The sequence below is a fragment of the Symsagittifera roscoffensis genome, chromosome 3 (assembly GCF_963678635.1).
Source record: "Symsagittifera roscoffensis chromosome 3, txSymRosc1.1, whole genome shotgun sequence".
Lineage (NCBI taxonomy): Eukaryota > Metazoa > Xenacoelomorpha > Acoela > Convolutidae > Symsagittifera > Symsagittifera roscoffensis.
Window position 1 is genome coordinate 72,212,582 of NC_087064.1, and position 144,179 is coordinate 72,356,760.

The following is a 144,179-nucleotide window of genomic DNA, read 5'->3' on the forward strand; positions in this document are numbered from 1 at the left end:
AATATTCCAGCCTGCATGATTGTTTTTAATCACTTAGGAAGATTGATCACCTTGTGGTGACGTGGAAGGCTTGAGTAATCTCCTGAAGAGGGAGGTTGTTGCATTGTTCTTTCTAACCACAAAGTTTCTTAGTTTTAATATTCAGGACAATAAACAAGCAAGATTTCCGAAGGGAAGGAGCGTAGTAGGATAATTTTAGCTTGTTGGTTGGCAGGACTGTCCTGCAAGCCAACACCTTTTAAATATAAGAGAAGAAGTTTTAATCGGGACATTGACACTGGAAGTCAGAAAAAATGTTTTATCTTAAGTCATATCCTCAGAGTGCAGGTTAATGAGAGAATTTGAAGGCTATAGTGATGTAGTATGATGCCATTTATATTCTGCAGTGAGTCGATGTGACGTGGATAAAAGTAATTTCGTGCATTTTGTAAATTCTGTTCGATGACACTGTAACCATTTTACGAGTATTGCGCGATTCAATGAGGACATTGACCGGACTGTCCGGGGAGTATGTGACATTCGACCAGAATGGCCAAAATGCAATTTGTGCAGACTTCGAATTTTTAGCAGCAAGCCTTCCGAGTTAGTGATTTTGAAGGATTAACGACGTTAATCGGATGATTAGTAGAACGGTGAAGGTCAAGATATTCTGCTATTTTGAAATTTTAAATTTTCGAAGTGATGACGTAACATTTCTGAGAAATGCTGAAACGGCCATTTTTTAACAAAAAACGAGTGAAAAAAGACAACAACGTTAGTTACGCTGACGAGAACAACGAGAATCGTGATTGAAAAACAGCAGCAGATTGCAGAGATCGTTCCGAGTTGCAACTATTGTGCTGCTACAATAGTTGCAAGGCCGTTGCAAACAACGGTGAAGGGTAAGAAACCAGCCTTCCGGATTAGGAAGAAATCAAGATCAACGGGCTTGATTCAGCGGATTCAAGAATCCGGAAGGGTCTCGTGACGGAAAACTTTTATTGACTCATATGAACTTTTAGCATCCTGTCATGTCCTGACTTGAATTTAATTGATATTTGGATTAGTTTTGACAAGGATGAGGTGCTAAGAGTTGGGGGGAAAGGGTTGATCCATCTTCGATGGAGATGATGATTTTTATCTATTGAACAAAAACAATAGTAATATAATAAATAGTAGCCCTGTTTTTAGGAGTGACCTCGTGGTCTGGGGATACTGAGACCTAGCCATGAGCTCACTATTTTTGCATGTAATTCAGTTAATTTGAGCGTTCTGGTCGAAGCCGGAGAACAGTAACGTTTTTGTCGACCCGATGTAAGAAAGACCACCGAAAAGTACTGGCTTGGTAGAGACGGTGAAAAACATGCAAAGCTCTGTTTAGACGCTAGCCAGTCGTCCTAAGACTTAGTTTTGTTATCCGTCGATATGTATCTTCCGGGCGAATGTTACATGGAACAATCTGCCACAGGAAACAGTGCAAAGCAAGACCATCGACGAATTCAAGTGGAAACTGGACAAACATTGGAAAGCGATTGGAATTGACATGTACGAATTCGAACGGAGATAGGAAAAAAAAACATTCGTAATGACCACAAGAGGCACTGCCTAATGGTCATAAAAACTTGACTTGACTTGAACATGGGGGCGTTCTTATTTCTAGAGTGGGGGAGGGGGGTGGTTTTTTGGTAGTAGCTTTCAAGCTGTAACACGGTTTGTAGTCTCATGTCGCAAGTGAACCGAATTGGATCCGACCGCTTGAGGTAGAAAAACACAAGAGATAGTGTCCCTGACTCTTGAGCCAATGGTTATAAGCCTATTTTTCTTAACCTGATATGTGACTTAAGTAGGCGACTGTTACCGATGTACAGTATATCATAGTCCTTAGTGGGTTTTGCATTCACATCAACTGGGACCATGTACCTTTCAGCTAGCTGTAAATCCTCAACAACAACAACAAAAAATTCACAAATGTCTTTCGCCGATTTAGTTGAGGATGTTATCGTATGTAGTCAATTGTTATTCGCCTCAGTCGCTGTCTCGACTGACTTCCAATCACGGTCAACTTTTCTCTGAAGTTTTAGATTACGTATTCGAAGGTCCTCCGAGCTGAAACTGTCGTTCTAGATGAGATGGCGTCTCGATTTGAGATGGCGTCTCAATTTATCTGGAACGCAAGTGGTGCATAATTCTGCTTCACCTGTCTATCAAACATTGTTTTTTTTTCGACAAAGTGGCGACGCCTCATTCTCTTTTCGCTAGTTAACAGCTCTAATAGTCATTTTTGACTAGCTATGCTTGCTATTGGTGCGAAGCATTTTTTCACTTATATGTAAAGTAAGCTTTTCGTATTCTAGAAAAATGTGGAACTCAAACCAGTATTCAAATTATGGGGGCTCAGGTGGATATCATCAAACTTCGAATTACGGAAACGTTAGTGTAATTATATGATTACTCAACTATGAACTTGCTGATTATCTTGAAAAAATTTATTGGATTTATAGAGCTATGGTGGAGGGCGCTCAACTCAGAATTATAATCGATCATCACAATCACAAGGCGGAAGTAGTGGAGCCTACAACACAAGTACAGCTCCGCGTGTTTTTACAGGCCACGTAACGAAGCTGCAAGATTCTTTTGGCATCATCGATAAAGATGTCTTTTTTCAATTCACGTAATTATGCATTCAGTTGCTCAGCTGTTTAAGTAATATTGATAACAGAAGTTTTTTTAAAAAATTTCTAAATTGTATGGATTTTACGTGCGAAAATTGTTCTCGGATGTATAGACAGTTTTTTTCTATTAATTGCTACACTGATTTGATGAGTAAGCTCCAAAAACTTCATTTTATTATGAATATGCTGAATTTCCTACTTGAGATAACATGGTGTGTTGTTTAGTGTTGTGAAAGGGAAAGTTCCCCAGCTGAATGATAAGGTACTGGTGGAAGCAGTGTTCAACGACGTCTTGCCTTTCAAGTGGCATGCCACTAGTGTGCAAGGACTGGGACCAGGTAACTTCGTTATTTTTCCGAACCAACATCAATGAGTGGAAAGGTCAATTAAATCATTAACTGAAAAGGAATTGAGTTAAGTTGATATTTAAGTGTGTAGGAACGGAATGAATTTCCACTAATTTAGGCCGTTTTTTTCTAACAAAAAATTGCAAAATAGTTTTTTATATATATAAAAGATCCCGGAAAATCAGTAAGCTTTAATGTGAAATATTTTTTGCGTGTCTTTGCCATTCAAGACGCTACCAGCCCTGCTACAAAAACTATAGTCCCTTACACAGTGATTATACTACTGTAGAGAAGGGGGCTATAATGGGAAAGACTAAGTTTGCACCATTTATTTTGAATAATTTTACACTGGCTGCTGTTCAAATTGCATTGGTTTGCCTTGAACTAATAGTTACCCTTGCGATAATGCTTATTAAGGCTGTTCACGGACATCGTACAAGACAAAGGTAGTAAGTTTTTGTAGATGGAGCTTTTTGGACTTTTTTTCATATAATTTTCAGCTTAAGTTTTTGAAACAAAAAGCTTTCTTTTTGTTCCATTCATTATCTTTTAATGAAGTTTTAATTGTATCGCTGTTCAACTTATAGTGCGTAATTTTAATTGCAAATTCTTAATTATTTTGCCTGTTTCAGGAGAGATGGGTCGTAAAAATAAAGCTTAAAAGATTCATAGATTGATTTTTGATGTCTACTGTTTCGTTTTCAGCTTGACGAGGGTCGACTTTATTTTTTTTGCCTCAGTTTTCATCCTATACGGACATCTTTCGTGACATCTCAAGAACAGCCCTCAAAAATCTAAGATACTGGTTTCAATCGAAAGGACAGTTTGAGAGCATTAAGGTTTCATCTAAATCTTTTGAGGACTAAACTTTTTTGTAGTCGAAAAATACGGTTAAATTTTTTTGTTCGGCAACGAGTGTCCGCTCAAGAATTGGCGGCTTTGTTGCAGCCTTTCTACGGTTTAATTTATATTTTGTTCGGTTAGTTTGTAATGTTGTCTATGTATTTGTTGTATCGCAAGTAATGCTTTGTGGTGTCGAAAAAAATGCTTTGCTTCGCCTGTTTGTATTTTTTCTAATGATGCAGGTAATTCAGTTGCTAGAGTTTTAATCGTTATTTTTGCTTTTCTATGTTTCGGTTCTCCTGAAAGTAGTGGTCTTCATTCATTTTTTTTAATCTTAAGTAGTGTGAAGCTCTGCTTCGCCTGTTTGAACTGCTCTAACCAATTTAATTTATCCAGGTAGTGGCGGTGGTAGCAGTGGGTATGCTGGAAGTAGAGGGGCTTCCTCAAATGTGCAGAGATCCAGCAATGGAAGTGGATACCACCAGCAACCAACTGAGCATCTTGGCAGAAGCTCAGGCTCTGTTGCCTCGAACTATAGATCCTCACAGCCCGGTAATTATTCTTCCAAGATTATATTTCTTTGATTTTATCCAGCATGGTTTCCTTTTCGAAAGTACAAGATATACGACCTGCGATGTTTTTCTCACTTAATCTTGACGCAGAATTCGAAATGGCTTTCAATATGAAAATATCGTGATGCCCATTTTCATCAGATATTAAATCTAAAAGTCCTTTACAAAACCAATTTTTTTCTAGATAATCACTGTTGCAAAAGGGGAATTGAATTTTCAAGATGTAAATTGAAATTCCATCTGTGCGATATTTCTTTGCCTAGTATAACTTTTTAAATAAATTGAAATCTAAATGAAAATTGTGTATTCAAATGGACATCGTTAAAGTGCTCTTTTAGTTTTTGATAAAATTGAGTTGACTTGAGCAAACTGTGCCAAACTGGTTGTTGTACGTAAAGATAGTAATTATTTGAAAAAAAAAGTATTTTGAGTTTTAGTAAAATAGGGAAACGAAAGCCAGGATTTTTCAAAAGGCGCCAGTTTTATTCAAATTTCGTAGTAATTTTAGTGAGAGTTAATGTTTGCAGTGATTTTATGGTTCTTATGGTTTTTCCTATCAAGTCTTATGGTTTTTCCTATCAAGTCGGTATTTTATGTGTTTTGTGAGCTAGATTTAACTTGTAGGCTAAATCAATTTATGAAGTGTCAACGAAGAAAGAGTTTTTAGGAAAAAGTCTTTATAATTTGAAAAATTTGATTTTTTTTGGCGGTTTGAATTTGATTTCTTTCAAGATTCAATACATCTGCTAAGGGGAAAGCAATATACGCTCTGATTAACAGAAATTGAATTGTGCGAAAATACGCGAATGAGTTAGCTTCACTTATGGTATAGAATTTTCAGAATTTTAAGCGTAAAATAAAATTTACCCACTGACTCAGTTTTCTCTAGTTTCGCAAGTTTATGAAGAACATTTCCATCAGAAAAAAGCTTTAAGGTAATTAATGTATTTTTTTTCAAAATTCGACAAGTGAAAAGTATCATTTTTTCGTTTTCCTTGCTCATTGATACTTTTCCAACTGTCGGTTGTTTTTTTTTGTAACATTTTGCTCAGATAACTTTGATTAATTAATTTTTAATTGGGAAAGTGTGATTTAGAAGAAAAATCGATGTCCAGAAACTCGGAGTGCTGAAATTTTTTTCGAAATCGGGAAGTTTTTGATAAGTTTTCAGTCAGAGGTTTCACAACTATTTTGTTTGAAGTGTGTCTGAAGTTTATTTGAAGTAAGTTGCGCCAGTTATTTGAAATAAGTTGCCCATCTGCGCACAACAAACCAAGCAAAAACTGAAAAAACTCTTTAAAAAGTTTTTGGTTTAGCAAGCAACTGTTTGAACTGTGCCAATGATTTGCACTCATATTTAGCACTGCGATAAGCAAGGGTGTTGAAACCAGGTGCTATACTTAGCAATTTTTGTTCACAAAATTTTGCACGTGAAAATTACACGTGCTTCAACTTGCTTCATAGTATATACAAAATCAATAAGCTATCCAGCTTATTTGGTGTAGAGAAAACGTTCCTGCTTGAAACGAAAAAGGCTTTGAGAGGAAAAAAATCGAAATTGTTTTTTTTTTGGTTTAATGTTTGTCCGTCTATTGTTTTGAACGTAGTTAATCAAGTCTTGCTGATTGTTTTTTGGGAAGTCTTAAATTTGTTCACGCTTAATTTTGATTTTTGTGGTTTGACTTTTAGTTTGCTTTAAAGTTCACTTCATATTTTCATCACAACAATATGTTTTTGTGTCTGGTTTATGGCACAGCAGAATTCTCATTAGATTTATTTTTTGTTTTTTTCATTGTTTGATCCTCTTAGAGCTAATTTTTGCCGTTTTCTTGCTTTTTTGCGAAGTTCAACTTCACCTTTGTGTAAATGTTAGTTTCAGGGTTTGTATCATTTTTGCGATAGTGTGATTTGTTTTTTTTGTTTCTCTTTGCAAAGATATGAAAGTTTCGGTAAATCTAGCTTTTGTGGACATTTCCAATTTTTAAATCGGATTTTTCTGCTATTTTATCATGCTATGTGTTGTGCTGCTATGCTATTTCTTGAGCTTTTTTGATTGAGTTTTTTTTCCATTATTTCACTTATCTTACATTTTACTTTCATTTACATGAAATATTCTAGCAAGTGCTGAGGGAGTAGAAATGAATGGCGTATGCTTGGTCTTAGTTTCTAGCTTGTTAGCGTTTTAGTTTTCATTTGATTCGAGCAATTTTTTGTATATCGATTCAAGGTAATGCTGCATAAAATTCCGAAAGTTTCGGGAAAATAATTGTGATTCAATTTTGAGTTGCTAGTTGTTTGTCTACCAAAGCATTTGACGAATACCGCTTGAGATTCAAGTATGTGGTCGTTTCTGGCTTATATTCTTGACAATCTATATGCTTGCGACTAGGAGGCGTTATCAAAACATAACATAGTTTGTTATTTTCAACTTTCTTAACAAAGTTAAGTAAATCAGTCGACACCCTGCCTTAAATTCAATTCCAATGACTCTTCCGGCTCATTTAGCCCAAACGTAATGCTCAAGCTTGGCTACTAAAACAAAGCCCGTGTATTCGACTCTGGGCGTAATCTAATTTTTCTTTGCGCACTGAAAGTTTTCTGCTTTTGAAAATCAACGCACCTATCTGCTGTGCAAACGTCTTCTCCATCAAAATGTTTCTTTTTTTCCACAACTAAGTCTGGTATGTTTCCGCACCACGCACATACAGCTCTTGAAGGCTCTGCTATCTTGACCATTTTAGAACACCATATCTAAAATGTCTTCTTTTACAGCTTCTAGGATCTTGTATGACTTTTTGCGTTAAAAGATTTTTTCGGCTAAATTGGTTTCGGCTTAAGTTATGTTGGTTTATTGGAAGAGCGTAAATAGTGGGGGTTAGGAAATTAGACGATAAGCAAATAAGACGTGACCAACAAAAACGAATTTATACGTTAAATTGTTTTTGCAAAACTAGCATTTTAGACGGAAAGCAAAGGGCTAACAAATTTTATTGCTTAAAACAAATTTCATAATTACAAAAATAATATATGATCCCATTACATATCAAAATATTTATCTCAATTGATTTATAAAATCTTAATTTCAAGATTATAAAACATTTTTGAATTGCATAAATTATACAGTTGCGGCATGTGAAAAATGCGGAATGTGAAAATTGCGGCATGTGAGAAGTCGATGTGCATTTAAGAAAGCTGAACAAAAGTTAATTGTAGTCGGTAAACAAACTTCAGACACGAACAATACAGTTACGTCTAATTTCCCATATTTGTAATTTTGCATCGACGTCTAAATTCGTTTTTGTTGGTCACGTCTAATTTATTGGTGGCGTCCCTCATGCTTGAAGGACTGAATGCTTGAAATTTATTTAAGCTTACTTTCAGCCAATCAGAATTGAGTATTCAAAATCTCAAAGAAAATCGTGAAAATCTCAAAGTAAGAAAATAGATCCAGGCGATTAGTGTTAATACTGACCGATTACATAATAAGCAGATGACTTTTCAAGACTGAAAAATTCTTATGAACTTGAACTAATAAATCTTGATGTTTATCGGAATAGTATTGCGGTTGTAGCCCGCAATTTGTAATATTTTTGATTATTTTCCACTGATTTAAAACATTTTCTGTTAATATTGACTTCGATTTTGTGAGAAAGGCATTTAGCCTATAGGAACGCTTAGCGATTTTGATTGGTTGAAACTTTTCAAGCATTCGGTCCTTCAAGCATGAGAACCATCCCCTAATTTGCTTTTCGTCTAATTTCCTAGGCCCCCTATTTTGTTCGCTCTTATGTAGGTCGCGATTATTTTTTGTTGTTTTTTTACGGAAAAGTCTTGAAATTTGTTCAGGCTCAAATAGCAGAAGGTTTAATTATTTACAGATTACTCGAAGAGTTCGCGGTATGGAGGGTCTTCTCGGTATGACGTATCCCCCGAAAAATGTGAGTAATTGCATAATAGGATCTAATTCTTAAAGATGCAAATAATTAAATCAATTTATTTTATCATTTACGCATCAGCCTACTCGGGCAGTTCTTACCGAAATGTGAGCAGTAGTGGTTACGACAGCCGAAGTTCTGGAGGTGGTAGACGAGATGCCACTTACGATTTCAGCAGTGGGCGCCAGGACGCCAGAAGCAATATTCGAGGTGGCGCAGCAGCTGATTCGAGAAGCTATCGATACGATCGTGAGGATAAACGTAGCAAGGATTATTCCACGGAAAAGGTATCAACTCGAGACGATTATGATAAGTCTATAAGACAGGCGAGACCTGCAGCAAGATCTCGATCTCCTCAGCGAGAGCCTTCAGTTGAGTATGTCCGCAGTAGTGGATACCAGTCACGAAAACGCAGTCGGAGTAGGTCGGATGCGAAGTCGACTAGTCGATATCATTCAGTCAAGTCCAGGGACGGTAGCGTTTCATCAAGTCATCGAGATCGAAGCTCGCGAGAAAGAACTACGGGCGACAGTTTCAAACGTGTCAGTTTGAGATACAGTGTGAAGCCTCCTCGGTTTGCTCTGAACGTGTAAGTAACGTTTGTTACTAATCGACTGCCTACTTAAATGATAATTGCTAGAGGCCTTTTCAAGAATCAATAAATAAGGTGAAGACACTGATTTAGGTCGCGTCCGCATAGTTGTTCATGCTCAAATTTGGTTCGTCAGTTACGCTCATTACGCTCCCCAATTACAGAAGTGGAAACGGCGCGAAGAAACGCGAATGACCTTTAGTTTTTAGAGTGGATTTTAAATTTAAGGTTTTCCAGTGGTATAATGAAGTTGCTTGTATTGGTCAAGTTTTCTCAAATTGAGTCAAGTTTTGAATAGTATCAATCACAAAGATTCTGAAATTGAGAAATGTTCGAAAATGACTCAAAAATGATGTTTTTTTTTGGTTTCTCTGAATTCATTGACGCACTTTTCCAATTTTTGGTTTTTTGGATATGCGTCTCATGTAAACGACACTTCGACCTAGATGAATTGATATCATTGGGATTTCGATTTACATTTAATTTTCAGCGATGGTGTTGACTTCACTGAAATGCGACGAAGATTCGAAGGAATTTCAGTCCCCTCTAATTTTGCGCATCTTAAGTTCTCATACCAGCAAACATTCCCGATGGGTAAAAAGAGTATGGGACTCGGACATTTAGTTCGATATCACATTATGGATCCATCGGCGGAAAATCCTAGTGGAATGAACGAGGTTGCAAAGATTCCCGAAGACTGCAATTCAGAGGTGTTCGTGTCCGTCATGTTGATGGGATCCCAGTCTTTGGATGATCTGTACGCTAACTGCTGCAGGATGTCGGGAAATTCCTCAGACAACATGCAACACATGACTAAAGTGGTGTCATTCTTAATGGGACAGAAATGTGAGTTTGAAAGCTAAACAAATTGACTTTTTCTTGGCAAGGCATGAAACTTCATAAATCTCTGAATATTCTAAATAAATTAGCCTATCAGCGCATCACCTTTAAGTTTGTTGATTATGAGCTGACGAGCGAGGAAATTTTTGACTTTTTGTCAAAGTGTTGCATCTGTAAATTGTTCAATAGTGTATGATTGCGGTTGAGTTGTTTGCGTGTCTTCAGCCAACAAAGACTTGGAACTCGTGGGAGGAGAGTGGTCCCCCTCTGTGGACGGAGAAGATCCCAAGGGCAATCCGGCAGTGCTGATCAACACGGCTATCAGAGTGGCGAAGACTAAGGCAGGCATCGACTTGTCGAGATGCGCGAATTGGTGAGTCCCTCATTAACAAATAGCGTCAAACTGAAAACTAGTTAGACCTCAAGAATATTTTCCGGTGATTGTCAGTTCTAATCACTTTTCAGTGAAATTGAACCACTTGCCTGTCACATAACTCAGGCAGCTTCGAAATTTTCACTGGCAACTAATGACGTTGTTGATAGGAGGACAAGGCTTTGATTTGGTTTTTAAGTCCGATTCTCAATAGTTACTCTCAAAATTACGCATTAAGAGGTCCAGGCCACAAGATGTCAATCGTGATTCCATACCACATTTACTACCATAGGAAAGTATTTATTTTGCTCGGCGGATCCCGAATATTTTTTGTTACTGATGTTATTATTGTTACTTGTGTTGCTAAATGTACGATTGATATAATGACACGCCCTATTGCTACAGGTATACAATTGCGGAACTATTCTTTGTCAAGCCTGGCGATAAGTTAAAAGATGAACCTGACACGCTACAGCGCCGAGTTATCTTCGTGCCAGATATCTGGAACCTAATGCCAAGCGAGAGCGAATGGGAAGAAATAAAGGAAACGTACAAGCAGTTCGGAGAAAGCAAAGCACTTGAGTTAGAACCACCGCCGCCGCCAGCGACAGTTCAGCCTACCGAAGCAGACTCGGCCGCAGAAAAGATTTTCGATAAAGTTATGGAATCTTCCGCTGAAGATTCGGAAGTTGTCGATGATGTAACAGCATCCCAAGTGGAACATTCCACTCCTCAAAATGAAACATCTCCGCAAAAGGCATCTAAACATTATTCTTGATGATTACTTGACCGAACAAAACAGTTTTAGGTTTAGGTGACATGCAATAGCGTCCGAAGTGTTTGAGGACATTTGACGCTATATAGGTTTAGGTTCAACTGAGGTGCAATGTTGAGCTTTGTGAAAATTATTTTGATTTCGGTTAGCTGTACTAATCCTTAATGCGGTTATTTGTTCATGTCGCGCTGAGTATGAAACTTGTTTCTAGGGAAAAGATGGCGATGTCGGAACAAAGACTCCCCTGACTCCCACAAGCATGAAAGTAAGTGACGAGCAGAAATTCAACCTTCACATTAAATCAGAAGTTTTTGTTCACTCAACTGTGATTACACAACCAATGCTTGTGTTATAGTATGAACTATCTTTTTTTTCCAACCTAAGTCGCAAATATTGTTGCGATAAAATGTGTTCATTTTGATCAATAACCAGCTACTAAGTACTGCCAATGCTAATGATTTTAACACAGACTATTATTGTTCCGACTTTCGTAACGAAAGTAACGGAATATTTCTGCTCCGTATTTCTTAAGAGTATTGTTGTCCTGAGCTTAAATTTGGAAAGATATGGGGGTTTAAAAATTGCCAATCTGGGACAATAAACGCGCTATATATTTCGCGCTATTAACGCGTAAGCGGAGATTTAATCCGTCATAGAAATCGTTTCAAATTGCTTGAAGGAAGCTTATTTGCCATAATTTATTTGTTACTAGAAGCGAAATTTATCACTTTGTACTTGGCGTGTGGGGGGATGATTTTCACAAAAAAATCTCAAATTTTTTAAACAAAATTTTTTGCATTTTATTTTCTTTTTTTTTACATTTAATTTTTTCATGTCATTACTGCTTCATATGCCTTAAAAGGCAGTCGCAACATTCAGGCCTTCGCCCTGATACGAGCAGTCTTGTTTATTCTATATATTTTATAGACTGAATATATAGGTAATTTTATAGGTTGAATTACCTTCTGCGCTTGCTCAAGTTGGTGCTCATTCAATGATAAATTATCTATTTTGCTGGATTTTTGCACAACTGGAAACAAATTTATTATAGTCCACCAACTTAACTCGCATATAAATTGAGTCATGTTAATTGGTAAGTTTTTTTTGTTTTCAAATTGACTTGTACTGCTAATGCGTCATACTTGGCGTGCGTCACTTAAGAAATTTTGTAGACTCAAAGTTTTACTCATTCAGTTTTTCCCGGTAGTGTTATCGGTCATATTTTTGCTTGTGTATGCGAAGTGCAACTTCGTCTCTGTGTATAACAGATATTGATGTGTTGATTGTAAAATAGTTAAAGTTTGAGTAGTACTGTTGGTTAAGGTTGCCGAGTTGAAATCAGAGTTGGCATCTCGAGGTCTGGACACAAAAGGACTAAAGAATGCTCTGGTGCAGCGTCTAGAAGAAGCAATTGCGGGCGAGGATGAGTCCAAACCAAAAGCGACATCCAACAATACCACAGTGACCCCAGCAGAAGCGGAAAAAGAGAATGGAGAGGAGAATATGGATCAGGAAGTGCAATCAGAAGAAGCGTCAATTGAGCCGAAAGCTTCGGATGAGGTCATCAAAGCGGGAGGAGCTGAGAGTGAGGAAGCAGTTCCTATTCAGGATGTGTCCGACCAAAACATGGAAGATGCGACTGCGTATGAAGAAGTGACATTGCAACGTAAGTTAGGCGTTAAATCAGGGGCGGCTAAAGGATTTTCTTGAAAATATTGCATTATATTTATCGAAAGTTTTGTTGATCATTTTTAAGGTCGACGAAAATGATTTTCCGAGTTCTATCAAAACTTTATAAAGAGTATTGTGCCTTAAAAGTTGCAACGTAGGCTTTTCTTAAAAACAAATTTGCGTGAAAAATTTGGTTCCGTTTTTCGGCGCGGACTCTTAGCTTATCTAAAACTCTTCGCTTATTTATCTTCGCTTAAGTAATATACGTTTAAAGACTATTGAATTCGATTTGTTTTTAGCAGACGAGACAGAAATGTTGGATGTGAGTGAAAAGGGAGAAGACGCCGACTTGGAGAAGAAGAGGGGCAGTAAAGAAGACGCAGAAAAGGATAGTGATAAGAGTGGTGGGAAGGAGAAGGGAGTGTCTGAGTTCCTGAAGGAAGAGGAGGATAGACAGAAGGAGGAGGCTGAGAGACTGGCCAATGAGATCAGAGAGGAGAAGGAGAGGAAGGAAAGAGAGGAGGCGGAGAGAGCGAGGGCCAAGAAGGAAGCGGACCGACTGGAAAAGGTAAGATAAAGTGCACGGTTTGCTATGGGCGATGTATTACGGTAATAGGCCCTTTTTCGAAAGCTCTTTCACCGGAATCACTGGTCTGCTACCAACGTGTCATGATGTTGTGATCGCATGGCATGTAGTTGTTAATCAAGATAATTTTAAAGCTTCTGTAGTGCCTAGTTACCCTTGCGATAAGCAAGGGTTTTGCAATCGGGTACTAGACTTTTTTCCCGTAAATAAATTTGTTCACAGGACTCATCTGGACTCGTGGAACCTTGCTTCATGATGAATTCAAATTTCTAAGTGTCTCATTCACGGCAAAGGTATTGAGACGGCAAATTTTTTGGGTTCGAATCTGACTAGGACCTGTTTTTTTTTCAAATGGTAAATATTCTGGTTCAAAAAAAAATTTCGGCCCATTATATGTTACCACATTAGTTACCACATCTAAGAATCTTTTTTTTTGCTATAATCAATTTTCTTTGTAGTCGCTTTGTTTTAGCATTTAACAATCTGGCCGAATGGTAATTTGTTTTTTACAATGATTGTAACTTTCCCAACTCAATTTGTCAAATTTTTAAATTTTTTTATCGGCTTTAAAAGTTTCGACTTAAGTATATCAGCCTAGTGGTAATTATCAATTCAAATACAATTAGCCATCCGGAGTATCTGGCGTAAAGGTGAGACAACTGCTTGAGACGCTAAGACCTGTTTTTTTGTCGCATACTAGAGTTTTTGGGCTGTTTTCCGTCTGTTTATTTTTGTCGGCTTACTTCCCGTAGCCTGACTTTTTGAAGATTCAGCTTTCTTCCGAATTTCTGTAACCCCCTATGGTTGAGACGACAAAGCCCGCGAGTTCGATTCCACTCGAGACCTGTTTTTTTTGCAAATAGAAAATTTTCGGCTAATTTAGATTCTTGTCGGTCTGCTTATTTTTATCGACTTAGTTCCGCAGAAATGATTTGTTTTTGAAAATTTGTTTTCTTTCTATCATTCCGAAAGCTGTGCAATTTGTCCAATATTTTGGGCTTTGTTGCATTTTTTTATTGACATAAACGTTTTTTTCTTGATTTTTTTTTCAGTTTTTTCCGTTTGATTTTAATCGTAACCATCACACTAGCGAGCTTGCGAGCCTTAGGTAGTGTGTTTGTACGAACCTTCTTTTTTTAAACCTAACTCGCAAATAAAAGTGTTCATTGAAAGTGTTCACTTGTATAGAAGTTTCACTTCAGCATTGGAAATTGCATATCATCTGTTCTCGGCTTAGTTTGTGGCTAGTGTTGGTCATTGATTAAGCGGCCGTGGCTGAATGGTTAGTTCGTGAAAATCATAATCTCTAGGTCGTTGATTCGAATCAGACGTATTCGAATTTTTACTGATTCGAGGCTTATTTGTACTTTTTTCTTTTGCACTTTATAGAGTTGCTTTTTGTCGTGTTCTCTCTAGTGTTTGCGGAGCGCAGGGTTCTTTTCCAGTTTCCCACTCCCTCGTAAAATTACAAAATGAAGCTGTTTAAAATTTGTTCACTCGGCATTTTGCATTTAAGAAATGTTTTAAAAGTTTTTCACCTGTTCACGCTGACACGTTTTGATGCAGTTTATAACAAGAAAAGTAATTTTTTATAAAGACTCATATTTTGAATTTCAGAAAAAATCAAAGGGAACACTGGAAAAGAGCCTAGCGCAGCTTCTCTTCTGTATTCATATTTGTATCGCAAGTGGTGCGAAGCTCAGCTTCGCCTCTGTGTATTAAGTGTAAAATAACGAAGTGATATAGCTTGATTTTTTTTCAGTTAAAAATTTGTTCACGTTCTAATTTGATTTATCATGGTTTGAATTCTGATCTTTGTTAAAAGAACGACAAACTCCACTATCGATCAGAAAAAGTGAAACAGTCTCGGAAAATGTGAATGCCTTCTTATTTCAAAAATGATTTTTTTGAATTTCCTTATTGTCCACAGTTTGAGCACTCTGCTTCACTTTGCTTTTAGGGACATAATATTTTTCCTGTAAAATGAATTCCTGGTACAGAAACTTATTACACGCCAAAAATTGTTTGAACAGAGTCTCATTCTGGTCGAATCGTTTGCTTGAAAGTTTTCTATGCACTTAATTTAAGTATGGCTAAAGAGTGTGAAATTTCGGCGCTGTTTGCAGGAAAGAAAAGAAAAGGAGGAAGAGGAGCGAAAAGAGCGAGAGAGGAAACACAAACAGGAGCAGATCAGGAAGATGTACCAGCTGCCGGAGAAGCCCCATCTGATAGTGCATCCCCCAAAGACGACAGGTGTCGAAGGAGAGAGCGACAAGGAGTCGGGAGGCGCCAAATTGAAGAGTGTATCATACAGCTCCCTACTGGACAAGGTCTACGCAGAGTCTAAGGAGGACGCCTTCACGGTTAGCATTGTGAAAAAACAGTGTAAAATTTGCTAGTAGATAAGATTGTTGGAAATTGGGAGAATCACAAAATGATAGACTTATTTGAGGTCAACAAATAAGGGTAAATTTTTATGGTTTCAAGTGTGAATGAACGCAATCATAACACTAATATGTGTTGATTTTTTGTGCGTAATTTCCGTAAGCAGTTAGTTGTTGCAGTTAAAATACAAATTTTTGGAGTTTGACTTGATTTATTCAAAGTTCCATTTGAAAGTAAGGCAAAATCAATTCGAAAGGAAGGCAAATAAAAAATTTAGCTATTGATCCAATTATTAAGTTCAATGCGGAGGGCAAGACAAATCAATTCGCGAGGAGGGAAAATTTGGCTTTTGATTTATTAAGTTAATTTCGAAAAGAAAATTTTACTATTGAATGGCTCTTACGTTAAAACGGCTCTAGCACTTGAAGTTAAAAGGCAAGTAGAACGCTCTAACGTGATTTATTTTTCTCTGAAATTTAAATGTTGAATATTGATTAAATTTCAATTAAAGATTGTATGAAACGCAACGAAAATTGTTGTATGATCACTCAAGCAAGCTTGCGAGTGCCTTTTCATAAAAGTTTTGAAGACATTGACGCTCTCAGCTCAAATGGAATTTTTTTAAAAATCTTCAAGTTTTTGTTAACTAAATGCCGAGTTCTGGATTTACCCATAATGCTCAACGCGTAAGCGCTACTTCTGCAATCAATTATATTGTTCCGTGCCTATTACTTTTTCAAGTTGAACTTCTTTAAAGGCATACTTCTGTCTTTTCTTTCATTTTTTGCCATTGCTCAATTATTTTTTCTCATGTTTTAAGTGGATGTTTTTGTCCATATTAATATATTCAAGTTGAGGTATATGTTCTGATCGCTGTGAGAAGCAAGACTAAAAGTTTGCAAAACTTGATTACATCGGAATAAGAAGTTTTCATCTATTCAGAGACTCGATTCCGGTGCATAGCAAAAGTTTAATTTTCACAGCTTATGTTTTTGCACTTTTTTTGCCTTTTTTGTTCTTCCCTGTTTGCGAATTGCAGCAACGCCTCTCTGTAGATATATGAAATATGTTGTTTCCGTTTAAGTTGGATTTTGAGATTTTATATTCGCCATTTTGCTGATTATGAATCCCATTTTTCCCACCGATTTTGGCTAGATAATTAGTTGAAGGGTTATAAAATAACTTGGTTTTGGGTATTTACAAGTTGGTCTTGTTTGGTTTTAGCTGGAGGTGTTCGCGGAGTGTCTGTATGAGATGTTGCAGCGTGACTTTTGTTACGAAATCTACAGGGCTCTGGAACATGCACCCGATCCAGAAGTGATCAAGAAGAAGGCGGAGATCGCCAGGAAGGAGCAGGAGGTCAAAGAGGCTGCTGAAAGGGCACGCAAGCAGGAGGTGGTTGCCTTTTTTTTTCTTAAAAAGGATTCATGAACGGATTAAAAATTACTTTATTAGGTCGATTTCTTTTTTTTTCTGCAAAAAGTCTAAATTTTGTTTCCACTTTGATTTTGAGTAATTAACGTAGTGGGTACTCTTATATAGGTATTGGTGATTTGTTTGTTGTTTTTTCAGGAAAAACTCTTAAAATTTGTTCCTTCAATCTAAAAATCACGGTGTGGAAAGCAGAGGCTATTCCAATGCTTTAGTAGAGAAAAGTTTATGAATTTAGTAAACGTCAAATTTTTGATCAATTTTTGGAATCTTTTGTCACTTTTTTTCGAAAGCTACCCAGCAAAATCTGAGATGAAGACATCAATTAAAAGAGCGAGTAGTAGTTTCTCCTGTAAAGTCCATTGTTTTAAAATTTTGAAAATGATGCATTTCCGTATCAGTACAATATATGAATAAAGGTATTAGAACAGGTGGATCCAGCATTAGCTGGGCCACTAGTTTACTTCCAAGCGACCGTTTCAATTCTTTTTTAGTCGAATTTGTGCTGCATAACATTGGCAATTTGATAGAAACTGTAGCTGCTTTAGTGGTGGCTAGTATTAGTAAAAGTACAAGAGTTGGGGAGCAGTTGTGAGAACGTAATCTCCTAATCTCAACTAACTTTTTTCAAGGTGTTTTTTAATCTTCTCCTTATTTAGTTTGTTTTGCCTGTTTTGAGCTCTTTTGCATTTTCCTCGCTTGTGTTTGCGAAGCACAGCTTCGCCTCTGTTTTTATTATTTAAATTGTATGTTTATTATCGTTTGCCGACGAGAATAAAAAATACACTCCCCAAAAAAATGTGTGAATTATTTCCTGTTTCAACAATCGATTAAGTTTTAATGTTTTACCGACTGGAAAAGTTGCATGTTGATCCAATTTATCAAATTGGGTTAGTTTTTTATCAGAATGTGTCAAACACAAAAATGAAATAGCTGTAAGATTTTTCTGTGAGTGTTCAGAAATTTTACTTTGAAAGTTGAAAACCTTCAGAAAATTTTTTTTTTCGTTTTCCTTGTATCCATCCATTCTCTTTTTAAGAGTCCATCAGAGTCAATTCAGGAAAATTTTTTAGAAGAACTACTACAGAAGTGAATTCATACATAAATTTTAATGCATTTATGAATGCACTTAGGTATATGTGCGTTTCTTGAATTCAATTCAAATTCATCAGGTGGATTTTGCTCTTCAATTACGAAAATGGAAATGGCGGAAAAAATGTGAACGATATGATTTGAAATCAAAGAGTTGCTCATTGATCCAGTTTTCTTAAATTAGGTTATTTCTATCAATCATAATTGTCAGTCATAAAATGTTCTTGAAGTTCAAGTAGCTTTGCGGCCATATGTTTTTTACTTTGAAATAGTTCTAAGGGATATATGTTTTTTTGTTTCCTTGCGTTCATTGACTCTTTTCTAACTGTCTGTTGGTTATGTTTTCAAAATGTCTGTTTGTTATGTTTTCTACCAATCTCAAAAACTTATGAAAATTTTGTGATGTCAAAAGCGAGTCTAGAATCGGAAAAGCGCCCAAAGTAGTGAAAATTGAAGTCAAATTTTTTTTATACATGCTATTCGACTTAAATAAAGAAATGAAACTGTATGAAGCTAATTAATTAGTCAAATCTAGATTCGGTCGAATAGTCATGCCTCAATTAACCATCCTGTTACTTTAGAGCCGTTGAACGTAGTTCAGATTTTTATACAAGTCGTGATTTTTTTCAGGAAAAGTCTTAAAATTTGTACAGGCTCAAGTTCACTTTTTAGCGGTTTGACTTTTGAATTCATTTAAACTCAGTTCATTTCATTTGTAAAAAAAAAAGGAAGGCAAATTCACTATCGAGCAGCAAAAGTGTACAGGTCGCGAAAAACGTGATTGATGTCTATTTACGAAAGTGGAATTTAATCTTCAGATTTCCCTGCGAAATAGCAATTTTACTTATGGAACAGTTTTCTCAAATTTGATTTGTTTCGTCAAAAAAAGCCTAATTACACGAGCGTAGCATAGTGTGATAGTACGATGCAACTTTTTAACCAACTTAAGTCGCAAATAAAAGTGCTTACTTTTGGTGGCACTTTTGAGTTTGTATGCTGCCTTACCAGTACATTAACATGCGCTTTGACATCTGATTAGTACTAACTTAACACAATTAATGCTTTTTGAATTACTCAATTGAACCGGAAAAGCTATTTGTTTCATACAATAGTATAATAATAAAAACCCTATTTCGGAAATTTTCCAACTCGATATACTTTGCGAGCTATTCGAAATGCATAATTTATACTCAATTTAGTTTAATACATTTTAATTTGTGACATGCAAAGTTAGTGTCCTTGCCTTTATTTTATTACATTCCAAATTGTCATATACAAAATTGAGTTTTTGTGCATTTTAAAGTTCCGGTATCTTTGCAGCTTTCTCGCTTGTGTTCGCGAAGCGCAGTTTGCCTCTGTGTAAATCATAAATTGATCTGGAAATTCAAAGAGCTGTAAGGCCATCTCTTTTTTTGCTTCGAAATTTGACAGTTGAAGTTTTCTCAACCCACAAGTCAGTTTTTCTTTTCTGTTTCATTGTGTTCATTGAAACTCTTCGTTATCTTTTCAAAACAGTTTTTGTCTAAGTTTTGAACAGCCATTTGAACTTTATAATAAGTGCTTCATTTTGGCTTCCTTGAGTTTGTTAACCTTGTCTGCTGAATATACCTGATGTTTCAGAGAATTAAGTGGGAACACGTGTCTAAGTTCATTAACCTTTAGCTAGCCTGGTTAAGTGTCAGCTAACAAAGTGAAGTCGCTTTTTTAGGTCGTGTGCTTTTTTTGGTTTCAGGAAAAACTTATTAAACTTGTTCACGCTTCAATTTGATTTTTTTTTGAAGTTTGACTTTTTTCAATTCAAATATTGAACGCTCAACTTCATTGACTTAAGTTTTGAAAGTGGAGCTTAATTGAATAAGAAAATATCGTTTGACCCAGTGTTTTCTAATTGTATTAGTTTTCAGTCATGAATGACTCTTAAAATTGCAAGAGCTTAAACGTAATGTATTTTTTCTTCAACTCTAAATGTCAATTTTTACTACTGCCATTGCTGACATACGGTTGGTTATGTTGCTATTTTTTGCTATCCTGTTTATGCAGAAAGTTAGAGCTTGAAGATATCGAAACTTTAAAGAGAAATATTGCGCTCGTTAACATAAATCGTTATTTTTGATGACCTGAGCAAATATTTGGTTATGTTTCAGGAAGCTAGACTGAAGAAAGAGGAAGAGGAAAGAATCGAGGCGGAGAGGAAGGCTAAAGAAGAAGGCGAAAAAGCAGAAAAGGAAGAGAAAGAAAAAGAGGAAGCGGACGGCGACATTGAAGAGTCTATGGTTAGTGGACACTGAAAAGATTCATTCAAATTAGCTAGCAGTTGTAGAAACCAAATTAACTGAGAATAGACAGACAATCTTAAAAAACGGACAAACACTATGATATTCGAGTTATGAATAAATACTTTAGTGGCCTGAATTTATACACTGCTCAATAGTCTATTCTCCACAATGTGTTAATTTGTAGGATTCAATTAATTCTATTCGAAGCAAATATGAATTGTGTATTAATACTAAAGAGGACAAACAGTTAATCGAGAATTTCATTCTCAGGACACTGCCGCGGAAGTGAAAGCAGAAAATGGCGAAGAGAAAAATGAGGACACAGTGGCGAAATCAGAAGAGGACAAAGAAAAAGACGACGAAATTGACAATACTGGGCCTCCAAGCAACAAGCGACTGAAGAGTGATGCGGAAGCCACTGCAGTTGACGATGGCGACAAAGTCGAGAACAAGAAGATTTCGGGATCCAAAAAGGAGAAGGAGGAGTCTGTGAAAAAGGAGAGTGATGATAAAGTAAAGGAAGAGGACATAAGTGTAGTTGTTAAAAAGAAAATGGTGTCCAAAACTGTCTACCCACAGTTACTTCTGGCTTTCTCATTCTTCGATCGATCCTTCTCTGGATATATTAAACAGAGAGATCTGGAAGAGTGTCTGGATGCTCTGGGATTGGGTCTGAGCAAGGCCCAGCTGAAGTACTTGGTTGGTAAGGTGGCTAAATTGGACATGGTCAACTACCAGGACTTGACTGACGAGAAAGTGGAAGAAGGAGCGAGCTACGCGTTCAAGTATTACACCGACAATCCACTTGGTAAGAAATAACAAAAACTGATTAAGAGTAGTGAACGTAGTGACGACTCTAATATAGGTCTTGCTGATTTTTTTTTTTTTTTTCAGGAAAAGTCTTAAAAGTCTCTAATAATTACAGATGTGCATTCATACATTTGGGTATATACGCACTTTTTGAGTTCAAATGAAATTGATCTGCTGAAAATTACGTAAATAGCACTGACCAAATACGAACGTGGAAATGGCGCGAAAGTGGAATTTAATTTTTAGACTTCCAGCGGAATAAAAACTCCTTTTTTTTCAAGTTGGGTTCATGTTATCAAAAAAGCTCCAGTCATAATTTGTTCTAGAATTTCTTAGAGTTCAAAGGGCATCTATCAGTTTTGCTGTTCGATTTCTAATTTCTAGAAGAAGACGATTTCTAATTTCGAAAGTGGAGTTTAATTTTCCGATTTCCCAGCGGAACTCAATTTTGTATATAACAATTTGGAATGTAATAAAATAAAGGCAAGGACACTAACTTAGCATGTCACAAATTAAAAAGTATTAAATATTTTTTCAACAAAGTCAGTGTTTTTTTTATGTTTACTTGCGTTCATTACTCTTTTCCAATCTTCGATTGTCTTTGTTTTTTATGTTTACTTGCGTTGGTTATTCTTTTCCAGTTATCGATTGGCTATGTTTTTATAATTTCCAGTGAACGAAGTGAACGCACTCATTTAGGCCGTGTGATTTTTTTCAGGGTATTGTACCAAGTTGTTCGCGATTGGATTACTTTTTCAGTTCAGTTCATTTTCTTTTGTTCAAAGGCAAACTCCGCCATCGAACAGCAAAACTGTAAATTTTTTTATCTATTGATTCAGTTTTCTCAAATTGAACTAATTTTTATCAAAAAATTGTCAAGCATTCAAGACTTTCTTTGTAGTCATATGGTTGGGTTTGAAGTTGCTATTGCGCTACAATTTGAAATGTCAGGTGTTGTAAGTAACCCATAGCTTAGTTAAGTTAAGCTCAAATAATTAGCCCACTGGTTAGGCCGGGTTGTTGTTTAACTGAAGAAAGTGGTTTAGCGAATTGTTTCTTCAGGTAACACCTCAGAGTACAAAAGTGACCATGCCTCCCCATCCGCTGGCTCCTCGGCGTCTGTGAGTGGAGACTTTGTGCAGTTCCAGGGCACCACGGTGAACTTGAGGAATGTGATGGGCCAGGCGGATGTGTTGCAGAGTGAGAATGATGTGCTCAATTCCAGAGTGCTGGACTTGGAGAAAGACAACAGTGAGTAATATAACACAGAACAATGTTATTTGTTTTCAAGCAGTGACATCACAATAACCTATTTCATCTGGAGTTGTCTGAATGAACAATCATTGAGCGCACAGATCCGTCTCGCTTTTCAAATATTTCATTTGATTTTGGCAACACATTTAAAAGACCAGTGGTAAAAAGCTCCCAGATAATTGTCCAGTTTTTCCTAAGCAGTTGTTAGTAAAAGTACAACTTTTTTCAGCACTGCTTCGTGATAGGATAATATAGTTTATGATTACGCTAAATCCATTGGGCAAATCAGACCAATGAATAAAGAATCTAAGTGGGCAAAAATAGGGAGTATGAGCCGCACAAAGTGCATGTTTTGATGGCTCAGGGCGTTAATTTTTTTTTTTGAAAGTGAGGTATCCTTGTTTGTTTGCAGCTGCCCTGAAGAACAAGTTTGACATTGAGGCGATGGAGTGTGAGAATCTGAGGAAGAAGTTAGGGGAGACGAAGACCACCCTCTCCCAAACAGCCAATTCGAACGCCCACCTATCCAGGACACAAGGTACACATATTCACAATTAAGTTTCACTAGCACAATTATATCATAACTTTCCGATATTTGCCAAGAAAATTCTTAATGCACGGGTATTTATGGTAAGTATTTCACTGTTATTTAGCACGTTCAGGCCAAAAAACGTATGGGTGATGTATAACCGCATATTTTTATGTACTAAAGATTTGTACTGATTTTTCAATGAAGAACGCTGGTCAGTTTCTTCGCGGGTTTCTAAATTTTATTCAGTACTTAATTGTAGAAGTTTCATTTTTCTCATTTTAGAATCCCTCAAACGACTGATGAAGGACAACGCATTCACCCTGGAGAGTACCGCGAAGCTAATCAACAAAAAATTGGAGGACCTAGAGCCCAAAGAAGAACAGACAGAGAGTGCAGTCACTTCAGCAGAAGAAATTAAGAAGTAAACTCAATTTATGTTCAGTTAATTTAAACAACAAATTCAAAAAAAAAACTCCGTCTCGATTCGCAAGTAGTGACTGATATGTTATATCACTTCTGTTTAATTGATGATCTGTATGTTTGATTTGATGTACTACTACTGTAAATCTCCACGTGTTGCATATAATCCATCTTTTCATGCGTTTTCAAAATTTGACTTGAATTGTTCCAGCAAGTCCAAATTCGCGATGATGTTTTCCTTGGTTGTGACAATGTGGCATTCCGAACACTTTTGAAAAGTTTCTTAGCACCAAGTTTTATTCAGTCAAGTATGAATTTATTGAAGGTAATGGTTTAAGATCAGATGAAAAGGAAAATAAGAAATAGGCAGTCGATGAATCAAAGTTTTTTTTAGCAGTTTACAAGAATTTTTTTTTCATTACAAGTGTGGAGCGGAGAAGTGTATAATGGTTTTGCTGCGTGAAAATTTTGCTAGTTTATTCCTGCTGAACCATGAAATTGCAGTTCTAGGTGGGCAAGTGTCTTGTAATCGGAAACAAGAGTTTTTTTCCCGTTAACAACTTCTCTTACAAGAAATTAACTAGCTTTTCCATTGAACCGTAACAACTTCTATGTTCGTTGCCACTTGGCCTGGGGGCAACGCGGAAGCTTTGAGATTTTTTTTCTGTATGCATGAAATTGAAATATTTTCCGGTAAAATGGAATTGTCGGACTTTGGTTGGTCTGCTCAAGTTTTGGTGGCATAAGTGACTTATCACGGTTTTTTCTTGTGCTGTAAGTAAGCATCATGAAAGTTGCAAGTGTTGATCAGTAGTTTCAGGGCGAATTAAAATTATAGATCAGGTTTTTTGGCTCAACTAATGTCTCCTCGAAGATTGTCGGCTTTGTTTCCGCTTCGTAAGTTTTGTTTCGTTCCTAATTTTAAATTCATTTCTTTGCTTGTCCTTTTTGACTAGAATTCTTAATATATAAAAACAGGTATCATGAAAATTTTTGGAATTGGGTTTTTTATCGTATTTTTTGAGACTGTCTACAGCCTTCGATAAAATGTGAATATCTGACACATTTTTTTCGTTTAATCAGAAATTACCTTCCGAAATCTGAGGTTCTTAGCTCAATGGATGGAAGGGTTGTGGGAACCTACGCAAAAAGTTAAGGCCCTCGGTAGAGTTAAATATTTGATTTTTTGACCGATTTTTAAATTTTTGATTTACCTCGAAAATCTCCCTCTGAAATCTATGATGTTACGTTCAATCCAGAAAAGGGTTGCGAGGTGCTCCCCTGCCTATGCGGCTTCGGCCAATTTTTTTATACTAACAAATATGGCCCTCGGAAAATTCAAAGTTTTTGATTTTTTACCGTTTTCAAATCTTTGTTTCTTATCCAAAACTACCCTCCCAAATCTGAGATTTTGGGTTTAGTCGAGTTGTATGAAATTTTTCTGCATAACCGACGACGCTCATTTTTTTACATAAAATTATGGCCCTCGGAAAAGTCAATTTTTGGTTTTTTACTGTTTTTTGAAATTAATTTTCTCAAAAACAAACCTCGCAAATCTGAGTTTTCGCGTTCAATCTAAATAACAGAATATGTAAATCTCCTTCTTGAGCGGCCACGCCTAAATTTTTAGTACAAAAAACTATGGTTCTCTAAACCACATTTTCTGCATTACACAAAAGTTTTTTGGAAATTTGACTTTTTGCGAAAATTGCTCTTCTAATTCTCAGTTTACGTGTTCAATTGAGAAGCCCGGTCATGAGAATTTTCTGTTTAAACGGCCGTTGCTTTAATGCAGAAAAAAAGTTGAGGATTTTGTAAAGTCTAGTTTTTGAAATTATGACCTCAAAACTTTGCTTTAAAAATTATCTTATCAAATCAGATCTGGTGAGAATTTGCTGGAATTGGTTAATATTTAGGGACTATGTAACTATAGTTAATTTAGGTAGGAACATCCAGTTAATATTTGAAGGAACGCTTTGGCATAAACATTTCATCTACAGATTTCCATGGGCATCCAAAAAGGTAGTCTCGTGAAACCCAGGTTCTGAAGCAGAAACTTAAGATAAATTATTGAAATACGCCCGAAGATAAAAATTGGTGTCTTAAAAAATTGAATGTTCAATTCGAAAAAAGCAATAGTGATGAACATAAAAAATTCTGCCCCTTCAAAAAAAGAAGTCCTGGAATGGCTCAAACCAAAACCAAAATCTCTCGGCCGAAGCAGATCTGCAGCAAATGTTACAGAAATTGTTATACAAAACGAGTATCCGGTCGCAACAAACAGCGAGAATCATCCAACGAACTTAACACTGAGCTCCGTTTCCAGCGCGGTTAAAACATACCTGGAGACAGTCGTACAAACTTAAACTTGATCAATCACGTTCAAAATGTTTATCGACAACAATCGACGTATCTGACCTGGTTCGAAAACAACCCACTTTTTTGATCGAGAAAATTGAAACGTACCCAATTTTGATTGAAACTTAAATCAGAAAAAACTGTACAAATTGTTTGTCGAGAACGCCATAAAATATTAGAATTCGGACGGTAATTTAGATCCTTAAATTTTCTGCTTATAAACGCAAATAATTGCGTATTTGAAATTTTTTTTTAGCAAACGTATTTAACAGAATGCCCAAACAGCATTTTGGCTGTTTTTTTTTTAAATTATCTGCGCAAAAACTCCCGGCCAAATTTAAATTTTTCTTCCAGAAGCTTGGAAAACAATGAGATGAATCAATGGTTCCTGTTATCCTTGCGATACGCAAGTGTATTGCAATCGGGCACGAGACTTTTTACCGTACTTAACTTTGTTCACAGGACTCATCTGGCCTCTTTTTGTTTTATTATGTATTCAATTTCTTAGTGTCTCCTGTACACTTAGCCTGGGGGTAACGGAAACACCTGACACGGCAAAGTTCCTGGGTTGGAATCTGACCAGGGCCTGTTTTTTTTTCAAACGGGAAATATTATGTTTCAAGTAAAAGTGTAGGCCTAATAATTGTCTGCTTAGGGTCTGTCAGCTTAATTGCCATCTAAAAATCGTTTTTATTTGCTGTAGACGACTTTCATTTTAGTTATTTTTAGTTTTACCTCATTTTTTAACAGAAACGTCTGCCTGCGTAAACATCAAACAAATAAAGTCATTTTCTTCTATCCCAAATTGTTGAACTTTTTTTTGTTAGAATTCCAATCTTTATTGGGCTTGATTACACAAGCAGAGCTTGTGTTGTAGTATGAACTCTTTCTTTTCCAAACTAAGTCGTAAGTATTGTTGCGACGCAATATTGTTGCGACAAAATGTGTTCATTTTGAAGCTCGTCTGTGTTAACGCCCATGTTCAATTTTTCAAACACAAAAAAAAATATGGCCTTCAGAAAAGTCAATATTTTGATTTCTTGTGATATCAGATTGAGTTTTTTCGAGAAGTCAAAAATTTAAAACGCACAAGAAATCAAAACATTGACTTTTCTGAGTTTAATTGCTCCGTCCATAAACTGCTACGCCTTCAATTTTGAGAAAGAAACATGTTTCTCAGAATTCCGAAGTTACAAAATTTTCCACTCATTTTTTAATAGAGCAACAATCAAAGTTTTGGGTGAAGCTCAATGCTTAAATTTTTTAACTTACTTTATCCCGCATCAGTACAAAAAATTCATAAAATATCAAACAGGTACCTCCAGCTTTAGCTTGGCCTCTAGTAGCACTTTAGTTTCAAGCTATCATCGATCTGTTGTGTAGAGATAGGGAAGGAGACCCGCAACAAAGTAAGAGGGGAGAACCTGGGCAGGTTGAACTTTTTCGTATGCTAGTTAACGTGCGTACACTCTATAAATTGAGGCATTTTCCTTGGTAAATTTCTTTTCTTTTTCAAATTGACTGGTACTGCTAATGCGTCATAATTGGCCTGCGAAGTTTTACTCATTCGGTTTTTCAGGTTTTCCCAGTTGCGTTACCGGGCATATTTTTGCTTGGGTATGCGAAGTGAAAATTCGCTTCTGTTATAATGTTGGCTTATTTTATATTGATTTAGTGGCCTCTTACTGCGTCGTGTGATTCCAGATATTTTTTTGGATTTTTCTTGAAAATTTTCGCTTGTGGGGAAGGGGGTCTCAAAAATTTTTTATTTGCCTAGAATTTTTGTTGCGCCATGAAGGATCTTGAGGTAAGTTTTTGTTCCCATGCTAATGTTGCATTCTATTGTCTGGGCATGTTTTTTTATTCAAAACTATCTTCGTTCATTTTTATAGTTCTAGTTGTGAGATAAATTATCGGTAATTTTTAGCTGGTCGTTTTTCGTCTGTAGGTTGTCGATTAAGCTTGGTTTCCATTCCGAATTGTATATACCATCTTACACTCAGTAGATATATAGGTTTTCTTGGAGACTAGTTGGGCAGTAAATGTATCTATAAACTTGAATGATTTTCAGATGATTAGCTGTCCGCTTTAATTCTGTTGGCTTAGTTACCTAATATTTTATTTCTTCTAAGTTTCCGATATTAGTGATGAAACCGATAAGACTTTGGCCTCAAATTTAAATTTTTGAATACTCATTTTTATTGCGCTTTAGAACTCACTTTTGAAACTAATTTTTTGGCTTGTAACTTTTTGTTTTGCTAGTTTTTTCTTCAACGGTGATATTATTCGAACTCTCTTTGATAGTTTTTGGGTCTCTTGCGGTTTTAATCCTATATTTTTTGTATCACAAGTGATGCAAAGCTTAGTTTAGCGTGTGGAATGGTTGCTTAGCGGAAATCAAAATAATTGATCAGAAGCAAAGCCAAACTCTGCATGACCTGTGAAAGAAAAGTTATGGAAACAAAAACAATAATTATAAAACAGCTGGAAACAAATTTTCCAATGTCAAAATTAATGAAACAGATTTCTGATGAAAAAATCCAAAATTTAGTTATATGGATATCAAGTTGTTTTGTAATCTAAATTACTGTCCTTCAATAAAAAAAATAGCAGAAAAAGAATCAATCGATTATTACACCCCGAAAAAAAAAGACTAAGGACTGTGTATTTAGTGACATCAATTTCTCACTTCTAAAAGTATCAAATTTGTTTTTTGCACGCCTCGTAATGTGTAAAGTAAATAAAGTGAAAATTTGATGGACCTTTCATTATTGTACTGAAAGAGGTACCAAGTTCAGCTTCACTTCTGTCTTTTAATATACTTTTTACAGCCAAAAAAGTAACGCCAGCAATTAACATTCTGGTTTTCTTCAAACCGCTGATTGAAACTCGATAAACAAGTTCAGAAATGAAAAAATAAAATTATTGGAACTTAACTGATCCCTCTGTAAGAAACTACACAAACGTACACAACTTACAGTCTCAGTGGCAACCTTTTCAATCTATTTAAAATCAATCTATTGCAAAGCTGTGTTGATATCTTGAAAACTCACTACTTCTGCTGTTGCGAACTTTTTCAATTCACTTTTAACAGCGATAGAGATAAAACTCACAATTCACATTTCTGCTGTCGACAGCAGGATTATTGAAAATTTCATTCTCTAGATATAATTCAATAAAGTAAATAGAGCAGAACTCTTGAACATTTTTTAAGCAGTTTAGACAAGTAAAAGCTTCATTTATGGCTGTTCACAAGCAATTAGCGTTTTCCTTTTTTTAAATAAAAAAGTGTGTTTCTAAGACAACTTTGCCGAGTAAAAACGTTTTTTCTACTTGAAAGAAAATCGAGAAAAAATTCAAAACCGAATTATACTTTATCTTGCCCATTTTTTATAACAGAAAACTGCTAAACTACCAAAAAAAATTATGTCATTTGAGTTTTTTTGAATTTGCGTTTTACTTACTGATTGCTAATAAAAATCCTTTACTTTTTTACAAATCCTGGTTTAATTTTGTCACATAAGCGTCGTCACTTAAATAAGCTTGTGGAGCTTGCAAGGTATTGTTTTAAGATTGGATTCCGTAACAACGGCATATAGATAAATTGACGAGATACGATATTTTATGAATGAACTAATGAGATCAACTGAGTATGACAAAAAAATTCAAAAAGGACGGAAAATCTGAAAAAAAAAGTAACAATAAAGTTAATATGAGACAAAATCATTCCACCAAGTAATTTTTTTTCTATTTAATTTTGATCATAATACTCAATTTTTATTTCAGTTTTAACAGCTACGTAAAAGCTGAGCGAAAAAAAAATGTGAAAGAGCCGGTTAAGCAGATAAAGCTACACCCAGAGATATTTGTAGGGCAAGATAGCTTTTCTCTAATGTTTTCACAGTAATCACAAATAATTTTTGAATAAAAAAGAACGTCCAAAAAGAAAAATGAACAAAAATTATGGAGGTTATTTGCTGGAAAACCTGAAAAACCACGCTAAGTAAATAAGTTGAGTGTCACTTTTCTTACCACTACTTTAATTCATCAGACTGATAGTTGGAAACACGGGCGGACGCCCTTATTTTGGGAGAATTGACTACTTTAGCACTATTTTATGACAGTCATATTTGTTCAAAGTATCCTAATTTATTTCAGGCGCCATTGTGCAAAAGTTTGGGGAGATCCACGCCGAAAAACGTGATTTTGGTTGAAACTTTCTAAAATACTTCAGAAAAATTTTTGTTGCCCGTTTTTTCCCTCAAGCAAAGCAATCTTTTTTTTGGTGAAAATGAGGTTCCAGAGTGTTTTATGAGAGCTAACAAAATCAATTCGATCTAACAGAAAAAATTTTTTTAAACAAATGCCCAGTCGAGAATTTCTTGAATCTAACCGTTTGAATTGATACTTAGTTAAGGTTTTGGAGCAAAAGATACTTGATTATGATACTTTATTATGAAAAAGAAAGAAAAATTTTGTAACTGAACTGATTGCAATCATAAGAGTAAATTATGTTTTATGCAGTTTTTGTAGATCAAATTCTCTCCTCAAATCACTGCCTCCTCAGGCAAATTTCGAAGTAATGACAAGAAACGACTTCGACAAATCTCGTCCGTAACCGGGTCTACTGTAACAGCAGCTGTCGTCTACTATCTGAATTTCGTTTGGTTTTCCAGCCTTGATATTAGGCTGCTATAACCATGAATGACTTCATCAGTGCGTGATGGTTTGCCAACGCGCACGCCAGAGAGACTTCTACTTCTGGAAGATATGGGTGACGTTAGGAGCTCCCTTCGTGTGCTGGTATCCCTGTACCATAACCGATTGTTTCTTATCATATTTGGCCCCTCCTCCCTCCACTAGAGATTTCTGGATACTGCTTATCATTTCTAAAAAAAACTTTTTGAAATGTAAAAATTGAAAACTTAGTCAACAGACAGTTGGAAAAAGAGTCAATGGAAGCAAAGAAACGGATCTATTTAACAATCCCCCTATAGTAGCAACTAAAGAATCGCCACCCCTATAAATATAAGCAGTTAATTAGCACAAGAGCGTTGTATTTATAATTCGAATTTTGCTGCATTCTAATAGGTCGAAAATTAGACTAACTTAATTTACTTAACAATTGAAGGGGCTATTAGGTGTTATGCAGATCCAAAGAAACAAAAAATATGACTTATTTTTGAAAAAACCTTACATTTCATAATAATAATAACAATAAATTGCTTCCAGCCTTAATGTTACCATTATAATCACAGGGTTCATTATTTACTCGTTTACAAAAACATAGAGAAAGATTGAGACCCAGAAATCGAACCATAGCCAACAGACAGTTGGAAAAGAGCAAGGAATGCAAGTAAACATAAAAAACACTGATTTTCTTGCAAAAATTTCAACTTTCGAATTTCAAAGAGAAAAATAGATGCCCTTTAATGGATAGGCGCTTTTTTGATGACATTGACCCAACTTAAGAAAACTGGATCAATAGGTAAAGTTTTTATTCCGCTGGAAATCTAAAAAAAATAAATTTCACTTTCGAAAATAGAACTCGTTCACGTTTCTTTGCGTCATTTCCACATTCGTATTTGGTCAGTGCTACTTACATAATTTTCAGCAGATCAATTTCATTTGAACTCAAAAAAGCATATATACCTAAGTGCATTTACAAATGCATTAATATGTATGAATGCACATCTGTACTTATTAGAGGATTTTGAGACTTTTTTCTCGAAACAAAAAACGAAAACAAAATCACCAAGACCTAAATAAGAGTCTTCACGACATGCATTAATCTTAAAAAACCAAAACTTTTATTTTCATTTTAAAGTTAATGAGCCCCCCGTTTTCAAACAAAAAAGATAGCCAACTGACAGTTGGAAAAGAGTCAATAAACGCAAGTAAACAGAAAAACCAAAAAACTCACTTGTTTGTCTTGAAAAAATCTCAATTTTCGAATTCGAAGAAGAAAAGATGCCCTTAAAGCTCTCTGGATTCTAGAACAATTTATGACTAGCACTTTTGAGAGAAAACTGGATCAATAAAGTAAAATTTTGATTTCGCAGGGATACTTTAAACTTTTGCTGTTCAATAGTGGAGTTTGCCTTCCTTTTAAAAAAGTAAATGAACTGAAGTTAAAAAGAAAAGAACAGTCAAATCGCGAAAAAGTAATTTTGAGCCTGAACAATTTTTCCTGAAAAAAAACCATCGCGACATATATAATAGTCTGAACTTCGTTCATCGACTCTTAAAAACTTATACCACGGGATGCAAAAGAATTATTGCTGGAGTCATAGATTGCAATATCCAAATACTGTTTCTACTAAGTCTTTCAATGTTCCAATACATCCAAAAAAAAACTCCAAGTCCATTAAATTAACAAGCACCTTGTGTTGAAATGAGCAATCAGAGAAGAACTCTTGTGCTACAACCTATCCACCAAATATAGCTGTAGCTCATCCATGAAAAACAATTAAATTGATCAAATTAGCATTTTTGACCCCTTAAATAGAAATCTCAAAATCAGACGGCTTTTGCCAAGAAAAATAACTGATTTTTAAAAACAGCGACGCATTTAAAAAAATCTAGCTATAAGTTTCAAAGTCACTGAGCAGCTTACCTAGCTGTTCCTCCTCCTGCTGGCGTTTGTTGATGTTCAGCGTCATCTCTATCAACTTCTTGCGCTCATTGTCTTCTGTCTGAAACATCAAATTACATAGTTTCGATCAGAAAATTTTTTAATACTAATTATGAGAGCCCCTGAAATTGTACACGTCATTAGTTTACGTCATTTTGTATGACCTTGAGTTACGTTGAATGCTTATGACCGAAAATAGAGAACGTCCACTAAAGAGAGAAACACAGTTAGAATCAGTTCACATCTTTTTAACAGAGTTTCAGCCTAGAGTTAAATAACTGTTACAATAAGAAAAGCCGGAAACTATAGTCTGTATGTCAGCAAAGCTCCCCATTTATATGTATGCTGTAATTCTGACGCGAAAGCAAGCCATTATTTTAAAGTATAACGTACAATTTTCTGTTGTCTGATGTTTTCTGCCATTTCATCTGTGATCGGCACATTCAGATCTTTCACTTGAACCTTGTTGCCCTTCTTAAGCATGATCGAAATACTGCCTCCGCCGCCACTGCTAGCCGAAGCATCTTCGGTCGAAATATCCGAAGTACCTTGAGAATGAATTGCAGAATTGCCACTACTGGCATCCCCGGTTGATGTTGGGAATAATGCGTCGGAACTGCTGTTGAGAATACTTTGACTCGGCTCTGCTGGGTTGTACAGCTGCTTTCTGGCAGCGAGAGGCAAAGCAATATCTGTTGGGGTCACGTTGCGAACAGACTCGGCTGTTCTTTGCTGAAACAAGCATACAAAATTGTTAGAATTGGCATTGAAACTTTAGTTAAGTTAACCAAACCAATGCAAGCCGAATTACCTAAAACCGTGATTCGAACTGGATGAAACATTAAAAAAAATTCTAGAGTAAAGAAAAGCTAATACGAAATAATCTTTCCGTGTTTTTATTTGGCGATTGACTCAGTTGAAGCGATCTTTAGAGCTTTTGAGGGACTGAAGATTTTCAAAAAAAAAAGAAAACGACGTCTTACAGAAGGTTTTGAAGTCTTGGCCAAAAATCGCGTTTATTTGACGCTCGGAACTCGTACCCCAAGACCTATCGTCAGTAAAAAAAAATGTTTTCGGGAAAAAGTCTAGTTCCCGCTTAAAAGCAACTTGCTCTCGCAAGTGAAATAATTGTTCATTGAAACTTGAGTGCATTTTTGTCTGAGGATTTGTAACCTTTGAGCCTAACCTGTATGTTCTCCGTGAGGAACTTCTCGAACTCATCTGCAAAATCATCCGGCTCCTCCTCCATCTGGGACACCTGCTGTTGTGTGTTGGATTCCAGTGTTTTGTGTGGCATTAGTGGACTGGCTTCCGCACTGTTCGGACTGTAGCCCTCGTCCACTGTTCTGGCCTGAAATAAAAACACAAAGCCGGTTTCAGAGTGATAGACCTTCCACAGAGGAAGCACAATAGTATTTTCTGTCACATTTTTTTGTTTTCAAGGAGCCTTAAATGTGTCTTTCCCCGAACCTGAGGAGCTAGCTCTTGCTCGTTGTCTAGCTCGAAACTGTTCTCGTCCTGTTCATTGATGGCGTACAAGTCGTGAGAGGCCTCAGTTTGTGTTGGCAATTGGGTGGAGTTGGCATATGTCATCTGATGCTGCTGTTGCAAGTTGTTTGCATCGAATGACTCGCGTACATCTTCAGGTAATTGTGATACTGCAAAAACAAACAAAGTCGCCCACATCCCAATATTCGCATATATTTTACTTGGGACAAAAATTCAATTGTGCTATTCTATTTTCGTGCATGATCAAAGTGCATAATTTCATTTTCGGAATGAGAGAAAATTAACCAAAAAAGAGTTTGTGTATCAAGTGTCTATTTTCTACCAAAAGACTCTTGTCTCCGCCACCCCCTGCCACAATAAAAAACATAGCCAACAAAGTTGGAAAATAGTCAAGGAATGTAAGTAAACAGCAAAAAGAACTGACTTGTTTTATGAAAAATAACTTCAATGTTCGAAAACATATGGCCTTAAAACTCTTTGAATTGCAAGAACAATTTATGATTGACACTGTTTTCATAGAATTAACATAATTTAAAAAACCTGGATCAACACTTGTTCATTTATTTCGCTAACAATCAGTAAATCCCCCCTCCCTTGAAAAAAAATATCCCACAACATAAAACTCTAGGGACATTTTTTAAACTGGGCTAGACGCGTTTCATGCCAAATACAATACATTTCCTCTGCTACTAACAGTAACTGTCTCTGAGTTCCTTTTCTAATTTTTCCACTGATTCTTGAGCTTCCTTCAGATTATAAACCAACTTCAACTCGGGCCTCAGCTGTTCCATCGTGTCCGACACCATGTATTCAACGTCAGTCGGCAGCCCCCCGCCCTCCTTGGCCGAATTCCTCATTGCGTCTACCAGAGTGGCCATCTGTTTTTCACGTTTAGTGTCGCCCGATTTCTCTTCGGAAGTGGGGCTTTCCGGTACCTGAGATTCTAGTTTCTGGGCATCTGGAGATTGCTCTTTGAACCACTCACGCTTGACGCAAAGATAACGCTAAACAGAAGACAGAAGATTAAAAAAGCAGTTAACGTCCCAAAAACCACGAAATCAAAAAATTCAACTTGCGTCATTTGCTTCCAAAATTAAGTCGATTGATTAAAAGCGATATCAAAAAATAACCAATAAGGTTTTCTTATTGTCAACTTTCATTGACTCTCATGCTGTTCAGTGGTCCCGAGGCTGGCGAAAAGCCCTGATCAATGAAACTTATATCCAATCTACTATCAGCTCTTTCGAGTAGTTCTACCACTCAGGAAAAAGGCAAATTTTCATAAAGTGTCATAGTTGCATGCATACCTGGAAGTATACAAGGAAACAATCCAGTTTCTTCTTTGCACTTCCTCCGTTGAAAAACTGACCACATGTATCCAACAGAGTACACACCAATCTCACTCGAAACAAGTGGTGACCTGGATCCAGGGGCGAATAGGCGCCTCCCCCTCCTCCCCCACCAAATGTGATGAGGGAAAAGAGGACGTTGAAAATGACGGATGAGTCCAATAGTTTGTAGTTATACAGTTCCCCCAGATACTTGATTACACTCACTCTACGCTGGTTGAATTTGGACAGTTGCACCTGGACCAAGGGAGATCTTTAGCAATGATAGTGACGTGAATAAACCAGCATATGTCGAGATAATGAAAATCTACTAAGTTATTTTTCAAGTAAGTTCCTTCAACATTGCCGCAAACTGATTTGGCTCGGTAGCAAACATTCATCAATTAAATAGCAAATTAAATCTTTTTGCTGTCCCTCGCCATTGAATTCTATTGTACGATCATGTCGTCCAAGTGTTTTGAAGTTTTACACAGACTAATTAAAATATCAACCAATTAACTACTTAAAACCATCTTATTTGTACCGAACCTTTAATGGCTGGACTACAAATGTGGAAAACAATTCCTGATGCCAGTGGAGTTAGCACTGGATTCTTACCTCCATTCCGACACGTATGTCTTCCAGGACATTGTCGATGACATGGACGACGATGTCGTCATGGTACTTGAGGAGTCCTGCGAGGACACTGGCCACGTACTGTATGTTGGAGAACTTCACCCTCCACACAGCTGTGAACGTGTCCCTGATGAAGTCCACGGTAGCACTGTCTTCCCAGTGCAGTTTGCGTACCTGGTGCAACACCTGAGAAGACAAGACATCTCATGTCACCATTTCCATCCTAATGACCTCTTGTTTCACCCTCCTAATGTCCTTCTAATGTCATTGTTTCAATCGCTTCAAACAAAGTCAATGCACATCATGCAAGTTCAATTTTAGTTAAATGCCAATTTGTAGCAATAATCCTTTTCGGTCAACGAATCTTAACGAAGTTAATGAACCTAAAACTACTCATTTTGACGTCGGATTTCAGTTTCTCACAAATTTTCACAGATTAAAAGTGTGTTCCAAAAAGTAAAATTTATTTAACCATAAATGCCATACACTGCTAGTCTAAATTATCCGGACAAAACTACTAATACTAAAAATTGAAATGTCAAACGCACTTTTCTCTAACTGGGTTAAGATAGGACAAAAAAAAAGAAAACAAAAACTGCCTAGAATTCCACCAGAATTAATATTGTGCAATGTTTTCGTGCAAATTCTCAGCCAAAATTTTATACCCAAATTGGGTCACTTTGGCGTTTATTTTAGTTAACCAAGAAACAGGTGCGTTTTTTCAATATTTACACTGAAACTACCATGCTAATTGATGAGAAATTTATATCAAAAGAAATCTCTTACACAGCCCAACAAAAATCTAGCAAAATAAAGTTTCCAAAAATTTGTAGAAAAGAATATATTTTTGGGTTGATAGCCAAAAAAGCCTCTTACAAAACTTCCAAAAAATTTGCCTTAAATTTGTTTCTAAGAAAAGATTTTGATTTTTATTCTAAAAAATTACTGTTTTTGGCTATCAACCCAAAAATATATTCTTTTCGACAAATTTTTGGAAACTTTATTTTTCTAGATTTTTGTTGGGCTGTGTAAGAGCTTTTTTTAATATAAATTTCTCATCAATCAACATGGTAGTTTCAGCGTAAATACTGAAAAAAAATGCACCATTTTAATTCTGCTGAAATTCTAAGCAGCTTTTGTTCACTTAATTTTTTGTTTAATCTTAACCCAATTCAACAAAAATGCGTTTGAATATTCAAATATTGTTCGTTGTGTCCGGTTAATTTAAAACGGTTGAATTTTCGCCTTTCCGTCTTCTCAAGTTTTCTCAGTGATTGCTACCAAAACTATTGATTAATCAAGCTTCTCTTCAAGACTTCAAGTCAACACTTGCCTTGTCGACTGTGTTTTTGTTGAGCTCTTTAGTGATCAGGTGGTCAATGTAAGCTAGCATGACAGGGAGTCGTTCCCTCTGCACATTGACGAGTGAGGACAGAGGGGGTGGGTTGCTGCAGTAGTACGCATTCTCTACCATCGCACTCTGTCTGGGGTCCAGGTTGGCCAGCGACCGCTTCCGCATCATCTCGTCCTAAACGCCACAAACTACTGCGTTTTACTGGGTTCCGACAAACTAAATATAGCCAACAGACAGTTGGAAAAGAGTCAATGAACGTAAGTAGAAAAAAAATTGACTTGTTTTGTTTTTTTGAATAAATATCAATTTCCGCATTTCAAAAAATATATGGCCTTACAACTCTGTGAGTTTCTAGAACAATTTGTGATTGCCACTTTTTTAACCCAAAATTAACTCAATTTGAGAAAACTAGATGAACAGGTAAATTTTTATTTCACTGGTCGCTGGAAAATCTGCAAATTAAATTCCACTTTCGAAAATAGAAGTCGATCACGTTTTTCGTGACCTTTATACACTTGTGTTGTTCGATAGTGGAGTTTGCCTTCCTTTTAACAGAAATGAAGTGAACTTAAAAAGAAATCAAAAGTCAAACTGCTAAAAAAGTAAATTTGAGCGCGAACAAATTTTAAGACTTTTCCTGAAAAAAATCATCATGAAGTTCATAGACTCTTAAAAACACGGAAGATCACAACACAGCGTCTGAACAAAGTTTTTATGCAACAAATTCTAAGAACCTGATTTGAAGAATATCAAAACATCCTGATGACACTGATAATATTTGAGGTCTTACTGCCTAAGTTCTGCACTCAATGTATACGTAAAACAGTTTTTCACTAACAAAAGGTCATTTTCAACCAGAAAACATGGCCAATCGAAGATTGGAAACGAGTAATGAACGCAAGTAAACATAAAAAACACTGACTTTCTTGAAAAAATCGCAACTTTCGAATTTCAAAGAAAAAAATAGATGCACTAGATTTCTTTGAATTTCTAGAACAATTTATGACTGGCGCTTTTTTTTTATAACCTTAACCCAACTTGAGAAAACTGGACCAAAAGGTAAAGTTTTTATTCCACTGGAAATCTAAAAAAAATTCCACATTCGAAACTAGAAATCTCTCACGTTTTTTGGCGCCATTTCCACGTCCGTATTTGGAGAGTGCAATTTACGTCACTTTCAGCAGATTAATTACAATTTAACTCAAAATCTGAATGCACTCTAGTTATTAGAGACTTTTAAGACTTTACCCGAAAAAAAAAAATCAGCAAGACCTATATTAGAGCCTTCACTACGTTCATTACTCTTAAACAATGAAAAAATCTAATGAGGTCATTTTCAACTAAGCGAATTTCGCTCACTACAACCAGTTAAGACTAACCAGTAGTATCTTAGTGAGTCGGTGCGAGGCTGGAGTTCTGTAGAGGAATCTCCCTGCAGACTCAAGTAGTGCACATGTCATATCTATTTGGTGGTGTACAAATGTCTTCAGCAACTGCTTCAACACTCTCAGAGTCATTTCTGCCTTGTACACTCCGAACTTGGTCAGCTCCCCCATGAAGCTCACTGTTTTTATTTTAGACTCCAGCTTGATCTGATCTTTCTTCAGAATCTACAAACAACACTCTGGTCGGTATACACATAGTCAGAGGCCCATTTAATAAGATGTCAATAAAACAATGTGCCCGTGACTTCTCCTGAGTTCAAGCGTTAATCATTTCAATTTCAGCATTTGAACGGTTTGGACAACGCATAATGTAAATTTCGTGTCACAATTTTCTTTTCTCCATAAATATTATGCTTTTCATGAAATAAATTTAGAAGACCAAAAAAGAGCCAAGAGTCTCAAGGAGAACGAACAAAATGTCACACTTTTTTGAAAACTTCCGTATGTTCTGAACAATATATCACTTTAAATTTCACGAATCTTTTATGATGAACACTGTTAACACAGAGTCGAAGCAGTACTTCGCAAACACAAGCAAACAAAAAACAAAAAAGTAGCTCTAAAAGACAAAAAAGTGGAAAGGAAAGAACATAGCCAACAAACAGTTGGAAAAGAATCAATGAACGAAATTAAACCGAAAAAAATACCGACTTTCGAATTTCAAAGAAAAAAATAGTTGCCCTTTCAGCTCTTTGAATTTCTAGAACAATTTATGATTGGCGCTTTATAGATGACATTAACCCAACTTGAGAAAACTGGATCAACAAGTAAAGTTTTTATTCCGCTTCGAAATCTAAAAATTAAATTCCACTTTCCAAACTAAAAATTATTCACGTTTCTTTGCGCCATTTCCACGTTCCTATTTGGAGAGTGCTATTTATGTAACTTTCAGCAGATCAATTTCATTTGAATTCAAAAAAGCATATATACCTAAGTGCATTTACAAAGGCATCAATATGTATGAATGCACACCTGTAGTTATTAGAGACTTTTGTGCACATTTTAAGACTTTTTCATTGAAAAAAAATCTGCAAGACTTATATAGGAGTCTTCACTATTTTCATTACTTTACACAATTGATGCCCTTAAATTGTTTAGAATTCCTAGAATAATTTATGATTGAAACTTTTTCGATAAAATTAACCCAATTTGAGAAATGAGATCAATGAGTAAAATATCTATTTCGATGGGAAATCTAAAAATTAAACTCCACTTCCAAAACTACAAGTCGATCACGTTTTTCGTGACCTTTAAAAATCTGTTCTGCTATCTGATAGTGGAGTTTGTCTTCCTGTTAAGAAAAGAACTAGGAAAATGAAAAAAATCAAAAATGAAACCGCGAAAAATGAAGTTGAGCCTTAACAAATTTTAATACTTTTCCCGAAAAAATTATCGCTACGTAAATCTTTGCAACGAATCGGATTGTAACCTTGAGATTTGGAACATCACACCCTGCCCTTTCGGTCCCGAACGCTTATCAATCGGTAAACTAGTCAGAAATAAAGCAGCTACATATGCTGCTTTCCAATGCGATGCAGCAAAAATGGCAGCAAAAACGCATAGACACAACTTTGCTTGTAATAATTTGGAACATAACAAACTGAAGGCATCCTTTGCATTCAAAAAATTGGAAAGTATCAAGCCACATTATGTATAAAATATGCATTTCAAAAAAACTGCGAGATATAATAAGTTTAAAAAATTTTGCTCGTTTGACAATACCGAAAAACTAGCCACAAATAAAGCAGAGAAAACAGATGGAATTAGACTGGCAATGCAAAGCAGCATCAATGTGCGTTGGGTAAGAACAAAGGTGGCATCGCAATATAACACCAAGCTCTCTAGCTTAGTACAAAAAACCTACATCATAGGTCTTTGTTCCCATTATGTGTAAAAATAAGAACAGAGGCAAAGGGGAGCTAAACATCACTAGCGATACAATTCAAGCGCAGAATTGCAAGCTAGCGAAAAAAAATTGAGACCCAAAGGTTGAGGCAATCTCTGGGCCAAGTGGGAACGATCCTCGAAGTTGTTAAGGTTCAATAATAAAGCAAGTAAGAAAAAAAAGTTTACGGGAAAAAAAGAAAAAAAGCTCCCGATCAAAGATACTTGCACTCGCACATGTAAGTAAACATGCTCTTCTTATGTTCGCTGATTACTGCTATTCTGCTATTTATGTGTGCATGTGCGTGCCAGCCGCATGTATGTATGTAACTCACCCACAATCTGAACTCGCGGTAGAGGTCGTTGCACAGCTGGTTGGCCACTTCGGGTGCACAGGGGTAGATAGTGGCCACCATTCTACTGTAGAACGGAAGCAGATCCAGTCTAGAATACAATAACAACATTGTCATCAGTTATCACGTCACTAATAGCTTTTATCTCGTAAGAATCAACAAATCGAGTGGATAAAAACTGGATCAAAAGGTAAAACTTTCATTTCGCTGGGAAATCTGATTAATTTCCATTTTCGAAATTAGAAGTCGATCACGTTTTTCGTGACCTTTACACTTTTGCTGTTCGATAGTGGAGTTTGCCTTTCTTTTCGCAATAGAAACGCACTGAACTTCAAAAAATCAGTGCGTTTCAAAAAACAATCAAAATTGAGCGTGAAAAAAAGCAAAACAATAGTCAGCAATACCTATATAATACCTGCTCAATACGTTCATTACTCTTAAAAGGGAACTCGTAATATAACACAAGCGCTTAGTTGCGTAAAAACCCGATACAGAAAGCAAGTCGTATTTAGGTCGTGTTTTTGAATAAATATGTATTTAAAAAAAACAAGTTGACAGTGTTTGTTCCTTTTTTGCATGTTACGTAATTTGTTTTATCTTCTATAATCAGCAGATTTTTTTTATTAACCACAAATAATTTGTTGTATTTGATACATTCAGTAAATTTTATATCAAACACATGTGATTACACGTTGGTAGGCTAGCCGAAAATAGGATGACCATATCAACATGCCGAAAAGTAAAATTGTGGTGCAATACAACAGATGACGGCTTCCTGGACATCCGCCGATTACACATTCCATTAATAGACAGAGGCGAAGCTTCGCTTCGCAAACCCTAACGAAAACACGGCAAAAAGCAGTAAGAAAAAGTAGAAGTAAGCCTCGAATTAGTAAAAATTTTACTACATTTCGGATTTAAACCTACTACCTACTGCGACCAGGGGCGGATCTAGGATTTTCTCGAAGGGGGGGGGGATTTTCAAAAAATTTTCGAAAATTTTAGGTCGATCAGATTGATTTTCCAAGCTCTCCCAAAGCAGTAAAAAGACCCTGTTTTGGCCAAATTTTCTGCGCCGCAGGCAAAATTTTTTGAAAAACAGGTCAAAAAAGCCGTTTTTGGGCACTTTTTGGAAAGTTTTGACAAAAAAAAACGCGTTTTTTTTGGCACGCGCTCCCCCTCAAAATTAGTATGTATTGGCGCCAAAGGCGCCTTTAGAAAATTTTTAGGGTCGGTCGGCCAAAAATGGATTTCTTAAAAAGTACCAAAGGGGGGACCCTTTGGGTTGGCAGGGGTTCGAATCCCTGAGGGGGGGCGTCCGCCCCCCCGCCCCCCTCCTAAATAAGCCCCTGACTGCGACCTAGAAATTATGAGTCTCACGCACTAACCACTCAGCCATGGACGCTTAATTAATATCAAACACAAGCCACAAATAAAGCAGAGAACATATGGATGCTATGCAATTTCCAATGATACAGTGAAATTTCCATATAATTGAACACTTTCAACGAACACTTTCATTTGCGAGTCAAGTTAGAAAAAAAAGTTCGTACTAATACACTAGAGACTCGCAAGTGTAAACATTTCTATCAAAAAAAAATTCCGTGGGAAGTAAGTACGTTCGTGAGCTCCGAAAAATCGATTAGTTGAGATGTACTCGCCTGTTTCTGGACACCATGAACATACTCCTGGCCAGTTTAGCCCTGTTGACCTGGGTGTTCAGCCCTTGGGCGGTGGCGAACTGGATGCTGACCTGGTCTATATGCTCCCGGTTGATGCACTCGGGAAGCCTTGAGAGAAGTTTCTCAAATTGGATCTGAGCCAGACTGGTGTTGGAAGAGCCACCACCAGACCCAGAAGATGCAATGTCTAGACAGAGAAAAACGCACACTCATTCATTAAATGCACTCAACTAAATACATCTTTACCGACATAAAAACATAATCAAGACCAAACTGACGAGATTTTTTCGTTTGCGAAAAAATTACTAGTAAATGACTAATCAAAAAACCAAAATCAACTTTAATACACTTGCCTTTGGTCGAGATTGATGTCTTGCTCATATCACTAGCAAGTTCATCCTCCAAATCCTGGTACCCAATATCGGCCAGTGCATCTTCCAGAGCATCCGAGGCAGACCCTTTGGTTCCAAGAGTCTTCTTAGCCTTCTGTTGACACTGTATAGCAGTGGAATCATTTTTCCCTTCTTCAGTTGGGGAACTCTTTTGTTCCGATGAGGACTCTTCTTCGATTCCTTCAGTCTCCTTGTCTTCTCCGGAAGTATCTACTTCTAATGAATCATCCTTTTCTTCATCTTCTTTCGTCTCTGACTCTTCTTTCGTTTCCGACTCTTCTTTCGTTTCCGACTCTTCTTTCGTTTCCGACTCTTCTTTCGTCGATTCTTCTGTTGAATAAATTTGAATTACTAATTTCGATTTTTTAAATAGCCTTGCGTGATTCAGCACTTATTGGTTAAACTAGCCAATTGGAACAAGAATAGCAAAAAAATTCAAATTGTTTTTTTTTGTCCGTGGCGTGATGAAAGGATCTGAACCAAAAGCCTATAACGTAGACATGTTGATCAGTGAACGAAAATAAGCAAGTCAAAACTCTTTTAACCACAGAGAGTCAACCCGAGGTCGCTAGAAAACTTGACACGCTTTTTGACGGAGAAAGTAAAAAGATCAAATAATATTTGATGGAGCTTCTTCAAAACTGTATATTTCAATATCGTATTGTCCGAGGCTATGAAAACGTGTATTGTATGCAGCAATGTTTTATGTTCTCGTTGCCCACGAGGTTAGGTTCATACAAATGGATCCCTTCGTTATCAAGGGTTACCTAGCTATAATCCGGCTCGTCGATACACTGGGCTAACAATAAATAAGAATGCACTTGATTTCAACGACCAAAGGAATGAAAATTTTTTCTTCACATCTAAAATGACAGACTGACTTAGTCAGGGGTGAAAAAAACAAACATGGGCTATAATTCCTGATAAATGTCAGTTTTTAGAGACAACATAATAACTTATGGAGCAGCTTTTTATTGGAGCAGCTTGATGGAGCAGCTTTTTATTGGCTCATTTCGATCATTCGCGTGAAATTATTTATACATAATCACCCCTTTTTTAACACCGGACTAAGTCACTCTTTCAATTATTTTGTCTGTCGTTTTTCCGCGGTATAAAGAGTAAGTCAAGTTGATCATTGTCTCACAGGTCCAATTTGAGCCCATGGATTCAGATTTCTTATGTTGTTTTGGAGGATTTTTCCACATCAAGAACACCTCTGAAACACCTCTAAAGCGAGATTTCTCAAATTTCGACCAGGCTAAGTATTTTAAAATAGCTTCATCTATAATGTGATAAAATTTCAACCAAATGCTATCTCTATTAGTTGCAGAGAAAAGACAAAAACGCGGGGAAAAAAAATCATTTTTTCTCTCGTTGAAATCAAGTGTTTACTTATTTATTGTAGCCCAGTGCAGTGTACATTGAACATGTAAATATTTATTAAGTTTGGAAAGTGGCCATAAAGCTCTTTGAATGCTAACAATCTTTCAAGATTCCTATTTTTCTGATAACACAAACCAATTTTGAGAAACATGGATCGATTGGTAAAATATTTAGTCCGGTTGGAAAACTTGAGCTTCACCTAGCAACCGAATATGTAAAGCGAGTTTCAAAACAAAAATAAAAGTTAGGTGATCATAATTACCTGTTAGTTCCTCGCTCTCCTCTTCATTTTGTGTTTTCGACAACAAAGACTCAGCTCTGATCAGAGCCTAAAACAGTTCAAACTTCGACACAACGATTCTGCAATGAAAACTATTGATTTATGTGTCGCAACGATTTCCACGGCCCATTGTTTTGAATGTTAGTACATAATGTCTCATATATTCGCTTGAATGGCCAAACCTACTAATAATCGATTAATTTTGCATAAACGGTGGTCAATAATGTTCTGTAAAACAATTGGATAGGGCGTTGTTTCCCTTACCGCTGGCAACATAGGCACAATGTCTGGGAATGTCTGGTAGAAGTCCCTGGTGTCTGCATCCGGCCACTTGCTTCTGTCATAGTCGAACTCACTCTCCTCCCCCTCCAAACTTCCCCCTCCTGTTCCCTCAGAGAACTTCTCAACCACCACTCCACAGCCGTCTATGCCGCCGAGTTCATCTTCCAGTTGCTTCTCTGAAAAGGAAACTAATCAGAGATAGAGTTCGGGGGCGTCTTTTGCTCAAACGAAAATCTTGCTAAATTTCGGGAAAAACAGGAAAGTTAGCATTAAATTTTTCGCCGGATCTGGTTGCCTCGAAAATAACCTCGGTTCTAAAATAACTTGGTTGCCTCAAAAATAAATTATACGTTCTACCTTACGTTAATTACTGTTAGTTTTGGAAGCTCATTAGGAATAAACTAGCAGAACTAAAAGCTCTGATGGAATATATTTTTTTACCTGATGTGGTTAAGAACACGAGGCATTCGGAAGAGGAGCGGAGTTCATGGAGATTTTATTCTAATCCCCACTTGAAAGATCCTCCACTTTTGCGTGGATCAGACACTGGAAAAAGTGTATATACGCTCAGGGAAACAGAAAAAAACACACTTATGGAAATTGTTCAGCAGAGCCAGCAGACAGTCGGAAACTGTCAAAAAAAAACACAAGGAAACAGAAAAAAAAACTACTTATTTGTGAAAAAACTTCAACTTAAGAATTTCAAAGAAAAATAAGCCAGAAAATAAACCAGCCAAAGTATAAACCAACCGAAAATATGAGGAGTTTATAAGCCAGCCGAAAAGTTACATCATATGCATGATTTTGAATAAATTTCGTATCTGTTACATAACTATTACATATCATTTATTCGGCTGGTTTATACTTCAGCTGGTTTATATACCACCAAAAATATATACACTTAAAGCTCTTTAAATATGAAGAACAATTTACGAATAACACTTTTTTGATTTAAAAAATCAAATTTGAGAAAACTGGATCAATAGGTAAAGTTTTACTCCGCTTAGAAATCTGAAAAAAAATAAAATCCACTTTCGCAATGAGAAATTGAACACAATTTTTGTGATCTTTCCACTTTTGCTGTTCAATAGTGGAGTTTTAACAAAGGAAAAGAACTGAACTAAAAAAAAACAAAAGTCAAACCGCAAATAAGTATATTTGAGCCTGAAATTTTAAAACATTTCCTGAAAAAACCAAAAAAAAAACGAAAAAAAATAAAACCATCGCGACCTATATAAGAGTCTGAACTACGTTTATCGACTTTCAAAAAGTACTGTAGAAAGTGCCAATATTTGATGGAAAACTTTTATTTGAAAAGATCGATTCGAATAGAGAAGAACCTTTTGAAAAAATAAAAAAATTCTATCATTCTTACAAAAAAAGACTTGCCGAATATTGGCTCTATGTGTACCAGATTAAGATCGACTGACCAACTTGTCTGACTTGCAGAATGGGTATTTGGTCTGGACTGCAGTTGAGAGTGTCTGCCAGCTGACTCATACTCTGCTGCAGTTTCTCCAGCACTCCCAGCTCACTCTCGTACTGCTCACTCTTCTCACTGTGCAACTCACCCTTGTTCTAACCACAACAAAACAAAATGAAAAATTAACAACAATCTGCTAATGGCATTAAAATTATCGTTCAATCTAGTAACAAACATATCCGAGGTTATACATCTAGTGGTCTTTTTAGTTGACCTTGCATCGCTATTACACACGCAGCGGCAAATCGACGTCATGGCTGATCGGAACTCAAAATTTTGGACAAAACTATCAACAAATTTATTCACTTCAAAATTCAGTGTAGGTCTTTAAAATGGACAAAGTCTCTACCTAGATTACTTCGCCCGAACAGTATTTCGTTAGAATCCCACACATAAAATCAGGTAAGCAAGTTTTTAGACAGTTTTGTAGCTAACATGATATCTCTCGCATAACTCGTAACTGAGCACCTCATTGCTTTAATAAAGCGAGATTTTAAAAATTGACTTAAAAGAAACTTACTCCTTGAAAAATATCAATGTTAGGATTTTCTTTATCAACCTTATGATTACGTCCTCGTATGCTTTAATATCTGGTGTGCTTTGTTTGCAAACAAATGTAAGTTGGCTCGGTAAAATATAGATGGAGCCCTAAATAATTATTTACGAGACTCAAAACTTTTTTAAACAGATTTCGCACTGGTTTTGTTGCTATTTTGAAATTTCCAAAACAAATCGATGAACCATATCTCTTATAACCCAAAGTGGCTTTTCTACAGACCAAAAAATCATTATGGACCAACCAATCATACTTTTACCAGATGGAGTTTCTTACCGAGAGAATGCTGTAGTTCCTCTTAAGGATGTCGATCACAGACTGCTCCTTCCTCTCGAACTCCGCCTTCACACGACAGTAGAACTCGGCCAGTATCTTTCGGAATACCTGGTGCGTCTGGGCAGAGAACACCTGAAAGCAAAAATGTGAGGCAATTTAGTAAAACATACCTTAAATTGTCTTTAAGCTTGTTATGAATCATTGGTAGCTACCTTAGCACCCAAAAACCGTTTTATTCTCGAAAGTGAAGATAAGTGAATCCAATCTAAGATACTTTGATAGACCACGAAAATTTTCCCCAGCATCCGAACTTTTACATGTAAAATCGTTGTTCACATCGCCCGATTGTCACAAAAATTGACAAGTGGACTCATTAAGCCACGACAAATATATTTAGTCTTCATACTTAATCTGGTAAATCCCTTATTAAACCATAAAATTGATGATCCTGCGATATGGGGAAAAATATCCGAGTCTTTTTCCTTCAATTCTTTATGCTTTTCGCATTTTCATAATTTGGGGGCTGGGAGTAGAAAATATACAAGCAGACTTACAGTGCACAGTGGGAACTTCATGTCTTTGAATTTCTCCTCGTATCGTTTCGTCTGTTTTGGCACAATGCCCACAAAGTCCTCTCCCGAGAAAGTCACGAAAGAGATTGCGAACGAAATCACATCCGTCGATGCTTGACTGTTCTCTGCCGACAGAATGTTCGTTAGAAAAGAACTCAGCACATTCAGTCCGTCTTTCTCGCTCAGAATTCCCGCAGATGTAATTTCGGCAAGGAACCTAAATCATGCTTTAAGTAATATTGATACTAGCAACCATTCGCGATTAAATCGACTACTATCTAACACAATCTTTCAAATTTCACAAGCAATGTCAATTCAATTCTCAATTTTAATTACAAAAATAGCTTTCACTGCAGCATTTTCGTTAAGCACGAGTGCAAAAAAAAATAATGGAAGTTTTCATGTCATTTTCATTAATGATATTAAAATTTAGCAGGAATTCTAGTGATATCAACACCCTTACCTGGCGTCGATTCTGAGTCTAGCAGCAGACTTAGAAGCCAACGAGGACGAAAATGCAGACTTGTCATCTTTGCTGGCTGCTTTGGAGTCGAACTGTTTCTTGAGGAGGGAGGTGAAGCTAGACTGAAACGTGTTGTATCTCTGGTGGATGGCAGAACAAACCTCCACTATGAAGCCAATGTCTGTCATCTAAACAAGCAACAAGAGTAGCTGAAAAATCTAACGAACAAAAATTTGGTCCAAATTTGTGGTGCTTTTGTTCGCAGTGTGATAAAAGGATCTAAAGCTTAGAACGCAAGTGAATTAGGGATGGTCGACTACCGTTGTCTTGGATCCGAACGACGCCGCCTCCACGAGGTAAATCCGACTCTTGGTTCGCCAGGATGAAAATGGCGTCGCGCTAACCCTCCCCGGGTCGGGGGAAAGCTCAGAAGTAGCCGGTTTTCGGTTATAGAGCGTCTGAAGCCGGGCAGGCTGCTCCGTCTGCTCATCCTCATGCTACTACTCCGCTCTGGCATAAATCCCAACTCAAGTTTATATAAATATTCCTCTTATAACTTTCCCATTAAGCGAACACAAACCAGCTTTTGGTTCCAAGTATGTGTGGTTGGATATATTTGAAATGCAGTGGCCTTCAATTTCTATGCAAACACCGCCGAGGTTTCTACAGTCCCTTGTGCACTGTTAATTATATTTACCACCTTCCCAGAACCAAAGCACCTTCACTTAATCCCACAACTCCTAACAAGTCGAACTTGGCTAACCAAACTCCCTACCCCCAGACTGCCCCTCAAATCACACCTGAATGTTAATTATACCAACAAACACAATCCATCTCTCAAAGGTTTCAACCTACATCCAAAACTTTCTAAGCCGAGCCCAAGGCTGTCTATGAAATTCGCTATTAAATTGTAACGAAATATTCGCAAAAGCGCCCAAAATCGCTGCTTTTTTAGCGGAAAACGAAATCCATATCGCTGTCCTTCAAGAAATCAAGCTTAAAAAACAAAGCCGAAATCCCTATCTTTGCCCCCTTGATACTATTATCAGTAAAGACAGTTGAAGAAGATGGTGGCTTGCTAGTTGCAATCCATAATCCCTACAATACGGAGAGTTAAACATTAGTGACAGAACTAAGGATGTTTTGTGTATCTCAGTGGTAGCCAGTTCGTCTGAACTCCGCATATTTAACTTTTGCATCCCCATATCCAGCTGTTTCCCAGATACTCCGCATCTTTCACTGATCTACTTGCACCTGGCGACGACCTCGTTCTAGGGGGGCGTGAACGGACACTTAAACTTATGGCACTCCAGTATAGAAGAAGATCAACACGGGTAGGTTCTCACTAATGAAAATACCGAATCCACTTTTGCGCCACTAAATAATGAAAATCACCTTTTAACGCTGAAACTCAAAAATCCTCTCCCGAACGTTCACCGGCGTCGCAATCACTTTCACTCCCAGCATCCTGGTCCCCGTTTAATTCCCTAGGTTCAAACCACCTCCCCACACTTATTGCACTACACCCGAATGAACAGCCATTTTTTACTCCTAAACGGACATACAATAATTTTCTTAAAGTTGACTGGAAAAGTTTTAATGAAGAGATTGAGTCAGGCGTCTCTCGAAGCAGTGCACCTTTTACAATCACCGCATATGAAAGATTTCTTCGCGACCTTGTCCTCAGGTCAGCACGCTACTTCTCCAACTGAGAAATCTTTTACTCTCGAGTCAAAAAGAGAATCTAACCGTCATTCCAACCAATCCATATAGACCATGAACAAGCAAAACCGTTTTTTCAAAACAGACAGTAACAAACAAAGAAAATAAATGGTATCAATTCCTCCAGACCTATGATTATCACACTGTGGCCAGAAAGTTCTGGAAAGTGATACCCTTCTTAACCGGATCCAGGCCAGTAAAAGGGAAGTACCCAATTCCATTTAAACAAACTCAATTTAAAAAACAGTTCACGATAGCAAGAACACATTTCAGACAAACTACTTCGTACAATGATACGCAAAATAGCCAAGCTCCCTTTCTTCTAATCCTACTTTCGGCCCAAAACAGACAAAACAAGCCAACGCTGACAGCAAACCTTTCCGGCACTTGGCCCGGAGGGCTTTTGCAAAACTCACTTTAAACACTTCGGTCGTCCAGTCTTGCATTATATTTCAATGACAAGTATATAAGAAAACTATTTCAAAATGCAAAAAACCTTTGCTCGACGCGAACGACTAAAACTCCAAACTATTTTAGGTGAAGAGATTTTTTGTTTTTTAGCACGTCTTGGAGCAGGCGTCTGACATCGCGCTAATTGTTGCGACAACTGAATGTGGGATGAACTTTACCTTCGGATGTATTTTAGTTCTTTTATTTTTTTCCAGGCCCACTCAGGTATCACAAAACATTATTAGAGTGATTTCGAAGAGATATCAAAACATAGGCAACAGACAGTTGGAAAAGAGTCAATAAACGCAAGTAAACAGAAAAAAAACCCTGATTTGTTTCATGACAAACATCAAATTTCGAATTTCAAAACCAAGTTGCCCTTGGAGCTCTTTGAATTTTTAAACAATTTAGGAATGACACCTTGTTGATAAAATTAACCCTATAGGAGAACACTGGATCAGAAAGTAACATTTTTATTTCGCCAGAAAAAAAATGAACATTTATTTTTTCTTTCAAAACAAGAAGCCGATCACGTTTTTCGTGACCTTTACACTATTCCTGTTCGTTAGTGGAGTTTGCCTTCCTTTCAACAAAGGAAAAGAACTGAACTTCAAAGAAATCAAAAGTCAAACAGCAAAAAAGAACATTTGTGCCTGAACAAATTTTACAATTTTTCCTAAAAAAAATAATCGCGATCTATATAAGAGCCTGAACTGTGTTCATCCACTCTTAATAGCAGCCTTTTAAGTCGTAACTGGAACGACAACATTTTGAAAATTTCTTCAGACCAAGAAAAACCGTTTTAAAATCTTGCTTTGAGCTTTATATTTGAGCGAGTAACGTAATGTAAATTGGTTAATTAAACGGTAAAAAACGCAATTTTCCTTCAAGAAAATAAATTTTTGATACTAAGAAATATTTTTATGATTTTTTCCTTGATTTTTTGAACACAACTGTAGCCGTTCTAAGCTTTCTAAGCTTTCGTAATCTTGGCTCTCCTCGTACCAAACTATGCACAAAAAACGGCAAATTATTTTTTTTTGTTTTTAATGTGGTCGGAACTTTCTGTGATAGATTAGCGGTGTCATAAAGCTGTTTTGGACTCACTTTAAACTTTCTATCCACAGCAAGTGCAGTGGCCACTTCGTCAATATACTTGACAAGATTCAACTGCCCCATCTCGCCCAAAAGCGCCTCCCTGCCCCCGCCTCCTTCTGCAGTCGTCGTCGATTCCATCGGTGGGAGCATCTTCAGTCTCTTCACAAAAGCACTGTTCCGCTTCAGCCCCGAGTCCAACTCACCAAAGAACTCCTCGTCCGGCCAGTTCTCTAAAGAAAAGCACAGTAAAATATGAAAACAATCAACAAACTCTGTAAAAAATGCGTTTTGGTCTTTTTTTCTAGTAGCACCACGATTTCAGCTAACTGTGTAATAAGAAAACAAAATCGGGCGAATCTTTGCGGGCGAATATTTTTATGCACAAAATAATAACTGCTCTTTCAGAGAATCGAACAAATTACCGAAGGCCATTAGAGCTCTTTTTTATACAAGACAGATATCCAAATATCGTTTTCCTACAATTGATTTAAAGGCTTATTACAAAAACACAAAACATACAGATTTTATAATTCGATAAAATTTTTGATTAAGCGTTTCTTCTTACAAAATTTGACAAAAATGTAGCCATATGATTTGTACTTTTTAAGTTACTTTTTACGCTGAAATTATAAAAACCAACTAAAATATATCTAAAATCTTACTTGAGGCATTGAGATTCTTCTCTCGCATCTCCTGCTTGGCCTTCAGCTTGACCTCCAGCTCTCTCAGAAAATCCTCCGCCTCCTTTCGCTCGCGCGCCACCTCCTCCTCTGTCACTTCAGCTTCCACATTTTCCACTGCCATAACGATCGGTCTAATGAACGATTTATTCCTTTCACAAGTGTTTCACACAATCGTACTCATAAGCTCTTACCCATGCAATGCGAAATCTGAAAAGGTAATGACTCCGTTTGAAACTTATACCTTTCGGTATACTAACAGATTGTGATTTTCGGATAAACTCGGGTCGGAAAGTTTTCCAGTTATAATAGCGATGAGTCATATACCCCGTTGCATTCTTAATGCAATTTTAACAGATTTGGCAATTCGTCTAATAACCAAAATTTGATCTATGAAAACTTGAAAATAAAAAATGACTTTTAACACAAGCGAAGCTGAGCTTCGCACCACTTGCGATACAACAAGTATAGGACTGAAACAGCAAGAGACTCAAGAACTATCATAGAAGACTTCGAAGGTTGTTACCTTTAAAGGAAGAACTATACAAAAAAAATCAAATTGTTTAAATTTATTCAGACTTTTTGAGGAGTTCCAAAACGAGTTAAAATTGAGCATTCAAAAATTAAAAATTGAGGCCAGTCATACTGGTCCCATAAACAATATCGGAAATTTGTAGGAAACAAAATATTAGGTAAAAAGGCCGGCTACATAAAGGCGACAGCTAATCAGCTGAAAATCAACCAAGAAAAAAGGTATGTACTGTCCAAATAGTATCCACGAAAGCCATATATGTACTAAATGCAAGGTGGAATATCCCATTCGGGAACTAAACCGAGAGCCTAATCGACAACCATGAAGCCGAAAAACGATAAGCAAAAAATAATACCGATATTTCATCGTACAATTAGATCTATCAAAATTAGAGACAAACAATTTCAAAAAACAGCCAGAAACAAGAATACAAATATAGCAGCGGAACAAAAACTTAACAAGCGGCAACAAAACTGAAAAAACCCGAGCAGAAACCCTTCATGATGAAAAAATTCAATATCTTCTGAACAAATAGAAAAAATACAAGTCCCCCTTCCCTCAGAGCACACGCGCACTCAAAAACTTTTTCGGTCATCAAACGATGCAGTAGGAAGCCACTGAATCGATCATAAAATAAGCCGAAACTGATTAAGCAAAAAAAAACGAAAAAATAAGAAATTTTAACAAACCGAGTTGGCTAAATTGAAACCAATGAAAAAAAAAACTAAATCCAATTCGGTCGGATTTATAAAATGCTAAGACACTAAAAGCAAACACAATGAAAATCTTTCACAGCGAAAAAAAAACGTTTCATAGATACGGCATCTAAGCCAACAAAACATAAACAGACCAATATAAGGCCGACAATTTGATCTGAAACAGGTTATTTCCCATTTGAAAAAAAGGAGGTCGTGGTCAGATTCGAACCAAGGACTTTTGCAGTCTCAGGAATCTTCGGTAAAGTGTGCAATAAATTGAAAAGCAAAGTACCGCCAGGAGTCGAGTGAACAAAGTTATTTACGAGAAAAAAGTCAAGAAGCCGACTTGAACTGGTTAGCAAAAAATTTGAATTTTGAAGAAAACCATTCCAGCAATGGGTAATTGAACAATCCAAGTTGTTTGCCGAACTTGCAGTGGTCCGCAACAAAATAAATTTCACAAAAAAAGTAAGTTTTGAAAATAACTTTTCAAGTTTTCGATTCATTTCCTTTATTTGGAAAGCTCGTTTCGACGACTTGCATCACGTTTATTTTCTGTTTTCGCAGCTTCTTCAAGAGATGAAAACTGGACTAATTGAAAATTTCTAAAGCCAGATATCAGGCGAAAAAACTTTAAATTATTTGAATGTTTTACAGAGTCGGCTTTCTTCGCAAAAAAAGTTATTCAAAGTAAACTATCTGAACATAGCCAATCGAAGATTGGAAAAGAGTAATGAACGCAAGTAACCATAAAAAACACTGACATTCTTGAAAAAATCTCAACTTTCAAATTTCAAAGAAAAAAATGGATTCCCTTTAAGCGCTTAGAATTTCTAGAACAATTTATGATTGGCGCTTTTTTGAAAATACGAACCCAAGTTGAGAAAAACTGGATCAATAGGTAAAGTTTTTATTCCGCTGTGAAATCTTAAAAATAAATTCTACTTTCGAAACTAGAAATCGATCACGTTTTTCTCGCCATTTCCACGTTCATCTTTGGAGAGGGCTATTTACCTCACATTCAGCAGATGAATTTCAATTGAACTCAAAAAGTACCTTATACCTAAGGGCATCAATATTTTTCGACTTTTTCCTGAAAAAAAATCAGCAAGACCAACATAACAGTCTTCACTGCGTTCATTAATCTTACAAAGAAACTAAGAAGCATTTCCCTGGGTTTTAATGGGCTGACTTGATTCAAAAATATTTCGCAATAACTTTATTTTTTTTCAAGTAAATTGTTCAAGCTACGAAAATTTCCAACACTTCAATTGATTTTGATACCTTGACGATGGGTCCGAAAAATGCTATACAAGATTTATTTTCAAATCATTTGCAGTTGTCCTAAAAGATTAAAAACGTCAATGCTTTATACAAGCAATCGATGAAGCTTTGAAACATTTCAATCTTTTTCAAAATTATTAGTGCTCCTCTTAGCCTCCCAGCGCATCACTTATACTGAACAATAAGTATGTTTTAGAAAATCAATGGACACCGCTCGGTCTCTTTAGCCCTTTGTTGCAACTAAATATTTTTACTTGATTGTGCAAAATTACTTGATGGTTCATGCATTTGACCTCACAGAACCAAAAACTTGAATGGGTTTGAGGCAGTTTCTAATGTACTACTCCCATGCCTAAATATACAGACCGGGTTTTCAATATGAAGGAATTATAATTTGCTGAGTTGGCTGGAATGGGAAAGAGCTGGTCAAAAAAATTATACGCTAGTTATTCAAGTCTCGAAGCTGAAAACGCTTCTCAAAAAAAATAAATCATAAAAAAACCATCAGTTTAACAAATCATAAGTTATAACTTATCCAGATTTCGAATTGAAAAAAAAACTTCTTGAATATTCATGCATTTGGCTTAATGAATTTTCTTAACGGTTTTCCTTAACTCTTGTTCCTAATAAAACTCACTTAAACAATGCGTCCATAGAGCATTTGGCGTTGCGTTCAAATAATAGATGATGGTTACTGGGCATTCAAATTAAATGACAAACATAGCACAAAACTACCTTAGCAGTGCAAATATTTAACAGTTTCATACCTTTTTTGATGGTCAAAATATTAGTCTCATTTAATTATTTAATTTTGGTTTGAGCGACTCGAAGAAGATCTATGACGCATAGTCGGTGATTTCGATTCAAAAAGGGACCAGCTACGCAAAATAGAAGACATTCCCTACCCCCACGGTTGGTCCTGTATTGAACAGAGCCGGGGGTTAACAAACGCCGGTTGCTATTAATTTTCCACATTCCGGACTGGGTGAGTTTGTTGAGCGAAGCCCTTTTTGCAACTCAATTTTATTTGTGTGTGCGTCTAGAACTATCACATAGCACTGCTATCGCAGCCGAAATCGGTCAGGCTGTGGTAGACCTGAGACTTTAAGCCAAGTGATAGCTCATCCTCACACACCACCATTGCCACGCCAGAAGATAGATTACACAATCTGACAAACTCCAAGTGAACGCCTAACCATACATTAAATATTCATCGTTGTACAACTTTCATCCTATACACTGATGGATCAAACCACAGGAAAACTTTTTTGGAGATAGAATATAAATCAAATCTTCCGCTAATAGTTTTTCCCTATCCTGTAGCTCTGTGCTCCTCTCTGGACGAAAGTAACGATACATGGAGGGCTGATATTGATACTTTCATAGAGGGTAGCTGGGATCATTTACCCTGGATCGATACAAAATCATTGACACAGAGGCGAAGCTGAGCTTCGCACCACTTGCGATAGAAAAATGAATGACTATGACTCTAATCAAATGAAAAGAAAAATTTTCAAATAACTTCAAAAAAATGTTTTTGTCAAAAAGCGTTTCAAAAAAACTGCAACAAAAGCACAAAATAACCGAAAGCAAGATATCTGCACCATTTAAAAAAAAACTAACAATTAGCTTTAGGAATGCCAGAAGCCAATTATTTTGAACAAAGTCCTTTTTGGAATCGACCTCTCGGGCTTTGACGTCTCAACCATCTTTAACGTGGTTAATACAACTTGGAAGAAAGCTGAAGCTTCAAACAAAAGTTGGATTACGGTAACTAAGCCGACAAAAACAAACAGACGGAAAATAGTCAGACAAGCAAAAACTCTACTTTACAAAAAAAACGGATTCGAACCTCAATACTTTCGGATTCGAACTTCAATACTTTGCCCTACCAAGCAGCTACGAGTTCTCCCTGTGCCAGATGGTTGAGTGAATTTGAATTTATAAATACCAAGCGGTAAAAAAGTCGAAAATACCTGACTGAGCAGAAGCCCTTCATGTCTAAAAAAATATAAGTCCCCTTCCCCCAGATTACACGCACGCACAAAAAACACTCCGATAAGGCGCCACTGAGTCGATAAAAAATGCAAACTTACTAACCTGAAAAAAGACAAAAAAACTAGAAACTTAATCAAATCGGGTTGCTAAAATTACAACCAGCATAAAAAGTAATTTTCGATTAGGCCGGATATTTAAAATGATAGCATGCTCAAAATATGTATGTTGCAACAAAACAAACCATTAGATGAACGAGCCCGGGAGATGATTCCAGTGCAAAAGTTACTTACGGGAAAAAAAGTCTAGTACCCGATTGCTATACCCCTGCTGATTGTAAGGGCAAACATAGCCAACTGACAATTGGAAAAGAGCGGAAAAGAATGAAATTTGATATGTTGAGTAATTTCGCAAATCCTAGCATGGCTGTTCTCCGTGCAAACCTTAAATCTGCAGGGCCACTGGTTAGACCATAAAACTCAGGACTGTGTTATCTTGAGGTGGTAAGGGGAGGAAAATTAGACTGCTTTTACTGCATAGCTGTATTGACGCCGATTTACGTGGAAGTCGACATACACCCTCAAATGTTTAACTATCAACAGAAGGTCAATATGAACTAACTGAAACACCTTTTAACGTAGTTTGATTGCAAAAAAAAATCGACTTAAGTTTAATCTAAAGAAATGAGGAGCGTTCTCGTAGCCTGAAACTGAACTTTTTTTTTCACTTTCTCTCTAACATGCATAATTTACGACTGACTGCGTGATTAGAAGAACGAAATGTCTTGTGGTTCGACATGCAAAACTCCACGTCATAACTGTAGCGCCAAATTACTTCTTAGAAACAAACTCAAATAGCTTGCAAAGTTCCACTTGGGAAATCTGATGTAACGTCTAAAATTTAATTTAAATTTAGTAAGTTTTGTCCATTAATCGTCCTTGGATTTCGAAACTTTGTTTAACGCTGCGTACACAAAATTTTGAGAAAAACACCAGCTTGGTATCCCAAAGAGAACAGTCGCTACGACCTTTTTTCTCAATTATTTTTTTTGTAAAGTTTAAGCGAACACTCAAAAATTTTTACCTCCATGATCGTAATCATGGAGGTTTGTATTCGGGTGTGTTTTAGTTTTTTCCTTTCTTTTCTATGTTTTTCCCGCAAAATCAAGTATCACAAATAATCATCCAAATTGTCGAGTGATGTATCATATTTAAGCTCTTTCAATCGTGATTCGAACGGCAATAAGAAAATTTAAAAAAATTTCCCGGTGTCGAGAAAAACCGGTTTGAAATTTTTGGTTTTTAGTCTAATTTCGAGTCAATAAGGTAGGAGAGCAGGCTAGAAAAGCTTACTGATGCTGAATTTACGCTGTGAAAGCTTAATTTTCTTGAGTGAATTTAGTTTTTGGAGTTTTAAGCGCCAATTTGGGAATCAAAAAGTTTCTGCAAAAATATTTTGTTGAATTTTTTCACGTTTTTTCGCTTTACACTAAACTGTTTCCAGTTGGGCTATTTTACTAAGACAGTCGAACATGCATAAGTTCTATTTTTTCGTTCAGATCTTTTTTATGAAACCGCGCAGGAGCAAACAACACTAATTTGAAAAAAAAACTTTTGTATTTGTTAAAGACTATGGTCGGAACATTCTACGCTACTTGCACAGTTACCGGTTATTCTTGTTTTATTATTTGAAAAGTTCCTTAACCACTCGCTGGAGAAGATAACAAACTTCCCTTTCTGATTCTGGAATCATTTCGGAACTTTGGGAACTGACTCCAATGAATTTTCAAAAACTTAGAAAAATTGTTTTCAAATGAGATCATTACAGCATTTATAGTCCGGCATATGTTCGTGGAGTGTAATGTGTTAACAAAGTAGCCATGCCATATTTGAAACAAGGATAGCCGGTTACTGTGCAAGTAGCACAGAATGTTCCGACCATGGTCTTTAAAAACATACAAAAAAGTTTTTTTTTTTTCAAATTGGTATCGTTTTTTTTTTTGCGTGAATTGACAAGATCTGAACGAAACATAAAACTTAGGCATATTCGAAATTCATAGAAAATTAACTGAATCGGAAAGCAGTTTTTGTGGAAAAATGACAAGAATTACAAAAAAAAATAATTGTAGAAAAATACAAAAGAATTTATAACAATTTTTGCAAAATTTTGGGAGAAATTTGTTTGAATTTCTGAATTTTTTTGATTCCCCAAATGGCGTATAAAACTCTCAAAAACTAACTTCACTTGGGTAAAACTAATCTTAAACGGCTTAAGCTAAGCTTAAAAAAGCTATTTTAAGCCTGCTCGCTCACTCACTCACTTATCAGCTTGAAATTAGACCAAAAACCAAAAGTTTCCAACCGGTTTTTCTCGATACTGTTTTCTCAAAAAATTGTTCAAATCACGACTGAAATAGCTTTAATATGATATATCAGTCGACCCAATCTGATGATTATTTGTGGTACCTGATTTTGCGTCGTGGAAAACAAAAAAAAACAAAAAACAAACAAAAAGAAAAAACACCCGAATACCAAGTTGCCCCATATTTGTGAAATGTTCGGAACAATAATTCATGAACCTGATTATGCACTATGGATTTCAAAAAGATTTTAAAAACTAGTGAAAATTGCTTAAATAACCAGAAAAAAACCTTCGATTAAGAGTTGACCAAAAATTCTATCCTATGTGTATGCAAATTAGGCAATATATTTCATGCTGCAGCTGACTAAAAGTGTTCTGTCAAACAAGTTGTTTTCAGGAAAAAGTCAAATAGTGATTCTAATAATACATGTTACATTACATGACACGACAATACACGTTACATGACAGTTAATTGCAGAGTATTACAATGGTTTCTATATTCTTTTTTTTTGAAAGTTACTTGGCATTTTCTCTATAATAATTGTTTAATGAAGTTCAAATCATATCAAATTTCTCGGTGAACCAATTGTCAATCATTATTCAACGTTGCAAAAGTATTTTGCAAACAACGTTCATTATCTGTAAATAAACCTAAAAAACTTGACAATTTATTAGCAGCAAGCAAACAATCAGTCAGGAAATGAGACTACAAAAAATAGACTGCCTCAGATAGAACCAGTTAAAGTTGGTCCGAAGTTCATTGTGAACTTGGAATGTTTGCTAGATCAAAGCATGTATACTTCCACATTGTTTCTTAACTTACCAGCCTCCAAGTTAATTTGGATTTCATCAGGGGTTCAAAACATCTCCTTTGTTGGTTTTCTAACAGCAAGTTCAAAACTAAAACTAATGTGAGAAACAACAACACGCAACCCAACGCAGGAAGCTGTGGTCAGAGTTTATTGAACGTATAGAAGTCAAACTAAATTTGCATCTTAATTAAGTAAGTTCGATTGGCCGGGCTTAATCAAGAGTTATCTATCACTGTACCTTTACAGCATTGAGCACCCCGAAGCTCACAGAAACCTCGCTACTTATGGAACCTGAAGCAAATTGGGACATTCCCAAGACTTCGGCGATTTACCCTGAACTAAAAGGAAAGACGGCCTTAGTCACAGGAGCTGGGAAGGGAATAGGGAAAGATTGTGTTCGGGAATTAGCGGCCCAGGGGTGCAATGTAATCGCGGTCAGTCGCACACAATCCGATTTGGACGAGCTGGTCTCTCTCTATGGCAGCGGTGACAGTGGGTCCAAAATCACAACCAAGTCTCTCGATATTTCCGACTGGGACAAAAGCGAGGAGTGGTTCAAAACGATACCTCCGATCCACTTTTTAGTCAACAACGCGGGGGTGGTACAGCCCAAGAAAATACTGGAAATCACCAAAGAGAGTCTTGAATCTGTCATGAACATCAATTTCAACGCTCAATTCCACTTCGCACAACTGGCAGCTAGAAACATGATCAAGAACGAGAACAAAGGAGTCATCATAAACATGTCCAGCGTAGCCTCAAGAAAAGCTTTGACTCAGTCTGCTACCTATTGCTGCTCGAAAGCGGCTCTAAACATGTTGACCCAGTGTCTAGTAATTGAACTTGAGCCCCATGGCATTCGATCCGTTTGCGTGTGTCCGGGCTTTGTTTGGACGGGCATGTTGCGGAATGCGCCTCACTCAGCACAATACATCAAGGCCTTTCAGAATCAAAACCCCCAATGTCGAATCGGGAATGTTGAAGACGTTTCAAGAGTAGTATCTTTCATGCTTAGCGACAATGCATGTATGATTACAGGATCCACGACCCTCCTCGATTCGGGTCTGTTCTCATAATTGACTTACAACCCAACTGAAATGTAATTATGGCATTTTGATTATAATTACGAATGACTAATAATAAATTTCATATCACTTCGCTTTCATTTTTGTTCAGGAGTAAATGCAATTCAAACCAAAATAAAGCAAGAAAAACGAATTGCTCAAAAATTTTAAAATTTTTTATTTGCTATTTTGTCATTGTGGGGATGGGACAATGAACAAGCTTGTGAATAATAGTAAAAAAAACGCATTTGATTCTCTGTACGTGCTTAAAAGAACATTGATTAGCAGTCTGTTGATAAACAATATTTAGCCTTAAAAATTCCTATCTTTTTTCTCGTGACAGGGATTTTTTTAAAGAATCTCTTATCGAGATTTAAAGAGGTTAAATATAAAAAATCACTCGATCCGTTTATGACGCATTAACGGTTACCTGCAATATTACTAGCAGGTCTCTAATACTTTAGGTAGCCCTCGACTCACGGTTAACGAAAAAAAAACTGTCGAAAAGACTTGAATCCTAGAAAATAAGACCCGGATGAGGATTGAAGAATCTTAAGTACCCTGTCGTCAGTACCATCATAAGTTGCTACTAGTGTCATGTCAACCAGTTGTCCAAACTGAGGTACTAACTGTTTCTCACAAGTACCTGCCTTTAGAACGTCAGCCTCTTACAATGACCGCAAAAACATTGTGCTACATTACGTGACTATTCTTGTGAACATATGATCCGTCATCTTACTTGTTTAACATACCGTAGCAAGCAGTGTCAAATGACGCGAGAAGAATGATTCCCAAGAAGACGCTTCCAAGTGGAACGGACAAACAATTTTGCAAATTCATTCAACCTCCCTCCTCAAGAGGGGCACTGCAACCGAAAAGCCAGTGTTTTTGGTCAGAATATGTTCAGAGCCGTCTTCAAGACTCATCTCACGACTACTTCTAACCACCGGAATAGAATCAAACCCAGGCGCCAGTGATTACAAATGCGAAACATGATCCGCAGCTCTCACTACAGGGTATGGTGTCACTGCTGCGGCTGAATCCATTTGAAAAGCAGCACCTTTAACTCAACTAACCAACACCACAGACACTTCTAGTCTACTGCCCAAACTGTTACTACTACAGACGACTACCCAAAGATGCCTACGCACCTTTCACTCTACACCCAACAACACTCAACGACTCATCACCTACTAAATCAGCCACTCATACTAAGACCACCATCCTAACACACACCTGTACATCATATCCTTCCCCCATTCTGAGACACTCCACATCAACCAGAACCCCAAACCAAAAGACCACCAAACTAACCCGAAGCTTTACACTTAACACCCACGCACCGCAAGTAATACCCTTACTAGAAACACCCCCGACATACCGCCCACTTAACTCTATCATCTCCCTTGACTCCTAACAGTCTTCGCTTATTGCAATCGAACTGCAACGTCATCGGTGGTAAGGCATCTGAGCTTGCCCTCTAAGTAGCAACAAACAAGATCCACATAGCTATTCTGCAAGAAACCGAGCTCAATTACAACCGCAACACTCCCTCTCTCGGCAACTATAATATTATCTGCAATGACCGAGAAAAGCAAATAAGAAGACTCCATTTTGCAATAGAGAAGATATCTCTTACGAAACTACAAACTCGCATTCCCAGCTCCCATTGGATTCCCAGACAATAAACATCATCACCAAGATGGAAAATATTCCCTCACTAACTTTTACATACAATTGCAAACCTCGTTCCCCCAAAAATAGCAAGGATCTATAAACCACTTACTAGACTCCGAAGGACGAGTACTCGGTGACGCCAACGCTCACAGTCCCCTCTGGAATTCCATAAGTCCCGAAGGCGATAGAGGACTACTGATATCGGACGAAATCACCAGCTCCAATTACATCCCCTTCAACTCGGAAGAACAAACCTGCTCTCACACCTCACAACAAATCTCGTCCCCTGACACCTTTCTCGCATCCCAGACTATCACCCTATGCTGCCATTGGACACCACTTACTCTAAGCTCAGACAACCAACCCATCTTCATCTTAATCGACTTTAAGCCTCCCACTCAACTCGCCCCCCCCCCACCCCCAAAAAAATTCCCGTTGATAAATCTCAAAGCTGATTGGGATAACTTCGCAAACCTCATGACAATTTTCGACTTTTACACTTTCGCTGTTCGATAGTGGCGTTTGCCTTCCTTTCAATAAAGGAAAGGAACTGAACTGCGAAAAAAATTGAGCCTGAACAAATCTTTACTTTTCCTGAAAAAAAAATCAACAAAAAAATTGAAAATCATCTCGCCTGTATAATAGTCCAGCGTTCTTCGAATCTTAATATCAGAGCCATCATTGTGGTTAAAAAACTGCGTTCATCGAATCTTAATATCAGAGCCATCATTGTGGTTAAAAAAGTTTCAAAGCCAAATAGCACTCGGTTTGCTAATTAGACTATCTAATGAAGTCAAAAAATTGTCATGATGTGCAATCATTGTGACTGCGTTTTCTAGAGAAGCTCGAAATGCAATATACAAAAAAAATACGGCCAATTCCTCTTGTAACACGTAAGAACATTGAAACAATTCCCCTTCAAAGCATATTTTTCCCACCAAAGTACGCAAAATAAGGTGACTTCGCTTTTGTGATAATTTGAGGATACTTTGTGGAAACTGTATCAACAGATTAACTTTTTTCAGCAGAGAACTTTGATTGTTAGAATCCACTTCCAAAACTAGAAGTCGTTCAAGTTTTTTCGTGCCCTTTTCGCAACCGTAATTGGAGAGCGCAATCCAGTCTTCTTTCAGAAATGAAATTGAATTGAATTTGAAAACAACTGGACCTATATAAATGTCTTTGATACCAAAGGGGCAAAATTATTACTCAATAATTCATGAGCTAATTAAGTTAACTGTGGAATTCACAACTTTTCAATTCGGAAAAAATCCTGTTAACAACTTTTCAATTCGGAAAAGTCTAGTACCTAAATACAATACATAAGAATAATCAATTGTTTCCAAGTGAAGTTATCATACGTACAGAATTACAAATGAAGAATTTTTTCATTACTTGAGGGAGAGCAATGTAAGACTAAATTAAGCAGGTTTTCAGAGCGAGAACCAAAAAAAAAAAATTTCTGCTAACCTTGAAGTTAGGGGAAAAGAAGACCTTGGGATGAGAACCCAATTTGATCAAAAAAGAAAAAAAGGGGTAAAAGTTTTACCGTTTGATAGAAATTGCGGGTTTACCAGAATAGTCCTTATAATAACTTTCAAAAAGTGTTGTCGAAGAACAGTGAAGGAGGCAAATACAGATTCATTATACTTGAACTACAAAACAGCTTACTAATCAGATCACTGTTAGCTTGAATATAGTTGATGGTTGACGTTGTTAATCATTTCTGTAAAATAAGGAAACGAAAAGAGCTGTTGAAGAGTACTCGCGTTCTGGCAATCGGCTGCTTTGATGCAAAAAAAATTGAATGTATTACGACAGCTTTCGCTATATTTCATTTAGTTGAAGTTTTTTCTTGCATTTCTTTAGTTATTACTTTTTGTAAAATTTCAGGAGTTCATAGGTATATAGTTCTTCCAAAAAATTTTTTTATATTGTTGGGTTATAAATTTAATTGATTCGAAGTTTTTTGTAAGATATGTTTTTATAGGACGTTTCAAAAGCATTTCTAGGTGTTCCAATTCCGTTCTATCAGTTAATGCGTAAGCGAGGACTACATATTGGGAAGTTAGCTGAAGAAAAGTTTGATTGGCCAGAAGAAGCTGATTTTTTGTTGAAATTTTTCTCAGTCTGTAAAAAAGCCCACAACCCTGGCTTAGTTTTTTTCTAACGAATTTTTGTGGTCTTAGAACGTTAAATTTTCATCTAAAGTAACACCACGATATTTAAAACTTTTCAGTTTCTTTTTTTTTGCCAATAATTAATGATACTGTAGAATGTTTAACAGCTAATTTTTTGCCGGAAAGCATAGTTTTGGTTTTTCTGTGTGAAGTGTTAACTTATTTCTGGCTAACCAAACATTAGTTTCGCTTGGGACTTGTTGATATCTACTTTTAGACGTTTTAATGGAGAGGTTGTTTTCATGACTGTATCATTCGCGTATCATTACTAACTTGTTGAGGACTGTTGCTTTTTTCTATATCATTTATATTTAAGATGAATAAAAGTGGGACCCCTATTGATCCGTGCGACAATAAATTCAATTTCTTCAACTTTTTATTTTGTCTCGAGATGTACACATTGTTTTCAGTTAGCTAAATACGATTTCAATAAATGAAAATTAGTCCCCCTAAGTCCAAATGAATGGCATTTATCCAGCTGAATACTATAGTCGACAGTGTCAACATATTTTTCAGGTCTATGAACGTGCATTGGAGTAAGATGGTTTGATCATTCCAAAGAAATCTAATTTCCTCAATCAGAGATAAAAAAGCTTCTTTAGTGCCACGTTTTGATCTAAATCCAAACTAATTTTGATTGAACGCATTACTTTGAGCTTCAAAAAATGAGCTTCAAAAAATTTGCCGAAAACAGATAACTGAAAAATTAGTCTAAAATTAGCAGGATCTTTATTGTTACAGTCTTTGTGTATGAGAATTACTTCAGCAAATTTTTAGGCTAAATAAATTTGAAAAAATATTTTAAGAAAAACATTTGTGAAAAAACGCTGTCAACTTACAAAGTACAGGCTGAAGTTTTTTCAGAAAAAATAGTTCAAGTCGTTTGTGTCAAGGTTATATTTCAGTTTCAAGTTTTCAAACACTTTTTCTATTTCTTTTGTGTTCGTTTATTGGTTTCAAATAAAAATATTTGATTGAGTGCGCTAAGTTCTTTCGCCTAGCCGGAAAAGTTTTGCAGCAACGTTTTTTCCTATATTAGAAAAACATCTTTAAACTTGTTGATATCAACGTCTTCCGTCAAATGTTTTCTTTTCTGAGCCTGTTAAATCTTTGTACATTCTGAAAAATTCTTTATTGCAAATATTTCCTTCAACCTTCACAATTTTTCTTGATAGAACTCTTTCCTTTTCTCAGCTATTAATTTTTTCACAAAACTTGATTAGGTTCGATATTCAATGCGCGATTCTGATGTACCGAGCCTTTTAACCTGGTTTAGTAATCGATGTTTTTTCGTGACCACTTTTCTAATTTCATCAATCCAAACTTTTTGTCGCTTTTTGGAGATACATTTTTTGGAAACAATCGAATCAAATTTTGCTATCAAAACTTCATGCAGTCTTGAAAAAGCTTCAATACGGTCTATTAAAGAGATAAGATCCTTAAATTTGTCGATGTCAGGTCTAAGACTGGCCCTGAGATCTACCACTTCATGAGATTGCCGTTTATACCAGGGTATAGTGATATATTTTTCAATGAGTCTCTGATTCTGTATTAAAGGTTAGATCAAGTGTTACAGTGTAATGATCGCTTACTGATGTTCGAAGTGATTTGGTTTGACATGTTTGATTGCAGAAACAGAGATCGATACACGATTTGTTTTTACTACTTCCTCTTTTTACTTGCTTGCTGTTGGCAAGTTTTAATTCAGAAGTATCTAGTATTCCCTATGAGTTCATTTCTCCTCTTGTTTTCGTTCAACGTATTCAAGTTGAAATCGCCATATACTCCAGGTTATGCCTGGGGGTCAATCATAAGACTATCTAAAAATTTATGAAGCTTGTCTGATGTTCGCGAGTTAACTGCGTTGGATGGTATATAAACTTACGAAATTATGGTAGTACAATTTTCTGTCACAATTCGAAATTCTCAGAACTTGAAAATTGTTTTTTAATTTTTTGAGTACCTCAAAATTAATACTTTCGCTGACATATATACCTAATCTACCACCTCTTTTTCTTCTCGAGCAGCCAGTTAAAGATTGATACCCCAGCAATTGAAATAAATTGGTTAATTAAATTTCCTTCAACGATATTTCTGTTATACATATCACTACTGGCTTTGGATTCAGTTGAGCAACCAAAATTTCAAACTCTTGAAGGTTTTCGGAAGAGATCTCATGTTTTGTAGTAAAAATTGTTTGCTCGAATACATACTTTAAGGCCCCTTAAGAGTTTTTGCTGGTACTTTCTGATAGATAACTTCGAGGAACGGCCTGTAATTTTTCCTACTTGTGCCTGAGCAGTTTTAAACTTAAATGAATTTTCAATATTACGCTCTCTTTGACTTGTGATTTTTCGTTTTGTACCTTTTGTGTAAGAATTACTTTCTTTGCAGTTTCTCCGTTGATTTACAAAGAAATTTGATGAGTAAAACTAAATTATTAGACAGAGAGAAAGAAGATTTGATCAAAACATACTTTTTTTATGATTGGTTTTGAACCAAAAATTGTTTTGAAGGACGCCTGGACTGACTTATGGGTTGCGTAAGCACACACCAGTCAGAGCTGCTTGCGTAATTACAAGCAGGGCCGACAAAACACCTTGCGATAAGTTCATCGAGCACCGATTCGAAAAAAAATTAGCTCACTCTCAATTTAGCAAAAAAAAAAGTATCGAGGAACTTCATAAACTTAGAAAAAAGAAAAATAATATAGACTACCCAAAAAGAAAAAGAAACCAATGAGAAAATTCCCTTTTCGCTCTAATATACAAGTTCAATTAAAAATACTTCAAAAGTTAAACTCAGTGAGTTTTGCACAATTCAATATAAGTAACTCAAAGTTTAAGGTTTCAGTTCCTCATTGTTGTAAAGGAGCAGATTGTTTTTGGGCAGCGTTGTCTTTTAAATGGCGGAGACATTTTTTGCCCAGTTGCATCCTGTCTCGCAACTTGAACATATTTTCTATTCAAAGCACTATTCTCAAGCTTTTTCAGTTCATCTACACTGTTTATTTTGACATATTTTTGCCATTTCTCCCGTCCTCATCGAAAACGAAGCCACACAGTTATTCGTGACGGTCTCGAGACCCATCTGCTTTGCAGCTGCTTTCATTTCTGCTTCTGCTTTGGGCAGCGGGTCGTTTAAGTTAATCCCTTTTTTTTACTGGGTTAAACTTTTTGCGCAAAATTCGCCTGCTGTTCCATATTATTGAGTTATCATCAAAGTACACAAACATGCTGATGATACTTGGCAAAAAGTCCTTGTACTCCCCAGGAAGAATGTGGCACGACTTCATTCCTTCTAATTAAGGTTGGGTTAGCAAAGGTTGGGTTAGCTGTAATGATAAGCCCTTGCGTGAGTATCGCTCTTGGGCTCTGTTCCATATTATTTTGATTTTTTAAAAAAAAAATTTGATTTGAATTTGTCGATCACCCGTGATTTTTCAAGTTCCTAACCTCTTTTTCTAGTAGGATCGCCTTTTCGTCTGCTATTTTTGTACTCACGGAACCCGACGATTGAGCTGTCTCCAAACAATCACGAACATCATCCTCAGAATCCAGTTTTAACGAGAATAGAAAGATAATTCAAAATAAATGCTTAATATTTAGGATCAAACAATTTCAAACTATTTAAATGCTTTCTTTGAAATGACCGTTGGAATTTAAGTTCAAATTCGAACTATTTTTGAAGCTAAAATCAGTGAAGATCAACCGACTGTTTTTCAGACGATCAATACTCTAACTAAAATTTAAAAAGTACAAATCCCAATTCTGAAACAAATATTAACCGCCAGTTCTCTTTTATTTTGATATTATCACAGTCCTCCTGAACGAAAATTCCTCGCATATCTAGAAATTACCCTAATCACATAATGTTTATTGAAGTTGTAGAAGAAAAATTAATTTAAAGTTTTCTGTTCTATGAGAAGGGATAATAATTTACAAAAGCGTATAATATCAATAAATTTGGCAGTTTGTTTTATTAAGTACTAATATGACCTGTTATGGAGCTAAAAAAATTAACATTGATGCCTCCCGCAGCCTCGAATGACGAGCAAGCGTCCAATGCTTTCAAACTGACTGATTTGATAGACGATAATAACTGCACCAATTTGCAAAATCTAGGACCATCGTTTGGGAATTTTGACTTAACATACCGTTTCAAGCACTGCATTACTCTGCTTTGGATAAGCGAGGCTGTATTTTGGCTACTGGGGTCAATATTTGGACACCTGGCAAAAGTCAACAGAATCGCCTGAATTAAACAAAATTCTACCTTGCTCAGCGATACTTCTCTGGTATTTTGGATGAAAAACAAGTTTCGCGCTACTAGATCTCTATCTATGCCGAGTTCAATGGTCTCTTCTTTACTCACAAATTTCGAATCAGTGAGTCTGAATTGGTTTTCATACGGCAGCGATCTCCATGCCAGTCTAAATATTATAATTTCTGGGAAGCAATTTTTTATCAGCGCCATTTTGTCATTAGTTGGGATATCTGTGAACCCAGGCACATTACCTGCCCACTTCACGATATCCCGTAGCTCCCCGTAGACCGCCTGAAACATGAAAGCCAGTCCTTGCTCCGTAGTTCCGAGAAGCTGATCATCCACTGGACCCTCTGGCGTACCTGGCGGGATCTTGTCCGCTTCGATGTGGGTCAAATGCTCAATTAACTGGTCGTCTTCTGCGGTTAGAAAATACATGTTTTCAGGTACAGTTGCGGTTTCATTAGTTGATGCTTGTCTGGTTGAATGCTTCGAAGCATAAGATCGGGAAGCATGACTTGAAATTAACCTCGTCATTCTTCGCTTTTTAGCTCTCGACACGTAATTGTCGTTCCTAATTAGGCCTGGGTTCATTCCAGTGGATATACACGCATCGAATCTACATTTGCGACAACTGTTCCGAGTAGAGTGGTCTATTACACACCTTGTGACTCCATTTACAACAACTAACGTTGGTTTGTCCAATGTCGGAGAATTCTGTCTGCAATTGTAAGCCAGTTTCATTTGGATTGTGCGCTTGAAGAATCCCTTGCATCCTTCACAAGACAAAACACTGTAGTGTTTGCCAGTCGCCACATCTCCGCACACTTTGCATACCGACTCTGATCGTATGTCGCCTTCATGGTTGCTTAAATTGTCGTTCGTTGAGTCATTTGCATGAGACGATTCCGGTTTTAAGTTCATTTCAATTAGTCCTCTTCCTAAGATGTCAGGGTTTGTTTAAAAGGAGCTATCGTGGAGGCAATTGACTAAAATCAGTCGACTGAAACTCATTGGAGTAAAATAGTAATCTGGTGACATCCTCGGTCCTATTCGTACCATTTCATGGTACCTCAAAAGTTCATTATACTTACTCAAAAGTTCCAACATATTCAAAATTAAATAGACACATAATTTTGAATTAAAAAAATCATTACTTGCGAATGTCGTTAGTTAAGAACTGTTGACCGAGTCTACAAATTTGTTCTGAGCCGTTTCAAAGCTGAGCAGTAGACGAAACAGATTCTCGAATAATATTTAAGAGACTGATAGCAGCAACCACCTAATACAAGATTGAAAGCGCCTTGCGTAAAAACAGAAAAAAAATCCGTTTTTGAAACTTCAATGCTACTATTTACCATACTAACTAATAATACGTTCGCTAACTCCTGAGCATGTGAGACAATGGGTGTTCATGAGTTCCTATTTACAAATGCTGAAAGCAAAGAAGAATGCTTAACATTATCGGTTTTTGCAATACCGCGCACAAAAACTCTTTCAAACGTAACGAAGCAAAAAAAGGCCACTAAGTCGATATTAATTAAGCCGAAACTTAATAAGCCGATAAAAAACGAAACAAAGAAAAATAAAAAGAAATTTTAACAAAGCGAGCTGGTAAAAATACAAATTGAAAGCAAATTTCGATTCAGCCGGATTTTTAAAATGCTTAAAATAATTGCAGTAAAAATTGTTTACAGCTAAAACAAACGATTCTCAGCCGTGGCAACTAAGCCGACAAAACATAAGCAGACAAAAAAGACCGAAGCTTTTATGAACCGGAACACTAACTGTTTAAAAAAACGGTTCCAGGTAAGATTCGAACCCAGGGTAATCGCAAGGGTAATTAAAAAATTAAAAACTAGCAGTCAAAGTGAAAAACTACGACGCAATTTTTGGTGAAACGGACCAAAAAAAAAGTTTCCAATATATAAAGATTATTTCAAATATAACGATTATTTCAAATATAACGATTATTTAAAACTATTTGAAATAATGACCATCAATAACGAATAAACTTATCGAGCGGCAACTAACGAAAAATTTATCGAGCGGCAACTATGCCGACAGTAAACAAGGTGATAAAATATAACCCAAAACCAATCAAGCCACAAAACTTCAAAATGAAACAAGGATAGCCGGTTGTTGTGCAGGTAGCGCTGAATGTTCCGACCATTTTCATAGAAAGAAAGAAAAATTCTTTAAATGTATGTCCTTTTTTGTGGGTGGTGTGATTCGAAAACTAAACGATCGCGTAAAAAGTTAGTATGATAGCATGATGGGCATGATCCACATTTGCCTCCAAAAAATGAGAAAAAAGCAAAAAGTGAAAAAACCTAGAAGTCCAACCTACATTCATAAATAGTTTTTTTTTATAGTTTTATTCCTAAACGACTAAAAAACAGTAAAATCCTCAAAAAAACAATTTGCAATCCCCAAATTCAATAATAACATGGCAGGTCGGACGAACTTACAACACACGTTCGATATTCATTTAAAATTCAGCTCGAATATTGTGCAACATCTTTGATATGCTAGATCGTGACAAAAAAAACGACCATGATCTACCAACGGCAACTTTCGATTCAAAAAACTTGTTCACGCCAATATTATCGATGACGCGAATTTTCTTTTCTGGTGATGTGGATAACTCTGAAGACATGGCAGGACGAGAGATAACTGGACAATCAACGAGATCATACTTCCAGATGCTACAAAAAGCCTGCTAGCATCATTTGAACCGCAAATCTTTACCGTCTCAAGCAGTTGATTTACATCTATGCCAGATGCGCCGGATGGTTGATTGGATTTGAATTTATAGCTTGCGGATTCGAACCGCAAATCATTGACGTCTCAAGCAGTTGTTTTACCGGTATGCCGGATAAGCCAGATGGTTGATTGGATTTGGATTTTTTAGTTTCCAAGCAGTAACAAAGGCGAAAAAACATGAGCAGAAACCCTTCACGTCGAACAGAATTAAAGAAAGTCGAATTTCCCCTCAGAGCACACACACGCGTACAAAAACTTTTTCAGACGTAATGACAAAGCGAGCTAGTAAAAATACAAAAAATTGAAAACCAAAATTTCGATTCAGCCGCATTTTTAAAATGCTAAAAAAAGTGCAGCAAAAATTGTTTACAGCTAAAATAAACGATTCTCAGCAGTGGCAACTAAGCCGACAAAACATAAGCAGACTGAAGGTGCAAGATACAATACAAAATTAGAATTCCAATAATATCACGGTAGCAAATATCTCCACAAGTTGTTTACGGGAAAAAAGTCTATTACCCGGTTGCAATACCCTTGCTATCGCAAGGGTAATCTAAAATTTTAATAAAAGAGCAGTCAAATTAAAAAACTCCTACGCAAATTTTCGTGACACGAACTAGTAAAAAAAATTCCAAAATATAATTATTTGAAATTTTTCATATTTTTGTTTTCACTTTTACATAAAGGATGCGGATCTGAGAAAATATGTCGACTCACATATTCAACACAATCAAAAACGAATAAACTCATCGGGCGGCAACTATAACTAAAAATTTATCTAAAATAAACATCCATAGCTAGTTTTTTATTAGTTTTATTACTAAACGTCTAAAAAACAGTTAATTCTTGAATAAAACAATTTGCAATCCCCGTTTTCATGAACACAGTGACACTTCGGACGAACTAACAACACACATTCAACATTTATTTAAAATTAACCTCGAATATTGTGCAATATCTTTGAGATGCTAGATGGTGACAAAAAACCGACAATGATCTACAAACGGCAATTTTCGATTCAAAAAATTAATTGACACCAGTATTATTTGATACGCGATGTGGATTACTCTCAAGAGAGGCCAGGACGAGAGATAACTTGCAATTGTGAGAAAAAATCCACATTGAAGATTTCTGCTAGTTTTCTACGGAACTGGACTGTACCATCAACGAGATTCGCTCGAACAATCAGCAATAAGTTTGATATGTGAGATGGTGACAGAATAACCGAAGATGAGCTACAAACGACAATTTCAATTTCAAAAAACTATTTGAGGCCAGTATTATCGGTGACGCGAATTTTCTTTTTATGGTGATGTGGACAACTCTGCAGACATGCCAGAACGAGAGATGACTTTCAGATGTACAATCAACGAGATGATACTTCCAGATGCTACAGAAAGCTTGCTAGCAACATTCAAATGTGCTTAAATAATGGAAAAAAAACTAGTTGGAAAGAACTCAAAACAATGGTTGTGCACCATACTTAACCAATATTTTTGATATACGAAAACGAAAACCTTCACTGTTTTTTTTTCTCTGAATGAGATGGCAAATCCGCTTAATTTACAGAATTTAGCATGGCTGCGAAACCTGTTTATGGATCGTTCATTTTTCAGGTAAAAACCATTCCCAGTTGAAACGAGGAGCGTTCATACTTTGGTTCTATGCGAACTTTCTTTGAGCCAGTCAAAATTGGTTGGTAAAAATCGAACCGACGACATTGCTCCTTGCCACTCTTTCGAGTGTGATTTTCAAGTTCTTTTCGAGTTCTTTTTCGAACAAACACTTCAAATGATTATACAATCGATAGTTTATCACTGCTTTGCAACAATTTAGATAAGGGACTGGTATTTTCTCTTAAATGCGTAATATCTTTAATTGAATATAGTTACTTTCGCCTACATATCTTTAATTGACTACAGTTACTACAGTTACTAAAAAGTGGTTCCGTCCAAAAATCGTAATCCGAAAATTTTTGATGCAAACAAAAAGCATATCCATCAAAAAAACCGGATGTATCAAATGGAACATTCGATTGCTTGCTAAAAAAAACAAAGAACAAAATGAATGAAAAAGTTAAGCTTGAATGTTCAAAAAACTTACATACAAAAATTTCAAAAAATAACACTATAAAAAAGAAGAAAATTAGTTCAAAAAAATCGTTGAATTATGTTATTTGCTTAGTCACTGCTAAGGTCAGAGGAGGGAATTGCTCAAAAACGGGCTTTATAAAACAATAAAATATAACCAACAGAGAGTTGGAAAAGAGTCGATTAACGCAGGGAAACAGAAAAAAAACTGGCTTATTTTTTTGTAGAAAAAAAAACTTTCGAATGGCAGTAGTAAAATATATGGCATTCAAGCTTTTAGAATTTCAAGAACAACTTATGGTTGACTTTTCGATAAAACTAACCCAATTTGAGGAAATTGGATCAATAACTTACTTGACCTTCACACTTTAGCTAATCGGCCAGTGGAGTTTGCCTTCCATTTAACAAAGGAAAGGAGCTTACCTTAGAAATGAAAGAAAACAAAAACCAATCCGCGAAAAGTTACAAGATTCGAGAATTTTGTTTTAGTTTTGTGCCTTTTTATTGGGTTCCGTGGCAAAAAAGCTACCTAAACGGATTTTATCTTGCTTGTTTGCTTTGTTGCATATTTTGACAGGCCAATCTTTTAGCATAAAAAGTGAAAATGGCGTCTCTTAGCAGACAACAAAACAATTGACGCAGAAAATAAGCAATAAATAGTTCATGCCAGTTTAAACTGTAATGATTGGTTGTGAAATATTGGTGTCCCACTGTTTAACCCCACGATATTTAACCCCCTATGTTTACACCCCCTATATTATAACCACGTAACATGATAACCCCACAACAATTTAACCCCCTTTTAATGACGATAATTTGTTTCAAATTAGGTCCTTTTTAAAAGTACAGGAGTAGTCCAATTAAGTCTACTACTTGAGGCCTGAAAAGTTAGTCCTAATTCAATTGATGCCTCTAGCATCTTAAAAATAATTGCATTTCGATTAGTTAGAGAATTAACCCCTCACTCACGCGTTTAAAACAGAGATAACCTACATGGTGCTAGTTGAAGGCAACCAAAGACGGTTGTGAGTTTTATAAAAATCATACTGCCTATTTCTTTAACCATTTTTATACTACCCTATCAGATCAGATATAACGTTTGAAGCGTCATTCCATTTTACTTTATCTTCGAAAGACAAACAAATGCTAGTGGTATCAGGCCACGAGTATTACCTCAAACGCAAAAACAAGACAACAACAAATTGAAACTACTCGAAGTACCAAACCCATAAATGCCGCGCAACAGCGATTACAGATGGAGAAAAGTTTATTGAAACGAGGGGTCAACATAATCACGATATTTACACGGGCAAACCTGATGCTCGACTAGTTTTGAAAAACATCAAGGATCTAAGCGGTAGTAATACTCCAACCTTCGCAGTCGCAACGGCCATTCAGCCCATTACAGACGACATTGCCACTCAACCAGCCCTACCAACTAAAGAAAACTTGAGTCGCACCGCACAACGAGCGCGCAAGCAAAGAGAAGAAGTCTTACCAGTCTCCCCAGCAACAAGAAGTTTCGAAATACCCGAACTTTTCAAAAAAATTTTCAGATTTGACAGTGGGCAAAATGATCACGAGAGGATTATTTTATTCGGCGACCCTGAAATGCTACGAGTGCTTGAAAAATCCAACGTTTGGTTGGCTGATGGAACATTTAAAGCCACCCCGAAAATGTATTATCAACTTTACTCCATACACGTTAGTTTTCGAAAAAACTAATCAGTTTTGCTAACTAATTTGAATCATGTCGGTCGGATTCGTTTTCAAGTTCATATCAAAGTCTAGATTATCGGCAAGGTCATTTCTGTTCAAATCTAAAACGCATTTAGCAGCGTGCATGTTAATTCATTTTGGTTCGCAAAATTTTTCGCAATTAAAGCTTTGATGTTTACCGACGATATGGTTCCGAATCCCTTTCAAGTAAGTTTCACTTTGATTCTAACAATTGGTATTAAAAAGGGGTTAAAATGTAGTGGGGTTAAGAAAAAGGGGGTTACAAAACACGCGGTGATAAGCTTGGGAACCGAAATATCAAGCATCCTGTCCTCCGCGCACCGTTATAGCCCTGGCCCCGAATGTAAACGCAACAGGGCGAAGCTGAGCGTTTAAAGTAAGCGGTCTGACTTTTCACCTACTTTGAGTCTGTTAGAAGATTGGTCTGCTTCAAATACGGTTGATCTTTATTTCGGATCATTTGAAATTTTTAAACTTGAGGACCACAGCATTTCCGAACAACAAGTTAACTGGTACCAATAATTTCGACCCCTATAAAGCTTAACTTTACGGTTAAGCATAGACGAACTTTGTAAGGAACACCCCCCTTTTTTTTAATAAGTAGAAGGGGATAGTTAAAAAGATAGCAAGCGGCTTTCTGCTGTCCGCGAGTATTGATTTTTTCAAAAACTGCTAGTCCAAAAACAAGGAGCGAGTTCGTAATACACATTCTCTTCAGCAACTTAACCACCAGTGCTTATTCTACGGCAGTGAAAAACATTCTTCTGGTTAAATATATTTAATTTAAGGATAATTGATATTCAGAAGGCTAAAACAGATTTCAATGTGAGAGGATTAAGAATACTAATATCTATTAATCAAACGTATGCCTCTGGGTAACAAGGGCGGCTGACTTGGCGGTCCAGGGGCTCTCATTTGCAGCATCACGTTTCCATTTTGCTTTTGGCCAATCATAACATTCGTATCTGCTCTTATCGCTGGCATTCGGTTGGCGAAGGGCGAGTTTGCAACTCGTGTGTACATTGGCGCCGTGATTTGACTTGGCTGTTGTATCATTGTATTTGCAAGCATCAGATTAGGTGACTGAAGTCTTCCATTGCTGGGCTAAAAAAAAAGAAAGTTCTTCGCGTATACAAAGTGAGCTTCTTGAAGGCTAAGTCGAATAGAAACATTCTGAAGTGTTCAAGATTTACATTATATAACCCCCTCCTCTCTATATAGATACTCGAGTCCACTATTTGATGAGTGTTAAATTTACATTGCACTGGGTGCGTGCAGATAATTCAATCTGATTGACTGGAAACTCGACCTTGAAACCAAGTTAACATCATCCCACCAAATAGGGTATAGGGAGAAGGATGTCAATTTGGTCTCGATGAACATCATTACTTTTTCGAAATGATGAGAGAAAAAAAACGTGATTACCTGTCCTTGAAAACCCATGCTTTGTCGCACACCAAAATTTGACGCCGCAGCTTGTATTGGCATTTGATTTGCTGCTCGAACAGGCGCTTGGGTTCGCATGTTTATTCCTGGCCTCTGAGTTGGTGCAAAAGATTTGAAAGGCACTGGTGCACTCATACTATCAGTAGCTGAGGGCGAAAACAATCGATTCGGTATCAGTTTATCCGCTTCTTCTAAAATGAGACAAAACATAATATCAAAACATATCCAACAGAAAGCTGGAAAAGAGTCAATGAACGCAATTAAACAGAAAAAAAACTGACTTGTTTCGAAGAAAAAACAGATGCCATTGAAGCTCTTTTACATTCTAGAATTTATGATAGGCATTTTTTAAATAATAACCCAATTTGAGAAAACTGGATCAATAGGTCAATCTTTTATTTTGTTGGGAAATCTGATAATTAAATACCATTCTCGAGATAAGAAGTCGATCACCTTTTTCGGGACCTTTTTACTTTCGCCAATCGTTAGTGAAGTTTGCCTTCTTTTAAACAATGAAAATGAACTGAACTTGAAAGAAAATCAGAAGTCAAACCGCGAAGAACCAAAATTTAGCCAAAAAAAACAAGCCCTATATAAGAGTATTGTTTTCACGCTCATGACTCTCAAACTTTCGATGCCCTAAAGCTGCAACCAAAATCCCAATTTCAGAACAGACTTGTATACGCAGCTGTTTTGCGGGGAGTGACGAGAAATATACACGAACGCCTAAAACGTTGGTGAATTAATCATAATCGACAGCAGTTGCCTTCAAAAAATTGTCCCAGTTTATTTAGAAAATTTTTTTTGATTTTTAAAAACATTTTATTACCAAGAAAGCGGTTATTGGGGCTTCTAATACCAGTTTTCCCGAGTTAAATTACCTTTTACAAGTATTTCAAGGAAAACATCCGGTCAAATTTTGAGCGCACGCTCGCTTTACTTGCTCGAAATTAGGCCAAAGAAAAGACAAAAAATTTAAACACATTGGAGACAAAGTTCCTCCCCATTTTCAATGGTCGGCACCAACAAGCAAACATCGATTAGCGCCAATTTGCAGCACGTTCTAACTATTTGAAAAAAAACAGCAAAAAACTTGCTTACAGCAAAGAAACGATTAGTACCCAATAGGTTAATTCTGGCTAAAGACAATTGTTATAAATTCAAATCAGTAACTTGTACATAGAGACAATGCGGACCTTTGTACCACTTGCAAAACAAAAAATATCCCAATTTTAGGGAGCAAACAAAAAGTGCAAATTTTAAACTTTTCTATAAGTTCTTATTTATTCAGATACAACCAATTTCTAACGTAGTTACGATTCATATCAGGCACATTTGCCAAACTTAAAAGAAATCATTTGAAAAATGGGATAAAAATCAGGTTTTTCGAAACATTTATCATCAGATAGAAATCTAAATTTTGAACAATTTTTTAAGGCAGAAGTAATCATTAAAGGCAAGACTCCATTCATTGCTTTTTTTGTGACTAAGAAAAAATAAAAGAAACTATTTTTATTGGAAAAAAAACATCTTTCTTAAATCGCATTTCACATGAACATATCTGAACCATTACGGGAACATATCAAACTAATTTTAAATTATAGTAGATACTGCTTTAACTACCAGTAAAGTCCGTGCTGAGACTGCCAAGCCGACAAAAAAATCAGAAGACTGACAATTTACCGACGTTTTCTGATGGCCCGACCCAAAGTAACAGATAAAGACGCTGATTTTGAAATAATTGAAAACCACCCAATGATTCAGTGATTCTGTTAGACAAGTTGTTAATCTTCAAAAAATCCATGTTCGGATTTGACAACGCTTGCAAATCGCACGCGTAATATTGATAAAAATTGTGTAAATCAGAAGAAAAATCCAAGTTAAGGCAACTACTTCGGCAACAAAAAACAGCCAACAGAAATGGAAAAGCGTCAATGAAAAAGGAAAAAAGCTAACTTCATTTTAAAAAAACGTCAACTTTCGAATTCCAAAGTAAAAAATAAAGCCTTATACTTTGAACTTCAAAAAAAAATTCAGATGAACACTTTTTTTATTAAAACAAACTCACTTAGAAAAACTGGATGAAAAGGTGAAAAATTTCATTCCATTGGTAAATCTAAAAATTAAAAAATCGATTTTCGAAAATGGAAGTCGTTCACGTTTTTTCGCGCCATTTGTACGTTTGTATTTGGAGAATGCAATTTACCTAACCTTCAGCAGATTAAATGGAATTGAACTCAAAAAGTGCATTATACCTGCGTGCATGCGAAAATTCACTAATATGAATGAATGCGTATCTGTGGTCATTAGAGCATTTTTGACTTTCTGAAAAAAAAAACAATAAAACAATCACCAAGACCTATATAAGAACTTTTACTAATTTCAGTGATTCTTAATAAGCAGCTCATTATTTGTACAAAGTTTTTTTTATTCGGAAAAGAAGAGTTCCTGGCCGAATTTGAAACTTTGATCTTTGTCGTGCCAGACATGGACTTTGCGTTACCTCTGCGCGATATGCAAAGAATTTAATTTTGGGTTTCTTTTTATTGCAAATTAGGCTATTAAATGATTCAGTGATTCTTAAAAAAATGTTAACCTCAAAAAAAAACATATTTTCCGATTTGATAACGCTAGGTAATCACAATAGAAAGAAAACGAACCTGGATCGTTGTCCACTATCTCAACGGGAATTCCGTCCACAATGGAAGAACGTAGGGCATTCAAAGCGTCTTTTGAAGATTGATACACAATAAACGCCACATGATTTCTCACAACTACTTTCTGAATAGAACCGTAGTTTGAAAAATGCTCCTTTAACTCATCTTCAGTTGTGTTTAACTTCAAGTTCTTCACCAAAACTGTACTGGAGCCTTCTGGTTTCTTGTCATGTAAAATATCATCAGGCAGTACCCAATCTGCACAATACGATTTGTAACCTCCCCAAGAGGGTATTTGTTTAGGCTGCGTCTGAGCTATTTGTCTGCAGATTTTCGCATTATGGAAAGAATCGAATGATAAAATGCAGAAACCAGAATTAGCACCATTACTGTTCGATTTATAAACTAAGTCACAGTCTGTTATACCCGTATAGCACTCTGAAAAAGCTGATAAGATTTCTGTTTCCGACTTTTCTTTAGGGATATTGCAGAAAAACAGTTGATTGAAGGGAACCTCTCGCTTCACGATCATTTTATGCCTCGGTCTGATAAATCTCCCGTGCAGTAATCTCAAAGCTCGTTCAGTTTCAATCCTAGTACACATAGTTACAAAACAGAAACCTTTATTCAAACCTGTGTTCGGGTCCAACAGAACCCTGAGTTCGAAAATGTTGCCCGCTTCGAAGAAAACAGGGATCAGATCGTCTTCAAAAACATCACAGGGTAGTTTACCCACAAATAATTTGCAATCCTGGCCTGGATTTTTCATATGGTAATCATTTGGTGGGCCGAAACACCTTATACACGGATTGCTCTCGTCATAGTTATATCTTGTAACCTGTATTAACTCAGCTAACTTTGCATAATTCGGCTGCATTTTTGTAGGCGTATATTGGCCTTCCTGGTGCGGCACGTAATTTGAGGGACCAGCTCCACAAATTATAATTTGATTCAAAGTGGCTACCTCGCTATTAAACGAGCTCGCGCTTTCGTTATTGCAATTCAGCGACTGCTGTCGACCTGCACGCTTTGACGACATTTCACGTTTGCTTCGTATTTTTATAGCACCACTGGGCTTAGATGGAGGAGGAATACTTGGAATTGGCGTGGATTTAGGAAACGGTGTTGATTTACTTAGACTTGCATCCGACTTAGCCATGAATGGTGGATTTGATGCTGGTTTTGGAGCAGCAGATTCGGTTTTCGTCGTTGGTACATCAACGGATCTATTCGGTCTCTCAAAAAAGTCGTCGGCATAATCAAACTGTTCGCCTTCGTCTTTTCTCGGTTCTGCCGTGGAAACAAATGCAGACATATCTATGATTGAAATTACTTTCTCGTCTTTCATTTTGATTGGCTCTGATGTCGCGAAACTTGCTTCAGTTGTACTTTTATCAGATGAAAAATCTTCAAACGGAATTGCAAAATTTCTAGTATTCGATTCCGGTTTGGTTTCAACTTCATTTATTTCACTTTTAACTTCTGTTTCTTCTTCTGGGCTGACAATATCACTGACGCTACTTTCGACATTTTCAATGTTTGACTCTTCGATGTTTAATTCTTCTTCTTTCATTTCTTGTTCTTTTTTCAAGGCCAACTTTTCCCTCGCAATTTCTTCTGCCGATTGAGGTTTTTTAATTACAGCACCAGCTAACAATGTTTTCCCCTTCATAACAGCAAGTTTAACTTTACCTTTGAAGAACAAAGTCCTATTTCTCACTTTGGACATATCACTTTCTCGAAATTGTTGTACAATAAACAGACCCAATTCCTCTCCAATATCGGCTAAATTTTTGATAACATCCTCGCCGATTGGATCTGTTAACAATCCATCTGCATATAATTGATCCAGTTCTAGAACCACGTCCTCTGATATGCTAGCTTTCAGGAAATCTTTCGCTTGGGAGCAGAACCAATTGATTTCGTTTTCGTCTTCCTCGTCACTTCTCCGCTCATCTTCGAACTCACTTTTCTGATCTCCTTCGTTTAAAGTGTCATTATCATCAACTCCAATTGGTTCACATTTTGACGCAAATTCGGTTGTTTCGTCTTGACTTATTTCATTTTTACATTGACTTTTTATTGCAACTTCCGGCCTGACTGATCTACTTGAAAATTCTTCGCGACTCCCATTCACACGATTGGCTTCACCGACGCCAGAACTGTTTTCAAGTTTAGTAGAGATTGAATCGCCTTCAATAGAGGGCTCTTCTTTAACTTCTTCCTTTTTCAGTTCACTGAGTTCTTCCTTTACTTGTGGTGACACAGCTTGTAACGTTTTAAGAACCGCTGAGACTCCGAATCCAGCGGAAGCAGAAGAAGGCGGATGTGGCCTGTTGGCACAGCCCTGGTAGACAACGCTTTCGGAATCTGAACAATTTGAATCGCTGGATTCGCTGTCACTTTCAGGTTTAATTTGTAGCACCGTTTTGGGAGTGAAAACAGCTATTCTCCCTTCTTTTTCAGATTGCACCAGAAACTTAGAAAGAGCTAGGTTCTTTTTTATATCTATTTTTGGAGCTTTATTCGGCTTCAGAGACATGGAAACTGACTTTCGCTTCTTTAAACTATCTGCTGGAACTGAGCTAAGAATCGATGATTTCTCAGGCTTGACCTCAATTTTCAGATTTCGCAGAGGAGCTTCAGGTGCGACTGGTGTGAAATCTTTCTTTTCAAGAAGTGTTTTCAACCTTTCACGCATCGCTTCATTAGGATTTTTTACATCGTTGTCAGCAGATAAACTCTCATTAGTTTCATTCTTCACTTCTGCTGTGATATCGTAATCATCTTGATTGGATCTTTCGTTTACACTTTCTGTAACATTTGTCTCTTGTGTTTCAGTGGTTTCAGATGACAGACCCATTGCTAAATTCTCTGTTTTTACATCTTCTTGCTTCATCTTGACTTCATCCACACTGGCCTTGACTCCATCTTCATCGGGCTGGACGAATGCATTTGCCGAAGAGTCATCTATACCATTCTCTTTTTCGATGGTAGACTTAATTCGGTCAACGTTATTTGAAACATTTAATTTAATCTTGGTTGATTTGAAAGCAGCAGCTGAGCTATCACAGCTATCTTTTCGCTTTTTTTTCTTCCTTTTAGGCTCTTCTCGAGATTTGCTTTTCTTTTTCAATTCTCTTTTATGAAGCACCTGATCTTCCTCGCAAGAAAAACTTTCTTTCAACTTTCGTTTGTGCTTGTGATTGCTGACACACTCTGATGATTTTCGCTTGCGTTCATGTTTGAGCGTTGGCTGCTCTTTTTCACTGCCATAAGTATTCATTAATTTCAATTTCAGGGAGGATTCTTTGTTTTCCCGAACTCTAAGTTCAAGGCTAGTTTCCTTCTCGACAGCTTGCCCATGGCCATAAAAGTAACTCGCACTGGACTTCGATATTACACTTTTTTTATTAAAACAAACTCACTTAGAAAAACTGGATGAAAAGGTGAAAAATTTCATTCCATTGGTAAATCTAAAAATTAAAAAATCGATTTTCGAAAATGGAAGTCGTTCACGTTTTTTCGCGCCATTTGTATTTGGAGAATGCAATTTACCTAACCTTCAGCAGATTAAATGGAATTGAACTCAAAAAGTGCATTATACCTGCGTGCATGCGAAAATTCACTAATATGAATGAATGCGTATCTGTGGTCATTAGAGCATTTTTGACTTTCTGAAAAAAAAAACAATAAAACAATCACCAAGACCTATATAAGAACTTTTACTAATTTCAGTGATTCTTAATAAGCAGCTCATTATTTGTACAAAGTTTTTTTTATTCGGAAAAGAAGAGTTCCTGGCCGAATTTGAAACTTTGATCTTTGTCGTGCCAGACATGGACTTTGCGTTACCTCTGCGCGATATGCAAAGAATTTAATTTTGGGTTTCTTTTTATTGCAAATTAGGCTATTAAATGATTCAGTGATTCTTAAAAAAATGTTAACCTCAAAAAAAACATATTTTCCGATTTGATAACGCTAGGTAATCACAATAGAAAGAAAACGAACCTGGATCGTTGTCCACTATCTCAACGGGAATTCCGTCCACAATGGAAGAACGTAGGGCATTCAAAGCGTCTTTTGAAGATTGATACACAATAAACGCCACATGATTTCTCACAACTACTTTCTGAATAGAACCGTAGTTTGAAAAATGCTCCTTTAACTCATCTTCAGTTGTGTTTAACTTCAAGTTCTTCACCAAAACTGTACTGGAGCCTTCTGGTTTCTTGTCATGTAAAATATCATCAGGCAGTACCCAATCTGCACAATACGATTTGTAACCTCCCCAAGAGGGTATTTGTTTAGGCTGCGTCTGAGCTATTTGTCTGCAGATTTTCGCATTATGGAAAGAATCGAATGATAAAATGCAGAAACCAGAATTAGCACCATTACTGTTCGATTTATAAACTAAGTCACAGTCTGTTATACCCGTATAGCACTCTGAAAAAGCTGATAAGATTTCTGTTTCCGACTTTTCTTTAGGGATATTGCAGAAAAACAGTTGATTGAAGGGAACCTCTCGCTTCACGATCATTTTATGCCTCGGTCTGATAAATCTCCCGTGCAGTAATCTCAAAGCTCGTTCAGTTTCAATCCTAGTACACATAGTTACAAAACAGAAACCTTTATTCAAACCTGTGTTCGGGTCCAACAGAACCCTGAGTTCGAAAATGTTGCCCGCTTCGAAGAAAACAGGGATCAGATCGTCTTCAAAAACATCACAGGGTAGTTTACCCACAAATAATTTGCAATCCTGGCCTGGATTTTTCATATGGTAATCATTTGGTGGGCCGAAACACCTTATACACGGATTGCTCTCGTCATAGTTATATCTTGTAACCTGTATTAACTCAGCTAACTTTGCATAATTCGGCTGCATTTTTGTAGGCGTATATTGGCCTTCCTGGTGCGGCACGTAATTTGAGGGACCAGCTCCACAAATTATAATTTGATTCAAAGTGGCTACCTCGCTATTAAACGAGCTCGCGCTTTCGTTATTGCAATTCAGCGACTGCTGTCGACCTGCACGCTTTGACGACATTTCACGTTTGCTTCGTATTTTTATAGCACCACTGGGCTTAGATGGAGGAGGAATACTTGGAATTGGCGTGGATTTAGGAAACGGTGTTGATTTACTTAGACTTGCATCCGACTTAGCCATGAATGGTGGATTTGATGCTGGTTTTGGAGCAGCAGATTCGGTTTTCGTCGTTGGTACATCAACGGATCTATTCGGTCTCTCAAAAAAGTCGTCGGCATAATCAAACTGTTCGCCTTCGTCTTTTCTCGGTTCTGCCGTGGAAACAAATGCAGACATATCTATGATTGAAATTACTTTCTCGTCTTTCATTTTGATTGGCTCTGATGTCGCGAAACTTGCTTCAGTTGTACTTTTATCAGATGAAAAATCTTCAAACGGAATTGCAAAATTTCTAGTATTCGATTCCGGTTTGGTTTCAACTTCATTTATTTCACTTTTAACTTCTGTTTCTTCTTCTGGGCTGACAATATCACTGACGCTACTTTCGACATTTTCAATGTTTGACTCTTCGATGTTTAATTCTTCTTCTTTCATTTCTTGTTCTTTTTTCAAGGCCAACTTTTCCCTCGCAATTTCTTCTGCCGATTGAGGTTTTTTAATTACAGCACCAGCTAACAATGTTTTCCCCTTCATAACAGCAAGTTTAACTTTACCTTTGAAGAACAAAGTCCTATTTCTCACTTTGGACATATCACTTTCTCGAAATTGTTGTACAATAAACAGACCCAATTCCTCTCCAATATCGGCTAAATTTTTGATAACATCCTCGCCGATTGGATCTGTTAACAATCCATCTGCATATAATTGATCCAGTTCTAGAACCACGTCCTCTGATATGCTAGCTTTCAGGAAATCTTTCGCTTGGGAGCAGAACCAATTGATTTCGTTTTCGTCTTCCTCGTCACTTCTCCGCTCATCTTCGAACTCACTTTTCTGATCTCCTTCGTTTAAAGTGTCATTATCATCAACTCCAATTGGTTCACATTTTGACGCAAATTCGGTTGTTTCGTCTTGACTTATTTCATTTTTACATTGACTTTTTATTGCAACTTCCGGCCTGACTGATCTACTTGAAAATTCTTCGCGACTCCCATTCACACGATTGGCTTCACCGACGCCAGAACTGTTTTCAAGTTCAGTAGAGATTGAATCGCCTTCAATAGAGGGCTCTTCTTTAACTTCTTCCTTTTTCAGTTCACTGAGTTCTTCCTTTACTTGTGGTGACACAGCTTGTAACGTTTTAAGAACCGCTGAGACTCCGAATCCAGCGGAAGCAGAAGAAGGCGGATGTGGCCTGTTGGCACAGCCCTGGTAGACAACGCTTTCGGAATCTGAACAATTTGAATCGCTGGATTCGCTGTCACTTTCAGGTTTAATTTGTAGCACCGTTTTGGGAGTGAAAACAGCTATTCTGCCTTCTTTTTCAGATTGCACCAGAAACTTAGAAAGAGCTAGGTTCTTTTTTATATCTATTTTTGGAGCTTTATTCGGCTTCAGAGACATGGAAACTGACTTTCGCTTCTTTAAACTATCTGCTGGAACTGAGCTAAGAACCGATGATTTCTCAGGCTTGACCTCAATTTTCAGATTTCGCAGAGGAGCTTCAGGTGCGACTGGTGTGAAATCTTTCTTTTCAAGAAGTGTTTTCAACCTTTCACGCATCGCTTCATTAGGATTTTTTACATCGTTGTCAGCAGATAAACTCTCATTAGTTTCATTCTTCACTTCTGCTGTGATATCGTAATCATCTTGATTGGATCTTTCGTTTACACTTTCTGTAACATTTGTCTCTTGTGTTTCAGTGGTTTCAGATGACAGACCCATTGCTAAATTCTCTGTTTTTACATCTTCTTGCTTCATCTTGACTTCATCCACACTGGCCTTGACTCCATCTTCATCGGGCTGGACGAATGCATTTGCCGAAGAGTCATCTATACCATTCTCTTTTTCGATGGTAGACTTAATTCGGTCAACGTTATTTGAAACATTTAATTTAATCTTGGTTGATTTGAAAGCAGCAGCTGAGCTATCACAGCTATCTTTTCGCTTTTTTTTCTTCCTTTTAGGCTCTTCTCGAGATTTGCTTTTCTTTTTCAATTCTCTTTTATGAAGCACCTGATCTTCCTCGCAAGAAAAACTTTCTTTCAACTTTCGTTTGTGCTTGTGATTGCTGACACACTCTGATGATTTTCGCTTGCGTTCATGTTTGAGCGTTGGCTGCTCTTTTTCACTGCCATAAGTATTCATTAATTTCAATTTCAGGGAGGATTCTTTGTTTTCCCGAACTCTAAGTTCAAGGCTAGTTTCCTTCTCGACAGCTTGCCCATGGCCATAAAAGTAACTCGCACTGGACTTCGATATTACACTTTTTTTATTAAAACAAACTCACTTAGAAAAACTGGATGAAAAGGTGAAAAATTTCATTCCATTGGTAAATCTAAAAATTAAAAAATCGATTTTCGAAAATGGAAGTCGTTCACGTTTTTTCGCGCCATTTGTACGTTTGTATTTGGAGAATGCAATTTACCTAACCTTCAGCAGATTAAATGGAATTGAACTCAAAAAGTGCATTATACCTGCGTGCATGCGAAAATTCACTAATATGAATGAATGCGTATCTGTGGTCATTAGAGCATTTTTGACTTTCTGAAAAAAAAAAACAATAAAACAATCACCAAGACCTATATAAGAACTTTTACTAATTTCAGTGATTCTTAATAAGCAGCTCATTATTTGTACAAAGTTTTTTTTATTCGGAAAAGAAGAGTTCCTGGCCGAATTTGAAACTTTGATCTTTGTCGTGCCAGACATGGACTTTGCGTTACCTCTGCGCGATATGCAAAGAATTTAATTTTGGGTTTCTTTTTATTGCAAATTAGGCTATTAAATGATTCAGTGATTCTTAAAAAAATGTTAACCTCAAAAAAAACATATTTTCCGATTTGATAACGCTAGGTAATCACAATAGAAAGAAAACGAACCTGGATCGTTGTCCACTATCTCAACGGGAATTCCGTCCACAATGGAAGAACGTAGGGCATTCAAAGCGTCTTTTGAAGATTGATACACAATAAACGCCACATGATTTCTCACAACTACTTTCTGAATAGAACCGTAGTTTGAAAAATGCTCCTTTAACTCATCTTCAGTTGTGTTTAACTTCAAGTTCTTCACCAAAACTGTACTGGAGCCTTCTGGTTTCTTGTCATGTAAAATATCATCAGGCAGTACCCAATCTGCACAATACGATTTGTAACCTCCCCAAGAGGGTATTTGTTTAGGCTGCGTCTGAGCTATTTGTCTGCAGATTTTCGCATTATGGAAAGAATCGAATGATAAAATGCAGAAACCAGAATTAGCACCATTACTGTTCGATTTATAAACTAAGTCACAGTCTGTTATACCCGTATAGCACTCTGAAAAAGCTGATAAGATTTCTGTTTCCGACTTTTCTTTAGGGATATTGCAGAAAAACAGTTGATTGAAGGGAACCTCTCGCTTCACGATCATTTTATGCCTCGGTCTGATAAATCTCCCGTGCAGTAATCTCAAAGCTCGTTCAGTTTCAATCCTAGTACACATAGTTACAAAACAGAAACCTTTATTCAAACCTGTGTTCGGGTCCAACAGAACCCTGAGTTCGAAAATGTTGCCCGCTTCGAAGAAAACAGGGATCAGATCGTCTTCAAAAACATCACAGGGTAGTTTACCCACAAATAATTTGCAATCCTGGCCTGGATTTTTCATATGGTAATCATTTGGTGGGCCGAAACACCTTATACACGGATTGCTCTCGTCATAGTTATATCTTGTAACCTGTATTAACTCAGCTAACTTTGCATAATTCGGCTGCATTTTTGTAGGCGTATATTGGCCTTCCTGGTGCGGCACGTAATTTGAGGGACCAGCTCCACAAATTATAATTTGATTCAAAGTGGCTACCTCGCTATTAAACGAGCTCGCGCTTTCGTTATTGCAATTCAGCGACTGCTGTCGACCTGCACGCTTTGACGACATTTCACGTTTGCTTCGTATTTTTATAGCACCACTGGGCTTAGATGGAGGAGGAATACTTGGAATTGGCGTGGATTTAGGAAACGGTGTTGATTTACTTAGACTTGCATCCGACTTAGCCATGAATGGTGGATTTGATGCTGGTTTTGGAGCAGCAGATTCGGTTTTCGTCGTTGGTACATCAACGGATCTATTCGGTCTCTCAAAAAAGTCGTCGGCATAATCAAACTGTTCGCCTTCGTCTTTTCTCGGTTCTGCCGTGGAAACAAATGCAGACATATCTATGATTGAAATTACTTTCTCGTCTTTCATTTTGATTGGCTCTGATGTCGCGAAACTTGCTTCAGTTGTACTTTTATCAGATGAAAAATCTTCAAACGGAATTGCAAAATTTCTAGTATTCGATTCCGGTTTGGTTTCAACTTCATTTATTTCACTTTTAACTTCTGTTTCTTCTTCTGGGCTGACAATATCACTGACGCTACTTTCGACATTTTCAATGTTTGACTCTTCGATGTTTAATTCTTCTTCTTTCATTTCTTGTTCTTTTTTCAAGGCCAACTTTTCCCTCGCAATTTCTTCTGCCGATTGAGGTTTTTTAATTACAGCACCAGCTAACAATGTTTTCCCCTTCATAACAGCAAGTTTAACTTTACCTTTGAAGAACAAAGTCCTATTTCTCACTTTGGACATATCACTTTCTCGAAATTGTTGTACAATAAACAGACCCAATTCCTCTCCAATATCGGCTAAATTTTTGATAACATCCTCGCCGATTGGATCTGTTAACAATCCATCTGCATATAATTGATCCAGTTCTAGAACCACGTCCTCTGATATGCTAGCTTTCAGGAAATCTTTCGCTTGGGAGCAGAACCAATTGATTTCGTTTTCGTCTTCCTCGTCACTTCTCCGCTCATCTTCGAACTCACTTTTCTGATCTCCTTCGTTTAAAGTGTCATTATCATCAACTCCAATTGGTTCACATTTTGACGCAAATTCGGTTGTTTCGTCTTGACTTATTTCATTTTTACATTGACTTTTTATTGCAACTTCCGGCCTGACTGATCTACTTGAAAATTCTTCGCGACTCCCATTCACACGATTGGCTTCACCGACGCCAGAACTGTTTTCAAGTTCAGTAGAGATTGAATCGCCTTCAATAGAGGGCTCTTCTTTAACTTCTTCCTTTTTCAGTTCACTGAGTTCTTCCTTTACTTGTGGTGACACAGCTTGTAACGTTTTAAGAACCGCTGAGACTCCGAATCCAGCGGAAGCAGAAGAAGGCGGATGTGGCCTGTTGGCACAGCCCTGGTAGACAACGCTTTCGGAATCTGAACAATTTGAATCGCTGGATTCGCTGTCACTTTCAGGTTTAATTTGTAGCACCGTTTTGGGAGTGAAAACAGCTATTCTGCCTTCTTTTTCAGATTGCACCAGAAACTTAGAAAGAGCTAGGTTCTTTTTTATATCTATTTTTGGAGCTTTATTCGGCTTCAGAGACATGGAAACTGACTTTCGCTTCTTTAAACTATCTGCTGGAACTGAGCTAAGAACCGATGATTTCTCAGGCTTGACCTCAATTTTCAGATTTCGCAGAGGAGCTTCAGGTGCGACTGGTGTGAAATCTTTCTTTTCAAGAAGTGTTTTCAACCTTTCACGCATCGCTTCATTAGGATTTTTTACATCGTTGTCAGCAGATAAACTCTCATTAGTTTCATTCTTCACTTCTGCTGTGATATCGTAATCATCTTGATTGGATCTTTCGTTTACACTTTCTGTAACATTTGTCTCTTGTGTTTCAGTGGTTTCAGATGACAGACCCATTGCTAAATTCTCTGTTTTTACATCTTCTTGCTTCATCTTGACTTCATCCACACTGGCCTTGACTCCATCTTCATCGGGCTGGACGAATGCATTTGCCGAAGAGTCATCTATACCATTCTCTTTTTCGATGGTAGACTTAATTCGGTCAACGTTATTTGAAACATTTAATTTAATCTTGGTTGATTTGAAAGCAGCAGCTGAGCTATCACAGCTATCTTTTCGCTTTTTTTTCTTCCTTTTAGGCTCTTCTCGAGATTTGCTTTTCTTTTTCAATTCTCTTTTATGAAGCACCTGATCTTCCTCGCAAGAAAAACTTTCTTTCAACTTTCGTTTGTGCTTGTGATTGCTGACACACTCTGATGATTTTCGCTTGCGTTCATGTTTGAGCGTTGGCTGCTCTTTTTCACTGCCATAAGTATTCATTAATTTCAATTTCAGGGAGGATTCTTTGTTTTCCCGAACTCTAAGTTCAAGGCTAGTTTCCTTCTCGACAGCTTGCCCATGGCCATAAAAGTAACTCGCACTGGACTTCGATATTACATCAGGATCATCACTGAGCTCACAGTACGCAGATTCACGTTTATCATCTCTGGAGCGCCTCCTTGACGACTTGTGTGATTTTGAACGCTTTTTGTGTTTAATTTTGGATTTTTGTAATTTCGCGTCGTGGCTGATATCTTTAGATTTTTCATGCATTACACAGTGTTTTGAAACACTATCTTCAGTTTCATCGGACGACCAATTTTTTACAAACCTTTTAACTCTCTGAAGCTTTGCAAAGTTTGATTTATGCTCATCAATGCTGATTTTCTTATCCTCACAATCCGAAAAAAAGTCTGATGCTGAATCAAAAAAACTGCTATTGTCAGAGGAAACTTCATGTGGAGCCTCTACAATTTTCTGACGCTCAACTTTTTTCTTCAGCTTTTTGTCACGTTTCTCAATTTTCTTTCTTAGCTTATCATTCGATGAATGAATCTTTTCAAGCTCATTTTTTCCCTTCGAGAAACTTGGTAATTCGAGTTTCCGATCATAATTCTCTTCAAATAATGATCCAAAAATTGATGATTCATCATTTCGCTTTGATTTCAATTTCCGGTCTGCTTTCAGAGATTTGTGTTTTTTCATGACACCTTTGAACGATCAATTCTCCATAATCTGCAACGGTCAACTCATTTTCTAAAACAACGGAGCCGCATTGCAAAACTCATTGCGTAAAGAAATTTTCAATTTGAACAGCTACTGCTTCTAATTCAAGAGCTCCATTAATTACGCAGCTTCCCACCACTTGCGATACAACTAGATCTATCAAAATTCATGAACAGGGTTGTAAAAAAAAACATCCTCAAACAATAGTGACATTCCATTGCTTGTGACATTCAGCTCATGGCCTGTTTTGACAGGCTCAAATTTTTTTTTAATTGTAATCAGAAGGTCAAAAGTATCATAGTAACCGAGGTTACAGTCAGGAGCCCCTTCATCACGTATTCCAGTCAAAATCCTTGGAATTGTCTAGATATGGAAGTGATAATGATAAAAGAAGATGACAAGTGTTTAAGTCCTTTTTTAATTAAAATCGATACGGGTTACGTTTCTTCAATAAGAACACGCAACTCGACACGAGAAAATATAATATACAAGTGTTACAAATAAAAAATTTCGTCGAAAGTTATTTTGTCATTTATTGTTCCGAGTACGCAAGCGGCGTTCGCAATCTGTATTGCCAGGGAGATTCTCTGTTTTAAAAAGCTGCCTGCTCTGGGTTCCTCAGTGCATATGCTTAGGTTCTTACAAAGCTTGCTAAAAAAAATTTCTGTGCTGGGGCCGGCAGCGCCCTGAATTTCAAAAGCTAGCGGTTGAAAAAGATATCCATCATTTACAAGATCTTTATACTTGTCAATTTTTCGCTCTTCCGCTTCAGCGGCAGTCGTACCAGGGTTACAAACAGACCCGGCATTAAATCTACAAGGAGCTAAGGAGTCTACTACCGTTACATCCCACAAGAGCTGCTTACCAACAGCCCATGGAACGAGCGTCAAACCGTCTGGTCGCTTCTGATCGGTCCTGTAGAGGTGTCGTGGTTCTAAAACAGACGGAATGTGAGTAGAAGATAAACTCTGCTTTATAAGGTCATTCAGGTTTGAATGCCTAAAGAATCTCCCTGCACTTTTGAGGCAAGAAAGACCATGCCAACCATCCTCGGTAACGTTTTTTCCGCACACGAATTTATGCCGTTCGCATATTTTTGAGCCTAATCGAAGTCCTATCGCAATTCTGAGTGGTTGGTTCCACAGTTTTAACCTTAAATTTTTGCACGGGATGACGTTCAACCATTGAGAGCCAAATCTAACTTGGAACGCGTTGAATCCTTTTACGTCCGTTGGAGAAATTTTTGCTAAACAGTAAATTTCAAACGTTTTCGCAACTATGTGCATCGTCAGGATTTTTACAATAAACTACTCTAAATGACGATAAAACATCAATTTACAAATGTTATTTACAATAAATGACATACAATTTGGTTCTAAACCATCATGAAAAAAAATTAGCCAATCACAGTTGACCTCTAAATTACTATTAAGATTAAAATACTTTTAACCTCTAAAATTAATTAAACATTTTGAAATTAATTCGTCTGGAATCTTCTGAGTCATAATTTCGATTTAGACATGTACGTTTTGAATAAAAAACCAAAAACATTTTGGGACTAAATTTTCAGTGTTAACTCCCTGCTCCTAAACTCATCGCGCGTGTTCAAGCCCGGTTTCTCTTTCCTGATATGTATTGCCTCTAGTGTTAGCAATTTTGTTTGGTTGTTTGACCTATCTATAATTTCCCAACTAAGATCTGCGCTATTTCCCTCAAGTTGGCATTGCTGAAGGTGGAGGCCTACCGGTGAGTCTGCTTTCTTATGTTCCTCAATTCTAGTGGTCAAATGTCGAACAGTTTGTCCGACATAGGTGGAAGTGCATCCACTACATGACAGTTTGTAAACCACTCTTGACTTGAGGTCATTAGAAAATGCTGACTTCAGTGATGGTAAACATGATTGTAGTTTTCTTGTGGTGAAAACCACTTGAACATTCGTTAATTTTCGTAACCTGTTAGCAAAATATTGGCTCTGGTTACGTCCGTTGGTTCGAGTCGTAAAAACAAATCTGCAATTTCGCTGTGAAAAATTGGCTCCGTCCAATTTTTTTGAATTTCATTTTCGGGAGCCATTTCAGTTTTTCCAAGTTCAAACCACCGTTTAAGTGCATCATCATAGGTTCCATCCACATGCTCCAAACCAAAGATTTTGCTCAAGGCATCTTTCGCTCCTACTGCTGAGGATAAGAAAGCGGGTAAAGCGAGTAGACGAGCGGAAGAAACGCCCAAGCCACCTTTGGCTGCCGGGAGAACTGCTTGTAAAAACTGGTTGTCATTCATTTTCACGTTAGTGACCTTGCATAACGAATTTCTTAGATAGTTGTCGTAGCGTTCCGAAAAATCATTTTACAAAAAACAAGGGCTCGTACGCAAAAAATATAAGAGTTTTGGCATGCTAAAGCAATTTTTGGGAGGTAAAAACCATAATGGGCGTCTAGTTTGTCAAGGACATCCGAGATTTTTTCAAGCTCCTTAATTTTTTTGTCGAGCAAATCTTTTCGGCAAAGTTTGCCGATTGGAGATCCTAAAATGAGGAGTTCTTCCTTAGTTTTTCTTTTTATTTTGGGGCATATTTTTCGAAATTGTGTTAAAATTGAATTATACTGTGTACTAGAAGTCGGTCCCAAAAAACAAAGTTCGCACTTCTCAGTGTTCAAGCTCAGGCCGTAAATTTGTTCCAATTTCAGAATGTTTTTAAGGTCCCGGAGTACTACCTTATAGTCGTCGGCTAAACTTCCATCATCTAAATACCAGATGCTAATTTTCGACTCCAAATGTTTGACTAATGTATGAATTGTTTCCGCAAAAAGGGTGGGGCTTCAGGATCACCTTGCTGAGTTCCGTCTTGTGACATTATGACAGAGCTTCCATAAAAAAGGTAACTAGGTTTAGCACACGCGCAATGGGTGTAATTATACAATTCGGGGCGATTTGAATAAACATGATTCAGCATTGTTTCTCTATTTAGAGAATTAAAGGCATTCTTAAAATCTAGTTTTAAAAGAACAGTACATTTTGGGTTGTCGTCGCGTTCAATTAGGTTTCGAAACGAGTGCGCAGCTATTTCTGCTCCTCGTTTGGTACCGCATCCTACCTGTACGTTTCCGAAAAAATTTTGTCGCTCGGAGAGGGCCTTGCTATCAGCGCATTTAAACGCGATACGTCTCAGCGTGTTGCCTATGGCAATCGGTCTCAACCCTTCGTCTATCTTTATGAGGGCGATAAGCTTTGCGCCAAAAAAGAAAGGTCTTAGGGGTTCGGGTATTTTGCCATTTCCAATGAGGTTTATGAGCTTAGTAAGCGATTTCAGAAAATTAAGTCCTGCACTGCCATTCGACTTACTAACAAGATCTTTAAAAACTTGAGGAACTATTTTATCAGGACCTGCTGCTGATCCGTTCGGAAATGACATTATCGCTTTGTATAGTTCGAAATCGGTTACGAAAAGAATATCCAACTTTTCTGGATTTGGGGCTGCAAATTTGGCTCGCTGAGGGTGCTTAGACAACAATTTTTGATAGTTATCAGTTGAAAAAGGAGCAATTTTGTCATCCGAAGCAGCAAGTCTTATTCCTGCCCTTTACATTTTCTTCATCGAGCTTACTACTTATTAGCTTTATTCTCTGCTCGAGGTCTTTCAGAGGTGGGCTTGAAACTTGGGGATGGGGTTTTAGAAGTGACACGTCATTTGCTCGAACTTTTTTATTCATCAAAGAGCTCATGCTTGTGGTCTGTTTGCGTCCACTTCTTTTCGGTTGCTCCAAAAAAAAACAAGAACGACGTTAAAAAAATTAGCCATTTTGTAACATCTTCGACATTGTAGACGATGTCATTTATTTTGTCCGACAGACTTTCCGCCAAGGGAACACGCGAGTCTTTTGGTACTCTCTTGAGTACTCGGACATTTGAGATGGTTGTATTAACATAATTGTCTAGCACTAAATCATTACCTATTGTTGCTTTATTAACAGATTTTACATCAACGCATGAAGGACACTGAAACCATTGGGTTTTCTTAGAGTCACTAAGGGAAATATTTACACAACAGATATGATACCAACTAGAACAACAATCACATCTAATCCAATTTATCAGTCCTGAAAGTTTTAAGCAATCTTTGCTTGTACACTCTTTGTTATTTCTCATCTTGACTCAGCATAAAGGTTAAAAAAATGGATTTTGATTAGACTTTAGGGGACTGAACTAACCCATGATAAGCGGTTGGTGGGAATTTTATAAATCAGCAAATAAAAACTAAAAAAAAAGACAATTAAATTAATTTAAATTTTAAAATCGAATTTTAAAAATCAAAAACAAGGAACAATCTCAGCCGAGCTCAGTTGGTCCAGCGGTACACCACCAGACTCTTCAAGCCAGTTCCAGTTTCCCACCTCCCCACAGAAAGCCGCTTGACAGACCTGTCTCTAAAATCCCTCAGAGGGCGCTCCACAAACAGGCACAAACATCAAACATAACAAATCTATTTAATAAGTTTATCACAACAATTATGCTAAAAGGTTTCGATCAATTGATAACAACGTGCTCAATTGATCGAAACGTAATCAACGTTGCTGTTCCCACTGTTGATTATACTTTTGGCCAGCTTTATTAGACCTAACAGGCCGGCAACTCGAAAGAAACAAGAGGAGATTGGTTCGAATATGGCGAAGATTGCAATAACGAATTGAAACTAGAGCAGTGTGGGCGAAACCCAGCCTGATGGTGTGAATATCTCCGGCATCAATAAGCAAAATAACAACGTGCTCAATGGGTCGAAACTCAATCAACGGTGCTGTTCCCACTGATGATTATACTTTTGGCCAGCTTGATTAGACCTAACAGGCCGGCAGCTCGAAAGAAACAAGAGAAGATTGGTTCGAATATGGCGAAGATTGCAATAACGAATTGAAACTAGAGCAGTGTGGGCAAAACCCAGCCTGATGGTGTGGATATCTCCGGCATCAATAAGCAAAATAACGTGCTCAATTGATCGAAACTCAACCAACGTTGCTGTTCCCACTGATGATTGTACTTTTGGCCAGCTTTATTAGACCTAACAGGCCGGCAACTCGAAAGAAACAAGAGAAGATTGGTTCAAATACGGCAAAGATTGCAATAACGAATTGAAACTAGAGCAGTGTGGGCAAAACCCAGCCTGATGGTGTGGATATCTCCGGCATCAATAAGCAAAATAACAACGTGCTCAATTGATCGAAACTCAATCAACGCTGTTGTTCCCACTGATGATTATACTTTTGGCCAGCTTGATTAGACCTAACAGGCCGGCAACTCGAAAGAAACAAGAGGAGATTGGTTCGAGTATGGCGAAGATTGCAATAACGAATTGAAACTAGAGCAGTGTGGGCGAAACCCAGCCTGATGGTGTGAATATCTCGGCATCAATAAGCAAAATAACAACGTGCTCAATTGATCGAAACTCAATCAACGCTGCTGTTCCCACTGATGATTATACTTTTGGCCAGCTTTATTAGACCTAACAGGCCGGCAACTCGAAAGAAACAAGAGGAGATTGGTTCGAATATGGCGAAGATTGCAATAACGAATTGAAACTAGAGCAGTGTGGGCGAAACCGAGCCTGATGGTGTGGATATCTTGGGCATCAATAAGCAAAATAACAAGTCATGGCCAGATTGCAACCCAAGACATTTGCAACCCAAGTCCCATTCGTTACCTGTAGGCTAAATGGGCCGGGAACGCTATGCAATTTGAATTAGTATTGATACAAGAAACCACTGGAGATGAACCCAGAGAAGTTCTGCGAACAGTAATTCACGGCTAAAAAGTTGTAACATTTGCCCAGACATTACACAGTGACGGAGCGTAGAAAAAGTGGGTCTAGGACAAGCCGACGGGACTTGAAGCTGACCCGAGTCGAGATTTTTCACCTAATTTGAAGCAAGATTTGAGCGGTTTGAGCGGTTTTTTTAGACAATTACGCTCAAAATCTTGCTTCAAAATGGGCGGTTTGAGCGGTTTTTGAACGGTTTATCTAAAAAAAACCGCTCAAAAACCGCGCAAGATTTGAACGGTTTTGAGCGGTTTATCTAAAAAAACCGCTCAAAAACCGCGCACGATTTATTAATAAAAAGTCGACCACAGAGGGATTCGAGCCCCAAATCTTACGATTGAAGGTCAAACGCCTTATCCGTTAGGCCATGCTGCCCTGAAACTAGTGTAGACTAACATCTGAAATACCTTTGCGATAGAGAGAGAGAGTTTTGATACCGAATGCGTGAAATCTGCGTGTAAGACTGGAGAAATTGCCAACCTCTACGAAGAAGTCTACTTCTGAAGCGCAAAACATTTGACGTCATTATTGACTTCTCTAAAAGACTTCAATGATGCTGATATGGGGAGGGGGCGTGGGAGGTAGAAATTGGTTTTTTGTCAACTCATTGATCCAAACATTAAAAGTTTGTTAAGTTTTGAACTAATTTTGGTCTGGAAAGTCTGGACATGCCAAAGTTTTGTCGCGAAAGTATGGACATGAGTCTGGGACCTCGACCCGGGAAGACCGCTCAAAAACCGCTCAAAAACCGCTCAAATCTTGCTTAAAAAACCGTTCAAAAATCACCGCAAGAAATGAGCGGTTTTTGAGCGGTTTTCTAAGCAAGATTTGAGCGGTTTGAGTGGTTTTTTTAGACAATTACGCTCAAAATCTTGCTTCAAAATGGGCGGTTTGAGCGGTTTTTGAACGGTTTATCTAAAAAAACCGCTCAAAAACCGCGGAAGATTTGAATGGTTTTGAGCGGTTTATCTAAAAAAACCGCTCAAAAACCGCGCACGATTTATTACTAAAAAGTCGACCACAGAGGGATTCGTACCCCAAATCTTATGATTCGAAGTCAGACGCCTTATCCGTTAGGCCATGCTGCCCTGAAACTAGTGTAGACTAACATTTGAAATACCTTTGCGATAGAGAGAGAGAGAGTTTTGATACCGAATGCGTGAAATCTGCGTGTAAGACTGGAGAAATTGCCAACCTCTACGAAGAAGTCTACTTCTGAAGCGCAAAACATTTGACGTCATTATTGACTTCTCTAAAAGACTTCAATGATGCTGATATGGGGAGGGGGCGTGGGAGGTAGAAATTGGTTTTTTGTCAACTCATTGATCCAAACATTAAAAGTTTGTTAAGTTTTGAACTAATTTTGGTCTGGAAAGTCTGGACATGCCAAAGTTTTGTCGCGAAAGTATGGACATGAGTCTGGGACCTCGACCCGGGAAGACCGCTCAAAAACCGCTCAAATCTTGCTTGAAAAACTGTTCAAAAATCACCGCAAGAAATGAGCGGTTTTTGAGCGGTTTTCTAAGCAAGATTTGAGCGGTTTGAGCGGTTTTTCCAAAAAAAAACGCCCAAACCGCTCAAACCGCTCAAATCTTGATGGAAAACCGCTCAAACCGCTCAAATCTTTAGCGGTTTTTGAGCGGGACCTCGACCCGGGGAAGGGACTTCAGGCCGAAACTTAAACTTTACAAGCACCTCAAATCACTATAAGTTCATCTGTAAAATATAACTTTTCAAAAATTTCCCGGCATCAATAAGCAAAATAACAAGTCATGGCCAGATTGCAACCCAAGACATTTGCAACCCAAGTCCCATTCGTTACCTGTAGGCTAAATGGGCTGGGAACGCTATGCAATTTGAATTAGTATTGATACAAGAAACCACTGGAGATGAACCCAGAGAAATTCTGCGAACAGTAATTCACGGCTAAAAAGTTGTAACATTTGCCCAGACAATACACAGTGACGGAGCGTAGAAAAAGTGGGTCTAGGACAAGCCGACGGGACTTGAAGCTGACCCGAGTCGAGATTTTCCACCTAATTTGAAGCAAGATTTGAGCGGTTTGAGCGGTTTTTTAGACAATTACGCTCAAAATCTTGCTTCAAAATGGGCGGTTTGAGCGGTTTTTGAACGGTTTATCTAAAAAAAACCGCTCAAAAACCGCGCAAGATTTGAACGGTTTTGAGCGGTTTATCTAAAAAAACCGCTCAAAAACCGCGCACGATTTATTAATAAAAAGTCGACCACAGAGGGATTCGAGCCCCAAATCTTACGATTGAAGGTCAAACGCCTTATCCGTTAGGCCATGCTGCCCTGAAACTAGTGTAGACTAACATCTGAAATACCTTTGCGATAGAGAGAGAGAGTTTTGATACCGAATGCGTGAAATCTGCGTGTAAGACTGGAGAAATTGCCAACCTCTACGAAGAAGTCTACTTCTGAAGCGCAAAACATTTGACGTCATTATTGACTTCTCTAAAAGACTTCAATGATGCTGATATGGGGAGGGGGCGTGGGAGGTAGAAATTGGTTTTTTGTCAACTCATTGATCCAAACATTAAAAGTTTGTTAAGTTTTGAACTAATTTTGGTCTGGAAAGTCTGGACATGCCAAAGTTTTATCGCGAAAGTATGGACATGAGTCTGGGACCTCGACCCGGGAAGACCGCTCAAAAACCGCTCAAAAACCGCTCAAATCTTGCTTAAAAAACCGTTCAAAAATCACCGCAAGAAATGAGCGGTTTTCTAAGCAAGATTTGAGCGGTTTGAGTGGTTTTTTTAGACAATTACGCTCAAAATCTTGCTTCAAAATGGGCGGTTTGAGCGGTTTTTGAACGGTTTATCTAAAAAAACCGCTCAAAAACTGCGGAAGATTTGAATGGTTTTGAGCGGTTTATCTAAAAAAACCGCTCAAAAACCGCGCACGATTTATTACTAAAAAGTCGACCACAGAGGGATTCGTACCCCAAATCTTATGATTCGAAGTCAGACGCCTTATCCGTTAGGCCATGCTGCCCTGAAACTAGTGTAGACTAACATCTGAAATACCTTTGCGATAGAGAGAGAGAGTTTTGATACCGAATGCGTGAAATCTGCGTGTAAGACTGGAGAAATTGCCAACCTCTACGAAGAAGTCTACTTCTGAAGCGCAAAACATTTGACGTCATTATTGACTTCTCTAAAAGACTTCAATGATGCTGATATGGGGAGGGGGCGTGGGAGGTAGAAATTGGTTTTTTGTCAACTCATTGATCCAAACATTAAAAGTTTGTTAAGTTTTGAACTAATTTTGGTCTGGAAAGTCTGGACATGCCAAAGTTTTGTCGCGAAAGTATGGACATGAGTCTGGGACCTCGACCCGGGAAGACCGCTCAAAAACCGCTCAAATCTTGCTTGAAAAACTGTTCAAAAATCACCGCAAGAAATGAGCGGTTTTTGAGCGGTTTTCTAAGCAAGATTTGAGCGGTTTGAGCGGTTTTTCCAAAAAAAAACGCCCAAACCGCTCAAACCGCTCAAATCTTGATGGAAAACCACTCAAACCGCTCAAATCTTTAGCGGTTTTTGAGCGGGACCTCGACCCGGGGAAGGGACTTCAGGCCGAAACTTAAACTTTACAAGCACCTCAAATCACTATAAGTTCATCTGTAAAATATAACTTTTCAAAAATTTCCCGGCATCAATAAGCAAAATAACAAGTCATGGCCAGATTGCAACCCAAGACATTTGCAACCCAAGTCCCATTCGTTACCTGTAGGCTAAATGGGCCGGGAACGCTATGCAATTTGAATTAGTATTGATACAAGAAACCACTGGAGATGAACCCAGAGAAGTTCTGCGAACAGTAATTCACGGGTAAAAAGTTGTAACATTTGCCCAGACATTACACAGTGACGGAGCGTAGAAAAAGTGGGTCTAGGACAAGCCGACGGGACTTGAAGCTGACCCGAGTCGAGATTTTTCACCTAATTTGAAGCAAGATTTGAGCGGTTTGAGCGGTTTTTTTTAGACAATTACGCTCAAAATCTTGCTTCAAAATGGGCGGTTTGAGCGGTTTTTGAACGGTTTATCTAAAAAAACCGCTAAAAAAAACCGCGCAAGATTTGAACGGTTTTGAGCGGTTTATCTAAAAAAACCGCTCAAAAACCGCGCACGATTTATTAATAAAAAGTCGACCACAGAGGGATTCGAACCCCAAACCTTATGATTCGAAGTCAGACGCCTTATCCGTTAGGCCATGCTGCCCTGAAACTAGTGTAGACTAACATCTGAAATACCTTTGCGATAGAGAGAGAGAGTTTTGATACCGAATGCGTGAACTCTGCGTGTAAGACTGGAGAAATTGCCAACCTCTACGAAGAAGTCTACTTCTGAAGCGCAAAACATTTGACGTCATTATTGACTTCTCTAAAAGACTTCAATGATGCTGATATGGGGAGGGGGCGTGGGAGGTAGAAATTGGTTTTTTGTCAACTCATTGATCCAAACATTAAAAGTTTGTTAAGTTTTGAACTAATTTTGGTCTGGAAAGTCTGGACATGCCAAAGTTTTGTCGCGAAAGTATGGACATGAGTCTGGGACCTCGACCCGGGAAGACCGCTCAAAAACCGCTCAAATCTTGCTTGAAAAACTGTTCAAAAATCACCGCAAGAAATGAGCGGTTTTTGAGCGGTTTTCTAAGCAAGATTTGAGCGGTTTGAGCGGTTTTTCCAAAAAAAAACGCCCAAACCGCTCAAACCGCTCAAATCTTGATGGAAAACCACTCAAACCGCTCAAATCTTTAGCGGTTTTTGAGCGGGACCTCGACCCGGGGAAGGGACTTCAGGCCGAAACTTAAACTTTACAAGCACCTCAAATCACTATAAGTTCATCTGTAAAATATAACTTTTCAAAAATTTCCCGGCATCAATAAGCAAAATAACAAGTCATGGCCAGATTGCAACCCAAGACATTTGCAACCCAAGTCCCATTCGTTACCTGTAGGCTAAATGGGCCGGGAACGCTATGCAATTTGAATTAGTATTGATACAAGAAACCACTGGAGATGAACCCAGAGAAGTTCTGCGAACAGTAATTCACGGGTAAAAAGTTGTAACATTTGCCCAGACATTACACAGTGACGGAGCGTAGAAAAAGTGGGTCTAGGACAAGCCGACGGGACTTGAAGCTGACCCGAGTCGAGATTTTTCACCTAATTTGAAGCAAGATTTGAGCGGTTTGAGCGGTTTTTTTTAGACAATTACGCTCAAAATCTTGCTTCAAAATGGGCGGTTTGAGCGGTTTTTGAACGGTTTATCTAAAAAAACCGCTAAAAAAAACCGCGCAAGATTTGAACGGTTTTGAGCGGTTTATCTAAAAAAACCGCTCAAAAACCGCGCACGATTTATTAATAAAAAGTCGACCACAGAGGGATTCGAACCCCAAACCTTATGATTCGAAGTCAGACGCCTTATCCGTTAGGCCATGCTGCCCTGAAACTAGTGTAGACTAACATCTGAAATACCTTTGCGATAGAGAGAGAGAGTTTTGATACCGAATGCGTGAACTCTGCGTGTAAGACTGGAGAAATTGCCAACCTCTACGAAGAAGTCTACTTCTGAAGCGCAAAACATTTGACGTCATTATTGACTTCTCTAAAAGACTTCAATGATGCTGATATGGGGAGGGGGCGTGGGAGGTAGAAATTGGTTTTTTGTCAACTCATTGATCCAAACATTAAAAGTTTGTTAATATTTGAACTAATTTTGGTCTGGAAAGTCTGGACATGCCAAAGTTTTGTCGCGAAAGTATGGACATGAGTCTGGGACCTCGACCCGGGAAGACCGCTCAAAAACCGCTCAAAAAGCGCTCAAATCTTGCTTGAAAAACCGTTCAAAAATCATCGCAAGAAATGAGCGGTTTTTGAGCGGTTTTCTAAGCAAGATTTGAGCGGTTTGAGTGGTTTTTTTAGACAATTAGGCTCAAAATCTTGCTTCAAAATGGGCGGTTTGAGCGGTTTTCTAAGCAAGATTTGAGCGGTTTGAGCGGTTTTTCCAAAAAAAACGCCCAAACCGCTCAAACCGCTCAAATCTTGATGGAAAACCGCTCAAACCGCTCAAATCTTGAGCGGTTTTTGAGCGGGATCTCGACCCGGGGAAGGGACTTCAGGCCGAAACTTAAACTTTACAAGCACCTCAAATCACTATATGTTCATCTGTAAAATATTACTTTTCAAAAATTTAGGCAAGTTTAGTCCATAATAAGAGTTACTCAAGACAATTAATCACTTAGGATTGGCATCCGTTAAAAAAATCAGCCGGTTTTTGAAATGCATGAATTATAAACAAGAAAATTGCCTTCAACATTACTTTAGTTTTTGACTTTCTGTGACATTCGACCAGAATGTACGAAAATTCAAATTCAGAATTCGAAATTTTATTGATGCATCTGACTGGGACGATTAACCGTTTTTATAGATTAGCAGTGTTAATCGTGCTTTTTAACGAACGAGGAAGGGTTAGTTTGAGCTAACATGGAAATTTTTAAAAATTCGTTCGAAAAGAAAGACACGTGACAACGTCAAAATTTCGCACACACTGAAAACGGCGAACACGGAAGAACAGAACTCTCAACGAGTGTGACATTCGACCAGAATGGACAAAAGTGCAAATTCAAATTGATGGCCGCTGACCTTGAGAATTGGCAGTTTTTGTAGATTAGCGACGTTATTTGAACGATTAGACAAACTGTGAAGGTAAGAATATTCTGGTATTTTAAATTTTTTAAATTTCGATTGATGACGTGATATTTCCGAGAAACGACGAAATGGCCATTTTTAGAAGAAAAACAGAAAGAGAACACAACAACAACGATAGTTGCGTTAGAATTAAAATGATTGTGTGCTACAATCGTTACAGAGCCATTCACGCCAACGGTGAAGGGTGTTGGGACAGTGAGTCCAGCCTTCCGGAGAGGAAATAAGAGCGTTATTTCCCCGGATTCAAGAATCCGGAGGGGTCTTGAGACTGAACTCAAACTATTTCATACGAACTTTTAGCTTCCTAGTCATGCCTTGAATTAAAATTAACTAATATCTAGATTCATTTTCTAATAATGAGAAGCTAGGAGTTGAGGGAAAGGGTTGATCCATCTTCGTTGGAGATGATGATTTTTATCTACTGAACAAAAACAATAGTAATATAAATGCACATTGACGTGTATGCGGATTACTTAAGTACAATAAGCCCTCAAACACATTCTAGAGCACTCAGGGCATTACTCACGAAAGGGGGTGGTAAATCAATCAGGATATACAACAGATACACGGAAGCCTATGATCCACATGAGGTCATGATTAACATAAATTGAATTAACATCTACACAAAGACGTTGATAACATGCGACGAAGATCTAGCCGACCAGATCTAGATTGGTCGAGAAGAACTCGAAGTGAGATTATTAGGACACTGCGGCATGCTGGAAGAAGATGCGATGCATCTGGGAACGGACGCAGACGTATCTGCACATGTACTGGACATAAACGGGAGGAAGACCCAACTGCGAGGATTGTTGAACACCGAGGATTGTCTTGAGTGTAAGACCGATTGAAACGTGGAGAAATATGGGATTTGACAAAGATGACTGATAGATTCCAGAATACGACTGTCAGTGGCAAACAAGGGGCGCTGCGGGTTGTAGACAGAACACCAATAATAGCCTTAAATCTGGGGTTGTGCAACCTGTAGATGAGTTTCCTAATGATAGAGAATCTTGATGAGTTTGAACGATTTAATTTAGGCAGATATTTCATCAGGAATTTCGATGTAACAATTGATCTTAACAATCCGATGTTCAGGATTTGAAACCCGAAAGGAATTACTTAATTAACAAGTAAATTTGATAATGGCGAATGAAAATAAGGTTCCAGTGTTCTTGAATAGAAGGGTAAGGTTGAAAGCAAACGAGGCTGCAATAGTGAGTTTGAGGATGAAGAAATATAATGAACTAAGTGACAATAAACAAGTTTGTCTAGTACCGAATCCAAATAGTCAAAGTGCTGCTCTTTTAGGAAGATCCTTCTCGGTAACCAAGAGGGGCCTCTGCGTCAGTGTCTTGTTGAATACTCTTGATATACCAATCACAATCCAGAGAAGGAGGAAACTGGGATACGCACTGCGTATGAAAAGGTCGTCAAGGTCTATGCGGATAAAATATATCCAATGCAACAACTCATGAGGCAGAAGGCAAGAAGTTCACGTGGAATAACGCGGCAGAGGAGTCATTTCAAAGGATGAAGAAAGAACTGTTTGAAGCACATGTGCTAGGCATGCCAACAGAGAAAGGAATGTATGTATTGGACACGGATGCATCGGTGGTGGCAACGTCCGGAATACTCGATGAAGAACACGACTGGAACAGGAGAACAAGCTTGAGACCAAAAGCCTACGGTAGTAAAGTTTTGAGCGACACGGAGATGAAGTACGGGCACCCAAACCGTAAATGTTAGCGGTTGTTAGATTTGTGGAAAAGTACAGGGCATAACTAGGTGGCGGGCAGAGGAAAGAATGTCAACAGAGAAAGGAATGTATGTATTGGACACGGATGCATCGGTGGTGGCAACGTCCGGAATACTCGATGAAGAACACGACTGGAACAGGAGAACAAGCTTGAGACCAAAAGCCTACGGTAGTAAAGTTTTGAGCGACACGGAGATGAAGTACGGGCACCCAAACCGTAAATGTTAGCGGTTGTTAGATTTGTGGAAAAGTACAGGGCATAACTAGGTGGCGGGCAGAGGAAAGAATGTCAACAGAGAAAGGAATGTATGTATTGGACACGGATGCATCGGTGGTGGCAACGTCCGGAATACTCGATGAAGAACACGACAGGAACAGGAGAACAAGCTTGAGACCAAAAACCTACGATAGTAAAGTTTTGAGCGACACGGAGATGAAGTACGGGCACCCAAACCGTAAATATTAGCGGTTGTTAGATTTGTGGAAAAGTACAGGGCATAACTAGGTGGCGGGAAGAGAAAAGAATGTCAACAGAGAAAGGAATGTATGTATTGGACACGGATGCATCGGTGGTGGCAACGTCCGGAGTACTCCACGAAGAACAAGACTGGAACAGGAGAACAAGCTTGAGACCAAAAGCCTACGGTACTAAAGTTTTGAGCGACACGGAGATGAAGTACGGGCACCCAAACCGTAAATGTTAGCGGTTGTTAGATTTGTGGAAAAGTACCGGGCATAACTAGGTGGTGAGCCCTTCAAACTGCGGGTCAGCAACAGGGCACTCAGTTGGTTGAAGACATACTCAATGGATCAGAGGTACATCGGCAGATGGATAGTGCGGTTGGATGGTTATAACATGATCATTGAACATTGGACGAGGGACAAACACCAAAACGCCTACAACCTGAGCAAGAAGACAGAATTCTACGAGAGACAGGAGCAGAGAGAGGCAGGCTGATAGGCCGGAAATCAAAGATGGCTTTTCGTTTATGGACAAGGAAACTTATGACAGCCTACCGCTCACAAGATGGCTCGACAAGTCAGGCAAATCGATTAAATACCATCCAGAATTACCCACCGAACATCAAAGAAAAGCGATACTGGAGAGAAGTTCTGGATGCCGATGGAAATATTGCTCAAGTCGAAGATACCAAAGGAGACACTGAAGGCAAAACGTTACGACCTAGACGAGGTGGAGACAGGAAAGGTGACATTAGGACAGGATTTGAGGAGACTACTTGAGAAGCTGGCTGACGACAAACCCGTGGTCTCGAACAGTGGAAATGACGGACCGGAAGTCACCATAATGAAAAGGGAAGAAACACATGATGGGAACTCGACGAGAGCCAGGTAACCAGAAAACAAGGAGGTTGTACGATCACTAGTTGAGAGAATCATGGAAGACATACTCAGACGAACAACGCTTCGAAGGAAGAGAGTGTCGTTCAAGGAGGAAGTTGAACATCTCGGACTAGATCAAAAGTATGGGGAGTGGCAACCACCAGAGGGGGATGGTGAAGAGGAAAATTTTTCCGGGTAGTCAGGAGGATGGTACGAAGGTTCAGAGAAGAGTGATGATGAACAACATAGTCTCTGCATAATACTAGCTGAAGAAAAAAGGAGGTATCATGACAAGGAATTGCGAACGGATCCTTCGTCAGGGACATACAAACTGGAGTATCATGACGCGAATGGAGGGGAGGAACTGGAGATGGTTGCAATGTCGAGCAAACCTATCAGGGAGCTATCATGCAATTCAAACGTGAGGACGAATCTGGAACCGGAGAGCGACAGGGAAGTCTTGAGAAGGATAGTTTGCGTCAAGCTCAAGGACGACGTCCACAATCCGGGGGAACTGAACGGGCAAATGATGGCACTGAAGGAGCACGTCAAAGCGAGGTACAGGCTATCGGTTCTGATACGAGCCCAGAAGAACGACAAGATGACGAGTAATCTCTCTAAATAGATGCCACCGGGAGAGAAGGACAAATGAGTTCTGGAGGAGGAAGCTACATGATTCTGAGCCAGTTCTACAAATAACGGAAGGAATTGCTCTACCACACAGTTGATGGCGCGAGGGCCTGCAGGAGGAAAGACAAAGAGAAGATATTACACAAACATAACCTCATCATACTACCACAGCTATAACAGAGAGAAGTGTTGTTCAGATCGCACGAGCAGATGGGACATCAGGGAATAGATAAGGTGCATCAAAGAATAATACACAGGTTTGACTGGCCAGGGTTGAGGAAGGCTTGTGAAAGATGGGTGAATGCATGTCTGTCGTGTTTGCAGGTGAAAGATCCCAGTAAAATGAATTTCACTCTCAAATCTGTGGAGAGCGCGCCATTTAACGAGGTTGTGCAGATCGACCATCAAAAGATCTGCATGATAGACTCGTGTTATAACCAAATACTGGTAATACTGGCAGAAGAGTCATTCCAGAGAATAAAGAAGGAGTTGTTTGACGCACCGGTGCTAGGGATGCCAACGGAATAAGGAATGTACGTGCTGGACACGGATGCGTCGGTAGTAGCGGTATCTGGCATTCTCCATCAAGAACTGGAATGGAATGGGAAGACAGTCTTGAGACCAAAAGCATACAGGAGTAAATTCTTGAGTGATACGGAGATTAAGTACGGGGCGCCTAAAGCAGAGATATTTGCGGTGGTTACCTTTGTCGAAAAATACAGGGCATAACTAGTGAGCGAGCCGTTCAAGTTACGAGTCGATAACAGGGCACTCAGCTGGTTGAAAACGTACTCAATGGATCAGAGGTACATCGGCAGATGGATAGTGCGGTTGGATGGTTATAACATGATCATTGAACATTGGACGAGGGACAAACACCAAAACGCCTACAGCCTGAGCAAGAAGACAGAATTTTACGAGAGACAAGAGCAGAGAGAGGCAGGCTGGTAGATGGCTTTTCGTTTATGGACAAGGAAACTTATGACAGCCTACCGCTTACAAGATGGCTCGACAAGTCAGGCAAACAGATTGAATACCATCCAGAATTACCCACCGAGCATCAAGGAAAAGCGATACTGGAGAGAAATTCTGGATGCCGATGGAAATAATGCTCAAGTCGAAGATAGCAAAGGAGACACTGAAGGCAAACGGTTACGACCTAGACGAGTTGGAGACAGGAAAGGTGACATTAGGACAGGATTTGAGGAGACTACTCGAGAAGCTGGCTGACGACAAACCCGTGGTCTCGAACAGTGGAAATGACGAACCGGAAGTCACCATAATGATAAGGGAAGAAACACATGATGGGAACTCGACGAGAGCCAGGTAACCAGAAAACAAGAGGTTGTACGATCACTAGTCGATAGAATCCCGGAAGACATACTCAGACGAACAACGCTTCGAAGGAAGAGAGTGTCGTTCAAGGAGGAAGTTGAACATCTCGGACTAGATCAACAGTATGGTGAGTGGCAACCACCAGAGAGGGCTGGTGAAGAAGAAAATTTGTCCGGGGAGTCAGGAGGATAGTACCAAGGTACAGAGAAGACTGATGATGAACAAGATAGTCTCTGCATAATACTAGCTGAAGAAAAAAGGAGGTATCATGACAAGGAAGTGCGAACGGATCCTTCGTCAGGGACATACAAACTGGATTATCATGACGTGAATGGAGCGGAGGAACTGGAGATGATAGCAATGACGAGGAAACCTTTCAGGGAGCTATCATGCAATTCAAACATGAGGACGAATCTGGAACCGGAGAGCGACAGGGAAGTCTTGAGAAGGATAGTTTGCGTCAAGCTCAAGGACGACGTCCACAATCCGGGGGAACTGAACGGACAAATGATGGCACTAAAGGAGCACGTCAAAGCGAGGTACAGGCTATCGGATCTGATACGAGCCCAGAAGAACGACAAGATGACGAGTAATCTCTCTAAATGGATGCGGACGGGAGAGAAGGAGAAAGGAGTTCTGGAGGAGGATAGCTACAAGATTCTGAGCCAGTTCTACAAATAACGGAAGGACTTGCTCTACCACACAGCTGATGGCGCGGTGGTGAAGAGAAGATATTACACAAGCATAACCTCATCATATTACCACAGCTATAACAGACAGAAATGTTGTTCAGATCCCACGAGCGGATGGGACATCAGGGAATAGATAAGGTGCATCAAAGAATACTACACAGGTTTGACTGGCCAGGGTTGAGGAAGGCTTGTGAAAGATGGGTGAATGCATGTTTGTCGTGTTTGCAGGTGAAAGATCCCAGGAAAAAGAATTTCCCTCTGAAACCTGTGGAGAGCTCGCCATTTAACGAGGTTGTGAAGATGTACCATCAAAGATCTGCATGACAGACTCGGGTTATAACCAAATACTGGTAATACTGGCAGAAGAGTCATTCCAGAGAATAAAGAAGGAGCTGTGTGACGCACTGGTGCTAGGGATGCCAACGGAATAAGGAATGTACGTGCTGGACACGGATGCGTCGGTAGTAGCGGTATCTGGCATTCTCCATCAAGAACAGGAATGGAATGGGAAGACAGTCTTGACACCAAAAGCATACGGGAGTAAATTCTTGAGTGATACGGAGATGAAGTACGGGGCGCATAAAACAGAAATGTTTGCGGTCGTTACCTTGTCGAAAAATACAGGGCATACCTGGGGAACGAGCCGTTCAAGTTACGAGTCGACAACAGGGCACTCAGCTGGTTGAAAACGTACTCAATGGATCAGAGCTACATTGGGAGATGGATAGTTCGCCTGGATGGAAACAATATGATAATTGAGCATAGGACAAGAGACAAACCTCAAAATGCCGATAGCTTGAGTAAGAAGACGGAGTTCTACGAGAGACAGGAACAGAGGGAGGCAGATAGGCCAGAAATCAAAGATGGCTTCTCCTTCATAGATAAGGAAACGTACGATAGTCTTCCACTCACGAAGTGGCTCGACAAGTCTGGCAAACCTATAGAAGATCATCCCGATTTACCAAAGGAGCGTCAAGTGAAAACAATTTTGAAAAGAAATCAAGGGATGCCGATAGGGATAATGCTCAAGTTAAAAACTGTGAGGGAGACCTTCAAGGCAAAAAGCTGTGATCTCAATCAAGAGGAAACGGGAAAGGCAGAGATAGGTGATGACTTAAGGAGATTACTCGAGAAACTAGCAGACGATAAACCCGTGGTCGAAAAAAAGGTAAAGAGGAACCAGAACTCACGATATTGAGAAGGAATGATGCGGATGGTAGCGAGGACTCTTTGGAAGAAAAGAAAACTGATGAAAAAGAAGTCGTGCAGTCATTGGTTGAGAGAATCAGTTACTTAAGCGGACTATGGTTAGGAAGAAGAAGGTGGCAATCAAGGAGGAGGCTGAACACCTTGGACTGGGTCAAGAGTCCGGGGAGTGGCCCACTGCAGAATAAGATTCTGAAGAAGAAAAATTGTCCGGGGAGTGTGAGAAATGGGATGAAGACCCAGAGAAGAGCAGCGTTGACCAAGATAGTCTATGCCTGACAATGGCAGAAGAGAAGATGAGGCACCGCGACAGGCAGCTAGAGACGGATCCTTCCTCAGGAACGTACAATTTGGATCAGCAGGAGGTGTGCGGAGGTGAAGAAATTGAGAAAATTGCTGTATCAAGGAAACCGTTCAGGGAGCTATCGTGCAACCCAAATTTCAGAACAAATCTGGTGCCAGAAGATGACAGGAAGGTCTCGAGGAGGATAGTTTGCGTCAAGCTGAAAGACTACATCCAACAGTCCTGGAGAAATGAATGGTCAGAAAATGGCACAGAAGGAACACGTCAAGGCAAGATATAGGCTGTCAGATCTAATACGAGCCCAAAAGAATGACAAGATGACAAGCAACCTCTCCAAATGGATTCAGACGGGAGCCAAAGAGAAAGGGGATCTGGAAGAAGACAGCTACAAGATTTTGAGCCAGTTCTACAAGGAGAGAAAAGATTTACTCTATCACACAGCTGATGGGGTGGTAGCATGCAGAAGAAAGGGTGAGGAGAAGACACTACACAAGCATAACATCATCATACTACCACAGTTATACCAGACTGAAGTCTTATTCAGATCGCATGATCAAATGGGGCACAAGGGGATAGACAATGTGCAACAGAGAACACCACACAGGTTTGATTGGCCGGGATTAAGGAAGGCTTGTGAAAAATGGGTGAACGCGTGTCTGGCATGCATACAGGTGAAAGACTCACGGAAGATGAACTTCCCACTCAAGTCCGTTGAGAGCTCGGAGTTCAACGAGGTTGTGCAGATAGACCACCAGAAGATCTGCATGACAGAGTCGGGATACAACCAAATACTTGTCATAATAGACCACTTTACGAAGTTGGCAGAAGCGGTGCCCTGTCAAACAGCCTCAGCGGAGGAGACTTGTGACACATGATAACACATTGGATATCACGATATGGTTGTCCGATGACATTCCAGTCGGAAAACGGGAAAGCCTTCGTGGGTGACCTGACAAAAGAATTGATGAGGAGGTCACACAATGCTCAAGCGCACTCAACGACTTCCCATCCTCAGACTAAAGAGTTAGTGAAGAGACAGAACAGAGAATTGGTGAACAGGCTGAGGGTATATTGCTCGAGATACATGACAGACTGGGATAAATATCTGCCGCAAGTGGTAGGGGCGTACAACAGCACGCAACACTCGACGACAGGAATCAGTCCCTTCATGATGTTAACGGGCAGGGAGAGAGCAATGTCTATAACATTCTTTTACCCAAAATACGAGGGGAAAAAGACGTCGCCTCAAGCTTATGTGAAAGAAGCGGTCAAGAGACAACAGGAACTAAACGAGCTCTGCACGAGGAACACGGCGCAAGCACAAATGAGGCAGCGGAAGAAATACGATGAGAGGATACTTCAAGCGAAACCGTATGCAGTGGGCCAATACGTCTGGGTGTTCCAGAACATCATACCTCCCAAGGGGAGGTAGAAACTACTTAAGAAATGGCGTGGACCGTTCATGAGAACGGAAGTACACCAGCAGGGACGGTTCTACCGCTTGAATACGGGACGAGCATTACTGAAACCTCATGTCCCATCCCCGGAAGATGGGCGCGTACCGCAGAATATGGAGGGACTAGAGTACCTATTGGTAGAGCCAGCATGCGAAGTGAACGGAAAAGGCACCAGAGAAAAGAATGATGGCAACAAAGACGTGAGCATGGATGACAATGAGAAGATAGATGCACACTCAGATGCTGAATCCTATGCGGAAGAGGACTGGAATGATCCAGAGCAGAACGAGGTGCCAAAGTGGACGGAACCAGACTTTCCGGGATCAGTAGGAACAAGGAGTGGCATTCGGAAACGGACAGGCATGAGATATAACAGGTACGGGGATGACTTCTTGATTGACAAGATACAGCCTGACGAGTTAAGCGAAGAGTTACTGAGTGTGGACGAATTGGTAGCCGATGATGAATGGCAAATGATCAACAACAGCGAGCACTACCCGCAAGAAGACTACTCCACACCAGAACAAGAAACAGATCTGGAGCAGAGCGAGATAGAAAGGAGGGAAAATACAAACTTGAGGATACTGGAATGAATGCGCGATCTCAAGAGCGAAGGAGATGAAGAGCAAAGCATCCAGCAGGTCGACGTGTCAGCGGAAAAACACATGAAAACGAAAGATCCCCTCTTCGGTTGGACAGCAACCGACAGGCCGCTCGAGATACCGCCAGATAATTTAGACCCAGCATCATCGACGGGGACGTCTATAAATATTTTTGTCCGGGGAGTGGGGGTAGGACTTACCCACACCAAAAATTTGATGATAAAGAAACTCGGAGACGCGAGACACACCAACGGGCTGGAACTGGATAAGGAAGAGGCTGAGCCTGCCATAGGACGGAAATTCAAAATAAAATTTGATATACCCAATGAATATTCAGAGAACATCCTGATCACGGACAGCGACTTCATTTTGTCAGATAGGACAAGCGTGATCTGTATAAGTGCGGACATAGGCTTCAAATCGAGACTAGAGGCTGATTTCAAGAGAGACTATCAGAACGTGGAGTTTCTATTCAGACAGAGACCGGGGTTGGGGGAATGGCTGCGCTTCCCCCATCAGTTTCACAAGTTCGGGGTAAATATCTGTGCTTTTTGGTAACGAGGATCAATGAAAGGAACATGATAGATCCTGAGCACCTGACAAGGCTGAGAATTTTCATGGTTGAAAGAGGCATAATGGAGGTCTCAATGCCGGTCTATGACCCAAACAGGGGCAAATTGAACCCAAGGGAATTATACGCTATCCTACACGTGGTCTTTGCAGAAACGGAGACAACGGTACACCTACACAAGAAGTATTACTTGAGTATCACCTGAGTTTCGGGCGGACGAGGAGATCTCAAGTCAGGTACAAAGGGGGTCTCAAAATGGGTACAAAGGGGGTCTCAAGTTGGGTACAAAGGGGCGCGAAGCAGGTAGATGGATTTTAACGCAATTGGGATGACAATTTGATTTTAAGGAGTCAACGGTGCTTAAACCTGAAATGAATCTGCATCCTCTTAAAATTTCTAATTGATTTATTTTAGTGAAATATATAATGGGATAACATTTTAAACACAATAATGAGGGGGGGTTTAGGTTAGGAATAGAACATTTTGGTCTAAAAAATGTTTTTTTTTTTCAGATTGATTTGTAAAATTGAACCGACACCCAAGCGGTCTCAGACGACTTTCTCAAGTCTAACTGGTACGGTACGGTACTCTCAAGTCTAACTGGTACGGTATTCTCAAGTCTAACTGGTACGGTACTCTCAAGTCGGTTAATACGCAAGATCAAATTGAAGATAGTGGCGATGGCAGATCGCTTCTGGAAGTCTATGCCAGCAGCACTCAAGGGGCCCACACTCGACGAACTGTATAATCGCTTGAGGGATCTCGATCACACCCAAGTCGATGAGAGGTTGGCTGTGATGTTGAATGCCATCCTACAGCTAGAAGGTCAGGGTGAATGTAGGGAGTCAGCGACAGAAGCAGTGTTGATGGTCGGCTACACCACGGAAGGGATATCCAACCAGGAGCAAACTAGGTGGCTATCCTGGAACGTAGATGGAGGCGTGAGGGTATTCGACCTGGAAAGGAATCCCGGATTGAGCAACACTACAGAATATGGCGCGGGAGAGATCCCACTTCCTACCAGACCGCCGGTAGGATCCACAACCCAATCCACGAGCAGGCCCCTGAATATGATACGGTCCCAGCAGACGGAGGAAGCATACCCGGACCTCATCAACTTAAAGAGGGATCTGGAAAGAGCATAGAGGGAAAGAGACAAAGCAAATCTTGACCGGGATGGCGCGAAACTCGAGAGGGACTAGGCAAACCTGGAAAGAGATCAGGCGATCCTTGAGAGGGATCAGGCGAGGCGTGATCTCATAATGATTAGGGCAGACTACCAACAGAAGGTACGCGAAAACGAGCAGAAGTGTTAGAGCAGAAGGTACGCGAAAACGAGGCGAACTGTGAACAACTGAAGTCGGAGATAGAGAAGATTCAGAGGCGATAACGAGAGTTTGCGAGGCATAAACAGAAGGGAACGAGGAACACAGAACAAGCAACCGCAGGATCAAGGCCAGAGGCGCGCATGGAGGTAGATGAAGTTCCTAGGTCCAGTGGACGATTCAATTTGGACCGAGCAGCTCAAGAACATATGAACGAGGGACTGGAAGTGTGGATACCACCCGAGCAGGTGTCCTCCGTGCGCGGTTTAGAGGCACAACCGATAAGGCCATTGATGGAGGTCACCTTGCCGGGATATACCCCGAGTTCAACCCTTGGTAGTAGCCAAATCAGTAGGAGTTCATCGCGTCTTAAGGAGCTGCAAGATAGGTTACAGTTGAGAAGCCGTGATGATTCGATACGACAAGAGCGATCTTCCACCTGGAGGGACCACCCAGTCAGGAATGTCATAATCGCGAGCTACAAGAAGAACACAGATGGTAGTTATCACAGGCACAACCGCATGGATTGGACCACGGCACAACGGGCGAGAAGGGATTGCTTCCATGATGCGTCTTGGGCCGAATATTACGCACAGCCGAGATTACCAGAAAGGGGGGTCCACTTAATCATAGGGGACAACCTGATACGTGTGTTGACCCGGATCCAGTCGCATTGGCAGGTGGGAGTCTTGAGCTTTTCTGGAGCCGCAACACCTCGGATGTTGGCGTCATTAGAGATGTTGGACATGCACATGGTAAAGATGTACACGGTCACTCTGATGATGGGAACCAATGACGTCGAGAGGGGAATCAATAAAGGTGATGAGACTGCACGAGAAAATGACTTGCATTCTTGAGGAGTTGAGGATTTATCTGGATCCCGTGATACTCACGATTTGTACTATCCCATACAACATGCAGAGCGACCAGCACGCAACGGAGATGAACGAGAAGGTGCGCAACATCAATGAGATAATTAGACAAATACATTGCGTGCTCCCCGTTATATTATTGGACGTGGCAGACATGATGGAGCGATCTTTCCCGGATGATGCATCATCGGATGGCCTTCACTTTGACAGGCCCAAGGGTTCGGAGCGGCTGGATGGTGTCCTCCAGAGGCACAGAAATGCGCTAGAGTCAGCTCACTTTCGGTCCACCCACTATACCCCCTTTCTTTGCCACTGGACCCCTATCCAGTCAATTGGGAGCGAGGGTCGACTCGAGAGTCAGCTCATGGAGCAGCCGGTCCCGACAACCGGGGTCCACACCGATGGAGGCCGAAGAGGCAGAGTCATCTACGCCCCCAAAGTTCGGTGGTATCCTCGGTGGTGGTAGTGGAGGGGCCGGCTGAGACGAGCCGGGCGCGATATCTCGAGAGGATAAAGGAACTGGACCTGGAGGACCTGGAGTGCAGGCAGGAATTAGCGAAGGTCCTGCGACTCAAGGATGTATCGCATGAGGACTTGAGTAGGAACCATTGTGTGGATTGAATAAAAACCCACAAGGCGCACTTGTCAAGAGCGAGGATGATGGAGATGGCAGATCTGACTGAGATTACGATGAACTCGATAATGGGACCGATCAACTATAGGCCGCTCAAGCTGTTGGGGAGTCCAGGGCTCCCATTGGAGCCCCCCCCCAAGCATAGAACAAGCATAGCCAGAATCAGGGTGGCAACTCCTGCGCAGTTGAGAGTGGTGGACAAGCTGCTGGAGCCAAAAGACATGGGATTCCCAGATGCCGCCTACGAGGGCTCAAAACTAGCAGTTGACCCAAGGTATGGAGAACTCTGTGGAAACTCACGTTTGGCCAAGATATTGGCAGTTTAAGATCGATCAGATCCAGGAGCCGCAAGGGTAATCATCGTAGCGGGCTCAGATTTCGAGGGGACGTCTCCGAAGCTGTTTTGGCCGGAAACCCTAGTTTATTTGCTTCCCGGTGCGGAGTTGGACCAAACGCTGACTCAGTGGTGGCGATTAAGTCAACAATGCCTTGCGAGCCTGAGCTGCTGCTATTTGCAGGAAGGAATGATCACTTGCATGCGGCGGGACTTCTGGAGCATCTGAAAGGTGACGCGCCAACGCCCAAGAAGATCTGGGAAGCGATCCAGACATTCTTTGCTGCGATGAATGAGGTGCAAGAAAATGTGACTTCTCGATTCGGATCCAAGACAAAGGTGGCGTTCACAACGTCCCCAGGGTACGCGAGCATGTCGCCTGCATTGCAGTTTGTATACGCTATCTTGATCCTCATAGCTGAAGGGAACGCGTGGCGGGTGTTGATGGCAGCCCCCAATCGTGGACTGGAGCCGACAAACTTGAAACTTCTTAAGTCGGAGTTGGCAGCGGCGTGGGCGGACGTGTCTCATACCTTGAGGGGGTTCTACGAGTTAGCAGACATTCTCATTGTATTGGACGCGGTCCTCTTACTCGAGATTTCGAATTTCGCTCGACAGTTGAACTCAATCCGGAGATAAGGGATAATCACCCAATAATAAGCCACCTGACAGCCAGCCTATGGTTCCGAGGTATGGACTTGACGATCACGAGCTCCACCAGCAAAGCGAGGGGACCAATCAATGAAGGGAAGAACGTGGCTGCGGCCGAAAACCAATTGGAATCGATGGGGTACCGTCTGACGCAGGAAAGAGGCAGGTGGCCGTTCCTGACCCCAAGGCTTGAGAACGCCACCGATAAGACGCGGAAGAATGCTCCACCACTCATCAAGCAGATATGGGAATTTCTTGAGGGGCAGCTGGAACATGCCTATAAACCTCTTGCTGGCTCTGGTTTATCCCAGGTTTATCCCACCACTCATCAAGCAGATATGGGAATTTCTTGAGGGGCAGCTGGAACATGCCTATAAACCTCTTGCTGGCTCTTGGTTTATCCCAGGTATTTGTTCAACGTGGGTCCGGCGTACATAATCAGTAGGGGTGTGGAGACACTTCGAATTGATGGGTACCTGACACTAGTACTCTTAACTCACGGGGAACTGGTGGCGTTTCATCGGTTGATGAAATATGGGAGCCCCTGTCGATGGGGAAAACTCACCCGAGTACAGAAACCTACTCGTACAGGTGCACCGCCGGACTGAAGACGTTGCTGGTGGAGTATCTTTTGATGCAAAATCGATACCTGACTGGCGAAGAGAGGAACACAAGACAAGAGAAGAATGGATGGAGGCGAATGGTGGCATTCCTCTATTGACTGACCTGTGTTTGGCCATGAGATCTGATCCGATGGGACTGATCAGGGGGCTTGGCGAGGTCTTAACCTGCATCTATGGGCCGGCGATGACGTATGCCTTCCGGATCCGCTCGTTGCGGCATACCGCAACTCAGTGGTGCACGTGAGTCTGATAAGTGTACTAGACGGAACGGCGTTGAAATGGTGCATACAAGACGAGCTGAGGGCACGAATGAGCGACACGGTGCTCTTCGGGAAAGTCAAGGATCCCGAGTTAGTAGTGATCTTTTTCCGGGGACAATTGCAATGCAGAATGGGGGAGGAAACGTGAAGGTCCCATTGAAACTTACCCCAAGTTCTGGCATTTGAATCTTTTGACGGCAGACAAACGAGAGATCTTGAGATTTCCGGCGTGGAAAGGGAGTTTCGAGCTGGTAAAGAATGAGTAAGAAATATTAATAAAGAAAGAAATTTTACCCACCACCGTCCCCGAGTTCCCGATGGTCAGGAGAATGACCTTGGAGATGAATAGCCCACTGGTGGTACCATCCCTGTACGCAAGAGCCGCAGTGGAGAAGCAGCAGAAGGATTTCACCGATGGTTGGGATCCCTTGTTTATCGGATACTTAGCAGCAGTTTATTTCCACACGTGTGAGATCAAGATAAGCTCATGAACGACGCAAGCAAAGAAGATGAGAGGTTCAATGCCTCCAAAGTTCGAGGTTCGGGATATCTTGAGAAAGCTCAATCAAGCGGATCTGGTGAACATGCTGCTGGTTTGGGACGATGGAAGAATGATCCTGGAAGAGGGACATATCGCTCTAAAAGACGAGATGAAGTTCGCCTTCGAGGAAGTACCGGGCGCCCTACGGACTGCAGCAAGTGGAGTTGAAACAAGAAGAGAAACAGCTGGATGCAGCGGGCTCCTTGTATGTAGCCCTTAGCGAATTTAAGAAGCTGGACCCGGCAACCCCCTCACCTTTGTCAGTAGGCACCTCTGGAGATAGAAGAAACAACCCCGTTGAGGATAGGTTGAAAGACGAACTTGAGAGAGGGCGGGCTGAGTCAGAGGAAGGAGAGAGTATGGATGAAACTCTCAGTGAGGCGGGAGAAGACATCGAGGTGGGAAACACACCAGGCGAAGCTCCAGCTCAAAGGTACTTCAATACGCTTGAGTTACTGAAAGACTTGAGTGGGGAAGATTGGGCAAACACGGCCACGCCACCCCTGGCATCCCTTCGGAAAGACCTGGAATTACCCTTGACCAGCAAACCCCCTATGGGAATGATCCTCATGAGTGCCAAAGAAAGTAAGAAGAATGCCTTCGAGGGCAAAAAATGGATGTTCCTAAATACTCTGGACGAGAAGGCGTGGCGAGAACTCTTGAGCGAGTTTAACCAGAAAGCGAAAACCGAAGCTACGCTGGAGAGTTTCCAAGAAGAGTTATGGGAAACGGTGATGAAGTTCGGGGAACCAGTTTTGATGGGCACCGGACTGGACGAAAAGGCGAGAAAGGTGTTGTTGAGCAAGATGATCAAGCTGAGGGAAACGGAGCAGAAGACCAAAGATGATGAATGCAAAGACAGCTCTACTCTGAAACAAAAAACTGACAATAAAATGATTAAGGTTGAAAGGGAGGATAAGTTTAAGACTAGTAATATGATTAAAGATATTAATATCCTTAAGGCTCGAGAAGAGGGAGGCAAGAGTAGGAAGGTTTGGACCGGGACAAAGATGTCGAATCAGTGATGGTAGTGATGACACCCCCAAGCAAAGGTCTGAGGTCTCGAAAGAGGAAAAGGGAGGTAGAAGAGTTGAATAGCCCCTCGGCGGATGCGGTCTCTGAGAAGAATCTGAGGGATACCATGGTTCTAGCGCGGCGGAAGACAATGGCCAGAAATGGCAGCTCCGAACCAATGTGGCTGGCCGAGGTGGTGAAACAGATGGAGGTATCGACGAGTCTGGCGACGAAAGAAGACTTCAGACCTCAGAAGGCGAGCACGAAAAGGGGTTCGACGAATGGACAAACAAGGGAAGTAGATGTTGGCAAGGAATGGATCTCGAGCAAGCATCAGGCTATTGGGAAACAAGTGGCCAGCGATCCTCTTGAGAAGAATGCGACGAGGAATGCGGCTCGACCTTGGTGGATGGCTCTGGAGACAATGAAGGAACTGGAGGACTGCCTGAGGAGGCTCGATCGTGGGGTGTCCCGCAAGCATCGCAATTGGGCTACACAACAAAAAGCCGAGATTAATAATTTAGAATTGGGAAGCCAGCTGAAACGAACTTGGCAGAACTTGCTGCGGGACTACTTCGAAGAGGCGATGAGAACACCCTCGTCCGCGTTGCCATTGATGGCAAATCCCGCGGGGCAGCTGACGTTTGCATGGAGCCTAGTGGGAATAGAGTTAGAAGTTGACTTCACACGATAAGTTGAAGCTGGGCAACAAGAGTCTAGAGGTTTATCAGATGCTGGTTCAGCATCTTGCCAGAGAAAATTCCGGTTTGAATCTAGCGAGAAGAAGAGATGCCACTTGTTTCTTGAGGTGGATAATGTCAGTAATGACCAACAGTACCGTCCAAGTGTGTCATCAGAAGGCCATGGGGAGCAAAACTATGGAAAGGAGAGTCTCCACGGTCAAACTGAACGTGTACCAGAGTACGGGGATCGAAAAGGAAGATGACTCCAGGCAATCTCTAGAGAATCATGGGAAACTTGACGAAATACGAAGATACTAAAACATGAAATTCCAAGAGGGACATGACGTGCATCGTAAGTTGGCCTCGGCTGAAGATTACTCGAAACCAAACAAACGGGGAGAATACCAATATGTGTCTGGAGTAATGGGGATAGCGTACAACCCTTTCTTGGATTCAGAGGCAGGGAGCGCTCACAGGAATCACGAAGTGACGGAGCTGTTAAAGTTTTGGACAGAGAAGATAATCGAGATTGATTCAATGGAACAAGAAAAACCGAGCCTAGGCCTGATACTTGAGAGGATGTCAAAGGTGATTAGCGTACCGTGCTCGAACAAGAGAGTGAATTGAAAATGGGGAATGGGAATGACATGCTGATTACGAATTTAGGAACAGTTTCGAAGTTGCTGAGACCATCTTGATGCCCACATCCCTACGCAAGCTTGATTGAAGAGGTCACGGAGTGAGTGAGGCTGTCACCGACAAAAAACGAAGACTTGGGAACTCTGAATGTAATACACAAGCTGATCCTGCCTCAGAATAAAGAGTCGGGTGAGGCAATGAGTAAACTGGGATCAGTAAAGAAGTTGGAACCCGGTAGTTGTCTTGACCTGACGTGTGGAGGCGGAGAGCACACTTGTGATGGACGATCATGGTTCAGAGTGCAGTCCTTCCAGGGTGAAGACCTGGTCGGTTGATTTGGCGACGTAACAGAAAGAGAGAAAAGTGAAGTGCAGATAGTGGCTGATTGTTACACGAACACTATTAAGAATATAGCAACGGCGTTGGGGTTCTTCTCGAGGATGTGCAGCTTACAGTCTCTGGAGATGCTGGTGTCTGAGCACCGTTTGGTGACAGCGCTAAGCGTGAAATCATGGCCTGGAGTATTGCAAATAACTCAGAAGCACATCAGAGGGTGGAAGCTGGGACTTGAGACGGTATTTCCCGTGAGCGAGGCCTATAGTCTGCCAGTAATTGCGAAGTCCTTGGTGGGATTTGTCATGGCCAACCTATGTGGAAGCCACTATCCATTACACATGGCGATGGTACAGGTTTCCAGCCAGAGGATACTAATAGACAAGGCCTTCTCGGTACCCAAGTGCGTACGACAGGCTCGAGTGTCGCACCATTCACACAGACTGTTGAGGAAAATCCTGGGGACTGTACCAAGGGAACAAAGAAATGACTTGAGTGAAATCTGAGGAGAAGAACTCTTGAGTTTGGAAGGTGAAAACACGAGTGACTTTGAGAGGCAGAACACAATCGGGAAGCCGATGAATAGTGCCCCAGCCCAGGAGGAGAATGATATGACGCATGAGAAGGTGATGAAGTTGGAACCTCTGCTGGATGCTTCGGGAGAACGCAGCCTCCGGAGCATCGATATCACGCATGGGGAATGTCCATGCCAATGTCTGGCACAGACTGTGTGGTACCCGGAACACTCAAACCTCTGCTTGTTATGGGACGTGGAAAAAATCGGTCGATCGGGTTACCCAATCATCGGCAAAAGGTGAACCTCCTGGTGGTGAGTACATTATTGGCGTTGCGATGGATCGAAGAGAACGTGACGAAATATCGGGAGTCGAAGACACCGACAGCGGAGTCGATACACGCTATTGACTATAGCAGGAGACTTGAGTTGTTTGAGACTGCATGCAAAGTGTTCGCTATACCGATGGAGGTCAGGCACGTATGGAGCCGCATAAGAATCTTACCGTGGTTTCGAGTGACATTGACATCTTGGTTATATGCGGTGACGAAGGACCCTATGAAGAAACATCAGAAAAAATATCGGCAGTTCCTGGCGGAGATAGGACCGTAAGCCTTCAAGAGACTTTTGCTGTCCCACCGAAATGCGATTACGACGGGTTGGAAGAGAGTTGGTAGGGTGTCTAGAGATAATACCAAGGGGAGAGAATCAATATTGGAAGAGGACTTAGCGAAGAACGTGAGCCTGAGCCTTCACAACTACTTTTGCTTGAACAGGGAATCGAAAGTGAAGGGTTTGCCAAACCAGGCAAAGAGGTTGCAAGAGCAGAGGGAGTGGGTGCGATCCTACGAACAACTAAAAGCGTGGGAAGAGATTGTAATCAGTTCCCATGACGAGGAAGCGCTGCTAAGGCAGATCACGGTGTCAAACGCAACAGGGCCTAGCACCTCAAAGGTAAGGAACACCAAATGAGCAGGGAGCTCAGTCAGGGATTCTTGAGTCTTGAGAGGGAAGGAAAGGGGCTCGAGCGTGAACTCGGATGAAATCCGAGGTCACGAAAAAGAAATTTTAACGAAACGAAATAGCCCCATTCCTTTCCTTTGCTGGAACTTATTAATTACAAACTCCTCAAGTTATATTTAATTCCAGTTATGCTAGAGTCGCTAGTTATTTTAGTTACTCCAATTCTCGAGTGTGCTGGTATGTGAGTACCCAATTTAGTTTTCTTGATTGTGTTTTGTAATTTTTATGTTGAGGTAAGGAGAGTTTTAAGTTGATCTATCTGAAATGGATCGAAGTTCCACTGTCTAATAATAAGCAACTAAAACTGAATGTTCCGACCCTGTTTTTAACGGCGCTTGCGTATTTTGGTTGTTTTGAGACCTAAGTATGGGGTCGTTCTTATTTTCTAGAGTGGAGGGTGTTTTGGTAGAGGCCTTTAAGTTGTAACGAGGGTTTTAGTCTCATGTCGCAAGTAAACCGAATTGGCTCCGACCGTTCGAGGTAGAAAAACGCAAGAGATAGTGTCCCTGACTCTTGAGCCAAATTATTATAGGGCCTATTTTTCTTTAACCTCATATGTGACTTGAGTGGGCGACTGTTACATAAACCTGTCTTGTATGTTCACAAAAAATAAGAAAATTAACTGCACTTTGAGCAATCGTTTGAGCAATGAAGTATAAATTAAAAATGATTAACCGAATTTTTAGGAAACAAGAGAACAACTCGTGTACTTCCTACGGATACAAAAGGAAAAATTTCACCTGTTGTATCCCTTAGTTTTTTTTTAATGCTGTGGAAAGAGTTTTTTAATAATTTTTTAAATTGTAGATTCGTAAAGGATTGATTATTCATGTTCTGTCTTGTAAATGTTATGTCTCCATTGTTTACTTTGGAATTGAAAGGTGTACAACGAAGTAAAAGAATTTTTGTATCACCTCCTATATTATGTTCTATAACATCACTAAAATCATTCGGGATTGTATTCTTATAAAATCGTAAGAATAATGTGGACCTTTTCCTTTCATGATAACCCAATGTCTGATTTTGTTCTAAGTCACAACGAAAAATGTTACTCAAATCAGCACTTTGAATTATAAACACTAATTGATCCTCAGGTAAATGAATGGCAATTTTTTGGTGTAATTTTATCTACTGTTACATAAATTCCGTTATATTCAGATTTTTGTACGCCTATACGTTTTCTAACAGTGTCATTATTGGCAACAATCTAGGTTCAAAATTCATCGGTCAAATCTTTCTTTTTTCCTCAGGACTTTCTCGCCCATCTATGAAAGTAAATTTTCCCTCAGTAACGTTTTGGTACAATGAAGCGTACCATATTGAAGGGGAAATAGCAACCTCCCATTCTCCTTTAAGATGTATTTGTTCCGGTAAAAAATTTGTAAATGAATTAAGACTATTTGTCGGATAACAATTACAAGAAGCATTAGAAACTAGCTCAAAAGTAAAAGAATTCATGACAACTGATCGATAAAAATTCAATTTAAAAAATGGTTTACCTTCAATCTGAACTTTTTCTCAGCTCTTTCCCATAAAATTTCCCCAGAATTTCTTCTTTTTGTGATCTTTGATGATGTATGTAGGAGGTGTTTTTATAGATATTGCCGAAGTTTCAAAAACTTCATCTGTAAACTGTGGCTTGTATCCTCTTCGGAACGGAACATCGTTTTTCGAAAATCGGAATGGAACATCGTTTTTGAAACTCTATTGCCAATTTTGAGTTTTGGTTTAGTATGTTTGATGAACATTTTTCATGCAAAACTGATAAAAAATCAGAGATTTTCTATTTGTTCGATTTTTGCAATAGTTCAATTTAGAAACAAATTGCTGCAATTTGGAAACAAATTTTTCACCATGATCTTCAATATTTAATGATATGTTATATGTTTTAAAGACTGAATTGCTCTCTCTGCAAATGCAGCTTTTGTTTCACTAATTGTTGAGTAAACTTCAATTTCTTTCGGCTGGCAAAAGTTTTTAAAAGTTCCCCCATATTCTGTTCCGTTATCAACCCAAAGTTTTTCAGCAGTGTTTTTTCGAGAAATCATTTTTTTGAAAGCTTGTAAAGTGTCTTTGGCATAATTTGTTTTCATGGTTTGAACTCTGACAAATCTCGAAAAAATATCTACAGAAACTAATAGATACTTGACTCCATTGTTTTGACTGCCAACTTGTCTACAAAAGCCAAGTCCATACACCAAATTTCATTGATATATATAGAAAAAAGTTGAGGTCTTGGGAAACAACTGATTGGTGGACCAAATTTTGTGTACAATGTCTTGTTTTGTAAGAATTGTTCTATTTTCTTTTTTTATAAACCACTCGCTTTACTCATGTTTGAATAGAACTGTACGCAGCTCTTCCCTTAGAATAAAATTTGTTCAATCTTACCTTTTCAGATTTTGAGAGGGATCCAAGTACCTCTGTTTTTTTCTTTGGCATTCATGTTAATCACAAGATTAGGAGGAAATTGAGTAGCTTCCAAAATAGTAAAGAAAATATCTAAAAAATTGGTATTTTTTCGCTTTAGCGCACACATAAAGTCTACAATAGATTCTTTTGTATCTCGATTATCTAAAATGATATTGTTCGACTGGCTGAGTTTAATTCTAGGAGAATTCAAAATTGAATCAATAAGGTACTTATTGTTACTCGTTTTCAACCTCGCATTTACAGCACTTTACATCAAAAATTTTTTACAATCTCACCTTTTTTTGTTTTTGTTCCAATTTTTGTTTTATTGTACTTTGTGATTGATAAATTGAGTACGGAATTAAAATAAACTGTTCCATACTATGTCAATCATTTAATGACAAAAATGATGATGATAGATATCAATTGTAACCCTTTAGTTGAACTTAAAATAATTCTTCTTTTGTTTAGAGGAGTTATTTTTCGCGTTGGTTTGTGTAATTTTTTTTTCACTACGTTTTCTTACCGAAGTTCTCGAAGCTCTACTCTTAATAGGTTTACTAAACACTCTCAGAAAAACTAAACAACCTTTTGGACAATTGAAAATGAATTGTTTTCGAAGTTTTAGGGAAAATTGTTGAAATATTGGGAGAATACAGACGTATTGTGTACTCATCGTCCAAAAATTTTGTCTCTGTTCTAGCTGTTAAGTAAGAGTTTGTTAGAACTGAGCCACTACTAGAGCAAAACCTAAGTGAATCAACTGTTTTTGGGGTTAAATCAATAAGTAAATGACTATACGGAACTGATATTGCATCTTGATACCACTCTTTCAATTGAGACCTAGACCTAATTGTGGATTTAATGTATTGATTTGTAAAACATCTCCCAAAGACTTGAACAAGACTATGTGTGTATTTTGTAATTCTACATCTCTTACCTATTTGCTTTGATGAAACAAATTGTGTTTGATGTATATTTTGTTCCGACCCATGTGCCTTCCAGCCGTGGCAACTTTTAAAAAACTGCTTGGAATTTGAAATTTTTTCACAAGAATCATCAAGTAAAAGCAGATACTTAGTTTCGTTATTGGGAAGATTTTCGATTAAGTCAAAATCTCTTCCTTGGACAAATTTAATGTTTTTTTTGCATTTGACTATAAAGAGGTTGATAATGCTGATAAAATTAAGAAAATATATCGAATGCTGGTTGAAAAGTACCAATTTTTAACCAATTAAAAGCAAGTTGAGATTTCACAGATCCAGTTACACCAACTAAGAAAATAAAAATTCGTTTTTTAGTTGATATTAAGTTTTTCATCGCTTTGGAGGAAGTAGAATATAACCGACTGTACTTGATAAGATAGCTACCCAAACTTTTGTTTCTTCACATGTTGTGGATAACATAATTCGAACGGTTGCACATACTAGCATCAAAAGTATAACAAAAAAATTGGCACAGAAAAACTAAAAGAGATCTATTACATGTACGTCCAAACAATTTCCATGATTTTCGTTCATGATTTTCTTCATCAAAAACAAAATTTCCTGAACTTACAGGCTTGTCATATTGATCAACCATCTAAAATCTAGAAAGAAAAAAATAACAATGACATTTAATTAAAGTTTAAAAAAGGTAGTACTTCAAAGTTTTTTGATTTATAATTTGTTTAAAAAAATTCGAGTCCATGTTCCGTATGCAAAACCTTTTCTTTCTGCACATTGAAGAGTTTTTTCATATCAAAATGTGTAGCTGCTACACTTCCAATCACATTCTTCATCTTTAAGTACCAATAACTGAATTTTTGGGCAAGGGTAGTCATCCAAATTAATAATCTTTGTTTTCAAAAACTCTGACAGAATCTTACATTTTTCATAACGTTTCGCAAAAAAGTCCTTTTCTGTTGCTACTAAATTTTCAATTATGTTTCAAGTTCAGTATATTTTTCGTGACCGCTGCTCCAACTGATTCCATGAAGATGTTTGTACACCAAGAAGACTGGGATGTTGGTTTGAATTTTTGGGAGGAAGAAAGGAATATCCTTCAGTTTGTCTTTTTTTATAATTTCCTAACTCTATCACTATTTTGTTTTCAGTAAATTCAATATCCAAAAAAACCAGACTCATTCTGTTAACTGTTTTCTCTGGAGTTTATTTATTAAAATGATTAAAAATTGAACAATGCATAAACTGATGAAGCAAATATTTTATCATATAAACAGCAAATTATTCAAGTGAAAGCATAAACTGGGGAGACTAGGTGCAAAATAACCATTTTCAGGTCCTTTTTTTGTAGTAGATTTCACAGATCCAGTAGAGTCATGTAGAATTTTGGAGTTTGCAAAAAAAAACAATCCATTCGGGAAATTCCATATCCAATTTGTCCTGCAAAAGGAAATTTTTGGTCCATTTCTTTCAAACATATGTCCGGGTCCAAAACAATACAGGTACAAAGAAATAAGTTTATTCTGTTCGTATTTGACAAAAAATCTTGCTTTTTAATCTCAGAAGTTGCTTGAAATTCATTCAATTTCCGTACGTTCAATTTCTACAGTGCATTCGTCAAAAAAGATCCAAAATTTTTTGTATGTCTGTACTTATCCTAATAATGACGGAAGTATATCGAATAACTTATCATATTCTTCTCTTTGTAATTGTAAAGATTGATTTTTTTCCATTGATTTTCATTTCTACGATATTCTATATGTTCTATTTTTTTGGTATCGGATCTGAATCCTCTGTGAATTTTTCTTCTACCATTATGCAGAGTCCACTCAAATTTAGTTATTTGTGAGTCTACGTCAAAGTTCTGCAGGTTTGGTAATTTTTGTGATTCTATAATTGTTAGTGAAAATCTTTGGGACTTTTCATCTAGAAAAATATGAAAAAATACCAATTTATTGTGAAATTTAAGATTCAAAATCTTGAAAAACCAATATTCCAACTGATACTGGTCAACGCGAACACTAACTGAAAAATGAGTTTGAAGATAAATAACTAAATTACAAACAAAAAACATAAGAACACAATTTATTGTACCTTACAGTTCTCTACAAACATAAAATCTCCCAAAATTTGAGACAGTTCTTGAATTCGTTCAAAGTATAGCTGACATAGACAACTTGTTTCATTGCTCCTTTCTCTTTTGCAGTGAAGAGGTGAATCTCAATGTAGGGAGGTTTCTTAACATTGTACATCTTGATCATGACACAAACTTGTCTTCTATTGTAAGTTGCTATGTCATACACTTTGTTGCAGTTTGTAAGCTCCTGCTCCATAGTTGACTGCTTGTCAGAAGTGAGTTCCAATAAAGGAACGAGTCCAAGGTTTTCAGCAATGTGAATAAAGGTATTTCTAATTGCCGAGATTGCTTCTCCTTCTTTTTCACCAAGATAGACGAGCTGTCTTTTTTTCGATTTTTCCCAACTCATTTCTCTTGAAAAATTGAAAGCAGGGTTCGAAATAAGTTTTCCCCTCGTATGGTTTTTGGGACCAAGCAAATCTCCCAATTCTTATTTGATTATTTGAGAATTCATTATTATTGGGACTAGTGCCTTTGCTCGAGTACATTTTTCAATAGAAGATCGGATGAAGACAAATGAGAGAATGATTTTGAGATTAAACAAAACATGGAAGTATTCAAAATGAGTCATTCATTTAACCATAAACGGAAATAGAACTATAAATGGAATTTTTTAGTGAACTTTTCAAATATGGAATTGTGTAGGTGTTAGTGATCCTATATAAATCCACAGTTCTCAGCAAAAATTATGGCTGCAGCTATGTGTCAAGCTCTTTCCAGCTTTTATTCAGATTATAATGAATTTCGCTATTTATTTCCATTTCCAGTGACTTTTACGAAAAGTATATAGTAACTCATAAGTTTTGTGTCTCTATCAACAATTCTTAATGTTCTTTGGAAAATTGTAAGATCCACATACTTCTGATTGGTTCGTCTTTCGATCAAGTCTTACAACGATTGAGTAATTTTCATTTCACATATCAAATTTACACTGTACAAAACAGACTTTGTTCGAATGTTATTTCATCAATTGACAAAATTTTCAATCATTTTGACCGCGCTTTTTATCAAAATATGAAATAGAAAGGAACAGAAAAAATGCGAAGTGTTGCAAAAAAACAACTGTTACTCAAAAGTTCAAAGGTCAATATTTATGTTCTAAACAGAAACTAGCTTCCATACAAACTATCCAATCAGTTTTTCTGAAAAGTGTTCGTAAAGTACAAAACTCAAAATATGAACCTGATTTGCTTAGACAAATTGACTAATTTTTTGATGATTATGGATTTGTAAAAAATGATCATTTAAACTTTTCAATAAAAATTTTTTGATAATCCATCTATTTTCTCTCATATGCTTACAAAAAGTTCCCCGATGCAAAGGAATTTGCAAATATCTCTTCAAACTTGTAAGCAAGATGTAATGTTTCTTCTCACTTTCAAGAAGCTGCAAAAATGTTTCATTTTTTTTAACACAGGAAAAAAAAAGACTTTTCGCAACCTTCCTATGGAAGTAAAAAAGATATGGGCAAGAAGACGACTGATGCCATGGTTCAGAGCCAACATGACTGCATGGTTGTACGAGTATGCAAAAAAAAGCATATGTCGAAGCACGGAAGAGTGTACAGTATGTATCAGCTGGACATTGGGGCAGGAGCTTTCAAGCGAGCTTTCGTGACTCATCGAAATGCCGTGACCACCGCGGTGAAGAGAGTTTCCAGGACCAGTGAACGTAGTGAAAAGGAAAAAGAAGAGATGTTGAAGGCAGATTAGGAGAGAAACGTGACGTTGTGTCTCCACAACAGCTTCTGCAGGAACAGAGAATCTAACGTGGATCCCACACCTTGTTGTAAACAGAGGGTAGAAGAGCAGAAGTGTTGGAGGACTGCTTCCAACAGCGTCAGAATAGCTAACGATGTGTTGCAAGACACAGAAACTGAAAGAGCAGAGTCAATGTCACAGGAGGAGAAGACGGAACATTGACGAATGGCCGTAAAGACAAAACGCAAAAAGAAATGATATAAGAAGAATTTAGAAGTTTTAGAACTTCTAAACGACGCAAAAAAGAAGAAATAAAGAAGTGAAGACAGAGAAGAAGTTAAAACTCAGAATTGTTTCATGTGTGTGACGAAAACACAAGTGAGAAACTAAGCAACCAAGTTGTAATTGAAAACAAAAACATTTAGTTGGGTTTTGAACATTAAAGAGTTTGTTGCATTTATAAATTTGCATTTTGATTTTAGTTAGTGGCTTTAGAGACACCTACTATTTATTTAGAAAGGCTTGAGTAAAGAGTATATTTAAATATTCCAGCCTGCATGACTGTTTCTAATCAACTAGGAGAATTGATCACTTTGTGGTGACATGAAAGGCTTGGGCATTCTCTTGAAGAGGGAGATTGTTTCATTGTTCTTTCTAACCACAGAGTTCCTTAATTTTAATCTTCAGGACAATAACAACTAAAATTTCCGATGGGAAGAAGCGTAGTAGAATAATTTTAGCTTGTTGGTTGGCAGGACTGTCCTGCAAACTAACGCCCTTTAAAACCTAGGAGAAAAAATTTTTAAATCATGGCAATGAAGTTGGAGGTCAGAAAAAATGTCTTATCTTAAGTCATATCCTCAAAAAGCAGATTAGTGAATAAATTTAGAAGGCTATAGCAATGTAGTATGATGCCATTTATATTCTGCAGTGAGTCGATATGACGCGGGTAAAAGTATTCTCGTGCATTTTGTAAATTCTGTTCGATGACACTGTACCAATTTTACGAATATTGCGAGATTCAATGGGGACATTCACCGGGCTGTCCGGGAGTATGTGACATTCGACCAGAATGGACAAAAATGCAGTTTCGAGTTTTTAGCAGCGAACCTTCCGAATTGGCGGTTTTGAAGGATTAAGAGCGTTATTCAGACGATTAGACAAATCGTGAAGGCTGAAAGATTTGGAAATTCCTAAATTTTAAAAATTCGAAATGGTGACGTAATAATTCTGAGAAACCTCAAAAACGGCCATTTTGGAGAAAAACCAAAATAAAACACAACAACAATAGTTGCGACAACGTTAACAACAAGAAAATTGAGAATCAGAATCGGAGAAAAGCAGAAGTAGCAGAGACCGCTCCGAGTTGCAACTAGTGTGCCGCTACAATAGTTGCAAGGCCGTTGCGAACAACGATGAAGGGTAGAAGACAGCCTTCCAGAAGGAAAATAAGGGTCTTATTTCCCCGGATTCAAGAATCCGGAGGGGTCTCGGGACTGGAACTCATATCATTTTACACAAACTTTAAGTTCCCTTTTATGTACTGAATTGAATTTAATTAACATCTGAATTCATTTTACGAGGATGAGAAGCTAGGAGTTGGGGGAAAGGGTTGATCCGTCTTCGATGGAGATGATGATTTTTATCTACTGAACAAAAACAATAGTAATATAATAAGTAGTAGTAGCCCTGTTTTTAGGAGTGACCTCGTGGTCTGGGGATACTGAGACCCAGCCATGAGCTCACTATTTCTGCTTGTAATTAAGTTAATTTGAGCGTTCTGGTCGAATCCGGAGAACAGTAACGTTTTTGTCGAACCGATGTTGAAAAGATCACCAAAAGAACTGGCTTGGTAGAGACGGTGAAAAGCATTTAGAGCTCTGTTTAGACGTTGGCCAGTCGTCTGAGAACCTAGCTTTGTTTTCCGGGCGAATGTTACAACCTCATTTTTGTCCGACTTACTCAATCTTACGTACAATTTGGCTAACTGGTTGCTCACTCAGTGTATTCAAGCAGTGACCAGTCCCACTCACATGTGTTGCCATTCCTCAGCTGTAAGCAAGGCAAAGGCCCTTCTTCATCCAACATGCTGAAGGTGTTAGTTTGCCTCTCATCCTCGTAAAGTGAATTCAGATGTTAATTAAATTCATTACGTCTATTAAGCTGGTAGAGCTCTGTTTAGACGTTGGCCAGTCGTTTGAGAACCTAGCTTTGTTTTCCGTCGATATGTACTTCCGGGCGAATGTTACAATCTCATTTTTGTCCGACTTACTCAATCTTACGTACAATTTGGCTAACTGGTTGCTCACTCAGTGTATTCAAGCAGTGACCAGTCCCACTCACATGTGCTTCCATTCCTCAGCTGTAAGCAAGGCTAAGGCCCTTCTTCATCCAATTACATGGGGATTTCTCTCCGGACAATTTCGTGGGTGGTACGTCATTTCTCTTCCTTATTCTCAGATTCAACAGGTGGTGTTTTACGGCTAAATCGTGCTGACTCCTGTCATCATCCAACTGTAGTACGACGTCTGTCGTCTTGTCCCATATCAAACCGGCGTTTGGGTGATAGCACCATGAAGTCTTCATGAGCTCCCAGATCGTTATTCAGCTGGTTTACAAAGGACCGTCCTATGAACCGGACTCAAAGCTCGCCTGCCCTTTTAGTTCCGGAACCGAGGGTTCGACCACTCGTTCCCCTTGGATGACTCCCAGTTTCGGCTGTTCCACGGTCGTCTGGGACGGCGAAGATCTGGATTTGATCATAAATACATAAATTTCCACAGAATACATAATTACACAGAAATTTCCCTGGCAATTAGCAGGGGTAGCGCAATCAGATATATACGTTTTTCTTGAAAATAACTTATTTCACAGGATTCATCTGGACTTATCTCTAGTTTCTTAGCGATACCGGTCAATGTAACATTCGCCCGGAAGATACATATCAACGGAAAATAAAACTAAGTCCTAAGACGACTGGCTAACGTCTAAACAGAGCTTTACATGTTTTTAACCGTCTCTACCAAGCCAGTACTTTCGGTGGTCTTTCTAACATCGGGTCGACAAAAACGTTACTGCTTTCGGCTTCGGTCAAAACACTCAAATTAACTAGATTACATGCAGAAATAGTGAGCTCATGGCTGGGTCTCAGTATCCCCAGACCACGAGGTCACTCTTAAAATCAGGGCTACTACTATTTATTGAATTATTATTGTTTTTGTTCAGTAGATAAAAATCATCATCTCCATCGAAGACGGATCAACCCTTTCCCCCAACTTCTAGCTTCTCATCTTAGTAGAATGAATTCAGATGTTAATTAAATTCAACTCAGGACATAATAGGGAAGCTAAAAATTTATATAAGTTAATAAAAGTTTCAGTCCCGAGACCCCTCCGGATTCCTGAATCCGGGGAAGTAAGGCTTTTATTCTCCTTCCGGAAGGCTGGTTTTCCACCCTTCACCGTTGTTCGCAACGGCCTTGCAACTATTGTAGCGACACAATAGTTGCAACTCGGAGCGGTCTATGCTACTTCTGCAATTCGTTGTTGTTTTTTTAACCACAATCTTCGTTGTTTTCGCTATCGCAACTAATGTTGTTGTGTTTTTCTTCCAGTTTTCTGCCAAGATGGCCATTTCTGACGTTTCTCAGAAATATGACGTCATACTTCGAAATTTTAAAAATTTAAAACACCGGAATATTCTAGTCTTCACCGTTTGGTCAATCGTTCCAATAACGCTCTCATTCCTTCAAAATCGCCAATTCGGAAGGTTCGCTGTTAAAAACTCCAAAGTGCCGAATCTGCATTTTTGTCAATTCTGGTCGAATGTCACATACTCCCCGGACAGTCCGGTCAATGTCCTCATTGAATCTCGCAATGTTCGTGAAACAGGTACAGTGTCGTCGAACAGAATTTACAAAATGCACGACATTACTTTTATCCACGTCACATCGACTCACTGCAGAATATAAATGGCATCATACTACATCACTATAGCCTTCAAATTCTTTCATTAATCTGCACATTGATAAAAACATCTTTTCCGACTTCCAATGTCAATGTCCTGATTAAAAACTTTTTCACCTAGATTTAAAAGGTGTTGGCTTGCAGGACAGTCCTGCCAACCAACAAGCTAAAATTATCCTACTATGCTTCTTCCCTTCGGAAATCTTGCTTGTTATTGTCCTGAATATTAAAACTAAGAAACTCAGTGGTTAGAAAGAACAATGAAACAATCTCCTTCTTCGAGAGATTACCCAAGCCTTTCATGTCACCACAAAGTGATCAGTTCTCCTAGCTGATTAAAAACAGTCATGCAGGCTGGAATATTTAAATATACTCTTTACTCAAGCCTTTCTAAATAAATAGTAAGTAAGTATCTCTAAAGCCACTTAACTAAAACCAAAATGCAAATTTATAAATGCAACAAATTCTTCAATGTTCAAAGCTCAACTAAATGTTCCAGTTTTCAATTACAACTTGGTTGCTTGGTTTCTCACTTGAGTTTTTTCACACACATAAAACAATTCTGAGTTTTAACTTTTTCTTCATCACTCCTTTGTTTTCTTCTTTTTTCGTCGTTTAGAAGTTCTAAAACTTCTAAATTCTTCTAATTTCGTCTCTTTTTGCATCTCGTTTTTCGGCCATTCGTCAATGTTCCATCTCTTCCTCCTGTGATACTGACTCTGCACTTTCAGTTTCTGTGTCTTGCAACACATCATTAGCAATCCTGACGCTGTTGGAAGCAGTCCTCCAACACTTCTGCTCTTCTACCCTCTGTTTGCAACAAGGTAGGGGATCCACGTTAGATTCTCTGTTCCTGCAGAAGCTGTTGTGGAGACACAACGTCACATTTCTCTCCAAATCTTCCTTCAACATCTCTGCCTTCTCCTTTCCACTACGTTCACTTGTCCTGGAAATTCTTTTCACAGCGGTGGTCACTGCATTCCGATGAGTCACGAAAGCTCGCTTGAAAGCTCCTGCTCCAATGTCCAGCTGATATTCACTGTACACTCTGCCGTGCTTCGACATATGCTTTTTAGCATATTCGTACAACCATGCAGTCATGTTAGCTCTGAACCATGGCATCAATCGTCTTCTAGACCATATCTTTTTCACTTCCATCAAAATGTTTAGAATCTTGCACATGGTCTCGAAAAGATCTAAATCTTTTAGACAATCCAATTTCCGCAACTGTTCTCTCGTCGGTGCCTCTTGTCTATTGTTTTCTTTCACATGAGCTTCAAGCCATCGTATCGCCATCATAACTCCCACTATCACTATTGTTATGGGCTGTGATGAATCTGGTAAACCCATGGAGAGCAGCTCTCCAGAGTCCCAGATCAACACCTGATTACTACGATTGGGATACCACCAAGTCTGCAACAAGCAGTGGCAGGGAAACTCATCATGCGTCAACATGATGCTCCTCCAATTGCGTTTTCCCGAAGCTTCCAGTAATGGTTCCATTTCCATCATCAATCGGTGGACTTCATCAATCTCGCCTACTGTATTGTAATCTGTAACAGTTGATTCTCTCTGTTTCTGTCTTTCAAAGTCACTGAATTTCCCACTCACGTATCCCATGAACTTCCTTCCCAGTATCAATTCCAACTCCTCCTTTGTTCTCTCTGGAACCGCTGAGAACATTTTACATAGCAACTCGTAAAAATTTTCGGACATTCTCGTTAGTCTCACACACTTTGGTACTGAGAAGGCTTGATCCACGATCGTTCTCGTACTCTTTACATCCACAGCTACAAAATGCACCGGATATCTGCTCTTGCACATTGGAGCCAATGTCGAGCCCACCAAATATCGTGCTCCTGATGGTCTACAATAAGTCTCACTATGTCTGATGTTCATTTCCGCCTCGATCGCTTCCCTCCATTTTCCGATGTGTTTCTGCTCGGTTTGTAGAACTCCTGGGAATACTTCTACACTGATGGCAGTGACCATCTCATGTCTCTGTTCTAGATTCAATAGTGACTCTAAAGAACTAAACTTGCTGTAGAACCCTAGTGCAGTCACTAGATTCACCTCGGTTCCTCCATGACAATCCGCTATCAGTTCCGTTTCCGTTCTTGCTTTCATCACGACATTCCCAAACAATACCGTCAATTGCTTGTGTTGTTTCTCTAGGTTCTTCACACAGTCCAGACTTCCACAAACGTGACCCTACAGTCCACAGACTTCCGCCAGACAGCTACCAGGTTTGACCCAGTCTTCTGGTCCCCAGCCAGGCAACTCCACTTTATCTTCACCGTTGCTCCTATAGGCCGTTATCATCACATTATATATGATGTTAAGGTCACGCAGGTTGCAGTCTGCATTCAGCTCCCTCTGCACGTCTTGTGTTGCCCGTAATATCGAGTCAGCGTTGGGACTAGGACACCATGATGGCCTCATCAATTCCCACACTGCCATCAAGCTCGTTCTTAGTAATTCATCTGTGAATCCCAACCCAAACTCCACTCTTTTGTCGGATTTTGGTACGGAAGGTGCAGTCACCTCTTCTTCCAAGACCAGTCCCAATTTGGTCTGAGGATTGGTAGCGCTCTCAATCATTAAAGTTCTCGACGTCCAGAATCTTAGCAACACTGCCTGCTCATAATCGAAGAAGCAATCGCGTATGTCTTTACTCAGGAAAGGGTTGTACTCTATCCCTATGATTCCGGACACTGTTTGAGAATCTCCTGATTTCGTCTATCTTTCTCATGGGCTCTAACTCCTCGGGTTCCTTCATATTCACCCTCATCGGTTTGCTTTGCTGCATATCCAGCAGTGCTAACAAGAGTAAGGCTTTCGCTCGCTCATCGCCTTCCTTCAGCATCTTAACGCAAGTGTTGAATACAGGTACTGAAATCTGCTCTATCATGAATCGAATGAAACAGAGAGCGTCTCTCCGCTTCGCACACGCTACCGCTGCTCCCTCTTGGATTATCAGATCCCTCAGGTTCGTCATAAGGAAAACCTTCTCTTCTTTCGACCTCTTCCTTTCTTCTGAATCATATTCTTTGCGAGTCAGTCCCATCATGCACCAGGCGAACCTCAGTTAAAACTCTGTTCTTACGTAAGGTACTGCCATGAGAGCGTGTATTCTTGGCGCAGTCCTCATCTCTTCTTCGAAGTACCGTAACACCACTGCTTTCCATGGAAGGCTCACCAACTGCTCCATCGTTTCTGCCTGTATCTCGGACGACGCTAAAGTCCCGTACGCCTTCTGCTTGAGGGTGGTGCCTTGCAACATTGTCTCCAGATAACCCTCCATGGCACTCTTGTCTTCAAGCCATCACATACCCTCTAGCCGAGTTTCGGTACTCCAACATCTCCATGTATCCACCGGCGGGTTCATCTATCGACACAGCCTCCGATACTGTCAGTCGGTTATACTCCACTGGTACTAGTTGTCCTGCGACACTTCCCTTTCCGTGATTTATGGGAGATGGCTTAAAGTCTTTCATTGTGCTCTCTCCACATTGGCTGAGTATTTCCATTTCTAAGGTTGCTCCAGTTAGAGTGCGGTCACTCCTTTTGGATTTATAACCTGTTGACTTTTTTCCCGCCATGAGAATGGGTGGCACCATCGCTATATCAGTCAACCTTTTATCTGTGCCAGGCAATTGATAATCACCTTGTCCCAAATCCATGACCTCTTCGACTCGTTTCCTTTTCGCTGAATTGACAGCTTTCATCGATATCTCCGAATCCACCTTTGTCTTTCCTACTCTCCTCGGCATCACTCTGCTGCCTAACTTCATTTTCATCGCGTTGATCTTATCAATCACCAATTTCGATCGCATCGTTCCTCTCCTGGTTCTTGACAGATACACCACCTCTCCTTTATCGTCCTGCGGTGTCATCTTGATGGGAGAATTCGCTTCACTTTCATCAGTGGCTGAGTCAATCAACAACTCACTCAATCTCCCTTCACACTCATCAAGCTTGTCAAGGACTTCCCGCATCAAGGGTCGGTTGAGACCTGTTTTCAGAATGGACTGGGTCCCATAGCTCTGAACTACTGTCCAGAATTCTTCCATGAACGCCACTCTGTCCAATCTACATCCCGTCCTATTCTCATGTTCTCGGTGATGTACATCCCACTCTCTTCGGGCAACGTTCCCAAGAAAGGTACTCTGGCTGAGCCCTCTATTCTTCTCATTCTAGGTGGTTCCATGAGGATTCTTTTTTCGTTCTTTCTTGAATTGCCAGGAGAGCTGCTCTCCGGCAAATTCCGTTTCATTTCCATAAAGGCTGACGGAGGCTCCAGTGTCGAAATGCCTTCATCCGCTGGCTCAATCGTCTCCAACGTATCCGCGTTGTTCTCAAGATCACTGAAGATAATTGAAATCCAGGCTGGATACTCCTCCTGTCGATGCCCTGTCGTCTTCCCCACCAGCTTGACTTGCATCTTGTTGCATGGGTTTTTCGGTTTGAAGGCTTCCACCCTGTCCGTCATCTCCTTCTGACATATCCTTCTTTGAGCTCGAGGGTCCTTGCTTATCGTAGTCGGTTCCTTCCAGAAACTTCGGTATGATCAATGTACCGGCCGATCTATCTTCCTCTTCTCCATAGACCACTTTGATTTCCTCGCAGCCGAAGGGTGCTAGGAAGGTTCTCGTTCGCAGCGTTCCCACTACCGTCAACTCCGGTTTCACGCTAGTCAGGATCAAGGAGGCCTCAGGCAGTTTGGTCCTGCCTCTCATCTTCATAGGCGCTAAGCCTAAACCCGCCCATTCCTCATCAAATCTTCCAGACGTGGGAGTCGCTGCGTTGCTTATTCGCCTTCTCGTCGCTTGATCCGTATAGGCAAATCGTGTGTACTGTATGTAACACAGCAGCGGCATTTCTTCCCACAAAGTATGTATCCATCGTTGCTACGAAATTCCCTATTCTCCTTTAATTGGTTTCGAATGCTCTCAACCTAGGAGTTTGTACCACGGAGACTGCTCCGAGCAACATCCTCCTTATCAGAGGGAATTCGGGGATTGCGTCCGGCAGCTTCTCGTAATCACCCCAGTATTTCGTCTCTTCTCTCACCTTGTGATATGCTGCAGTGAGACGAGGAACTCTGCTCATTTCACCATTCGTCTTGTCATAGGGTCTCAGATTCCAGAGCTTTGGAAACACCTCGATGTGTCCTCTTTCTACTTCTCCCATGCGATCACGGAAGTGATCGTCAAAGTTGATGACTGTCATCTCTGGCTCTGATGTTTTCGCAAATAACATATTTTCACTCATGAGCTCCCGGAATGTGTGCTGCTTACACCAGTTCAGTACACAACCATCCACTGCTGAAATGAGGTTCAGGTGCAGCACCGACCTCCTATAGGCCTCCACCTTAACGTCAGGGAACGCAAACGTGACTGCTGGTCCATAGATCACTGTAACAAACTCTGTGGCTCCTCTGATCAGTGCTAAGGGATCGATTCTCATAGCCAAGCTCAGATCGGTTAACAGGGGCATGCCTCCAACATGTCGTCTAACATCTTCTTCTCTTTCGATAGTCTCATCTTCTCCCGTTCCAAAGCGATTTTGTTGTAGGAGATATTGGATAAGAGTATGTCTCAGGAGTATGTATCTTATTCCACGAGTCCGTGGATTTCTTCATATCTAAATTCCTCACTCTCTCTCATCTGCTCTGGGCAACGTGTCAATTTCATCAGTCCTCCCAAGTTTCCGTGGGTAATCGCAATCAGTGTTAGAAGCCCATCTAACCGCAGGTTCTGAATTCCTTCGGTGAGCAGCATCGCCGGTTCTTTCACGAAACTCTCTGCTCCAAACGTCACGAACAAGGCTAGTAGTTCCACTATTGACACTTCCACTACTGCTTGGAGGAATTCCTTAATCAAGTAACGAGAGACTTTCGGGTAGACTTTTGCCAAGAAGGACGCGGTCCATCCGGCTCCCAACCCTTCCAGCATGCTGTCTGTCCGTTCAAAGCTTTCCTGTCCCTTCACTTCCTGGGTCCAGAAGGTTTCCAGGGTAATCTGACACATTCTGTTTACAAATTCAGCGGTCTTTTCTTCGGCATTTTCCGCCAGGTTCACCTCCTTTAACAAGTAGGCATGGATCTTCGCGATCATCACAGGGCCTTGCTCAAAAGCATCTGCACCCAATGCCGCTACTCTAGTGAATTTTCCTTCTCGTGTCTTCACCTGTCATTTCCATTGCTCGGAACCATAAGTCGTTGGACATCGCTACGATCACTCAATGGTCGTCGTCTATTCCCGGTTTCAGTTTGAGCTGTCGACTGAAATTGGACAGTTCTAACCCCAGCACCTCGTCCAACACTAACATGAGCAGCGCATGGTCCTTGAATCCTCTCATCGCGTTCGAGATATCTGACCACACTGCAGGAAGTTCAGCCCTGAGTGGCCTCAGGTTCTCCATCTCTATCATGCGATTTGGGGCTGATATGATCACATCATATTTTCTTTCCGAAAGCAAGGTCACAATCGCATACACGAATTTCAGTCCATCCGGGAGATATGCATACCCCGGAGACAACGCGAATACTACTCTCGGTGTCACTTTGGTGAACGACCCCTCCTTCGTCGCATCCACCACTTCACCCATCGACTCAAGGATATCTTTTATCGCTGGCCACACAGCATTCTCTGCCGTTGTAGGATCTCTGAGTCTGCTCAGACAACCTCTACTGTGTAGATGGTCCTTGATGCCAGCAAACACGATCGTAATTGGGTTCATGTCCGTCTGTCTTTGTACCCCTATAGCCAGAGATACCGATTGCAGTAGGTCCAGATCGACCGCTGCCAACATTATAACGTCCGGCCAAAACAGAGACTTGGAGGTATACACGAACTCTGAGTTCGCTTCTATCATGATCTTGGCCTTCCTCATTTCTGCTTTGTCATAGGCGGCGAAAATGGTCTGATCTTTCCTTATCGCTTTCAACCCGCCGTATCTTTGGACATCGCCATCTTAATTCCCTAGTTTCGGGTATATTCTCTCCTTTATATGACCTGGGGGTGAGCTCACTTGCCTAAACATCTTCACATGTTGTCCGATCGGCGCCCTTGTCACTAGAAATCTTCCAAGTCTCTCTTCTCGATTCACTTCATCATGATTCAATCTCACATCTTGCAATGGTCTCGCTTTCACTGGTCCCATTGTGTTGTTAGAGGGCAATCCCTCTAGGTCAGCAAATCTCAAGGCCGTCGTGGAGCTGAAATTTATGCTAGCGGCTATCAACCAGTCTACGCCGGTTATCGAGTACAGTCTGCTGACGGATAGCGTCGCTCCATTCAGCATCCTCCTTGCATCTTCGATGAAACTTACCCTCTGGAGATCCAGCTTCATTAGTTCGTCTATGTATACATGCCAGGGAGATGGTATGGGTCTTGACCACATCAACGAGCCTCTGCCCGGGCGTCTCTCCTCTCGACTGGTACTTGTCGTCTCCGATCTCGTGTCCGATCTAGACGTGTTTCCAGGCTAGGAGGCACAAAGGTGGTAATCACCGCGTCATTCGCTGTTCCTTCTTCCTTCAGCGCTCCTGTGTCAAAGAGTTCCGCCTCTATTTCATCCAACCGCTCTTGGAAGACTCGATTCAACCAAGACTGTCCTTCGATACTATCGAAGTGGATGCCGTCCGTGGTCAGTCTGGCCTGATCCATAGCTCTCAACTCATGTTCGATGTCCATGAGGATCATTCTTCCGGCATTCCGACTTGCGAGATTCCTCAAGATGTTATTCCTCCTGACGACTCCTTCGTTGTGCCTTCTTCCTGCTGACAGTGCAAACGGTCAGTACTGCGCAATTGAATTTCTGCCAGAGGGTAGTAAACAAGCACACCATCATTGATTCCCATAGTGCTTCCTGCTCATCCGAACCTCTGGAGATGTCATTCGTTCCAACCAGGATCATCACATTGGGGATCCTCCCTGGATTCATCAGTTCCACCATTCGATATAACTGGGCTATCGTCGCGCCTCCGAAGGCCATCACCGTGGTGACCCAAGAGGTCCTCAAATTCGATAGTACACTGACCAAGCTGTCTCCCAGTATCAGATGTGATGTCCCCGGGTATACATGCCAGGGAGATGGTATGGGTCTTGACCACATCAACGAGCCTCTGCCCGGGCGTCTCTCCTCTCGACTGGTACCCGGGCGTCTCTCCTCTCCAAGTTTACTGCCGGGTTCCAAGTCTATCGATTGAAGCAAGCTCTCGGATCTGTCTCCGGAACTCCCGTAAAATTATATCTCAATTGATTGTTCTTTTGTACGTCTATTACACGTGACACTTTCTTCGCTGGCATCTTCTGTATTCTTCTCTCTGGGGCCTTCAAGCTCCCCATGAGTGGCGTCACGTCACTTATCCCCTGTCTGATCACGGTCTGGGAGAGTCGTACTCTGCCCGTGTCGTCGATCGTTCCATAGGGTGCAGTCACCCTGGAACCTGGCGCATTCTTGTTGGCGACCAGTCGTCCAGCTGTCTCTATCAGCTTCCTCACCGTTTGTTCCACGACGGGGTCACCCAAGGTGTCACTAGGGTCCGGGATTGTCACTCGATCTGTCGCTGTCGGGAGCCGTGTCTCCGTTGTCTGACTCATTTCTCGAGGCGTCAAGAGCTCCATCGGGGACTGCCCACGAGGAGTACTCCTTGCAGGTATCACTTTCTCCACGGCCGTTGTCAACGCCCTCCGTTCCGATCGCTCCTTGTAGTCCTGCCTCAAGCGCTCAATTTCTTGACCCTGCTTTTTTTGCAGTCTTCGAACAATTTTTTGCACATGTCCCGATCTTCCTCCGTAATGAGCATGGTTTTGGTCATCTCGTCCAGCTCCCTTTTCGTCCTTTCCAGTTCATCCTTCATCCCATCCAGATCTTGCATGGTTTGGTTCGTCTGAACCTTTTGTCCCACTTTCGCCCTCTTTGGTGGCACAGCTGCTCTCAGTGGTGAAACCGACGAGGCAGCCTCGCTGTTCATCTCCTGATGCATTCTCGTCAGCCCAGGTTTGGGCTTGGAGGGCATAGGTATTTCACCTGGTTGGTAAGTCCTAGAACTTCCCAATCCAGGCTCATTCGCCAAGTCACTCCCTGAGAGAGCCCCGTTTCTCCACCTCATAACTCTCATGTTCGGGCGGTCTAGCACTCCCCTCTCTCCATATGCTGCCATCCACAGGACTTCCGTGGGGCGGTTCCCACGGTTGTCATGCCCCAAGATGTTAATCAGGGCGGTCAGCAACATGACTACCTCTGGGTCCTCCAGAGCAAAGTCTCGATCCATCAGCCGACGATAGATCGCATCTATCATCGGTCCTACATATGCCT

General features: G+C 39.1%; 7 protein-coding genes across 7 annotated transcripts; 2 read left to right on the forward strand and 5 right to left on the reverse strand.

The window, feature by feature from the left end:
- The first annotated feature begins 2,332 nt into the window (after positions 1-2,332).
- LOC134841228 (cell division cycle and apoptosis regulator protein 1-like) lies at positions 2,333-23,567 on the forward strand. Its single transcript, XM_063857072.1, has 19 exons — positions 2,333-2,409; positions 2,481-2,650; positions 2,877-2,989; positions 4,238-4,393; positions 8,292-8,351; positions 8,430-8,937; positions 9,431-9,786; positions 10,006-10,153; positions 10,559-10,910; positions 11,140-11,193; positions 12,252-12,594; positions 12,899-13,167; positions 15,312-15,548; positions 16,795-16,965; positions 20,238-20,366; positions 20,640-21,177; positions 22,242-22,430; positions 22,846-22,971; positions 23,248-23,567. The coding sequence occupies exons 1-19, from the start codon at positions 2,338-2,340 to the stop codon at positions 23,388-23,390; spliced, it is 4,134 nt and encodes a 1,377-aa protein (XP_063713142.1). The 5' UTR covers positions 2,333-2,337; the 3' UTR covers positions 23,391-23,567.
- A 6,609-nt stretch (positions 23,568-30,176) lies between these two features.
- On the reverse strand, positions 30,177-96,314 carry LOC134841495 (regulator of nonsense transcripts 2-like). The gene is made up of 22 exons (XM_063857521.1): positions 96,287-96,314; positions 52,188-52,411; positions 51,535-51,755; positions 48,256-48,443; positions 47,775-48,009; positions 47,221-47,352; positions 46,336-46,483; positions 44,888-45,081; positions 44,606-44,672; positions 42,922-43,290; positions 42,548-42,755; positions 40,869-40,977; positions 38,584-38,814; positions 37,184-37,378; positions 35,833-36,036; positions 35,194-35,472; positions 34,581-34,890; positions 33,848-34,035; positions 33,564-33,728; positions 32,771-33,109; positions 32,360-32,438; positions 30,177-30,632 (listed from the first exon to the last, which is right to left on the reverse strand). The coding sequence occupies exons 2-22, from the start codon at positions 52,327-52,329 to the stop codon at positions 30,499-30,501; spliced, it is 4,137 nt and encodes a 1,378-aa protein (XP_063713591.1). The 5' UTR covers positions 52,330-52,411; positions 96,287-96,314; the 3' UTR covers positions 30,177-30,498.
- LOC134842198 (L-xylulose reductase-like) lies at positions 59,885-61,045 on the forward strand. The gene has a single exon (XM_063858420.1). It carries the CDS (start codon positions 60,172-60,174, stop codon positions 60,961-60,963), a length of 792 nt encoding a protein of 263 aa, XP_063714490.1. The 5' UTR covers positions 59,885-60,171; the 3' UTR covers positions 60,964-61,045.
- LOC134841442 (retinoic acid receptor RXR-beta-B-like) lies at positions 68,707-70,142 on the reverse strand. The gene has a single exon (XM_063857438.1). The coding sequence runs from the start codon at positions 69,996-69,998 to the stop codon at positions 68,790-68,792; it is 1,209 nt and encodes a 402-aa protein (XP_063713508.1). The 5' UTR covers positions 69,999-70,142; the 3' UTR covers positions 68,707-68,789.
- Positions 76,441-83,228, reverse strand: LOC134842249 (uncharacterized). Its single transcript, XM_063858510.1, has 3 exons — positions 79,777-83,228; positions 77,096-77,307; positions 76,441-76,774 (listed from the first exon to the last, which is right to left on the reverse strand). Exons 1-3 carry the CDS (start codon positions 83,057-83,059, stop codon positions 76,514-76,516), a joined length of 3,756 nt encoding a protein of 1,251 aa, XP_063714580.1. The 5' UTR covers positions 83,060-83,228; the 3' UTR covers positions 76,441-76,513.
- Positions 83,347-87,187, reverse strand: LOC134841819 (uncharacterized). The gene is made up of 2 exons (XM_063857857.1): positions 83,785-87,187; positions 83,347-83,450 (listed from the first exon to the last, which is right to left on the reverse strand). The coding sequence occupies exons 1-2, from the start codon at positions 87,065-87,067 to the stop codon at positions 83,347-83,349; spliced, it is 3,387 nt and encodes a 1,128-aa protein (XP_063713927.1). The 5' UTR covers positions 87,068-87,187.
- LOC134841093 (uncharacterized protein PF3D7_1120000-like) lies at positions 87,271-91,837 on the reverse strand. Its single transcript, XM_063856873.1, has 2 exons — positions 87,802-91,837; positions 87,271-87,466 (listed from the first exon to the last, which is right to left on the reverse strand). Exons 1-2 carry the CDS (start codon positions 91,787-91,789, stop codon positions 87,363-87,365), a joined length of 4,092 nt encoding a protein of 1,363 aa, XP_063712943.1. The 5' UTR covers positions 91,790-91,837; the 3' UTR covers positions 87,271-87,362.
- Positions 96,315-144,179: the final 47,865 nt, after the last annotated feature.

Excerpts from the sequence above, each read along its gene's own strand:
- LOC134841228 (XM_063857072.1), top strand. The coding sequence starts at position 2,338 with ATGTGGAACTCAAACCAGTATTCAAATTATGGGGGCTCAGGTGGATAT. Across the intron at positions 9,787-10,005 it reads ATTCTTAATGGGACAGAAAT|CCAACAAAGACTTGGAACTC; the intron begins GTGAGTTTGAAA and ends GCGTGTCTTCAG. Across the intron at positions 22,431-22,845 it reads GGACTTGGAGAAAGACAACA|CTGCCCTGAAGAACAAGTTT; the intron begins GTGAGTAATATA and ends GTTTGTTTGCAG.
- LOC134841495 (XM_063857521.1), bottom strand. The coding sequence starts at position 52,329 with ATGGCAGTGGAAAATGTGGAAGCTGAAGTGACAGAGGAGGAGGTGGCG. Across the intron at positions 42,756-42,921 it reads GACATCAATCTCGACCAAAG|ACATTGCATCTTCTGGGTCT; the intron begins GCAAGTGTATTA and ends TTCTCTGTCTAG. Across the intron at positions 34,891-35,193 it reads GTTTCCTTGTATACTTCCAG|CGTTATCTTTGCGTCAAGCG; the intron begins GTATGCATGCAA and ends TCTTCTGTTTAG.
- LOC134842198 (XM_063858420.1), top strand. The coding sequence starts at position 60,172 with ATGGAACCTGAAGCAAATTGGGACATTCCCAAGACTTCGGCGATTTAC.
- LOC134841442 (XM_063857438.1), bottom strand. The coding sequence starts at position 69,998 with ATGAACTTAAAACCGGAATCGTCTCATGCAAATGACTCAACGAACGAC.
- LOC134842249 (XM_063858510.1), bottom strand. The coding sequence starts at position 83,059 with ATGAATACTTATGGCAGTGAAAAAGAGCAGCCAACGCTCAAACATGAA. Across the intron at positions 77,308-79,776 it reads GATAGTGGACAACGATCCAG|AAGAAGCGGATAAACTGATA; the intron begins GTTCGTTTTCTT and ends GTCTCATTTTAG. Across the intron at positions 76,775-77,095 it reads GCATGGGTTTTCAAGGACAG|CCCAGCAATGGAAGACTTCA; the intron begins GTAATCACGTTT and ends CTTTTTTTTTAG.
- LOC134841819 (XM_063857857.1), bottom strand. The coding sequence starts at position 87,067 with ATGAATACTTATGGCAGTGAAAAAGAGCAGCCAACGCTCAAACATGAA. Across the intron at positions 83,451-83,784 it reads GATAGTGGACAACGATCCAG|AAAGTCAAAAATGCTCTAAT; the intron begins GTTCGTTTTCTT and ends TTTTTTTTTCAG.
- LOC134841093 (XM_063856873.1), bottom strand. The coding sequence starts at position 91,789 with ATGAAAAAACACAAATCTCTGAAAGCAGACCGGAAATTGAAATCAAAG. Across the intron at positions 87,467-87,801 it reads GATAGTGGACAACGATCCAG|AAAGTCAAAAATGCTCTAAT; the intron begins GTTCGTTTTCTT and ends TTTTTTTTTCAG.